Below are 139,152 nucleotides of genomic sequence, written 5' to 3'. Positions count from 1 at the left end.
GTTGCCACATGGACTGAGAATCGGTTAGGTTTGGCAGGTGCAAAATTAGGGCCACATGAGTCGCGAAAATGGCGAAGGTCAGATGATTCTCAGAGATTGGAAGAACAACGGAAATTTTGCCCTAATTTTCAGTGATTTGGGAACATTATGGGTGATGGTCAACAAAGGTTTGGGTTTAAAGGGCAGGGGCTTCAGGTTATTAGGAGCCCACAAACCCAAAGGCAGATGGGCCATATGGGCCCACAGCTGAGGACTCCGGCCCAAACTGAGCCACATGGAGGTTGAGGCCTTTAGGCATTTGGGCCTATTTGCAGGGGGCCCAACAGGTGCTCTTCATGATTTATCTATGGGTCAAGGCAGTAGCACTGGGCTGGCCTTAATTCTATTGGGCCAAACTTGAAGCAGTCGAGTAAATTTTATGACCTGCCTGTGACACTGGTTTTTGACCTTTTACGTCGCAGTGTGGGCCCGAGTCTCCCATAGGCGCATTCGTCGACAGATACGAAGCAGAATTTGTTGGCAACGAAGCTCCGACTGCCGCCACATCGTGCTAGCTCCTCTATTCACGCAAAGCACCTTGATTCTGAACTTGGTCTGGGAATGGACAGCGTAGGGTCGCAGTCACCACTAGCGCCTAATCAGTTGTTGGATCTGCAGATTGAAGCTTGCAGCGAGGAAGATGAGAGGTTGAACCGTTTTGTTGACCCTGACTTTGGGCCAGATTGTGGCGTTATAGGTGGTCGGTGGGCAGATGAGGGCGAAAATCTGTCATTGGCTTTATAATCGTTAGCAATAGAGACAGAGCCAATTGCTACTACTAGGGTTGAGACTGTTAGCGAGACCATAAGGAATGGTTTTAAGGGAGAGAATCTGTTTGGTCCGGGAGAGGTGTCCAACTAGGTGTTGTCGCAAATTCAAGAAGTGAGTTGTTTGCTTGGGGTATCATTTGTTGGGCATGAAAATGAAGCAATGAAGTTGTTTTCGGCTATTGAGGCATCTTGAAGGGGGAGTGCTCATTTAGGGAAACAGTTACATGTTGTTGGGCACAAAGGTAAGGGTGCTAGGGAGTTGAGGAATCTAGAGTGTACTATTAATTATGATAGACGCTCACGAGAAGAGGGGCGAACTATGAGAAAGGATCATGAAAGCCAATCTTTGTTGCCATGCGTTTAAAAATTTTATCTCGGAATGTGCGTGGTTTGAATGGTCGGGGAAATAGGAGGATGCTGAAAGTTGTTTGGAGGAAGGTAAAAGCAGATGTTGTCTATCTCCAGGAGACCAAATGGTACATGTCGATAGGGAGGTAGTTAGAGAGGTGTGGGGGGGTCATCATGTGGATTGGACATATTTATCGGCTGTTAGGGTAGCTGGAGGGGATTTTTATGTTGGAATCGGAGGGTAGTTGAAAAAGAAGAGGAGGAGGTGGGTGGGTTTTCTGTATCATGTCTTTTTCGTTGTATTGGGAACGACTTTCGGTGGGTGTTGACGGGAGTTCATGGTCCGGTAAGGGGGTTCGAGCGGCCTTTCTTTTGGGAAGAGCTTCAGAGTATTGCTTTTCGGTGGTTGGCGCCTTGGTGTGTAGTAGGTGATTTCAATGTGGTGCGTCGGTCAGAGGAGAAATTGGGATTGAGTCCTTCAGTAGGCCCTATGCGGGCTTTTTCATCGTTGATTGATGATTTGGCATTGATTGATTTACCGTTGCAGGGAGGGAGCTTCACTTGGTCAAGAGGCCAGGTGTTTTCTCATCTGGATCGGTTTTTGATTTCTGAGGATTGGGAGGAGCACCTTTCTCAGGTAGTTCGATAACGTTTGGAGCGTCCTGTTTCAGATCATTGGCTGGTGTTATTGGATAGTGGTGGGATTTGGAGTGGTCCAGTGCCATTCCGGTTTGAGAATATGTGGTTGTAATCAGAAAGTTTTATGGATACAATTCGATTGTGGTGGGATGGATACTCTATGGTAGAAGATCCTAGTCGTAGGTTGGCTCAGAAATTAAAGCTTCTTAAGTCTGAATTGCGGAGGTGAAACAAAGAGGTTTTTGGTCGGTTGGAGACTCAGAAGACAAATATTTTGGCGGTGCTACATAGATTAAATGAAAAGGATCTTGAGGGTAGCTTGTCCGAGGAGGATTTGGCGGCCCGAGAAGGGGCAAGGAAGGATTTTGGTCATGTGGCTTACATAGAGGAGGTTAGTTATCGATAGAGATCAGATGTTTGTGGCTAAGAGAGGGGGATCGAAATCCAAATTTTTTTCATCATATGGCAAATGCTAATCGTCGAGTGAATCAAACTGGGAAGACGCGAGTCAATGGTGTGGTGTTATCGTCGGAGGAAGAGGTGAGGGATAACATCATAAGTTTCTATCAGTGCTTATTTCGTGAGGAAATAGAGACTTGGAGGCCGGGGTTGGAGGCCGAGGTTGGATGGTGTTCAGTTCGATGCTATTTCAGAGGCTGATAGGTAGATGTTGGAACGGCCATTTTCAGATGAGGATGTTTTAGAGGCTTTACAGAAGATGCCTGGGGACAAAGCGCCGAGGCCTGATGGTTATACTATGCTTTTCTTTCAGTTGTGTTAGAAAGTTGTGAAGACAGACGTGTTGGCTATGTTTGCTCAGTTTTATCAGATAGGGCAGTTCGAGAGGAGTCTTAATACTACTTTCATAGCCTTAATTCCAAAAAAAAAAAAAGGGATAGAGGATATTAGGGACTTTCGACCCATTAGTTTGTTAGGAAGTGTGTACAAGCTTTTGGCTAAAGTATTGGCTACCAGATTACGGGGGGTTTTGGAAGGAGTGGTGTTAGAGTCCCAGAATGCCTTTGTAGATGGTCATCAGATTTTGGATGCTGTGTTGGTAACTAATGAGTGTGTTGATTCATGGATTCGACAGAGGCATCTAGAGATTATTTGCAAGTTGGATATCGAAAAGGCATATGATAATGTGAATTGGAGATTCTTGATGTATATGTTGGAAATGATGGGGTTTGGGGTGGTATGGAGGAGGTGGATTCTATTTTGTATATCTATTGTTCGAATGTCTGTCCTCGTGAATGGGACGCTAGTAGGTTTTTTCCTGACTTATAGAGGTTTGCGGCAAGGAGATCTTTTGTCTCCGTTATTGTTTATCGTGATTATGGAGGCTTTAGGCCGTTTGTTATCCAGAGTAGTTCAAAGAGGTTTGTTGACAGGTTTCGAAGTGGGAATGGCACATCGTACTAGCTTGGTGGTGTCTCATTTGTTTTATGCAGATGATGCCCTTATTTTTTGTGGCGCGAATGAGGCTCGGATTGGTTATTTGAGGTGTGTTCTTTTATGTTTTGAGGCGGTTTCAGGGCTTCGGGTGAATCTTGGAAAATCATAGATGATTTCGGTTGGTGCAATGGCACGTATATCGATTTTGGTTATTATTTTGGGGTGCAAGGTGGCCGCATTGCCCATAACTTATTTGGGGTTACCTTTGGGTGCTTCATATAAGGCGAAAGGGGTGTGCAATGGGGTGGTGGACAACGTGTAGCGTCATCTGGCCAGCTAGAAGCGCCAATACATTTCAAAAGGGGGGTGAGTGGTTTTGATAAAGAGTGTGCTCTCGAGCATTCCGACTTATTTTATGTCTGTGCATGTCATCCCTGTGTCTATTGCTAAGTGGTTAAAGTTACAGAGGGATTTCTTATGAGGTGGTGGTTCTGAGTCTTTTCATTACCATTTAGTAGCTTGGGATCAAATTTGTTCTCCTAAGATGATGGGGGGTTTGGGGATTCGGTGTTTGGTTTTATTCAATTTGCCCATTCTAGGGAAGTGGTTATGGCGATTTGGGGTCGAAAGAAAGCAGTTGTAGAGGACAGTGGTGGGGATTAAATATGGTTTGGGATGGGGGGATTAGAGTATTGGGGAGGTTACACAGTCGCATGGACGGAGTTTATGGAAAGGTATTTGGTTAGGCCGGGAGGATTTTTTGAAAAAGGTTAGTTTTAATGTTGGGATGGGGGATCGAGTTCGGTTTTGGAGGGATAGGTGGTGTGGTGAGATGGCTTTGGAGGTGATGTTCTCGTTGATTTTTCATCTTGTGATTGATCGAGAGACGACGGTGGCATCTTATGCTCAAATTCAAGGCCAGGTTATAGTGTGGAACGTTGGGTTACAGCGAGATGTGCAGGATTGGGAGGAGGACCAGTTGCTGGATTTGTTGGGCTTTTTGTATAGGTTCCGGTTTGGGGGGGTTAGGGAGGATTCTTTGAGGTGGGATGAGTCCAAGTCCAAAGGGGTATTTTCTGTGTCTTCTTTTTATCATTCGCTTTCGGGAAGGGATGGGATGTCGTTCCCATGGAAGACTATTTAGGTGGTGGGTTGTCCATCGAAAGTTACTTTATTGGTGTGGACAGCTCAGCAGTTTTAGGGCGTATTCGGACAATTGATAATTTGGTTCGTTGAGGGCATATTTTAGTAAACTGGTGTAGCATGTGTTGTCGGGATGCAGAAATGATGGATCACTTGCTGATTTACTGTCTGGTGGCGTCTCGTCTTTGGATGGTTATTATTGCTATCTTTGGTTTGGCTTGGGTTTAGCTTGGGACAGTGCGGGCGGTGTTATAAAGTTGGGCTGGGGAAAGGGTTGGGAAACGCCGTCAGAAGGCTTGGAAGTTGGCTAGTCATTGTTTATTGTGGCTTGTTTGGTTGGAGCGTAATAGGCGAATATTTTTTGGGGAGATGCGTTCGGCGGCATGGTTGGAGAGGCGTTTGTTTATTGTGTTGCATAATTGGTTATCATTATCAATGAACCCGGATGTTTTGACCTTTGTTGATTTTGTAGAGGAGTTGATTTAGTTATTTTTTTGCGGTTTAGTGCTGTTTTGTTTATATTTGTTGTTAGTTGGTAGGTTTGATTTTGTATTCTTTGCATCAGTTTGATGCTTTTAATAAAGTCTGCTTATTTATCAAAAAAAAAAAAAAAGATTTATCATATTGAGTGAACTCTGTAGGCTATAGTTAGTATAAATTTTCATTTTTGTCCTTAAAAAGTTGTCATGTGCATTGCATGTGATTATTTTTCATTAAAAAATCTAACCTCAGTTAGTAATTGAAAAATCTAGAAATCCGCTAGATATTGATTTGTGATTATGTATCAATTTAAAACAATAAAACAATCCCAATCAAACAATCAAGACAAATCGACACAACAATTTTAACATGGAAAAATCACAATTGGAGCACCTCCAATTGTGATAAAAAATCACGGGCAACAGCCACAAAACAATCCACTAAGAAGATATAAAGGAATTACACAGGTATACTCTCAATTACCTAGCGAATCCACGCCCGAATTGAACCAACCCCTATGTGCCTCTTCCAACCCCATCTTCACCTCAGAATTGTCTTGACGATGAGCTACTTTGGAATCCACCAAAGTTTCAGGCTCGAATTCTTCAGAATTCACTGAAGAATAACTCTCTCTTTTGTGTAGAACAAACAAATAATCCTTTTATGTAAACTCTTTAAATAATGAGTTGAATACTCAATCAAAACATCAAAGAAAACTAGCAAAATATCCTCAGATATAAACCTTAGAACCCAAAAAGAAGATCTGAAGAAGTAATCCTAGATTTGTACTGAAACACGTATTTATAGAAAACTGTCCCGCGATCTCCGCTCGAGCATCAGATTGGCCACTCGAGCGGACATACGCTCGAGCGCGGAAAGTTCCGCTCGAGCGGGAAAAAACAACATCCAGTATTTTTGCAGGCGAATAAACTTCTGGAACTATGCATTCTCCGCTCAAGCGGGGGAATGTCCACTCGAGTGGACAGGCAACTTGGAATGCATTTTTGCATTTTGCTTCGAGGGCGTTGCCCCTCGACCCTCGCCGTGGCGCTGCCCCGGACCCGCCAAGAGGCGCTGTCCCCTCGACCCCCGCGAGCTAACCGGGCAACTCAATCCCCGTCATAATCAGCGAAGTGGCAATCTTAAAAAAATTAACATCACAAAACTTCTCTGCAAGGCACAATTCGGGTTGGATTCGCATCTAAAAACTCATAGCCTCATTGAAATAAAAAAGTGCGAAAATAAGTATAACTGAAATGAGTTTTGTCAAACGAGATTGCCAATAATAAAAACCTAACAATCTCCCCCTTTGGCAATGCCGTGACAAAACACACTTGACCAATAAAATCCTGATCACCCTAACCCATTACAGCCAACAAAAACAAATTTATTTCTCAAGGTCATGATCTGCAAAACAGCTATTAGTGCCACAATCTCCAAAACAACTATTAGTCCCACAAGAGTATATGGAAAAGCAATAAACATATGATAAGATTATCTTGAAGTATGAGATGGAAAACATGAATAGATGCGACTTGGAGATTTTAAGAACATGTAGCATGGATAGATGAAAACACATGACATAAATACATGAAATCCTAAGACACATGAAAAATAACTTTTTCCCCCTTTTTGTCACGAATTGACAAAGGAAGCTCAAACAACAAAAGCAAGATCATAAACCACACAAGCAATGATATGATGATGTAAATATCAGGGGCATGCAAAAAGGAAATAATTAGCAAACAGTGCATAGCAACATGCAAAACAACTAAAGCCAATCTTCCTTACCAAACAAATCGAAGTATTCATGCTAACAAACTCTTGTAATGATAAACTAAACTCCCCCTCACTAAAAACAAAGAACAAAAAGAAAACGACAAAAAATAATATGGTGGAGCAAGCAGGGAATTTCAAAGTTGTACCTTAAAACACACAAGATTATCCAAGAAGCACAATTACTTGAAAACACAATGGGCACAGCCTCTAGAAGATTCCTCATAAAAGAAAGTGATGCATTATGTGAAAAGCATAGATCCTATGAGAAAAGTGCGTGTGTGACTCTTGGAGTTCGACAAACACTAGATTCAATCCTAGTAGTGATCTGAAAGTTTGACCTTCGACAAGAAAATCTAAGCACAACAAAGGAAAGTCAAACCACTAGGAATCAAGGGGTATTTTGTGAGCAAAAGCGGAGGCTCCCCCTCAATCAATGAATCCCTTTTTTTTTCTTTTGCACATTTTTTTTTTCTTCTTTTTCTTATTCTTGTGCACACTCATTGGCGACTGACACACTCAAGAGTATGGAAACCGAACCAGAGAAGCATGGATATAATAAAGATGGCCTGGTTGGTGACTCTGAGGTAACATTTTCCTCATGGCTGGACTACAAAGAATAGAGGGGAAAGCCGTGGAGATACAAAAAGATGGAAGGTGGTTAAGAAACTCAACATCACCCATGATATGCTAGTATAGGTCAATTCATCTAAAAACACAAAAGATCAATGACAGAAGTCCATAGAGAAAAATTAATCACTAAGGCGGGAGACTCCAAAATTTGCTAATCCAATAGTGTGTACAGAATGAGACATACTAATCAAAAAACACGCACTCCAAAATGAATAATGACCACAGAAAGCACACATATATTAACATGTAATGGATATTCTCATCAATTCCAATATGCACTAAGGACTACTCAAAAATTTCAAGCTTGCAAAACCATACTAAGAAAATCTTTTTGGGATTTTTTATTTTTTTTTTCAAAAATAAAGCAAGACAAAAAAATGAACAAGCACACATGTAATGACAAAAAAAAAAAAAAACTAAAAACGACAAAACAAATTAACACAAGTCAAGTTTTCTCATCCAAACTGCTTTAGTACGAACAAAGTTGTGAGAATTGCGGTTTTTGGGTGGTGTCTTGACATTGTGGTTCCCTTCCTTTTCAATGAGAACCTGTCTCGACGTGGTTTCCAACTTCCTATTTCTAGGTCTAGGTAAACACAACCTATGTTCATGTTTGGTCTCAAGCAAATCAAAATAGCAAGGTTTATTATGACCCTTAATCTCCTTACGACTAATGAAGTGTCTCTTACCCCGTGAGATGTTAGAATTTCTTCCATATTTATGAGGCACTATCCCATGCAACTTATAACAATAAGGGTGAATATGACCATGCATACCACAATGATGACAAATAAAAACAGGATGTACAGGGTGTACCTTCTTTTCTTTTACCTTACCAACTCTAGGAAGTTTGAGAAGTCCATCCTTATGTTGAATTTTTTGTTCTCCCTTTCCTTGAGTTATTGTATCACGAGATGTAGATGCACTCTATTTTTGCTCTTTGTTATCACCAAAGCCAATGCCACTATTGTCAGAACAAATTTGTTGAGACCCAATGATATTGTCCAAAGTCTTTGATCCTCTGTTTCAAAGACCAATGGTAGCCATTGCACACTTGAGTTCTTCCTCTTTCTTGATCATTAGTTCTTCAAAAGCAACTTGAGACATCTCGAGAGTTTCAATTTTTTCTTCATATGTTGCATAGATTTGTTGTAGCTCGTTCCTTTCTGTCTCACAAGTCAAGAGTTTTGCACAAAGCGCTTGTCGATTATTAGCTATCTTGATGGCATCAATCATAGCCTCGGAAATCTCCTCATTTAGTTTGACATTCTCACTTTCACATGGTGTGAGTTTCATAGTGAGTTTGTCATTCAATTTGGATAACTTAATAGATTCCTTATACAACTTTTTATAAGCTTGCTCAAGCTCTTCATCATCACTTCCCGAGGATTCATCATCAGTGGCATTCTCAACCAGGCTCTTCGGATACTCTGTCCGTCCTTCAGTTTCGGAAGCCGCCATGAAAGCAAGGAATTGTTTATGTCCCTCTTCGCCTTGATCTTCGTTGTCACTTTCAACTTCATCAGATTCTGATTTATCATCCCAAGTGATGGAGAGGGCTTTCTTCTTCTTCAAACGAGTGGGGCATTCTGAAGCAAAGTGGCCATATCCTTGGCATTCTTAGCATTGGATTCTTTCAGAGTTCCCTTGTATCTTTCCTTTTTTCTTCTTGGCTATAGAATTAATTTTGAGTTTATCCTTGCCTTTAGATTTATGAGTATGAGTAGATTCCAAAATATTATGATTCTTTTTCAAAAAAGATTTTTTAAATTGTTTAACAAAAGCAGCCGTAATCTTGGAATCTATCTCACAATCATCATCAGAATTCTCTCCAACTCTATGAGCACTACCAAAAGCAATATCTTTTTGTTTCTTTTTTAAATTCCTATGTGCCTCATAAGTTTGGAGATTTCTAACCAACTGATCCAGCTTGAGGTTGTCAACATCTTGAGCCTCCTCAATAGCCATAACTTTTGGTTGGAACCGATCGGGCAAGGATCTCAAAAAATTTTCTACAACTTTAGATTCTGGTATTTTTTCACCTAAATTGAAGCTGGAATCTACAATGTCACTCAACTTTGCATAAAATTCATCAAAGGTCTCACTATCTTTCATTGAAAGGTTTTCGAAACTAGACGTGAGCCTTTGAAGTTTTGAGTGTTTAACAGAAGGAGTGCCCTCAAGAATAGTTTGTAAGATATCCCAAGCCTCTTTTGCGACTTCACAATTGCAAATTCGACTAAACTCTTCAGGTGTGACAGCGCAAAAGAGAGAATTGATAGCTTTACTATTCCAATGTCATGACCCAAACCCGCCTCTATGGGTTTAGCACCATAACCGGCCAGTAATCCATGATTACCGAAGGCCTGCTTAACAGTAATAACAGTAATACAGAGTACAAGGATTGGCGGAAGCCAAAATAATAATAAAAGATGTCCAATGAGCTGTGACAGTCTGTATGCAAAAAGACCTTTCATGAATATTCACATTCAGAACCAAAACAGTATATACATATATATACAAGCATTCAGGTTAGGAGCCAAATCTCTACCATAACAGTATAGTATAAGTCTATACAGTCTATACAAAATAGAGACAGGAAAGGGAAATCTAAAACACCCCGAAGCAGCCTTGGCTTGAAGGACTTAGAACCTCTCAGTGAGGCACAGTGGTTGGCTTGACAAAAAGTGAGTTTAACCTAACGCTTCTAGCTCCGATCCGGTGCCTGGACACCTACATATATATATAAACAGTAAGATAAAGCCTAGTGAATAACATATGCATAAAGAGGTTAGGAATGAATGTCCTTTCAATATTTAAAACAGTCATTTGAACAGTATATCAGTTATTCGATCATAGCAGTCATAAGTGGTACATCCAATAGTAAACAGTACAGTAGGTCTTAACAGATCGAACAGTCAGTTGATGGCCATCATATCAGTAAACAGTAGTGGTTCCAAATATGGGAACCGACAGAGATCTCTGTGACAGTAGCAGTACAGTACAGTAATAATGAATTGCTATGGATGCCACGAATATAGTTCGCAATTAGGACAAGCATTCATCTAGTAAGAAATATCATTTCAGAAAGTAGTACAGTAGATCATTCAGAAAATATTCGTGGTTGAATATATCTTTACAACATTGTTACTCACAGAGTTCTGTTCTACAGATAAGCTAGTGAGTGTCCTCGGATGCTAACCCTACACAGTTACAGGATAAACACACACTAAGTTGCACGTTTGGGAAACAATAACTTAGTCCCTATCTTGACTCGGTGTGGTTCTATAGCATTATCCTCATTAAGATACCTTAAACTAGGCCTAGGAATGCCTAGGATGGAATGAGGATGCAAAGATGCACTTCAAAACACTTTTCAGAATTTTCAGAAAACAGGGGTCTCACTCGAGCGTGGCTTTCCACGCTCGAGCGGAAATGCAGACAAAGGAGCTCCGCTCGAGTGTGGCTTTCCTCACTCGAGCGGACTGCAAAAGTACTAGATCCATGAAATTCACACTCGACGGGCGTCGACCCCCGCTCGAGCGTGAGACACAAGTCCTCGCTCAAACGTGCATTCCCTCGCTCGAGCGGACTGTAAACACATGCAAAGTACTGGATACACGCATTTCACGCTCGAGCGTTACTTTTCTCGCTCGAGCGGACTGCATGATCTCAGAGTGTACGCTCGAGCATGGAGTTCCTCGCTCGAGCATGGATCCAAAATCTAGAATTTCCAGATTTGTCTCCAAGCATGAAACTCAACATTTAAAGCATCAAATTCGATCCTTTTGGGATAATTTCCTGGAAAACACTTTAAAACTCATAATATGACATGTTTCAAAGATCAATTTGCAAAATCAAAGCCCAAAGTTAAGTCAATTGAACACAATTTTCAACGATAACTTCAAGAACATAATGTGAATGAACATGCACGTGTTCAATTGAAACCAAATCTTCCAATACATGATCAAATAACTCAATCCTTCCAAAAATATGATGAATTCTTGAACTATAAACAAAATATGAACATGCATGTAGTAAATTTCATGGAAAGACCTCAAAACTCAAGAATGTGAACATGCATGTAAGATTTAAGCCTTAATTCAACATGTTAGAACCAATTCTCGACTCAGATCACTAATGACTCATTAACCATGCAAGAACTAACTTAAATTCACAAATAAGAAGGTAAATGTCCTACCTCAGGTTCAAGATATACAAGCTCAATTTGCAATTATCCTTCAAATCTCCTAAGTTTCAAGCCAATTTGATGGACTCAAGCTCCTCTTCTAACTCTCTCAAGCTCTCTCTCACGTTTTTGGTCTAGGAAGTGAACACAAAATGATACAAGACTAAGCTCTAAACAAGAAGTGTGAGGTGGCCCACTAGATGGCAAAATGGTAGTTAAGGTAACTAATGTGATTCAACACTATTTAATCTAATTTAATCATACCAAATCAAATTTCTATAAAACTTACCATAAAATCCCATAAATTCTAATTAGCATAAAACACTAATCAATTTCATATTCGGCCGCTGATAAGGCCTTCAATTTGCAGTTTAAAACATAAAACATGAACAGATCATTTATGTAATAACCCTCACCACTGTTTACTTATAAGCCATTGACTACTGTTAAACTGAGGCTAAATATGTTAATTGACTGACTGACTGGAAACTGAAGCCGAATTGATTGGATATATTAGTTAAATTGCAACTCTATCTGTTTGCCTGCCAAATTATCTGTTCATGTCTTTGTGTTTAAACTGCTAATTGAAGGCCTTATCGGCGGCTGAATATGAAATTGATTAGTGTCTTAAGATCAGTAGAATTAATATGATTTTATGGTGTATTGAATTGAACATTGATTTGGTATGATTAAATTAGATTAAATTGTGTAATATCATGAATTAGGCTAATTACCTTTTTGCCACCACTAGTGGGCCACTACCTAAGACTATACTTGAGCCTTATTATCTTCAAACAAAACATTTCCTCAGTCAATTTCATTGTTATTGCCGACTAGAGAGAGAGAGTATGGAGAGATAGTTTCATTTCATCTCAATTTGGCTTGAAGATTAAGGGAATTAAGGAGTGAATTGCAAAATTAAGCTTCCTTGCCTATAATTCAAGACTTAAGGTAGAAATTCATCTTCTCATTCTTGTGTTTAAATTGTTTCTTGCATTGTTTAGAGCAAAGTTGAAGACTAGAGCCAATTTATGGCTCAAATTGTTGTGTTGAAGCTTAATTGTTGCATGCATGTATATATATTGAAGTTATGAGGTTGTAGTTCATAATTTCTCACATGCATGTCCATGTTTTGAGAGTAGACATGATTTCATCTTGATTTTGTAAGAATTGACTCATTAGAGCAAGTGTTGGAAGCTTTGAATTGGTTAAATTCATGCATGTTTGCATGTTTTTCATATTCATGAAATTTAGTTTCAGTTTGGGCTCAATTGATCTTCCTTTGGGGCTTTGATTTTACATTTGAGCTTTGAATCATGTTAAACTTTGAGTTTTGGAATGTTTTCTGAAAAATTGGCCCAAAAAGTATGGTTTTGATGCATCTAAGGTTGTTTTGAGCTTGGAAGTTCAAATCTGGAAATTCCAGATTTTGACCTCCCGCTCGAGCGGAGAAAGTGGCGCTCAAGCGGGACATTTGTGCTCCCAATACTTTACACTGTTTTGATGTCCGCTCGAGCGGAAGAATTGACGCTCGAGCGGGACCTTGTGTCTTAAGCTCGAGCGGGTGTCGAGCGCCTAATCGAGCATGAATTTCACCTATCCAGCACTTTTGACTGTTTTGCAGAACGCTCAAGCGGGTAAGTCTACGCTCGAGCGGAAACCTTTGTCTACATGTCCGCTCGAGCAGAGTAACCTACGCTCGAGCGTGACCCCTGTTTTCGAAAAATTTTGAAAATGCTTTTAAAGTGCATCTTTGCATCCTCATTTCATCCTAGGCATTCTTAGGCCTAGTTTATAGCATTTTAATGAGGATAGTGATGTAGAACCACACCAAGGCAAATTAGGGATTAAGTTATTATTTTCCCAACTGTGTAGCTTAGTGTGTGTTCAATCTGTAACTGTGTAGGGTTGGTATCTGGGGACGCGCTCTAGCTTATCTGTTGCCCAGAACTCTGTGAGTAACAACTGTGTAAAGATATGTTCAAATATGAATATCTTCTGAATGGTTAAACTGTACTGTTTTTGAATTGATACTGTTAACTGAATGAATGTATGTCCTCTATTCTGAACTGTATTATGGCATCCTTAGCAACTACTGTTACTGTTACTACTATTGTTACAGAGATCTCTGTCGGTTCCCATGTTGGAACCACTACTGTTTACTGATATCATGGCCATCATTGACTGCTCGGTCTTTTAAGACCTACTGTTTACTGTACTGCTATGCTAATGGATGTACCACATATGACTGAATGACTGAAATACTGATTTAATGAACTGTTTTCATTACTGTAAGGACATTTATTCTTAACCTCTTTACGCATTACGTTATTCACTAGGCTTTAGCTCACTGTTTATATATATATGTAGGTGTACAGGCACCAGACCAAAGTTAGGAGCGTGGGTTAGACTCCCTTTTTATCAAGCCAACCATCGTGCCTCACTGCGAGATTCTGAGCCTGTCAAGCTTTGGCTTAAGGGTGTCTTAATTTCTCCCTTCTGTCTCTGTATCTGTTTTGTAATAACTGTATAGTCTGATAGCACTGTACTGTACTGTTTAACAGGGATTATGTCCCTGTTCTGATCGACTGTAAATGTTGTACATGCTGTTCTGTACTGTCCATGTATATACGTATGAAAAATCTTTTTGCATACAGACTCACAACTCATTGGACATTGTTTATTTACTGTATTGGCTTCCGCCATACCCCTGTACTCTGTTTTACTGTTCTACTGTTAAGCAGGCCTTCGGTAATCTCGGATTACTGGCCGGTTACGGTGCTAAACCCATAGGGGTGGGTTTGGGTCGTGACAATTTAGTAGTCAAACAGATAGATTTGCATTTAAACTAATACACTCAATCAATCAGTTCAGAATTTCAGTCAATCAATCGCTTAACATGCTTAATCGTAGATTAGCACTAATCAGTGGTGAGGGTTGTCACGTCCAGCTACTATTTTGGTAATCTATTGTGTCTCACTTATCAATTGGTTTGGGAAAAGTTACTTCATCAACGGTAATTGTTGGTTCGGTCCACCCATTCATGACAGATTGCCAAACTTTTTCATCAATAGATTTTAAAAACGATCTCATCTGATCTTTCCAAAAAGAATAATTGGATCCGTCAAGTAGGGGTGGTCGAACCATAGAATTTCCCTTACGAATTGTATCTATTATCACAAATCAAACAAGATCTCGCTCTAATAGATTTGTAAAATAAAAAAAATAGCGCGACCTGCTCTAATACCAAATGAAAAATCTAGAAATCCGCTAGATATTGATTTGTGATTATGTATCAATTTAAAGCAATAAAACAATCCCAATCAAACAATTAAGACAAATCGACACAACGATTTTAACGTGAAAAAATCACAATTGGAGCACCTCCAATTGTGATAAAAAACCACGGGCAACAGCCACAAAACAATTCACTAAGAAGATATAAAGGAATTACACAGGTATACTCTCAATTACCTAGCGAATCCACGCCCGAATTGAACCAACTCCTATGTGCTTCTTCCAACCCCGTCTTCAACCCAGAATTGTCTTGACGATGAGCCACTCCGGAATCCACCAAAGCTTGAGGCTCGAATTCTTCAGAATCCACAAAAGCACAACTCATTCTTTTGTGTAGAACAAACAAATAATCCTTTGATGTATACTCTTTAAATCATGAGTTGAATACTCAATCAAACCATCAAAGAAAACTAGCAAAATATCATCAGATATAAACCTTATAACCCAAAAAGAAGATCTGGAGAAGTAATCCTAAATTTGAACTGAAACACGTATTTATAAAAAACTGTCCCGCGATCTCCGCTCGAGCGTCAAATTGGCCGCTCGAGCGGACCTACGCTCGAGCGCGAAAAGTTCCGCTCGAGCGAGAAAAAACAACATCCAGTATTTTTGCAAGCGAATAAACTTCTGGAACTTAGCATTCTCCGCTCGAGCGGGGAAATTTCCGCTCGAGCGGACAGGCAACTTGGAATACATTTTTGCATTTTGCTTTAGGGGCGCTGCCCCTCGACCCCGCCATGGCGCTGCCCCGGACCCTCTAAGTGGTGCTGCCCTCTGGACCTCTACGAGCTGACTGGGCAACTCGATCCCCGTCATAATCAGCGAAGTGGCAATCTTGAAAGAATTAACATCACAAAACTTCTCTGCAAGGCATAATTTGAGTTGGATTCGAATCTAAAAACTCATAGCCTCACTGAAATAAAAAGTGCAAAAATAAGTACAACTGAAAGGAATTTTGTCAAACGGGATTGCCAAGAATAAAAACCTAACAGTAATTGTCCTTATTTGACACAAAAATTAAAATTTAAGGATAAATGTATTACAATTGAAATGATAGGAATCAAATTGAAACTTAGGTGAAACTATAGAGACCATTGATAAAATTTACTCTTGAAAGATTGTATGCTTACATCATTTTTGTCGATAATTAATGACAAGAATGGTGTCTTAGGCCTCGTTTGGGAACATGTTAATTTAGTAATTTTTTAGCTTTTTTGCTAAAATATGAGCTAAAAAAAATTAGTATGTTTGGGATGACTTTTTGACTTTTTACGAAAAGATGTGCAAAAAGTAAAGAGAAATGAGAATTTTTGACTTTTTTGTATGGGTTGTTGGCTTTTTGGCTAATTTAGTAACTTTTTGATTTTTTGACTAAAAAGTTTGGTTGCCAAACGAGACCTTAGTTGAAAAATTATTCACATGTGGTATAACAAGTGAGAAAAAAAGAGAATAAATGATTATAAATTTTCATCTGGGTGAAAAAAGTATATATAAAATTGAAAAAAAAAACACATTATATTTGTGAGGGTGTAGTAGAAGGCAAATATATATATATATATATACACAAATATATATATAAAAAAAAGTATACAAATTTAATCGTTAATATTTATATAGTTTTTCACCAATTTATAATGATTTTTTCAAATACCCACTGATGTAATATTTTTCTTATATTTTTTTGTTATCATATTTAGATGAGCATGAAAGAAAATTATGCGAGGGATATATAAAAGGGAGTTTTTTTTTTATTCAACTATTTTAATAGGCAAATTATGCATTTTAAATAACAAATTAGTTTGTTTCTTACCATATCTCAAAATGTTTAGTGAAAAATAAAATATGCAAAATAAAAAGAATTTTTTTCATAATTGATCCACAAGGACAATTTTGAAATTAAACTAATTTAATTGTTAAATTTCTAAATTAATTTCGGTGAAAAGATTGGTTGTTCATAACCTAATTTAATAACAAATAAATTAAACTAAGTAATTAAATTATCAATTATAAATAAAATTAGATTTACTGATTTAGGATAAAACCTAGGGCAATGAGTCCACCACTAGTTACGTAAATAGGGTTTCAAATTGAAAATAATTATGTTATGGTTCGAAATGAATAATGCTTCGCAACTACAAGTTCAAAACATTTAACATGAAAATCATCACGTTTAATATACGAGTACGAACCATCTCAAGCAGTACGAATCGTTCACTCTAAACTAAGGTAGTGACACGACTCGTCTCTCATAGTATAGTTCGTCTCATACTTTGAATGTAAAAGAATAGAAAACTCTTGTATGAAAAACATTCAACAATCATAGAAAACCGAATATTTGAAGAAATAATGGAAAATATATATATGAAACTTCTAAAACACCATACAATTGTTCAAACCTTTACATAATTGAAAATCAAAAAGAAAAAACTAATTACATGACAAGCTAGAAAAGAATACTAGCCACTCATGGAGGAGTGGGAAGAGGAAGAAGGTGAGGAAGAAGATCTTATGGAAGTGTCCTTCAAGCATTTTTGAGAAAATCACCTCTTGGAACCCTAACTTCTCTTTCCTTGCAAAAACAATTTTTGAACCCTAATCTAGCATTTTTTCTTGCCTATTTATACTTCCGCTGTCTTTCAAATAGGTTTAAAACATCGGGCACGTTTTCTCAAAAAAAGTCAACGCACGTGCGGACAAAGTCAACGCACGTGTGAGAATTTATTTTCTCTCTAAATTCCATTTTTTTACCCATTTTGTGCTCCGACTATGTACAACATAATTGACATTAAACACACATAAAGTATACAGTTTGACGAGCAAGTTAAGTTAAGAGATTCCAATTAATGGCCTCAATGTTGTACAATTCGGCCTTAATCAATAATTTACCATAATTTCTCACCAAATTTATAAATCAAACATAAGAAAGTTATTACCGTATCATTTTTCACCAAATTCATACAGACTTTGGCCTAAGGCCTTGTTTGGAAAGTTGAGTTTATGTTAAAATAGTCAATAAAGATAAAAGGGCAAATTACATATACCCCCCTCGAGATTTAGTAAAATTACAGATTACCCCATGGAGTTTGAGAAATTACAGATATTCCCCTGAAGGTTATATTTGCATAACAAATTAGGGGCCAATTTGTTATGAAAATATAAACCTCATGGGACAATTTGTTATGAAAATATAAACCTCAGGGGGTATTTATAATTTTTGAAATCTCAGGGGATATTTATAATTTAGCTAAACCTTGAGGGAGGTATATGTAATTTGCCAAAGATAAAATAAGTTAAAATAATTAATAAAATAAAATATTATATCAAAATTATAATTATTTTATTTTTTCTTTCATAATCATCAAATCAATTAAAAAAATAAAAATAATTATCATTTCAAACATAACTCTTTTTTAATCCAATTAAAATAATTAAAATAATATTTTCAAACGGATTGTGTAGAAAAAAAAATTTGGCCGGACGGGAATGGGCATGGGCTGCACCATCGGACCCAATTAAAACCCTTTTCATGACATGGCTGCACCATCCTTCTTAAGTATGAGTAGCTGCATATCGCGGGCCAATCTACGACCCATTTGAGAAATCTCACGTTCTAGTGTTTGACATAGTCGATCAACATTATCAGGATCTTCCTTTTGGATCTCAACAGAACGTGCTTTTGGCACCTTCAGTCCTCTTTCCCGACATAATCTTTCGTTTTGCACTCGCTCTATAAATAGTGCGGGCCACTTAAGAAGTCTAGCCTTTGCATAACCATATCCTATTTGATTTTCTGATGGATCCTCCACCAAACCACATGGATCTCGATAGTACTTGGGCATGACGAAATGTCGCTTCCCAAACCTATCATGATAAGCACAAGAGGCATCCAAGAAAGGAAATTGTGTTTCATCTTCAGCATCGCCACTTCCCCTTCCCCTTCCTCGTCGTGAACTTTCACCCCTTTGCAAGTTCCTACCACCTCTGCGACCCCCACCCCCTCTTATGAACCATGTAGCCATGCTAATTTTTTAAAACAAATGAATAATAATTTCGTAGGGCGAAATGAGTTGTAAGGTTGTGTCTTCACCTTGAGTTGTAAGGTTGTGTCTTCACCTTTACTCGTTTATATAGTTGATTATGAACGGATAAATGAGAATCCCACATATATGCATGCTGACTGTAAGGTAAATGCATGCTGACTGTAAGGTAAATCAGTAGATTCACTGTTGCCATGTGACTTTCTAAATTGAGAATCCCACATATATCAATACGAGATGAGTTATCACTGTAACAAAAAAGTCGAGCAAAAAATGGAGAAAACCAAAGCATGTGGACCAAGTCACATCACTTCACAATCCATCTGCATATACGAACAAAATAAGGGCATGGTGACTGTAAGGTAATTCAGTGAATTCACTGTTGCCATGTGACTTTCGAAGTTGAGAATCCCACATATATCAATAACAGATGAGTTGTCACTGTAATAAAAAAAATCGAGCAACAAATCGAGGAAACCAAAGCCTGTGCACCAATTCACATGACAAAGACCATCCATCTGCATATAAGGACAAAATAAAGGCATGCTGTTGTTAATTTCAAAATATAGACATTTTCATTCACAAGCATAATTTCAAAATTCTAATTCCTAATTTCAAATTTAAAAATATAAACATTCAAAATATTCATATTTATTCAATATTCAAAATATTTTTCTTTTGGGTCCAATGCCAGTGGTGCAATACATAGTAATTAATGGGTGGACATTGGAGATTCTTCTTTCTACTAATAAACCCACTTCGCAAAAGTATGAAACAAAGAACTAGCTTGTTGGTCAAGAGTCTTTTTATAGCTATTTTAGCCCAAACATGACATGCCAAACGAAACCTAAGATTGACAAAAATTAAATTTAGAAGGCATAACACTATTTACATACATCCTAAAATTATATTTATTACAGCTAAATTAGCTAATTGCCCAATAGAAATCCAGTCTATGATTTTGCATAATGATGAGTAGCTCTTTCACTTGTTCATGAATTCCCTTCATTTGACTTGATTATGATTGTGTTTGAATCATAACTTTGAACACAGATTAAAAATAAAATAAAATAAGTAAAAATAAAAGAAAAGAAAAGAAAAGAAAAGAAAATAGAAGAAAAAATTAGATTTTATTTTACTCACATTTTTCTTTCTCTTAATTCCAACTCAGTTTTAAGAGATTGATTGACCTGACAAATGAGACACTTTCTTAATCAAAGTTGTATTAGATTTATCATTGCAGAATTGATTGTAAAAAGAGAAAAAAATACTCTATTTTTTTCTTTTTTTTCGGCTGAAGGTTAGATTTGATTTCAAGTTTTTGGTACACCTATTAAAAGACTTGTGAATTAAGTTAATGTGGTCATTTAATGTTGTACCCGAGCCTTGGATTTACCAAGAGAAATAAATAAATTCACCTCATTTTCTTTTTGTCAAGATAAAGAAACATAATCTTAGGGTGTTGTCATTTACTGCATTCCAACAAAAAAATCAAGATTGAGATCTGAATTTGGTGTAACCAAAGGGTTTGTTTGGATATGAGTCGATTTTTTGACTATTTAATTTAGGGCTAAAAAATGTCGTTAGTGATAGGTTTTTTTGACTTTTATGAGAGAAAAAATAAAATAATTATGATTTAGATGTAACATTTTGTCTTATATGAATAAAATAACTTATTTTATCTTATATGACTATTTTAGTCCAAACTAATATCCCAAACGGGAGCAAAGCCAGATTGAGTTGTTGTGCCCTTTCTTTGACTTGAAACCTTGAAATTTGTTTATGTTCATTTTATTTTTTATTTTATTTTTGGGTAGCCCTATTAATATTTTGGTTTTGTTGTAACGGTCCATGAAATTTTGGGATGATCAAATTATATTAAATCTAGCATTTAGTGAATCTTATCACGTTTTCAAGAGATGAGGATATATAATTAAGTAAAATATTTTGATCCTCCATGTAATTCTCTCTGCCTTAAATTAATCAGAGTATACATATGTGACAAAACTTTCCTATTTTTTTTTTTTTAAATTTTAATTTAATTTGTTTTTTGGGGTAGGTCATCCATATGTGATCCTAACACATTCAAAACCCAATAAAGAAAACCCCTAAATAGTCCCAAAGAAACATGGATCCTTTGTCTCTTGGGTATCACAATGCAGGTCTCGAGTCTTGACCTCTACAATTTCTCCCAAACTAATGACATTTACATGCTTTGATTTCTATTTTAACTATCTTCATTTGTATAGGAGAATGTAAAACATAAATAGAAATAAATATGATGAAACTTAGATATTTTTGTACATAGACAAAAATGTTCTCACATTTGAAATAATGAAATTAACTAATTTATAAAAAAAAACATAACAAAATAAAATGATAGTATCCTCTTGAATAAAAAAACAAAAAGCATTAATATTTCATTATAAATAAAATATAAATTTATAAATCATATAAATAATATTACTTTCTTTATTTGGAAGCTCATTTAACTTGAAACAATTCTTTGAAATAGATTGTTGAATTTCACTTACAATTAGATTTTAATCTATTAATTTTATAATATTAGAACCAAAAAAATAAAATCCATTGATGCTATAATATTACAAAAAAAATAAAGCATTTCAATTTATTCCAAAAAATAAAAAACCAAATAAATAAAAATAATTTATTTAAAATTATATAATGACAGTATATGTTTCAAATTAAAAATACTTTATTTTGATAAACCAATAAAAAATTCAAAAAAATTCAAAAACTAACCATGATTCCAAAAAATTCAAATTCATTTAAAAACCCTAACATTGACAGAAAAACCCTAACCGTATGCCAAAAAATTCCAAACCCTAATTTCATAACCACAATGATAAAAACCCTAACACATTTAATAATTCACAAGTAAAACCCTAACATTGACAAAAAAAATACAACACATTTACAAACACAAAAACTAAATACATAAAAATTAGGGTTAATGTCATACCACGGAGAGAGAGAGAGAGCAGAGACAGAGAGCGAGAGCGAGCTGAGATGGAGGAGCGAGAGCAGAGAGAGAGAACGAGCGAGAGCAGAGACCGAGCGAGAGAGCAGAGAGCAGAGAGCCAAAAAACCTAAGTCTGAAAATCTGCAAAACGTATGCAAATGAGGGGGGGTTTGTTCGTATATATGAGGACTTTGAAAACGCTGATCTAAAAAGCGATTTCATTTAAATAAAATCGCTATTACAAATAGCGTTTTTTTGGGAACAAAATTTGAACTGAAATCGCTATTAGAGATAGCGTTTTTTGTGGGGAAATTTTTTTCTTAAAATCGCTATTACGAATAGCGTTTTTTGGCAATTTTGAAAAAAGCGCTGTTAGGAAAAGCGTTTTTATCCGCAACCAAACAAATACTAGAAGCGCTATTTGTAATAGCGACTTATTAATCAAAAGCGCTATTTGTAATAGCGATTTTACTGTTCATCTACTTTTGCGGTTCTAACAGTAAAAGCGCGAATAGTAATGGCGCTTTAACTTAATTTTGAAATTCCGTCAGAAGTTGGCCTAGTTTTGAAAATACAATACAAAAATAGCTTATATTGGGAAAAGCCTCCCATTATTGGACATTGACGGGGACTCCGCGTGTGAAGAAACGCAGTCGCAGAGTGACGAGAAATGAAAGAAACACTAACCTGAAACAAAATAAACCCCCCAACTCAATCTCATCATCCCCTCTTTCTCTTTTCAATCTCTGTCTGTGTCTCTCCCCCCTAGGGTTAGGGTTAGGGTTAGGGTTTCCCAACACCGTTGCCAACGATGATGTACGGTGACCCTCAGCAGCAGCAGCAGCAGCAGCAACCACCACACCCGCAACACCCCCAACCACCACCACAGCAGTACCAGCACCATCCTCAAGTTGGGGAGTTTCCGAGGGGTCCTCCTCAACAACAACAGCCACCGCCTCCCCCTATGATGCGGCAGCCTTCTGCTTCCTCTACTAATATGGGTGGTGCCCCACCGGAGTACCACCACCACCCCCTTGCTCCGCCCCCTCATCGCCCTTATGATGGTCAGTCTCAGTCCCCCCCTTCCTCCATTTGGTTGCTGAGAAAACTCACGGAGAGTAGTAGAATTGTCAATTTTGAATTTTGTGTTGCTATTATTTGCAATAGTCAAGTAGCTGTGATTAGGAAAAGCTGACTAGTGTACAAACATACTTAGCAGATTGTGTTTGGAGCATGAATTTGGAAAAGGTAAACATGTAAATGTAGTTATATTTTATTTACCTTTCTCCTATCTTTTCCCTTTTAAAATCTCTACTCAAATCTATGCTCCAAACACAGCCTTAATAGGAAAATAACTTAGTGATATTCAGATAAAAAAGAATATAGTGAAAATGCAACTAGTCTCTAAATACTCATTGTATTATGTATTTGACATGTGTGGAGTATCATTTTTCCACGGTTTGGAATTTGACCTTCCCTTGTGTTTTCCCATTAATTAACTAAAACAAGTGCACTACGTCTAGTTCAACACTCGCTTTGGTAGCAAGTTTCTATTGGCTGGTTATGTTCCCAATCCGTTTAGGATGTGGTCGGGGGATGTGATGAAATGTGTCAAGTTGTCATGTTCATGTTCATGTTTGACTTTTTAAGGACTTCTTCTGTTAGTGTTATTTGTATCATATATTGTGTCTGTGTCGTGTTTATTGCCGGTCTCTATGCTACATAGAGTTGATCAATACATGGTCGTTACATTTTCTGAATTCAAGGATGAAGCATAAAGCAAATTCACTTATGGTTTGGTGGGAACATTTGGAGAGGAGCATCAACGGTAAATATTTTGATGTAATAAAAAGCAGTTCTCATGAATAGACAGTAACGGCATGCATGGGTCTGTTTGGGTTGATTTTGGGAGAGATTATCGACTGAACAATTTGAGAATTTTTGCAACCCATTGCCAACTCACCCAATGTCAAAATTGGCATGTTGTTTGAATATTTTGGCAATTTCAAACTAGCTATTCGAGCAGGCTAAGTGGGTTAAAAATACAAAAATGGGGAGAAAAAAATATTAGTGTACACAACTTTATTTATTTATTTTTATCTGTGTCAAACAAAAAATTCAAATCATGGCACAAAACCTACTAATTAATCGAATGTATGATGCTATTTAAAATCATGTTTTTAAAATTACTATACAAAAAATCAAATTAGGAATAAATATGGATGAAAATGAGGGGTGAGTGTCATTTGATTAATGATATTAAGGTTAGGGAGAGATTTTGTAAGCAAGTGTTAGCTAATTTTGGGTATACATAATAGGCAGGGTGGGTTGTTTTGTGCAGATTGACAAAATTTAATTTGCAATCCAACTGACCCTCTAGTTGTTATCAGCAAACCTGCCCAACCCAACCATCTCACCTTCTCAAACCACATAGCTTGGTTTGCGTTGGTGCGGTTTGGTGTTTTTTTGCACACCCCTAATAGACGCTAATACAATTGACTATGGAAATTAAGTAGGTTATTGCCCCCATATGCTTTATTATTAAGACTATCTTGTTTGATATGTTGCCCTTGAGTTTCTCCAAACTCCAAAACATTGCTGCCCCAAGCCTCCAACCCATACGTGTACTACCATTGATGTGCCTCTTAGTTGTGTTGCTATTGTGAGTATCAAAGGGGAAGTGAAGCAGTTGTCTGATAGATTCACTGTTTGGGATAAAAAGGAAGCTAATATTTGTTTCCCACATGTGCATGTTATGCTATGACAATTTTGGTGAACTAGCTTATAGTTATTGCTAATGTTTGTTTTTTATTGCAATCCATATTGCAGTTCATGGTGACAGTTTTGCTGCAAAAAGAATAAGAAAGGTTGGCCAGAGGAGAGCTGTCGATTATTCTAGCACTGTTGTGCGGTATATGCAGGTAATATATGCTACAAATAAAAGTCTACATATCTTCATAAATATCTTTTTTCTTTAAACATTCCTACTATTGTTTTTTGCAGTACCTTTCCTAGAAGTGGCACTTCTGTTGAAAATCTCAGATTTTTCTGTTGCCACTTCGATCATCCTTATGTTTCATGGGCTGCTCCTTTACATGGCAAACTTCAAAATTTTCAAAAAGATTTAAAATGGAGTATTAACTAGTCTTTTGTGTTTCATTTTCCATTAATTTCATTTTCTTCTTTATTTTATTTTAGTTTTTCTTTTATTGTTTTAATTACTTGTAGTTTTGATAATCTTGTATCTCTACCATGCAGATTCGTATGTGGCAGCGGGATTCGAGGAGTAGGAAAGTACTGCAGCCCACTCCTGCAGCAGGAATTGATGTCAGTGACTGTTTATGCATGTTATTTTTTGTTACTGAGGGAACATGTTATAGTGGCCTTGTTTGGTTTGTGTTTTGAGATATTATTTCAAAAATTATTTTTTGGAGAGATTTTAGAAAATTTGAAAATTTGTATGGTTGTATATTTTGGAAATAGTTTTGGAGTTTGGGATGATTTGATATTTTTTTTTGTAATTGAATAGTTGAGTGTGAAAGAAAAAGTGATTGAGAAGGAGAGGGGAGAGGGGAGAGAGGAGAGAGAAAAAGTGATTGATTGATTGATGTGTAGTAGAGAGAAAAGTGGTTTTGGAATTTATTTATTTTTTAAAAAAAATTTCAACCAAACATATTTTTGGAATTTTTTCTCCAAAAACATGTTTTGAGAGACAAACCAAACATGCCCACTGTGTTTCTCTTTTCTCTTGTGTGTATGGATTCTTTCATGCATAGGAACTGGAATTGGATTATAATCACTTCATTTAGTGGTTTCACTGTGCTTTGCTTCAGTCTGGACTTGGTTTCTATTGTAGCATTTATAACCCACTGTGATCTTGATCATTGGAGCAGATGTTGCCAACAGTCGCCTTTTCAGATAATCCATCCACAAGCTTCGCTGCTAAGTTCGTTCATACATCTCTAAACAAAAATCGCTGTTCAATTAATCGTGTTTTGGTGAGTTTGATTAAAACTAGTTGTACTTCTTATATTTGTCTTCTTCCTTTTCTATATTGGTCTTTGTGTAACACTGAATAGCTTGTTGTATCTTGTGCTTTATCGCCAGCCTGTTTATTCATCTGAGGTAGTTCTACTATGGGCCTTTGTATATGTGTGTTCTAATATGTATGCCCTTATGTATCTTGTGGCAGATTTTGTTTTTCTTGTCCTTGTACACTCATTTGTAGTATTTTTGCTGTAAAATGCTTATAATCCTTAAGTTGTAGCTAGTCCACAAGTTAGTAGCATGTACATTTCTACATAGTAGTCTTGGTTGTGTTGAACATGTGCCTAACATCAAGGCTACCGGACACTCCAAGCCACGTGTCTAACAATTATTGGACATGTTCATGATTCAATGATAAATGTCCAACAATTATGTGCAAGAATTTATTTTTATTTTTATTTTATATTCCTTTTACTTTGAGTTTTTTCCTTCTAACTTATGCCAACCCTTGGCTTTCCTTAAAGTGGACTCCTACTGGAAGGCGTCTTATCACAGGATCTCAAAGTGGGGAATTCACTCTTTGGAATGGCCAATCATTTAATTTTGAAATGATTCTGCAGGTATGCCATTGTAAGTGTTACCTTCTCAATTGGCATTTTATGGAAGAAGTCAAATTGATATATGTTTGAACATCTATTGATGTGCAGGCTCATGATCAAGCAATCAGGTCTATGGTATGGAGTTACAATGAGAATTGGATGGTCACCGGTGATGATGGGGGCGCTTTAAAGTTAATATACGTCCTGTTACTATTGAGGCAATTTTGTATGGCATTTATTTTGGTTGATGAAACAACTTTTTGAATTGATATGTGAATATGGTGGCACTTGGCAGGTACTGGCAAAACAACATGAATAATGTGAAGGCCAATAAATTTGCTCATAAAGAATCAGTACGTGACTTAAGGTAGATACTTGTTGTTCGTAGAATTGGTTTAAGATTTGAATTTCACGCATTTATTATCCATGATGCATTTCATGGCTTCATGTTTGTTTTTTGAGCAGCTTTTGTAGGACAGACTTGAAGTTTTGTTCTTGCTCTGATGACACTACAGTCAAAGTTTGGGACTTCGCCCGATGTCAAGAAGAGCGTTCACTATCTGGTAATGTCTCCTGAATGCGTCAAATGTTTGAAACCAACACTATGCACATAATTTACATGTTGCAGCGTCTCACATTCTTTCTATTGAAACAACACAGTAGCATGCCCCTTTTCTGCCACTCGGACTAATGTCAAACATGGAGGATTGTTGCTTATTTGTGGTTTTTATGTGAATTTGTGTTAAGTGTGAAACAGCATGATAATCATGGAAAAGGTTTTGAGCCTCTGGTTTTGTATCTTCGGCATGTGATTCCCAGACTTGTGTGTCAATTTATATGGATTCCCATTGCATGCAGAAAACTTAAAAACAAGCTGGACCATGCGGTGCAAGTTTGTGTGGGGGTACGTTCTTAATGAGAAAGCCAACTCCTTTTAGTGGGCTCCGTCACTCTTTGAGGGTTATAGTAATCAAATTACCATTTTGATTTCCTAATTTTGCAGTTTGTAATGATGATAATAGGTAAGCTTGTCAGGGCCTTCATGGACATATTAGACAAGCTACTATTTGTTATAATAGTTTACTTTTGTTCTTTGAGACATGGGGATAATTTGCTTTGTGGGTATTGTTGGAAGATGTGCTTTAGGTGGACTCATGAACAGTCTCTACTCATTTGAAATGGGTGTGAGGAAATTGAAGTTGTTCAGTTAGGTGTTATTCGTAAGTGGTTATGGAGATATGTATTGGATAGATGTAATTTGTGGAGGAAGGTTGTGTCTCAAAACTTTTAGAAGTGCTTGGGCCCTAGGTAATCAAATGTCTGATGAGTCTAAACATTGTCATGGCTGGGGATATGGAAAGGATTTAGACTTGCAAACACATTGATTCTTCAATTGAGGATGCTTAGAGACTACAATTTAGCGTGATTCTTGGGGTGGGGATGTACCTTTTTAAATTCATTTTTTGGACCCCTTACATGTTGGAATTGGCATAGATGCTTTTTTGTTGTAGATTGTTTTAGATACAAGTCTAAAGAAGGCTAGGTAGTATGTCCTGGAGTCCTGGACCAGCCAATAGATCAGAAGAACAAAGTCCAATACAAATAGGATATACAGTTTGTTTTGTCGTCCTATGGTTAATTTAGGTATATAATATAACTGATTTAGAAAAAGAAAACTTGTACATTTTAAAGTTAATGCTTCATCTATGACATATTTAGAAAAGAAAGCTTTATATTTTAAAGAGAATGCTTCAGGTATGATGTTTTGATGAAAATAGAACTTGTCATTGATTTAAGACTAGCGTTCCATATTCTAACTCTCAAAGTAATAGAAATACATAATCTCAGAGAATATTCTGAGTGAAATATAATTTGTTTGGCAGTTAATGGCATTTTTCATATTACTACTACTAATGTAGGTGCCTATTTATGTGGCATAATCATATTTGTATTCTATGACATGCTGCAAATTGTGTGCCACATATCAGGTCCAGTTCTGTAGGTGGGGCAATATTATGGCTTATAATACTATAGAGCTTCTTCTGTTCAAATTGAAGGAGATTCTCGTTAAATATTTAATTGCATAGAATAAGAGTTTGAACATGGGAATTTTGGAGTGCACACATTATTTTTGGATATTTTTGTTTTCATTAATAAATTTGAGTTAGTTGTCTTTCTTTTGAATTTAGTGGTTAGTATTTTGTCTCGTACAGTGGTACTCAACATGACCCGAGCATTATCAATAAACCATACTTCTGTTTGTTCATTTGTTTTGTTTTTGTTTTTGTTTTTTCGCTTTAAAAGGTTTCTGCTTAGTGCTTTCTACTCTGAAAACTGATAGATTAATATTGTTAAAATCTTGTCCTTTATATGCTTTTAATATTTCACTTGCTTCTTTTCTTTGGCAATTTTATCTACTATACTATTGTGTTTTATGTATATAAATAAAAATTTGTGGTGCATTGGATTGTCCAATATGCTAGTTTGTCTGTAGTTTTCTGTGATATTTCTTTAGTAGGTCATGTATACATATGGAAAATTATCTATCCTCTTTTTGCTTTGGTCTGTTCTTTTGCGCTATAAGAAACATAATCGTTGTGTGTGAAATCATATATTAATCAGATCTTTAAGATGACCATTCAATAGCTGCATGTATATTGTTACAATGCTTTAAGTGTGCATAAAATAACCTAAGAGCTTTTCATATGTGGTTCAAACTCAGGCAGGCCATGGTTGGGATGTAAAGAGTGTGGACTGGCACCCAACTAAGTCTTTACTAGTTTCAGGTTTGTAGTTTTACAGTTTTTTGTTGTTGTTAAGTTCTTGTTCAAATCTTGTAAGTGGCATGCTTCTTTGTTTTTGCATTGGACACTTCTTAGGTGGAAAAGACAACCTTGTCAAACTTTGGGATGCAAAGGCTGGGAAAGAGCTTTCGTCATTGTTAGTACAAAATTTTTGGTCATTAAACACAATAGTTATCTTTTTGTCAGTTCAATTATTTTGAGGAGTTGTTCTGGTTATTTGCAGTCATGGGCACAAGAACACTGTTCTTTGCGTCAAATGGAATCAAAATGGTAACTGGGTGTTAACTGCTTCGAAGGATCAAATTATCAAGGTAGGCGCATCTTCTTACTTCGCTTCCCTAGCTATTGCTCAAATTGAATGGATTTGAATTCAGATTTCTCCTGTTGATTGTGGATGATTGGGTAAGTAATTCAGTCTGCCTACACACTGCATTTTCAGCTGTATGACATAAGGGCTATGAAGGAGCTTGAATCATTTCGTGGGCATCGAAAAGATGTGACTGGTTAGTTTATTTATTTATTATATTTATGTACGTAACACCTCACAAAAATATGTGTAGTAATATTTGTTTAATTGAATCTTGACAAGCTTGGAGTGTAGCCAATTAAATATTGATGAGGTTACATTCACATTCACCAGAGCTGCTGTTGCAAATATTAGCTTTTGCCGAGGCTCATCGGCAGATATTCGATGATAGATTTGGTATTTGCAATAAATGTTTGATTCTTCAACTATTGAGGAGAGACTTAATCGTTGAGTTGTCTTCTAATGATGTAAATTCTGTAGTAGAGCTCCATTGGATCATTACCCATGATTGGATAATAGTGGAAGCACCACTTGCTTTTGATAAAGCTGATTTGGAAAGTGCAGTTACTGATGCCAGTCCCTTGGATATTGATGGCTTACCCTGGAGAATATTAAATTTCTTGGCTTTCATATTAAATTTAGCAGGCCATTTTGTTGCTTTAGCTTTTGTTTGAAATCCTTAGCAGTGATGAGATAATTTTGCACCATGTCCATAGTCTTTTGGCTCATCATAACTGACTTACACAGGATGTTGATAGAGAATTCTTATGCAAGAATTGGCATGGATGCTGAGGAACAATATTTGCTGAATATAGTTGATGCTAATGTTGGGGAAGTTTATAAGTTTGTAGCCTCAAAAGTGTTTAGAGTGATATACTGATTAAGTAGATGATCTGAAATCTTTATAATTTGTTGGATACCCGGGCAAACAGTCAAAGGTCCAAATTAGCTGAATAGTTAGAATTCCTGAGAAGCAGTAGCGGCTGGATGTCCAACCAAGCTGATTAGTTGAATAATAGAACTTCTATTGTTAAGCTAATAGTTGTACTAATGGCTGGATGACCAACCAAGCTGATCTTTAGTTAACAGCATATCTTTGATTGTGCGTATGGAAATTCCCTTTTGCATTTTTTCGATATAGTTTGCACCTGGTTATGTGTGTACCAAAATTACTCACTCACTTGACCTATTAAGCTAATTCTTTTGTAATGTATGTTTCTGACACTCATGTTTTTTTTTTTTTTTTTTTTTTTTGGGGGGGGGGGGGTTCCTTTTTCAATTTTGTTAGCATTGGCTTGGCATCCATTTCATGAAGAGTATTTTGTTAGTGGCAGTTTTGATGGATCTATTTTTCATTGGCTAGTCGGGTAATTTCTTTTCCTCATTCAGAACAGTTATTTATATGTTGCACTAAATTGCTCATTTTATTCATACGTTCCCCATCATAGGATCTTTTATGCTCAATTGTAGTTTCATGTGATAACTGTCACATACTTAGAAAGTTAGGGTGAATATTTAAATGCCTCGTTACATTACATATTATGCAAAAATAATGTTCAGGAGAAGTCTTAACAGTGGAATTGTTGTTGGATGTATTTCTTTTTGTTGGGAGCCTATTACTATCTTGTGGGAGTTGCATTCTGCCTTATATTATATATGGTGTTTTATGAATTTTACCATTTGACTTACAATGATAAAAGGCAGTCCTAGTGCATGGGGCTCCTGCCACTGTATGATTTGGGGAGGTTCAAATGTATTCAGCCTTACTTCCATGTGTGGAGAGGCTATTTTTGTGGTTTTTCAGTTGATTGTATAGTTGTGTTTCTTTATAGGGCTTTGTGGCTCTGACTTTTTATGGGACATGATTGTCCTCTTTTGAAGCCTTTTTTAAAATTTATTGACTTACCAATAAGAAAAAGAAGAATCTCCTTCAATTTGCTCACATGAGAATCATCAATTGTCACTGTAATTTTATAAATGAATGTCTTCTCAACTCAGTTTACCTTATCATTTGACTATATTGTTGGTTAAACCTTAAATTATCATGTCTTTTCTAACTGCCCTTAACCAATGCCCTAATTTGACTTCTTTGAACAATGCTCAACTATTTTAAATCCACCCCCCCCCCCCCCCCACGTTATTCTAAGTGATTGCAAATGTTTGCAAATTATTCTATATTCTTGAAAAAGTGTTTGCAAATTATCTGTTCTTGCCAGTGCCACTTATCCACCTCGACGTCCTCCTCACAAACCTTTTTACTGTGATTTGTTAGGTATTTGATGATCACATGATACTGCAGCTCTTCTGGCTCATCTCTGTTATTTAACTTCTAGACTTTTTGTTTCACTTCTACTGAAGTTATACCATTTTCATTATGCAGTGGCTCATCTGAATTGTTACTTATGAATTGAACCCTTGTTCTAGAATAATGCTCTAGAAGTCCATCCATAGCCAATGCAATTTGATAGGACGCTAGAATCTGTCTGGGCGGAAAAAATTTGAAGTTCATTGTGATTGGAAAATTCCCTTGTCATTTCCATTTGTTGCTGTTCCAAATTACGATTGCACATCTTATTGGTTAGAAGGCATCATATCTATTATGGTCCTGTCATTTCTGAAAGACACTTTATAATCATTCTAGGGATCCTGGTCACATTTTACCCATATTGCTAGTTTGGTCTAATTATTATTTTGAGTTCTTGGTTCACTCATTTTGTGTAGAATTATGGGATGTTGTACTTTATTTTTTCCTGCAAAATTGAAGTCAGTTTCTCTCATGACCACTAAACTTTTCTTATGTGCAGCCATGAAACTCCTCAGCTTGAAATTCCCAATGCACATGATAATAGTGTTTGGGATCTTGCATGGCATCCTATTGGATATATTCTTTGCAGGTAAAAATTCGATCTTCGTATTTTTAACCATTGTGTGGTGCATAGTATTTTATGTTCATTGAGATAATTTATAGAATGTGCACACATTATTGGTATTATCATTATATTGTTGTCTAGATTAGGTATCCTGACTGAAATCGGACTCCAATCTTACAGTGAGTTGAAGCCTAATGTGTTCTCTTTCATCTAAGCTTAATTAATCATGATGATAACAACATCACCCCCCATCACCCCACATGCCCGCAAAGAGAAAACAATGATAAATAAATAAATAATTGAATAGAAAACTAACTACTGGGAGGAATTACTTATTGCCTCTTACTTTTTGGTACAAGTCTGGTCTTGGGGGTGGGGTCAACCAATTTTCATCCTCAAGGACTCTAGGGCATGGCTAAATATCATATTTCTTAGAACTTCTTTCATTTTTTTAGGGTAAAATGGTATTCATAAATTGACATAGCATTTTATGCATAGAATGGAAATCTTTTGCTTAGTAAACTCTACTACTAAAACATATTTGTTTGGTATTTGCTTAGTCATGTCTAACTAGTCAAGCGCCTGACATGGGTTCTTCAAAAATTTAAAAGAGGTCCTTGTTTGTGGGCTTGTTATGCTCCCTCCCTCAAATAGAGGCAATTAGTTTGATATTATGTATCAGTCGTGCTATTTTGGCTATAGTCGTTTTGGTGATTTATTGTTCAAGTGTTTATTTAGCTTTGTTAGCTGATCCAGTTAGTGAATTTTTATCTCTTTTCATGCAGTGGTAGCAATGATCACACAACCAAGTTCTGGTGCAGAAATAGGCCCGGCGATTCAGCTCGTGATAAGTTCAACGTTGGTCACAGCCAAGGTTTATCATTTTCTCCCTTAGTTATTCCCCTTTCCCTTCCCCCTTTTCTGGGTCTCCATAAAGCTGTCAAGCACACAGTCTATGAAGTTCCACTTGTAGGATTGTCTAGGGCCATGGAATCAAGGCATTCGTAGAATTTTATAGGAAACTGCTATTTTTGGCAAATGCGCTGAAGCTTTTGTCCATTATTTTTGTATTCTTCAGTGTGGTGAAAAGAGAAGTGTTTTGAAAATGTACTAATAAACTGACAGAAGCTTAAATTGAAGGGAATTTCTACTGTTATATATAACTGTTTGTTTGTTTCCAGGTTACGGTGAGCAAAATCCCACCCTAGCTGGTTCTATGCCTGGTAACTTTCCAGGACCTGAGCACCCCACAACTCCTGGGCCATTTGCTTCTGGGTTGACACGAAACGAGGGAAACATTCCAGGTGTTGGTGTTGCAATGCCATTGATGGATACATCAGTTCAAGGAGAGCAGAAACTTCCGGTAGTTTCAATGCCTTTAGGTGCTCCTCCGCTCCCCCTTGGTCCACATCCTTCTCTTCTCGCAGCAAATCAGCAGCAAGCATATCATCAAAATGCTCAGCAAATCCAACATCACCAGCCACACCCACAGCAAATGCCCTCTATGCCTATGCCACCTCCAAATTTGCCTCAACTACAGCCTCCATCCCGTCTACTACTTCCACATCCTCATTTACCTCGTCCTCCACCCCAGCTACCCCCTCTTGGTATGCCTTCAAGCATCCCGTCATCAATGGCAGGATCAATGCCCATGCCTTCAATGCCAACGTCACTTCCAATGCCCATGCCTGGTCAAATGGTAATTATTTGTGCACACTCTACTTTTATCTATTTATGCTCTTGTTTTCATCTATGTACAAGTGTTTTTTATTCCCTTTACATAGACGATTATGCTTGTAAATTTTAGATAGAATGTCTTCTAGAAACCAATCAGCTTTATTTTGTAGTGACATGAGGGGCATATGCCCAAACTGAACCAACTTTGGTTGGTTCCAAATTTTTGGACCCAGAAATGTGTCAACCCAACCCAAGTAACTCGAGTTGGAACCATGGCTCCCCCTTAATCTAAAAAATTTATAAGTACTAGTTATGAAACAAAAGTTTATGCAGAATTGAATAGTTATTAAACGATGGGCCTATTTGAGTTTATTATGAGAGTTTTTAACACTAGAAAAATACTTGCTGCAAAAATTTATATTACATAATTGAGTGTAGCAATGTTCACCATAATAAATAGAATCAACCAATTATATGAAGACATGTATACCATATGTAAAATTTTATGTAATATATATATATATATGCTCGGTTCTTGGATTGGTTTGGGTTAGCATTAGGCTCACTTGAGAATTGAATCAACCTAGTCGGATTGGCCATTTTTAGACCCAGAACCGAATCGTCTCTTCAATAATTGAACCTACCCAACCCACGGAAGCCGGGTTGGTTCGGTTCACGGGTTTTTGGGTTGTTTGCCCACCCCTACCTGCCCCTCTACATTGCTCTGCGGAAACTATGATTGGAAAAATGTATAATTGGAATGTGCAGGTGAAACCTTGTGGCAGCCTGGCAGGCACCTGCTGCAGTCTAATTTTTACAGTTAGTGCAATTATCGTTGTATGTGTAGTGCAGTGTGTCGTTTAACATGACAGTATAGCCCCCCTTCTTTTTTTTCAACTGGGAGCCAAATTGTACAATGGGGAATCTCAATGAATTCTTTCTAGCAGAAAGAATTTTCAACACTTCTTAATTGATACTAGTTTCTGCCTGCAGGTGATGCCGGGTATGAATCCGATGGTTCCTCAAATGCAACAGGGGCATTTTATGGGTATAAATCCGATGCACTCGCAGTCGGCACCTTCAGTTGGAGGGATTCCAAATGGGTTGCAGGGCCCTTCAAATGCAGGTGGGGCCCAAATGTATTCGCCAGCAGGTGCATTCAACCGGCCACAAGGTGGGCCAGTGCCACCAATGCCAGGGCTTAATCCCTACCAGGTGAGACAATAGTTGTTTTTTCCTCCCTTGTTATAAATTGTCTTCTATACACTATCTATCAAAACATAAAATAAATTGTTTATGCCAAGACTGAAAATATTAGGGTGTTTATGCCGCTGATTGCATGTTTTCTGTTAACTGAAAAATTTTCATCACCACTTCATTTTAACCGTATAGAGGACTTGTAGGAGCTGAAACTGTAATTTATTAGATGATAGTTGTAGAGATGTTGTAATCACTTTTGGCAACGCTCTAATGAGAAGAAACTTTAAGAAATTTCTTTGTGATAAATATTGCATTGATGCCAAAAAAAGGGAAGTCAGGGAATGCACATTTGAAGCCTGTAAACTAGTAGTAGTACATCCTCCTGGCAAATAGATGGAGTATAAGTTTGAGTTGGTATTTCTTCTTTGCTTGACAAGCTAAGTAATCAAAAAGGTCGCATTGCTAGTGCATTCCATCATTTTCTTAATACAATTTGAAGTGAACTATGTGCTTCGTCTGGTTTACTGTTAGCCCAATGTATTTGTTTTTTGGCTCAAGATATAATAGTTGTAGGGCATCTTTTAGATGGCTTCTCATTTAATCTTTCTTCTTCTTCTTCTTGTACTTTTTTTAGGTCGTCTTTTATTTTTGGTAGAGCACCACTCAAGTCTTCTTTTGGCTGCATCTTACAAGCTTGTTAAAAAGCCATATTGTCATTTGGCAGACCTCAAAAAGCAAGAAAAATGTAAAGTCAATTTTGTTCATTTAAAAAATAATAATAATAACAAAAAAAAAAGCCCATGACTTTTTGCATTATAATGCATTACTATGAAGAGCAAATTGGCCATTTTGCATTAGAAAACCTAAAAGCTAACAAAGTTACCAAGCATGCTTAAGCTAAAAAGCCATAAATGTGCCAAGCAACTCCTTTGGGAGTTGATTTTAAAGTCATCTAATTGACTTCGAAATAAGCCCATGTTAAAAACTTATGTTGTTTGGCACAATTGTGACTTTTTGGCTTTCATAATGATCTTTTGGCTAAAACATGTTTTAACCTTGATAACTTTTTAACTTTTTAATGCAGAATGGCCACTTTGCCCTTCATATTAATGTGTTATAGCCCAAAACGCTTTTCTTTTTATTAGATAAGCTTTTCTTTTTATTATTATCTAAAAGTTAGCTGTTTTTGGCTTTCTGAGGTATGGCAAAGTAAAAGTCCAATGAATTGGCTTATTAGCTCATGCCAAAGCAAATAAACATTATTTTATTTTTTAACCAATGAGCTGGCTTATTAGCTCCTCCCAAAGGAGGCTCATTACAAAAACTCATAAATCTGGACTTTGCACAATAACAGTTCGTGCTGCTATGAACCTATAAGGTAGACGAATTCATTCACTGCTGCATTGTTAACCACTATTGATTTCGTTAATGGGAATTTGATGATCTATAAATTGTCCTTAATGATCTGTTCATATTTGAGCGTGGACTGAGAAACACCACACACGGTGCAGGAACTACAATTCTTCCTCAAATTAGTAACCAAATTTCCTTACATTCCTTTGTGATTGGCTGTAGACACATCTCATTGCCTTGTATAGTTGTTGAAACATCTTTTAGATACCAATTATAATATCAGAATTGCATTATAATTCAAGAAATTTTCTGTTTGTTTGGGATGGTCTTGTTGGTCCAACTGATGTGGAATTTTCCTACTACTGCTTTGTTGCAGCCTGGGAATCCTAATGCAAGTGGCATGGGGACAATGCCATCAAATTTTGCTATTCCGTCTGGTATGCCTCCACCATTGCCTCCAGGCCCGCCACCTCATGGCCAAACACCACAGTAGATAAGATAATTCCTGTAGATTAAGACTTTGTTGCAGCAAGTAGGGCTGTCGGTTAGAAGCAAAAACATACATCTCTCTCGTCTCTATTGCATGCTGTTTATCCTTTTGGATGTAACATTTTTGTTTATTGTAGTTTCCCCATTTAAACTTCCTCCTTTGTTTTGTTTTTGTTCCCTGTTTCATTCCCTCCCCTCTTTATATTTATCATATGTTCCTATGAAACTGATTGAAATGTAATGAATGTTTGCAATTGTTTTTTATGTGAAATTTACCGGCAATTATATGTTCATAGATGGGAAGCAAACATCTTAAGCTTTAAATTTCTGGGTTGATGACTCATATTGGATTCAAAATGAAGATGATATGGATTTTCAAAGTTTACTCATAACTGTTTGGGAAATTGAGGTTGCACACTGCATATTTGGGCCAACTTTGAATTAAAAAAAATAAAAACTGTATTAATTGGCAGGGATTCAATTTTCCAGGCTTTTGACATTTATTTATTTTTCTTTTTAGGGCAAATTATACTTTACCCTTTTATGTTTGGCCATTTTTTTTATTTTGACTCTTTTTTTTTTCACTTTGACCCTTCATGTTTTAAGTTTTTTCAAATTTATTCTAAAATTAACTAATAGAAAATGATACATTTACAGTTAAGTGGCATAAAAATATTTTATGTTATATAAAATTCACACTTGTTATACAAATTTAAATTTTAATATAATAATATATTTTTTATGTTATTTAAGTATTAATGTGGCATTTTCTATGTAATTTTAATTAAAAGTTAGTTTTAGAAGTAAAATGAGAAAATTTTGAAATATGAATGGCTAGAGTGGAATAAAAAAAAAAAAAGTGAAAAGTCAAAATAGGAAAATGATCAAATATAAAAGGGTACACTGTAATATAATTTTGTTTTATAAGTTCTATGTTAACTTAAAAAGTGTAAAAAATAATTATATGGAAACTGGTAATACTGCTTTTAGTTTTTATGTTTTTATTGTCAATTTTTTATTAATAAAAAATTAGAAAAAATTCATTTTCCCTTGTTGTGATATCACTTAATAGCACTTTATCTCTGAGTCTTTGAAAAATAGTCACATGTCGCTTATGTGATTTTGGACTAAAATTTAACAATTAATATCGTTAAATATAAATATGAAATGACTATAATACTTTCAAATCTTATATTTTTGTTATTTTCTCTCTCATCTTTCATACACATAATTTATAATGTCTAAGTATTAATTCAATTAAATATAAATTCTTAATTATTTATTGTAATTCTTAATTTTTTTAATTCTAATCTTAATTTAATTATATTTTAAATCACAATTAATTCTAAATATGACTATTTATATTTTAAATTTTTAATCTAATTTTAATTTAATTATATTTTAGATCACAATTAATCCTAAATTCTTAATTATTTATTATAATTTCTAACATGTTAATCTAAATTAAATTAATTACATTTTAGCTCAATTCTTAATTATTGTTTATTTTATATTTTATTTAATTATATTTTAAATTAATTCTTAATTATATTTTAATTTAATTGCATTTATTTTAATTAATATATTAATCTAATTTTAGATTTAGAAAAAAATGAAGACAAAATTATTTTTTTTGTTATATTAATTTTATTCTTTTTTAAAAAACAAAAAAAACTTATTCTTAAAAATAGTGTGCATAATAAGCCTTCCGTTAATTTAAATGAAAAAACTAACGATAATACTTTACTCCATGAATACTTTCAGACTATATTTACACGATAAGATGTAAAATATTTCAGTCCCAAACCATACTTTTACCCTCAAAAATTATACCAAACAAGTCAATGTAGGGTCCTTTGGACCTTCCCTTCTCTCCTCTCTGGGTGGATGAAGTTTTCAAATATAACTAATGGATAGGTGTGAGATGTCACCACAAAAATCAACCCACCCACTAATGGTATCATATGGTTATGCTAAGCAAAGTCATTAAGTCTATTTAATCAAATTCAGAACATGTAAAGGCATGTTTGGTACTATAAAATCATACTTATTACCGTTACTGGTATGACGTGATCATATTTAAAAGTAAATTTAATAACTACATATTAACTCATAATGTAATAAAAAATGAAATTAACGTGATCATACTTAAAGAAAATTTAATAACTACATATAACTTAACTCTTAATGTAATCATACTTAAAGTAAATTTAATAACCTATATATAACTTAACCCATAATGTAATGAAAAATTAAAGCAAATTTAATAACTACCTATAACTTAACTCATAATGAAAATGAAAATGAAAAATGAAATTTACTCGTTAGCAAAATCTCTAGTTTTTGCGTTAAAAAATTAAACTTAAAAGGAAGTTTAAAGTTTTACTTATTTTTTGTTTTTTAAATTTTAAATTCGTTCAACTAAATGATTTTAAGAATTAAATAAAAATTGAATTAATTTATTTTTTTTAAAAAAATAACTAACAATGAAAATAAGTCAATTTTATTTTAAAAGTTGACAATATTTGACTCATTTACACTCTATTTGTTTGGGCATAAAATATTTTTTTCGTATTTTTTTGTGTTTGATATAATGGAAAACAAAAATCAACAATTTTTTTTTATGATTAATGAAAAATAAGCCTATCCTGGTAGAAAATATTTTTACTTTTAAAATACATAGAATATTTTTCAAATTAAAGTTTTAACAATATATGCACGATGTGATTCGGATGGTTGGAAAATAAAATTATAAACCAAATTATAAATGATAGATTGACAAATAACAAAATTGCAGTTTGGGACCGTTTCAATTTGTTAGTTGATTGAAAAATAATTTTAAATAATTATAAAGTATTTGCATAGTATATAATACTAATTTGCAAATAACACAAACTAATTTTACATAATATTTTTTATATATATAACTACTAATTTGTAATAAATTTTACATCTTAAATCTTTCTCATATTCATTTTTATTTTGATATTACATTAAAAATTAACCACGGCTACCACCACTAAACATGAAAAAATATTTTCTCTATAAAATATTTATAATTTCTTTTTATAAAAAGTGTCTTTTTCTTTTTCCAAACAAACGAAGTGGTTGTCAATTTGAAACGCCAGCTTGTCTCATATTTGAAATCATGATTGGACCATCCAATCCAACCTATAGACCTATTTTTGGGCCACATTTTGATAATCTAAATTGTATAATGTGTAAAACTCGTTAAATGCTATATCTCTGTAAAAAGTCAAATTTACCGGATATCGATAGCTATTTGATCAAATCAAATTTCTGTCAATCGTTTATTTTTTCACTATCCATTTTTTTATATAAATCTGATACGATCAAATAACTATCGATATCTGATCAACATGATTTTTTTAAAGAGATATAGTATTCAACGATTTTTACACATTAAACAATTTAAATTTTCAAAACAGGACTAAAAAATGAACCCATAAATCGGATTGGACTGACCAATCTTAATCTCAAACATGAAACAAACCGGACTCAATTTAAAGAGTAAAGAAAACTGCTAACATATATATATATATATATATATATATTTTTTTTTTTAAACTAAAAAAATAATAAACTGAATTTAAAAAAGGTTAAAAAGGGTTTCATAACTCTGAGTAAAGCCTGTAAAGTTGAACCGAATTTTTTTAATTTGTTTTTTGGTTGGAACAGAACCGGACTTCGTATACAAGAAACGTTGAACCATCTTCAATCTTCCACTAATTCTTCCATCTCCATTTTTAGGCTTCACCAGGTCTCTCTCTCTCTCTCTCTCTCTATATATATATATATATGTATACATATGTGTTTATATATTTGTATTTATATAGATTGTTGTTGTTGTTGTTGTTCTCAGATTCTATGTTCAGTTGATCCATTCCATTCGGTTGATCCCATAGTTGAACCACTTTGCTGTCAATTATGATATTAAATAAATCATAGATCTTGAGAAATAAACACCCAACTTACACTTATACATAATTGATAATGTGGTCATCATATTTTTTATTTATTTATAAATAAATAGCTTTTACCAGGTATAATCTAGTCTAATCTTTATAGAGGAAACTGTGTACTAGTTTCCAACAAAATTGACAAAATCTTAAGACTAGATTGACAACTCTTGTGAATCGTGATCCACAATTAATCCTTTTTTTTTTTTTGGGAACAATGTCAAAGATACGCAGATATTTGTGTATTTAGACTCAGCCCGGATCAACAAAAAGATATAATATTATTATTATTATTATTATTTTACTGCATCCCATTTCAATTTAGATTTTTTCCACCAGTATGATGATTAGAATTTAATCTTTTACCAAGCCCAAATTAAGGAAGAGGGTTGTATGTTAGGTTTCCTGACAGTCAGCATGTAAAAATTCCCATAAAATCCCTTATGAACATGAATCCTATAATATTCCAAACAATTTGAAATAAATCAGAACATTATTTTGAGAGGTTTTTAGACCATTTTATACTGGAATCACGGTGGCACTCTTGCTTCATGGAATCTTAGAAGAAGGCTACTTCTTACCCAGTTCTGTAGTACCCAACATATTTATCTCCATATCTTGCCATACTAATTACCATGGCCAAATGTTTCTTTATAGTAGTTTTTTTTTGTCCCCTCTTTTTTTTTCCTTCTGTTTTTGTGGTGAGATTTAGGCAGTCATGATTGAATTGAACCTACCCACTGTGGATGAGCCTTTAACAGGAAGCTTCTTCCTGTTTCTTGAACAATTCCATTTCCGGATAGGTGAAACTGTGAGGGAAAAGAACATGAAAACCTTGTATATTTTAGTGGATTGATTTGAGACTCAGAGAACTACAACAGAAGTTCCAGTAAAGACATATGAACATGGCTGCCATTACAATTATTAGTATCATAAGTTGCTTCGCATTTGTTTACCCTCTTCCTCACTTTAATTCCTGCATACCATGTTATTTATTATTAATATCATTTCCCAATGGCTTTGCCTACTGAAAATTGCACTTCTTCTTATCTCCGGCACTTGGTAAAGACTTAACGGCCTATGTCCTGTTTTTGTTACGTGCACCATTTCTGACATCCATCTTTTTTTTCCCCCCCCTCCTAGTTCCCTTTTGTCTCATCTTCTTTCTAAATGGTTTGAACAATGATACAAGCATCCAATGTAAACTGTTAAGATTTTTTATATACTTGACAATAATGGAATGTTGTGAGAAGTTTTGAAAAGAGTGAGGCAACCTTATTTATATTCACATTTATAGCTTTAGCTTCTATTCTTGGCTCCTTGTCGTCTGTCGTGCTGATCTGTATATCATATGATAATCTTATCATATTTTGGGTGGTTGGGTTTATGTGTTTGTGGAAATACTTAACTTCTAATAAAGTTCTCTTGAAGATTGCATGTCTTTGCTTAACAGGGTTTTCGTCATGCAGGAAATGGGTTTTTGGACTCTACTTGAAGGCTTTTTGCTCCTAGCAAATGCTCTCGCAATACTAAATGAGGAGCGGTTTCTAGGTCCAAGAGGGTGGAGCTTCTCAGACTTCTCAGGAGGCAAGACAAAGTCATTTAAGGGGCAGCTCATAGGTCTTATTTACGCAACACAATACTTGAGAGTTCCTCTGATACTCCTCAACAGTATTTGTATCATTTTGAAAATGGTGTCTGGATGATGTTGCAGCACCAAATAGTGTTAGATTGAGTGTGTGTTAGTCTTAGGTGATCTTGTCACATATCTTGTATTTCACCTTGGAGGTATCTATTCTGATTTTTGTTCCATTCAAACAGTGCTGTTTCATACTGCTCCTAGATTTTGGCATGAACTAATGAGGATGATGTCCGTGGTCCCTTTCTCCCTTTTTTTTTTTTTCAATCGGAGTCCATGGTGATGACCAAACCTATTCTTTGACATTTCAAACACAGAGTTATGTTGACTTTTACAAGCTTGCAAAAAGCCTTCTTCTGGGTTTATGATGGTGGTTACTTGGCAATGGCCTACTTTGTGCTTTGATAGTTTTGCCCCTTGTGAGGTTGATTGGCATGGTTTAATAATTTATCCAATAACTGGTTGGCTTATTCGGGAAAATAGGTTTAGCGTTTGGCATAAGGTATCTTAAAATTCAATCTTACTAAGACATTAGGGATAGTTGTTTCTATCTTATATTTATTGAGTCATTTTGTCACTTTTTTATTGAAGAGATGGTGACATGAGTTGTACCTTTTTTCTTTTTTTTTTTAATTCAAAAGAAAGAGTTCAGGGACACAACAGAAATACAAAACAAAGCAAAAGAGGGCTAAACAGGATTAAGGCCTTTCACAAGAGGCCCCAACTATGTCTACAATTAGCAGACTTGCAATTTCATTTGGGGGGTTGTCTAAATCTACCAGATTCTCCACTTGATTTACACCCATGTTTGCAAGTTGTTCTCTTCCCAGAGGATGTAAGTATCAACACAATTGTATCTATGCATTGATGTCTTCTAGTAAAGCTCTGTATGGATAGTTGCTAAGAGTACCACTTGCTCTGAATCCATTTCAGTTGTAATATCTTGCATGCTTTTCTTCAAGATAATAGTGAGGCCTTTATAAATTCTCCAAAGCTCAGCTTCCTCACTTGTAGTTGACTCTAATTTTCCATAGTATCCAAGAATCCAAGCTCCTCTAGCATCTCTGAATAGCCTACCATACCCAGCAGGACCAGGGTTTCCTTTGGAACATCCATCCGTCTTGAGCTTGATTTTTCCTGTACAAGGAGGACACCAGTTATTTCTACAGAATAAAGTTTCACGTGTGAAATGAGCAGTTTGGAAGGCATGATGAATTTCTGTAGCTTGTTGATGAATTCGTCTCGTAGTTTCTTGAGCATAGCTTTCTTGTTGTCTGAACACCACACTATTTCTAGCCTTCCATAATCTCCACAACGCAACCACAAAAACAGTATCCCAAGAGACATTTGATAACTCTTTGCTATTGCTCTTTATGTTGTGTTGGAGCTAGATGTCTAATAGCATTAGATACTCTCCAGCTGTGATTAATTAAGATTTCCCAAATCTCCACAGCTTTCTAACACTCTCTCAGAAGATGGTTCAGATCTTCATAGTAGAGTTGGCATCTGGGCAAGTGTCAATGTCGGTGAGACCTCTAATCCTCTTTTGATGGTTGGTGAGCACTTTGTTAAGCATCAGCAGCCAAATAAACCCTTTCAATTTTTGAGGGATTTTCAATTTCCTGATCCAACTCCAGTTGGATCAAACCATTATCCTGATTAGACGCTTGATTGATAATCAGATTATAGGTAGCCCCAACTAAGAACCCATCACTAGATGAGCCAATCTAGTGGGTGTTGTCTACTAGCTCAGTAAACTGTGGAAGGTGTACCTGTTGTATTTGTTGTAGCGCATGATGTGGTAAAATATTTTCAACCTCAGACAGATGCCATCCTTATTCCTCATTAAGCATATTAGCAACCTTAACATCCTCATTGGTATGTGGTCCTGGAAAAAGAGAAGTTAATGGCCCATCCCCGCACCACCAATCTTTCCAAAAATAAATGTTCTTCCCATTCCCAACAGTCCATTTTGTGCTCTTTTTCAGAATATCTCTAGTCTTCATAATGTTCCTCTAGGTCTGTGAAGCATTTTTATTTGCAAGTCAGTTAGCAAAAGTGTGCTTGTGAAGGTATTTGCCTATAAGAATTTTCGACCAAGCAACCTCTTTGTCTGACTTGATTTTCCAGCCCAGTTTGGCTAAAAGGGCTATGTTCTGGTCTGCAACTCTTCTAAGCCCCATACCTCCTTCTTGCTTGTTCTTGCAAACTTGCTTCCAATTGACCAAGTGAATTTTCTTCCTTCCTTCCTGGTCCTCCCATAGGAAATTTCTATTCAGCTTATCAATTTGTTTGCAGATGCTTTGAGAGAGTTTAGAGGCTTGCATAGTGTAGGAAGGTATGAAAGATGACACAAATTGGATCACTGTTGCTCTAAATTTAGATTGTACTTGTGTAATGACTCACATGCATTTGATTAATTAGTTATCTAATGACATCTTTAGGTGCTAATTGATTATGTGTTTGTTGTGAAATTGCATGTCTAATTGTGTGAATTATAAGGATTTGAATTTATATTTGTTGTTCATAGGAAGACTTGTTGAAATTATAACTTTAAACTAAAATTGAGGGTCTTAGAGGCGTCAAAAACCAAAACTGAGTAAATATTTGTGATCATTATAATTTTTAGCGCCAAATGAGAGGTTTAGGAAAAATTGATTATGAATTAATTAATTAGATTTAATTAAATTCATTCAATCCTTATATATATATATACACATAAGAGCCTTAGTTGTAGAGTCTTAGACTTAGACTCAACAAAATATCTTGCTGGAGAAAGAGAGAGTTCTGGAGAGCTCCAAGAAGAAGAAGAAGAAGAGAGCTTGAGGAAAAAGGAGGAAGAGTGGAGCTTTGATCCCCATAAATCATCTCTAAGGTAGGATTTCTCTCCTAATTTCTTAGATTTGAGTCATTTACACTCTTATCCTCTTGAATTTCAGCTCAATTAAGGAAGACATCATGCTTAGTTAAGGGTTTTGTGGTGTGAGAACTCATATGATTATGGATGAACATAAAATAGATGAATTGTGTGAATGAATTCAAGATTTGAGCATGCATAGCATAATTTCATGAAAATCATGATCACAAACTTGTTTTCTTCATAGCCTCTCATGATTTCCTTTCTAAGCTTGAGCTTCAAGTTGTATTTCTCAATTCTTTAATGTTTCCAAAGACTTTGGTCTTTCATATGGAAATTGAGCTTCAATTTGGAGTTATGATTGTTATTTCAAGTGAGATATGTTTAATTCAACATGTGTTTTGAAGAGTTTTGGGTCTTGAAATGTATAAAATTGAAGTTTGTGGTTGCAAAACTCAGCTCAAGAATTGACACAGATTTTTGGACTGGAACTGAACCCAGACCGCACGTGCGGCCAGACCTCCTCTATTCCACGTTGCATTCTGCTAAAATTGCACGTGCGGGCACATGTGCAGTGGAGGTTTCACACATGCGCCAGTGCTCCCACACGTGCGGTTTTCAGGGCGGTTTCGGATTCTTTTTCTTTTCGTTTTTCAGACTTCCAGGCCTTCATTTGCATGGCTTTTACATGTTTTTCACATTCATACGCATATCATGAGCATGGATTAAATTAGAGAACAAATTGAACTAACCGAATGAACAAGTAGTGAATAAATTGAATCTATTTAAAAATCGACTGAATGAATTAAACGTATTTTAAGATGTTGTGTTTGGATATGTTTTTGTAGGTTGATCCGTTGAGGTGTATTATCTGACCAAGCACGGTGAGTAACATTATTGTAAGGATATGTTCATATAAATTATATCTGAAATGTTATTTGGTTGGTATGATTCCTGAAATGATATTATGTTTAAGTGAACGAATGTCCTATTTTTTGAATCTACTATGGCATCCAAGGGAAGTCCCAAGTCATGGGGGACAACATGTATACGGATCCATGATATATATGTGATTACGAGATCTCGTTAGCCATTTAATGAAGTGGTGATATGTTTGATAATCGGTATGAGGAACCGATTACTCTAGTCGAATGATGATATGTTATGTTCTGTTGGATGTACCATTATTATGTTCCAGTATGGTATCTGGAATCGATTACTCTCGTTAGATGACGATATGTTATGTTCTGTTGGATGTACCATTATTATGTTCCGATATGATATGCTCTGCTTTATGTTTATGAAATGTTTGGGATTCGTTTACTAACCTCTGTACTTTAATGTTATTCATTGGGTTTTAACCCATTATGTGTGTATATATATATAGGTGGGCGGCTTGAAGAGCAAGCCTAGAAGAACTCCTTAGCGAGCCACCATCTGAAGCCCTTTGAGTTTGTTTTGGTGCTTCTGAGTTAAGGCTAAGTCTAGTTGGTTTTGGCAAATGTTATGTACATGAAGTTGAAGTTTTGATGATATGGATATATGTATATGAAAGGTTTGTACATGACGTATAAATGTTTTTTTGTACATGTCAGTATGCATGTATTACAGGATGTCTATATTGGCGTAATTATGTGTTGGTTTATATAGTTAGCACATTTCAAATGCCTGTTTGTTTTAATTATATTATAAGCTTCCGCGAGCCCCGATTATATTATATTTGAATAGAAAGGTCTTTGATAATCTCGTATTACTGGCTGGTCACCTCACCAACCCTTACGAAACGGGATTCGGGTCGTGACAACTTGTGTCTCTCCCTCTCCCTTTATTTTTTTTAATCTTTTTTAATGCATGATAATAGTCTTAAGAGAAGCACAAATAGACCGAAATTTTTTATTTTTTATGTGCTTAGATCGTACTTGTGTCTCTCTCTCTTTTTTTTTTTTTTTTGGCTGGCTGGCTTAGAAATGGCAGTCTTAAGAGAAGCACAAATAGACCAAAGTTATTTTTTTTATTTTTTGTTTTTCTCTATTTGTTTCTGCCTCAAAGTCCTGTTTTTACCTTCTCTATACCTTCTGTGTTGAAGATGCATTTATTGGAGATGAGTAAATGATTTTTGTTGGAGATGAGTAAATGATTTTTGTTGGGTTAATTACACCAGTAGTTCTTTAAGTTTGTCACCAATCTTGCTTTGATCATTTTTTTTTTTTTTGATTCAAATCTTGCTTTGATCGTTGATTTTTTAAATTTGGACAAATTGAGTATTCAAATTTTAAACATTGGACCAATGTGGTCCCATGACACAACTGCTGATGTTTTTTGTCTCTTTTTTTTGTTTTTAAATATATAAGAATAAAATAAATACTAACATATATGTTTGGGAACAGGCTAATTTAGTAACTTTTTGGCTATTTGGCTAAAAAGGTAGGTAAAAAAAACTTGTATGTTTGGGATGACTTTTTGGCTAATTACGAAAAGATGTGCAAAAAGTAGAGAGAAAAGAGAATCTTTGACTTTTTGGTATGGGTTGTTGGCTTTTTGGCTAATTTAGTAACTTTTTGACTAATTGGCTAAAATAGCCTCTTGCCAAACGAGGCCAGTATACGTATTTTTTAAAATAAGAAAATGTATTTTTGTGAGTTGGAGGAGTAGTTGGTGGGAGAGAATGGTCAAAGGTGGTGTTGGGGTTGCCGGAGAGATGAGGGGAGTGGGCAGAGGTTGTTATGTTTGTTTTTATAAAATTTTAGAACTTTTGAAAATTATAGTGCGTTTGGTTTGAGTTTTTGTGATTAAGTTTTTTGAAAATTGAATTTTTTTGTTTTCGTGTTTTTTTTTTTATTTTTAGTGAATATTTTTAAAATTGTAAACATTTTTTTTAAAACTTTTTTAGATGTACTTTACTTAGATATATCTATAAAAAAAAAAAGTGAAAAAATATTTTTAAAAATTAATAAATACATGAAAATATAAAAAATATACTGAATTCTCGTATTTTTATTTTTATTTTTGGTATTTAGTGAATTTTTAAAAGGTTTTTTTACATCTTTTTTATTTTTTAGATATATTTATGTTAGGTATGTCTAAAAAGTAAAAAAAAAAATTGCTTAAAATATTAAAAAAATTCAGTAAAAACAAAAAAATACAGAAAAAAAAAAAAAGAGTAAAATTTTTTAAAAAGTGTTTTTTGGAAAAATGTAACCAAGCAAATCTTAGCATCTATTTGGCAACAAAAACAGTTATCAAATGTATTTTCATTAATAATTTTCAAAAAACAGAAAATAAAAAAAGAAAACATGAGTTAACATTCAATATGTGGGCAAGTCTCAAGGAGAGGCATTTTTTAATATTTAAATAATACTTTATATTGGTTTGTATTGCAATTATAATGTTAAATCCATTTTTCTCTTCTATATGTGAAACTAAAAATTCAAGGAGGTTTGTTGCTTTGAGGAGTTTTTAGGGCAATTTTAATGTTACTCTTTATTTTTTTTTTATAGTTAAAGTATAAAAAATGTATCCTACTTGTTTTAGTTGACCATTTTCTTGTCGATGTGCTATAAGAGCATCTCTAATGGTGCTATATGACTTGCTATTGTTATATTTTGCCTTGAAGCTTCTAAATTTGTACTTCAATGATAAGGTATATGACTGGTTATATATTAGCTATAGGTAAATATTATGTCAAATATAACATTGGTTTTACCATTGGAGTGCAAATATAGCGCAAGTTTTAACATTGTGTCCAACCATTGAAGATGAGCATCCATAGAAAGGAGAGAGATACAAGGACTTTAGTTATACGTAAACCATAAATATGTATGTTCATATATAATATAGATATATTCAACTGTAGAGATAAAAAAATCCTAAAGCTTTTGTCCCAAAATATATTCAGAATTTCGAGATTTGGTGTGCTTTTTGGAGTTCAATAAGTTTGGCCACATATATGATTAAAATTTTAGTTTTGTGGTTTAAGCCTCCGTTGGCAAGTGGGTTGTTTTTTAATTTTTAAATTTTTTTATTATTTTAGTTTGGGCTAAAAAATTTAATTTGTGAAGAATTTTTTTATTTTTTTGACTTTTTTTTAGAGAATAATGTAATAATTATGAGTTTGATGTGATATTTTGTTTGTTGTGGATAAAATAGCCTATTTTATTTTTTACGGCTAAAATAACCAAAAAAACTCTTGCCAAAAATCCCAATTAGTTCTTGAATGTTATTATATATTTGTTTAAGAAAATGAATAACCGTAATGAAAAATCTGTTTAAGGGTTTTTGAAAATAGTGTAATTTAAGATTTTTATTTGTTTATTTGAATGTGCCTTAAAGAGTAATTTGGGAAAAAACGTAGGGTATATCGAAAGTAAATTATAACCCTAAATAATTTAATAGTGTATTGAAAAGTTGGACTGACTTAATAATTTTTTGAGTATAAATAGGATCTCTATGTGTTTTTTATGCCTGTGTTATCGAGGGCCTTTAAAAAATGAGTTCTTGTTAGGGAAAATTACCAAGAAGTCTTTTTTGAAAAATGTGTAGTCTATTTTGTCCCAACCTTTTGTTTATACCTAAAAGTCATATAACGTTATTATTCTTCTCGGTCTCTCTTCTTCTCTGCCTCTTTTGCTCTTTGTGATTTCCGGTGATCGTTGACGGGTAACCATATATTGCTTCTTCTCTTTCTCTTTCCGATATATAGTAATCGACAACCGATGACTACCATCGATTGGGATTCACCGGCAACCACCGATTGCTGACTCCTTACTTCGTCCTCACCGATGGTAAAGAAAATATGTTTCCGACGAAGAATATGAGTAGATCTACTTAGATTTGATGTAGATCTACATAAGATCTGAGTAAATCTACATCAGATTTGGCTAGATCTAAACAAAAAATAGTTGCCGAAGTACAATCATCTCTATATCCACCCTTTTACTTCGATCTCTTATTTTTTCTACATTTTTTCTACTATAAACTTCTCTTTTTCTATTCTAATGGAGAAAATTTTCAAGTTCTGAACAAGTTGTTTTCGAGTTTTAGTTACAGGCGGTGAAAATTGTAAAATTTAGCAGTTTCAAATATTTTTTCTTGTGCTGGAATGAATCATGGTTTAAAATTGTAAAATTTTACAGTTTCAATTTTTTTTGGTATTGGAATGAATCATGGTATAAAACTGTAAAATTTTACAGTTTCATAATGTTTTTCAGTTTGATTAATAAGGATAAATACTTAATAGATTTTTGCTTTGAAACTGTAACATTTTACAGTTTGAAAACTTTCTTTTAAGTTTGATCAATATTAGAGATTATTTACTTAAACCTTACAAAAATTGAAAAATAGCATATGTTTTTCTCATTGTTGCTGTTTTTTGTCGTTTCATTTTTTTTTTCTTTTAGTTTATCAATATTTAACACATTTTGCTATGTGTTTTTGCTATAATTTCTCAATTTATTTATTTTTTTATTTTTATTTTTTCCCGACAATATTCTAAACACTTCGGTGAGTCTCCAATGATATTCTTAACGTCTAGTGAAAGTTCTGAACATTCCGACGACTTCCATTAACATTCTTAACACTCCGGTGAACTTCCGGCGACTTCCCGGTGATGTTGAACATTCTAACGAGTCTCCGGTGACCGCTTAACGGAAGTCCGAAGGTAGTAAGATGTAAATTTAAAAAAAAAAATTAAATTTTTTGGTAACAATTAAAAATATATAGGATTAATTGGTGTAAATGTTTTCTTTGAGAATTAGATTGATCTTAAACTTTTTATAAAAGACTTATTGGTAAGTTCCCATTTTTAAAATTAGGTTTGACCATTGGGGCCATTGGATAAATGTTCCTTTCAGGACGTTGGAGGAGTTTATTTTTGCTTTACATTTTGACAACTTTCTAAGTAGGTGGACCAGTGGCGACTCTAGAAATTTTTGTTAGTGGTGTCAATAAAAAACTTAAATACCATATATTTTATAGAAAATTCACATTAATCATTATATCACCTATGGAGAAAAAAATCAACAAATTAATTTAAATTCTAAAATTATAAACAAAAATATTTCAATATATTGATACTATTGTTTAAGCAAAAAGACATGCTAATATCTAATATGGGTTCAAAATTGGTGGGTTCAAAAGAGTATGACTTAAAACTATGGGTTCAAAATTGTATTTTAGTGGGTTCAATTACTAATTTTTTTCCTAAAATATAATATTTATATAATAAATAAATAAATAAATTCAGCCAGGAGATTTGGGTGACACCCCTGACCAAGCCTTGGAGCCGCCCCTGCTTTGGACAACAATTTTGTTTGCTACATTTTTAGCCTTGTATCTTAAAATTTCAAAGACTTTAAAAGAGGAAAAAAATATTGAGGTATCAAATATGGCCAAAGACTAAGGGTTGTTTTAAGAATCGGTTATTTTAATTGATTTTTTTTTTTTTTTTTTTTTAAAAAAGATATTTTAAAAAGTATAGAGAATATATATTTTTTTTAGTGATTTTTTTAACTATTTTAGCTTATTGCCAAAACAAGCTTAAGGGTGATCGGCAGATGAGGCTGTCGCCAGTGTATGTGGCCAAAGGTCATGGTAAGGAGTGGTGGATGGAAGAATAAGGCCAAGTTTGGCATCCTTAAAATAATCCATTTTTTTATCTTTTTATTTTTTTCCATCACATCACCTCTCTACTTTTCTGCATATATTTTCGTAAAAAGACAAAAAGTGCACTTATTTAGATCATCCCAAACACCCCTTAAACGAAAATTTATTATTATTTTTTGTACATCAGGAATTAATGAAATTATTTTCAAATAAAATGAAAGTCTTTTTATATTTGACAAATTTTTTAAAAAATAAACAAAATATTTACATTTTTTTAAAATAAAGACCGTTATCAAACATAATTTTGTTTATAATTTTCAAACTTGAAATAAAAAAATGAAATAAACATAACCTAAGGTTTTGTTTGGAAAGTGAGTTAACTTTTTAGCTGCTAAAAATTTCGTACGGGTTGGGTTTTTTTTAAAAAAAAAAAAAATTTGTGAGGAAAAAAAAAATGATTATGATTTGAATATGAAATTTTATCTTATTAATTTTTTAATCTATTTAAAATTTTTATGACTATTTTAACATTTTAATCTCTCAACCCAATATGTCAAGAGAGGGCTAAATACCCAAGTTAGGGCATCCACAATGGGATAGCCAAAATTGTTTGTTAAAGCCTGTATTATATGACAAAAAGTGATAAAAGTGTGGCCAAAAAATGTTTGTTAAGATGTGTTAAGAGTTTGTTAATTTTAGAGAGTGAGTGGTGGTGCAATGGATGTGTTAAGGGGTGTGTTAAATATATATATATATGTGTGTATATAATAAATAAAATAAATAAATAATTTAGTTTAATAAAAAAATTGAAGCCCAAAATTAAATTTCAAGTCAAAAAAAAAAAAAATCCCAACATGTAAAAAAAATAAAATAAAATCCGTTGACCGGGTCAACCCGGAAGACAAAAATACGCGTCCATTTGCTAGCTAAAACACTAGCCGCAATTAACAAATAACTTAACAAACTGACGCTAACAAAACTCACTAACACACACACTAACACCTCCATTGCAGCCCCAAACACACACCACTGCTAGCCAAAACTTGGCAACTGACACTAATAAACACGTTAGTGTATCCATCATGGATGCTGTTAGGAGTCAAGCTACAGTTGTGCCATGAGGCAGCCCATAAAATTCCTTATGCCTCGCTTGAGAATATGCTAATTTAGTAATTTTTTTGCTATTTGACTAAAATATTCGCTAAAAAAAATTATTATGTTTGTGATGACTTTTTGGTTTTTTAAGAAAAGATGTGCAAAAAGTAGAGAGAAAATAAAATATTTGACTTTTTGGTATGAGTTGTTGACTTTTTGACTAATTTAGTAATTTTTTGACTTTTTAACTAAAAGAGAGGGTTCCCAAACGAGACCTTAGCCATGCTGTAGACAATTTTTTTTGAACAACAGTACGGTAGGCAATTTGAAATGGTACAAATTAATGGTTTTATAAAAAAACTATTTATTAAAATAGCGTATGCTCAAAGTGAGTAATTAAAGAAAAGCCTTTGACATAAAATTTTAAAAAATTCCACTAAAGGGAAAAAAAAAATGCATATTTTCACTTTTCAAAAAACACTTTTCAGAAAATTATACTTTCTTATATTCCGTATTTTTTTATTTTTACTGAATTTTTTTAATATTTTAAGTAATTTTTTTTACTTTTTAGACACATCTAATATAAATACACAAAAAAAGTAAAAGAATTGTAAAAAAAATCTTTTAAAAATTCATTAAATACCAAAAATATAAAAAAATACAAGAATTCAATACATTTTTTTATATTTTTATGTATTTATTAATTTTTTAAAATATTTTTTCACAATTTTTTTACTTTTTAGATATATCTAAGTAAGGTGTATCTAAAAAAGTAAAAAAAAATGTTTAAAATTTTAAAAATATTCACTAAAATCAAAAAAACCTGAAAATCAAAAAAGTCAATTTTGAAAAAACTTAATCCAAAAAATTCAAATCAAACACGCTGAATTTTTTTAGTCTTTACCAAACTGAGCATTAAAGTGAACTCAAGTCAATAGTTAAGTTAACCACAGGGGCATAAGGGTAACCAGAGTTTGGATTCTTTCCAAAATTTGTATAATAAAATTCCAACTTTACCCTCTCAAAACACATCTAAAGTGTAAACAACTATGCTGCCGGCGACCCAATTCGGTACTTTCACAGTTCATCACACTTTCTTCCCTTCACCAAAAACAAGACCACTACCAATCGCACTCACCGCATGCACGGACTCATCAAAACAAACACCCATTTTACTCTCTCTCTCTCTCTCTCTCTCTCTCTCTACAGGTACAGCTCCGAGGTTCTGAAGAGGAGAGAGTCACTCTTTCTCTATCTACACTCTCTCTACTACGGTAATGGTCGCCAAGTTTCGTTTTTTCTCGCATTTTTAATTTTTTTTTTGTGTGCATTTTGGGCATTTTTTTGGAGCTAGGGTTTTAGTGTTGTGTAGATTCTGGGTTGTGATTACTGGTTTCTTACTCGCATTCAGTCTATGAATACATAGACGTGTATCCAAGTCGCGAAATTAGGGTTTGGACTTGGTGATTTTATGTTTGCATTCACTAATTTATTCGCTGAATTAGGGATTTTATTTTAACTGGGTAATATTGTTTGTTTCTATATTTGGTTTCTGGGTTGGTTTCTGAATCTTTAATTTATAGTACATTCATTTGCCGAAACTAGGGTTTAAAGAGCTACTTCATCATGTGCTTTGGTCACAATGTGGTGCGTTTGTTGCTGAGAAAATGTGGGAAAAGTAGAATAAATTTTCATTTTTTTGGACCAAAGGATATGAAAACCTCTGCGGAAACGAACCTTGCGGGTCTATTCAGCTTGCTGTGTTTTTTGTTTTGAAAAAATTTCAAAGAGGATAACTCCAAAAAAAAAAAAAAAAAAAAAAAAAAAAAAACCCCTTATTTTTCGGCTATCAAACAGAGGGTTTGGAAATCTGCGTTAAGTAGGGTGCTTCTTTTGGGAATTTAATTGTAGTAGAGCTGAGGCTTGAAGAGTAATGAGATTTGTTGTTGTGCTTATGTTATTATATGAACCAGAATCACGCAGATTTACAGATGAATTTCTTCTGTATTTGTAACTGTTTTTTCTTGCTTTGTTAATTGCAATGCAAGTGAAAACTTCATTTTAAGCAAACCAGTTCGAACCCCCTTTTTTGTTAAATTTCCCCCCAATTTCATGTAGTTTTGTTGTTTCTTATTTGTGGCAGGCATTCGATTTGAGTTTTTGTTTATGATAGGCATGCTGTAAAAGAGATGGAAGAAAGTCCCTCATCAACAGTTTGGGGTGGGAAGATAACTGGAATCAAGTTTGGTTTGGCTACTTGTCAGGAAATTGTAAGCATAATCTATTTTTTGGCGTTATTTGTTCAGCTTGCATAATTCAGTTTATAAAAGGGGTTAGTGGAATTGTTTGATTGTCACTAGGGATTTTGAAACTTTTTTTTTTGCTTCTTTTCTTTTTGGTTTGAATAAAGAATTCCTATCTTATCCTGTTTTTGAAACTCATGTTGTTAGGGTGGGGCTTGGTAATGCCCTGTTTTCTGTCTATCCATGTTTTTGTTCTTTTGTCTTTGTTTTTGCATAAAACAAAATAAAAAACAATATTTGTTTCATCATACATGTGTTTTTAAAATATAAAACGAGATTAAGAAACCATGTTCAGTGAGTGGAGGGAGGAGGTAGTGGTCTGAGGGATGACGCAGGGGATAGGGAATGAAAACTTGTTTTGAAAGTAATATTTTTTCTTCAGATTTCGAAATTGAAAATTGTTGCCTTTTTTTTGGAAACTAAAACAGTTCTCAGATGTGTTTTTTCATTTATAGTTTTAAAAATTCTTAAAAAAAAAAACTGGGCCCTAGAAGATTTGAGTCCTAATATTGTTCCAGACTATTTTAGATCTTGTGATGGATGTAAACCTCCTTCTGAACAAATTGTCCTACAATTTGCATTTGATTAAGTGCAACTTTGGATCTTGTGGCCATTCTGGTTGAATAAGTTGGTATGATTCCTTTTATTTATTTTTTGTTAGTGCACATCATCCAATAGTGATTTCCCTATAAGCCATGCTAGTCAGCTTTCAAATCCGTTCCTTGGTTTGCCGCTTGAATCTGGAAAATGTGAATCATGTGGTGCTGCGGAACCCGGGACATGCGAAGGTATTTTTCATGTTTTAATCCTTTTTATTTTCTGATTACACTGAGAAGTTTGAATGGTCATGACCGCTGGACACATTGAAATATTGCTAAAGTTTTGTTCATTTTTTTACCTTTCAGGTCACTTTGGGTATATAGAATTACCAATTCCAGTATATCATCCTTCCCATGTGAGCGAACTAAAGCGGTTGTTGAGCCTGGTTTGCTTTAAGTGCTTGAAGTTGAGAAGTGGGAAGGTAATGGATATGTTTATAGAAGGCTCCACGTAAAATCTATTTGTCATAAGTAATTAAATTCTTTTGCTTTCTTGATTGAGAGGGTAGCAGATTATTATGTTGTGTTATGGCAAGAATTTGAAGCTCTCAGTGATTATAGATCATTTTGCCATAATATATCCTATATTTGATTATTTAATAAAGGAAGTTGGTAGACATTTGAGTGTGGTCACATATGTGGTGGCCCTTTGAGTTTCAAATTCTTTATATATCTCACTAATCCATCTAGAATTTTTCTCCCGTGCTGGTCATGCTTTAATCCCTTGTATTCGATATGATTTTGCTCATTGGGTTTTTTTCACTTTCAGTTTCAGGTCAAGAACATTGGTATACTTGAAAGGGCTTTGACCTCATGTTGTGAGGTGAGCATTGAATTATCAAGTGATTGCTTTGAAAGTTATGTGTTTATATTGTTTGAAATGTGTAATATGTGTGCTTATTTGGTCTTACAATATCATATTTTTTTTTTGTTTCTCACCAAATCTCACCATTTTTAGTAAGAAATGAAGCCTATAAAATAAGATAGTTCACTTTCTCACAATTTCTTATCATTTCTCACCTAACTTATAAATCAAACATGAGAAAAGTTTTATCTTTCTCTTCATTTCTTATCATTTCTCAGCAATTCAGACAATCCAAATGGAGCTTAAAACCTTTCACGAAGAATTCAAATTGAATATGCCTTTTTAGCGAGTTAATACACCTTTAGTTGATTGATCCTTTTTTTTAAGAGAATGATGCATCCATGTAATTAACTTATGGTCACATGATGGGTTCTTTTTTGACCTTTTCCATTAATCATCCTTAGATGATAACGACATCCCTGTTTTGCTTCTTGTTACGTATTTTGGTTAATTCATTTGCTCATATGACCTCATTGAAGAAGGAGCCATTTTCGTTGTTACTATTCTGTACTGTTAGATAAAATAAGGGTTGCTTGTCTAGGTCTTGACCTTGGTATCAGTCCATAATGATCAAAGTTGAATTGTGAACCTATTAATGAAGCAAATGCACTGAAGCTGCAAATAGTACCATAGAGAAGGGTCCATACTTGAGATAGGATATGTAGATATGAAAAAGAAATCTTAAATATGCAATATCTTTCATGAAAAGATGAGAAGGATCATCCAACTTGTGTTCAAGACTGTTGACATCGTCCATGAGGGTGGAGGGGGTGTACAGTAGCGAGTGAAGGTCACATAAAGGGGGAGAAATCTTCAACATTACCTCCAACTATTGGGGTTTGATGGCCCTAGGTTGGCTTTGATAGTTTCAAGAGCCTCAAAACCCAGGAGAGGCAAGGTTTTTCTTAGAAGGTTTGGTGGTCAAAAATGGTTGGAGTGTAGGAGTTTTGTTTAGGTTGTTAATTAGAGGTGGGAGATTTTGCGACTAAGGGTAGGCAAATTCTTTGTATCCCACAATTAGATTTTGATAATGGGTGGTAAGGTGATAAGGGAGTTCGACCTAAAAGGGGGGTTGAAGAGGTCATTATGAAAAGTCTTATGTAGGTAGGGGTGCAACTCGGGAGGTCTTAACCTGAGCAACCGATGGCCAACCCAAATTTTTAGAGCTTGGGCAACATTTTTTTCAACTTGGTGCAGGCTTGGGTAGCAATTTAGAAGTCCGAATTAACTTTGGGTTGGGCTTGGGCTTGGTTAGAGGCTTTGGACAGCCCGAAACCCAAATTTGATATTTGATTATATAAAAAAGTTAAATATATCCAAGGGGTTGGCTTGGTGGCAAGGTCTTGGGGGTGTGCTCCCTCCTAAGCTCAAGGATCGAAACTTTTTAGGTGCTAACAACTTCTTGGGGCCATTGGATTGGAGGAAATCTCTTGAATTAATTGTGGTGCACTTGTGGGAAACTCCTTGCCAAGGGCCTGTGCATCCTTGAGGATTAATCGGATTTTTTTCGGACACCCCAGTGCCAATCAAAAAAAAAAAAGAAGAAGAAGCTAAATATATCCATTAATTATTAGCCGCTAGGGCTATTAATTTGGACCGTTTGATCTATATCTTATATACTACGTTACAACAGTCATTAGTCTCAAACAAACCCTATTTCTAGTGAGGCTCATAGTGGCGGAGAGGGATAACCTCTTGATTCTTTCCTCTCGCCTCTCAATTTCTTGGCAATGGCAATGGCAAATGTTGAGGTAGTAGTGATGCCATAGCAGACGTGACATCATCATAGAGGCGACATCACTGCAACATGCCACCGCAATTGCCTCTTCGATAGTTGTTTGTGACACCACCACATCGATTCCATCACTATCTCTTGGGCTCTCTCTCGAAAGAATGAGAAAAAATCCAAGCTTTGTGGAACCAAGCCGAATCATGAAAACGCGGTTCGGTTCAGAACCACGATTATTATAAATTTTGTCTACGTTCAAAATATGACCAGAACATGCTCAAACATCAAATTAAAAAAGAAAAATGAATTTTTTTTTAGAAAAATATTCTTATATTTATCCTTGCAAATTTTTTTAAGCAAAAAAAAAAAAAAAAAAAGGCTCAAACATCAAATGCCATTATTTTACAAACACTAATTGTTTAACTGATCGTTTTGAACTAGTTCTACAATTATACATGAGCAAACTTGCAAGTGTAGAAGCTTAACAGCTTATGAATATATATAGGCACTAATAAGGTACTCAAGTATCTACAGTAAATAACAAATTATATATATATATGTATATATCTGAACGGTCCGTTCCGGTTTGGTTCCAAACCGGAATAATAACTGTAAAATCACGGACCAAACATAAAATATGTTTTGCCTATATTAAAAACCAAGACCGAATCGTGCTCTGAGAAAACCAAACCAAACCTAACAGTGAGGTTTGTTCTGGATCAAACCAATTTTCATTTTTTTTTTTGGTTTTTGTGCTCAGCTCTACTTCTCTGGGTGGAGATGGTACTGAGAGTGGAGTTTTGAAGCTCTAAGGTAGAGTTCATATGGGGAGTAGAAGGAAGAAGTCTTGGTGTTTGGTTCCTTTGTTTATCATGTGGATTATTTGGAGGGAGGAATATTTGAACTTCTGCTGGTATAGAAGTTTCTTTTTTGAGGTTGTAGAGTAAAGTTTTTTCTATCTTGATTAGTTGGTTACCCAGGACCATTGACTTCTGGGACAAGTCAGTCTCAAATTTTGGATATTGTAAAGATCTTGGAATAAATTTTTGGTGTATAGCTTCTTATACCTTATAAGTGGGTGGCAGCCCCTTGGTGCCTTAATAGAGTACCTAAATTATAAAGAAAAAGAAAAGAGAAAGGCATAGGATATGTATCGGCTTCTCCGTTGCTTCCCAGAAGAGTTATTGGCTTAACAATGGAAAAGCACTTTTTGGACCTACCCATCCCAGGAGACAATGCAAGAATTTATCATCCAATGATAATATGGCAAGCAGCTAATATAATCAATATGCTTGTTTTAGTTAAAGATGATCCGGAAAAAACTTGTATTGTTGATAGTGAATCCTCTGATTGCTTGGAAGCACACTTCTTATCCGTGAAGATCCTCTCATGTTTCTCATCCTCCATTTCATCCAAACAGTCGAAAATAATTTCCATTTCATTCATAAACTTGCCACTGCTACCACTTAAAAATAAGGAAAGCTGCTTCGTTTATAGGTGTAATTCAAGCCTCCCTTCTGGCATAAGGAATGAGTGGCCATGGTGAGCAGGATGGCAAAGGAAATGGTGCATGATATATGCATTTAAAACTTACTAAGCAGTGGTTGCTTTCACTTTTCGTTGTCAAAGTATAAATATAAAATTTTTAGTCATCTCTTTGTCCATTTTATGCACTTATATCATGTTCTTTTGGGGAAGAATTGCTGGTGAATGCAAATGTGTTGATTTACGTGATGGTGTCCTCTGTACTCAAAGTTCTGTATATGATTGCATAAATTATGTTGTGCTATAATGACGTGCGAAGGTCAAATTTAAGTATCTGTTTTGACTTTTGTGAGTGTATGCATGTATATTTGGTGAGAGCTAATTTTGATTCCTGCCTTGGACTTTATTTGCTTGTCAAAAAATTTTAAGGGAAACCTCTGTTTGAAGAATTTGATATTTTTTCCATCTTTTCTTGCTAATTTTTTTGATAAAGTGAAAATATTCTCCTAATATTGTGGGAAGGGCTTAATTTTCTTTCTGCTTCTTTTTCTTCACTATCTCTTTCTGTTAGTTGCTGTCTTTTCCATATGCAATAGTCGAGTAATGAGCAGTGAGTGAATAGTAATTTGTCTCATTAATATGAATTAATTAACCTTTAATTATGAAGGCAATCAAACCAAGCAGTTGACTAAAGTAAAATTTGTTTAAAATACTTTATGCTAATGAGGAAGGGATAATCACATGATCTAGTCAATGTCATTGTTTGGAACTTAATAAAACCTTTAAGCAGAAGTAATCTTTTGGATTCTGTATTTAAATGGTACCATTTGAAAGCCTCATTTATAAAATTCTTACTTGTATATATATATAAAAAATCCTTTGTGAAGAAGTAATCTTTTCGATCCTGAAGTCAAATGGTACCATTTGAAAACAAGGCGAGGGAAAATTGTGCAATGTGGTGGTTTTACTTTTAACACGTGTTTGTTTTATTTCCTTTTAATTTTGTAGGAGGCTGCTCAAATTTCTATCCACGAGGCTAAAACAGATGATGGAGCATGTTACTTGGAGTTGAAACTACCATCTAAGTCGAGATACCGAGATGGCTGCTGGAATTTTTTAGAAAGATATGGTTACAGATATGGTGATAACTATTGCCGACCTCTTCTTGCTTCTGAGGTTTGGCTTTGTTGTTGTTATTTCCAATTAACCTTCATACTTGTTGCAGTGTTCATTGGTGGCCTACTTTCTTCCTTTTTCTTTTTAAGGATCGTTTATCTTTCTTTTTTGTTTTGGTTTTTTGAGTTTTATTCAGTCTTATTTGTAACTTTACGTTCCTAGTCTTGTTTTAGGCTCACTTTAGTGCTTTTCACACTTGCTGAACATGTATTATTGTATTCTTCTCGAATTATTTGTTGTTGCTGTGGTGGTCGTTCGTTAAATTGTGGGCAATATTTAAAGGTCTTCTGCTGGCTGAGAATTTTTGATCTTGGCAATGTGATTGTTGATACTGACTTGGAGTCCATAATTTCACTAATCAGTCATGAGCTATGTTACATGGATTCTTCAAAATAAATCAAGTGCTCATGTTGGACACTTGATACCTAGATGAAGGTATGTGATGTGTCCGATACTTTAGCGATCATATCCATCAATTAATTTTGTTTTGTAATTGTAATGAATATTTTTATTTTATGTATTTTTGTTGCATATTTGCTAGCTATAAAATGAGTAAGGTGCATTTTTTGACGCACTATGATGTTCAAATTAGATTAAGAATAGAAAAAAGATGATAATTTTTTGTTGTGTTCATATGTCCTTCAGTTAGAGATTTGGTGGGTATTCTAGATATGCACCTGCAACAGACATTCGTACCCCAAGTTAATGTAACATTGCTCTTGAGGATCTATATTTTCACCCTATGTCGATGTTAAATCTCAGCTTTGCTTAGCTGCGTACTGCAAATTAGAGATGTATAATACAAGATCGTGTTGCCAATCAGAGTTTCTGGTGTGATGTTGTGTAAGGACCTCTCTGTTGGCCTGCAGGTAGAAGCTTCATGCCTATATGCTGCAGGTTTTATGCATAGGTTGGTGGTTTTAAGTTTCTTCTTAGCATTTTGCCCTGTTGTAACCTGAGGTAAAAAGGGGCAAAGCTGGAAAAATCTCAGGCATATTGCTACTTCTAGTTTTAGGGAAATGTTTCTACTACTATTTCAAAACTCCTTTTGACGTGAAGACAACAACAATTTGATGATCGTAAGTTTTTCGGAAGTATGCAGATGGAGAGATGGCAGGAAAGGTGTAGGGATAGGGATTCTGTTAAACATTAAATCAGAGAGAAAATACTTGGCATGCACCACTTTTCCTGATTGCTGCAGTCTGCAGAACCTCTGATTATGTATATTTTCAATAGGCAAGTTGAATACTTGTCAAAACTTACCATGGACTTCCCAGAGACCCCTCCTCTATTTATTAATTTTAAATTTTTGTTTAGAGATATGAGAGCAGTGCGCGATTTTTATTGAGTTTTTGTTTGCTTGTTTTTCATTTCTTGGAGGACTCCTTGTTCTCCTTCTCTTTTTTACTTTTGTGTGTGTGTGTGTGTTTCATAGAAGTTATTTTGTGCCGATAAAAAAGAAGAAGAAAAAGACAGTTTGTTTGCTTTGAACTTTGATAGTCAATTCTTTTTATAGATATGTATGCATTTTGGTGATCATATGAGAATTTAGGTGTGTTAAGGAATAAATAATGAAGTTATCCGTCACTTTAACAACTCTTTATAAAAACTTAAGCTTTTAGATGAGAGAGTGGTGAGCAATTTAATAAAGTATACAAGGTAATAGAGTAGACAAGGTCCTATGCTAAAATCTCATTGCCTACATGCTGAACACTTCTAGTGTTTGTACCTCTCAGAAATAAAATGTTAAGTTACTCGTCGCTCCAAGATCTTAATATTTTAGATAATATGGTGGTCATCATTTTAGTAAGGTGTTTGAACCATTAGTCTCATGTCAGTAGCTTCTGTTTTCTCGGTCTAATATTTGATTTTGTAATTTCCCTTTATATGGTGAATAAGAAGAACAGCATATGGGCTTCTATTCATAATAATGTATTTATATGCGTGTATATATAGGGAAAGCAACAACCATATCGGCTCGAACATGAGCACAGGGGTTTTGGGGACTCGTAGAAACAACATCTTGATCTATTGGCTTAAACTCTTGAAGTTTGAACTTATTGTGTGATATTGTTAACTGTTTCTGTTTCTAATAGATCCCAGATGCTCCCAAACCCCGTCCCCACTTGCACCCGCAATTTTTTTCCTAAAGAAGATTGTATCTTTTTATTCAATTGTGTTCTTTGATTATTCATTTTCATTTTGAAATTCTAAAATTCTTGGCTTTGGCCTATTGTGTAAGTATTGTAGTTTGAAGTCTTTAATGGGCTCTTCTAAAGTCAGGAAAATTGAATTGTTGATTTAATCAAATGATGTGGAATGTAAGATGATGAAGTAGAACATAAGAGGGATTCACCAATGGCAACCTCCTTGAGAAAGGGTTTGGTGGATTACTTTTTCATTTTTGAGATTCTTAATTTGGAGATGAAATGGATAAATTTCATAATTATGTCTGGGGTTTATTGTAGCAAGGGGTTCAATTGCATAAATAGGAAACACTCAACCTCAGTTTGTAGAATACTGGTTATCAAAGCCACCAAATCATGCTTAGTACTTGATCAGTTCATTAGTAAAAATGCCATTGTATTGTGAACAAACATGCTTTTTGTGAATTGAATTGCATTGGCAAAGGGCATCGTTTTGTGTTCTTCTGAAATGATGCATATTAGATCCTAAGGTTTAGGCTGTTAAATTCGCCTTAATCATTTCTGGGGTCTATTCATTGACATATCACTCATTGGGTTTTCTGGATAGATTTTTTTATTTAATGAAATTTTAAGATGTATTCTTTTTTCTTCTGCATTTTCTGACAAAGGTGGTATATGCTTCTGGAAACAATGGTGTTGCGCTGCTCTCTTTCCCTTTACAGAACTTTTTTAACCAGTGCTGTGGTTATAATTGGCTAGAGCATAGGATGCATTCAGTTTACAAAAAATTGATTTATACTAATATGGCTGTGATTTCTGAAATCTTGTGTTCAAGCTTATTGCTATCTCAGAAATGATGTTGTTTGTTTTTATTCAGTTATCTTGTTTTATTTAGTGGGATTTTGGAATCACAGGTGCCCTTCGTGTTGTTTGCCATAATTTCTGGTTTATAAATTGCTCATAAATGCATGGAACTTTTTTCGTCCTGTTTAATATTGTTTGCCTTCTTTTAATTTAATTTTTCTTTTTCTTTTTTTACAAAAATGACCAGGTGATGATAATTCTGAAAAAATTACCTTCTGAGACTAAGAAGAAGCTTGCTGGGAAAGGTTACTTCCCTCAAGATGGCTATATCTTGCAATATCTACCAGTCCCTCCAAACTGCTTGTCTGTGCCAGATGTGTCTGATGGAATTACTGTCATGTCTTCGGTTAGGCATTCTTGCTATCTGATTTCATGGCCTAACTCTTCTGTTTTTTATGAGTTGCATTGAAATAATTTTTATTTTCATATTGCTTTCCAATTCCAGGATCTTTCTATCACAATGCTTAAGAAAATTCTGAAGCAAGTTGAGATTATCAAAAGTTCTAGGTCTGGGACACCAAATTTTGAATCACATGAAGTTGAAGCGAATGATTTGCAAGCAGCAGTTGCACAGTACCTTCAAGTCAGGGGTACTGCCAAGGTACTTAAATTCCTTGACATGGTCTTGTTTTTTACTGGGGTACTGAAGTAAGTGAAAGAGGCTGCAGCCAGAGCCCCTTAATTATTTATTCCCAACATAAAAAATGAAGAAGAGAAAAAAAAAAAAAGAACCTGTAATGAGGGTTTGAGATTTAGCATGTGAAACTTCCTCTGTAGCAGTCTGGGACTTGTCTTTGTCTGAATTACTATGTCAGCTTTGGCTGTAGCCCAGTGTAGTGACAGATGCAGGAATGATGCTTAGGCAATGCACATGAGATGATTCAGTTCAAGTTAATACCAGTGTTGTAAAAGGCGAAGTAGGTGCAGTGAGGTGCAGCTTGTGCAACTTGTACAAGCCCAGGCGAGGCGCATTCAAAGAGACGCAGTGAGGTGCGCACCTTAAGCGCTTAAGACGCAAGGCGCAAAAAAAGCGGACTTTATTATTATTTTTCTCTTCTTTCTTCATTTTTTTCTTCTCTTGTTCTCCTCTTCTTTTTTTCTTCTTCTTCTCCAGTTGCTGGGTTTGATTTCCACCCCCCTGTTTCTTCGTTTCTTCTTCTCCAGGTGCTTTTATTTTATTTTTTCTTCTTTCTTCCTTTTGTCTTCTCTCTTTTTTATCTTCTTTTCTTCCCCTTCCAGATTGCAGTTTGCTTCTCTTCTCCTTCATCTTCTCTGATTTTCTGCCCCGGTTTCCTCGTCTTTTCTTCTGGTTTACTGCTATCTTTCAAAGATGTTCCAAATTATCTTCAGCCCCTTGCTGCACTGTCAAGATAAACTTCTCCTCTTCTTTTTTGTTTGTCCTACTTCGTTTTAGTGGTTGTAAGTTTTGAATTCTCTATTTTGTTTATGTTGATGTCCAAATTATTAGTCTATGTTTATTTATCTATTTTTTATTGAAAGGTGTGCCTCGCTTCAATGAAGCATGCGCCTCGCTTTGCGCCTAAGCGCCAAGAAACCTTCGGTGCCTTGGTGCACCTTGAGCCTTTAAAAACACTGGTTAATACCAAACATCTAACAAAGCCCACATTTATCTAATCAAATTTGTGTACAATCTTCGCACAAACTATGTCTATAATTAAATTTACATGCAGCTTACAGTGCCTCAATGGTGACATTTTCTGACTCCAAACTAACAAAATTTAGAATGGCTCAAGAATTTATAGAACTTACTGATCAAAGATCAAGTTCAGAAGCTTCCTGGGTAATCAATCTATTGGGGTAAAATTGAAACAAGTATTTGTGTACAGTATGTGAGCTTTTACAACACAAGCACTATTTGAAGTTATCCCATGTTGAATATACAAATTACTTTTAGTGCCATAATGCTATGATGATTACATCTATGTACCATGTTTTGTTTACCATTTCGTGTGACACCACTGTATTAATTTAATAGATCTCATCAATCATGTCTGTTGCTAATTCAAAGGAAGTTTGGCTGACCCTTAGTGGGGGCACTTTATTGCTTTGAGGATTTGAGAGAAAAACTAATTAAAAATTATACAGAATTATCTGAGAATGATGATCCATTTTATGTACATTGCATTGCTTATTTTAATAGATCTCATCAATCATGTCCATTGCATTGCTTATTTGAATTATCTGAGAATGATGATCTGTTTTAGAAGATGGTGTTTTGTGTAGTTGATGCTGGTTTACTATTTACTTGGGTGACATTTGTTCTTTATTGAGAATATGATTGATAATCTAGTCAAACCTTTGGCAATTAAATTGTGCAAATGTTCATGAACAACTGTTGTTTTCTTGTCTTTCCGTGCATATTTCTTCTACAAGGCATCTCGTGACATGGATACACGATTTGGGATTAACAAAGAGCAAAACGATTCTACTACTAAAGCATGGCTTGAGAAGATGAAAACCCTATTTATCAGAAAGGGTTGTGGATTCTCCTCACGGAGTGTTATTACAGGTGATGCATATAAAGGAGTCAATGAGATTGGACTGCCTTTTGAAATTGCTCAACGGATAACATTTGAGGAGAGAGTTACTCAATATAACATGCAGTATCTGCAGAAGCTGGTTGATGAAAAGTTGTGTTTAACCTATAGGGATGGTTTGTCAACCTACTCGCTGAGGGAAGGTTCGAAGGGGCATACTTTTTTAAGACCTGGTCAAGTGGTACATCGACGGATAATGGATGGGGATATTGTTTTCATCAATAGACCTCCGACAACGCATAAACATTCCCTGCAAGCTTTGTCGGTTTATGTTCACGATGACCATACAGTCAAGATCAACCCTCTTATATGTGGGCCACTTAGTGCTGATTTTGATGGGGACTGTGTCCATATATTTTATCCTCAATCCCTCGCTGCCAAATCAGAGGTTTTGGAACTGTTCTCTGTAGAGAAACAGTTGCTTAGTTCTCATAGTGGCAATCTCAACTTGCAGCTGGCCACTGATTCATTGTTGTCTCTAAAGATTTTGTTTAAGAACTACTTCTTGGATAGAGCAGCTGCCCAACAATTAGCGATGTTTGTGTCAAATTCCTTGCCACAACCTGCTTTATTGAAGACTTATACATCCGGCCCTCATTGGACTGCTTTACAGATACTACAGACTGCTCTACCTCGTTGCTTTGACTGTAGTGGGGAGAGACATTTAGTTTGTAAAAGTGAAATATTGAGCATAGATTTTAGTAGAGATGTAATGCAGTCAATTATTAATGACATTGTTAGCTCTATTTGCTTTGAGAAGGGCCCGGATGAGGTTTTGAAGTTCTTTAACTCTTTACAGCCTTTGCTCATGGAAAATTTATTTTCAGAAGGTTTCAGTGTTGGTTTGGAAGATTTTTCCATTTCTAGAGTGGTCTTAGAAAATATCCAGAATGGTATTCAGGATATTTCGCCATTGTTGTATCAGTTGCGGTTGACTTATAATGAACTGGTTGAGTTGCAATTGGAGAATCATTTGCGGCTTCTAAAAGTTCCTGTTGCTAATTTCATTCTGAAGTCATCACAAATGGGTAATGTAATTGACTCCAGGAGTGAATCAGCCATTAGTAAAGTGGTTCAACAAATTGGGTTCTTGGGGTTGCAACTTTCAGATAGGGGGAAATTTTACTCTAGGTCCTTGGTTGGGGAGATGGCTTCTCTTTTCCAGAACAAGCATCCTTTTCGTGCTAAATACCCTTCTGAGGAATATGGGTTGGTGACAAACTGCCTCTTCCATGGATTGGATCCATATCAAGAGATGGTTCATTCTATCTCTGCCAGAGAAGTAATTGTCCGTTCATCTAGAGGGTTGACGGAACCAGGAACCCTATTCAAAAATTTAATGGCCATCCTTCGGGATGTTGTTATCTGTTATGATGACACTGTGAGGAATGTTTGCAGCAATTCAGTTATTCAATTTGATTATGGGGTTAAGCCTGGATCTAAGAGTGCCTTTGCTGCTGGTGAACCAGTTGGTGTATTGGCTGCAACTGCTATGTCGAATCCTGCATATAAGGCAGTTCTTGATTCCTCTCCAAGTAGCAATAACTCATGGGAGATGATGAAGGTAATTGTTTTTAAAATAGTGACAATGATAATTCTGTTTTTCTGTTGATTTCAATTTGGTGCAATTATGTCATTGATTTTGTCTGTTCAGGAGATACTGCTTTGTGCAGTCAATTTCAAGAATGTTCTTTCTGACCGCCGGGTAATATTGTACTTGAATGATTGTGATTGTGGGAGAAAATATTGTAGAGAAAACGCAGCATATCTGGTGAAGAATCAGTTGAAAAAAGTCAGCCTAAAGGATATTGCTGTGGAATTCTTGATTGAGTATGCTCTCTCTTTCTCATTGCATATGTTTGTTATGAATACATATTATCATATATAGTGAATGAATCCTCACCTTTTTGTCTGTGTATGTATTGTTTATTGTATGAGTTTCGTGTATGGTTTTGCGATACATAAAACAAAGATGTCTATCCTTTTATGATAAGTCGAGCCGTCTTATACTTCTATTGCATCCTGTGTGGGACAAAATTCACCTGCTTCAAGCACTAACGAACTAGAAAATAGCTCTTATTATAAGCTGTTGCATGGGATTTTTTTTTTCAATGCCAAATTAGGGTGAGCAGCATTGGAGGATTAGAAATTTCTGGTTATAATAAAAGTTTAGTATTGGGTTTGTGGGCTAGTTATTTAGGATTATAAAGGTTGAATGGCGGGTGTAGTAAGAGTTCCGTGATTGTAGACAAATTTAAGAGAGAAAGAGAAGAGGAAGAAAAGAGAACCTAGCCAATCACACAAAGGGGGCATGCACACCTAAGATGAGATGCATTAGACATCCACAAATAACAGGCTGCAAATGATGTCTTTAATCCATTCCCAAAACAAACGATTAACCACTTATTTATAGAGATTTCAGAGCCCACCCATTTTGTTGTCCATGATGAACTTTGTTAAACTGCCCTGAAATACAGCTGTAGAAAAACATGTAAAAAACAAACCAAATTTGAAAATAACCTATATAGATACATATATATTTATGATACATAATTTAAAAGTAACATATGAATTTTTTTAATAACTCGTTATCCGGCCCATTGGATTGACTAATCTGGGGACCAATCCCACCGTCTACTAACGGGGGCCTCAATTAAAGCCAGGGCAAAGCCCTGTATGGACTGACCCCAAGAAATAGTTTGCATCTCGGAGGTTTCAAACCTGAAACCTTGGAGGGAGCACACCCCAAGTCCCAAGCCAACCTCTTGAAGTTTTGAAAGTAACTTATATAATCATAATAGAAGACGCTACTAAGCCAAAAAATACTCTGCATAAATCTAATAGGACCTGCCATGTAATCGTGCCAACTTCCAAAGTTAATCTCTTCTTTAATTTTAATCTTTCTTGAGCCCAGTGTTGACTAAATCATTACTGTTTTGAGAAAACTAGTCCTCAAGCCAAAAATATTGTGCTTGAATCTAATAGGACTGCCATGAAATTAATACAATTCCAAAGTTTTCCACTTTGTTGATTTTAATCTTTTTTGTGCCTAGTGTTGACTAAATCATTCTTGTTTTGGAGAAAACTAGACCTCAAGTTTTAATGTGATGAAACATAAAAGGGGTTCATCAAACACTATTAAAAAAGTCACTAATTGTTAATTTTCAGTGATAATTTGAAAATTTTTACAAAAAATGTATAAGTTTCAGCGATAGTTTAAATGTCACTAATTTTCAACTTTTAGTGACAGTTTGAAAAATTTGTCACAGAAAGTCACTAATTGTAAGTTTTACGATAGTTTATAAAAAATCGTGACAAAAAAAAGTCACTAATTATCAAATTTTAGCGACATAAGCAAAAAATCGTCACAAAATTATTTTTAACGATGATTTTATTAGGACTTATTTTTAATAGGACTTGATGCGAATTAAATCTAACTATTAGGACCTATTGGTAGTTTACCAAATATAAAATCAATAAACTTGTTAATTGCATTGAGGGACTTAGTTGGAAACGATTCAATTTGATGCTGGCCTTTCCTTTTCAATGAGATTGTAAGGGAGAAATTTGGAGATTAATCTTCTCAAGGGTTGATTATATTTTATCTGGAATGACAATTTCAACAATTGAAAACAATGAGTAGAGGAAATGTCCTTGAATGGACCTACATGAACCACGTGTCATATGACTTTCCTTATATACTCCGTCGGTTTTGTGTTAGCACTGTTCGAAAAGTCATCTCCTCGACATCTTTATGTGCAATATCCTTGTCATTCAACCATAGCTTTCTCTCGAATGATATCAGGAGCTGGTGAGTTATTTGGCTTACTATCTGTTACTGGATACATACAATATGCTGAAATATTGGATAATTGAGAGTTTTGCTTCTTCAACATTATACGTTGAAGGTGGTTTATCAAGCAGTACTTCTGTTGTCTTGTCAGAGAGCTCAGATGTCACATAGCCACGACAAAAGGAACAATAATTGTGGAGCTGTGGCTTGTTCTTTTGATTCTTTAGTCACTAAGGTACATGGATTATTTGATTTTTTCAATTTGGCTCGAACCTCTTTTAGCGAACTATATGGCTGATGTAGGATGATTAGGGACAGCCACTACAATGGGCTTTTGGGGCTGGTTTGACACTGTTATAGGGGCTGTTTTAGGATGCTGTGAACAGTACTTGTGAAAGTGCTGAGATTCAAGAAAGAAGGAAAGAAGAAGGTAGATCTAAGAATCACTCCTAGAATCCTTTAGGCGTCACACCTAGGGTTTGATCGCATCACACAATCCATAAAGAAGCTTAAAAAGCTCTTGAAATTCTCTAAAATGTCAACTCCATTAAATTGTTTGTATTACATGGTTTTATATAGAACTAGAAGATTTTCTAAACCTACTAGAGCCAAAACAAGAAACTACTTCCAAAATCAATTTAAGACCAAATAAGAAACATAAAACTTGACCTGTATGACGACTCATGGGTGAGCCCTTCAACCCATGTTAGCAAATATGAAAATTACTAAAGTACCCCTGACCAAAAAATCCTAGAAATTATAAACATATCATAAAATAAGACTCTAATAGTATTAGAAACATGATTATGTATAGTTCCTATCGGTTTTTCTTTGAAATCACGTCAATTTCCAAATATCAAGGGTTATTTGAGATGATCTAAATAAGTGCACTTTTTGATTTTTTATGAAAAGATGTGCAGAAAAGTAGAGAGATGATGTGACCCAAAAAAGATAAAAAGATAAATAAGTGCACTTTTGTAGTGCACCCCAAACAACCATTGCTCTACTTTGAGCTTCTTATACTCTGCATCAATTGTGCTAGTTGTACTGTTTTAACACTTTCATTTTGATAATCTGATGATGCAACTCTTTTGCTTCACTTTGATTATCCCTTTGAAGTGACCATGTTGGTGGACTAGTTGTTGAATTGATGGTGGTTTGACGGATGGAACAATGCGGCGGCGAAGGCTTAAGCTCTAATTCCAAATTGATGCAGGATAACCACTAACATTAAGCACTAAGGCCCTGTTTGATAGAGCTGTGGAAAAGTGCTTATAGCTTATGCCTTAATAGCTTATAGCTTATAACTATGAATATAAGTTGATTTCTGACTTATAAATTAAGCTTCTCCTGCCACACTCAAAGAATAAGTTGATTTCTGACTTATAAAAAGCTATAAGCTGCATTGTTAAGTTAAACCAAACACATCAAAATAGCTTAAATTAAGCTGAAAGCTGAAATAAGTTGAAAAAAAGCTGTACCAAACAGGGCTAAAGTATTAAATAGCTTCTCTACCATATCTAATGCAATCTCTTTACTTCTACCACCAAAATGGACCGTACAACTTAGAAAACAGTGATTTTTTTGTTTATAGAGAGGATTAGGATTGATTAGTTGGGTTGGTGGTTAATTTATGGTTTAGATGGTGGGTGTAGTAAGAGAAAAATTATAAAAGAAAGAACCTAGGTAATCACACTTGGGGGGCACTCACAACTAAAAGGAGATTCGGTGGTCATCAAATAATAATAGGCCATCATAATCCCAAAGGGTTGGCCTAGTGGCAAGGCCTTGGGTCTTGGGGATGTGTTTCCTCCAAGGTTCAGGGATCAAAACCTTTCAGGTGCTAACAATTCTTTGGAGCCATTGGACTGGGAGAAAACCTTTGAATTAACCGTGGTATACTTGCAGGAAACTCCTTGCCGAGGGCCTGTACGACCTTTGAAATTAGTCAGGCTTTGATTCGGACATTGCAGTGCCAATAATAATAATAATAATAATAATAATAATAATAATATGCATCTTCATTTCATTATCAAAATAAGCATTTTATCCCTGATTTATTGAGAAGTCAAACTTGGTGGTGGCCAAGTATTGACCAAGTCTTGGACGACCTTCCCTTGAGTGTCCTCAGCACTCTAATTATGATCCAAAGCTGAACAACTAAATGCAAAATAACATCCCACCTAGAAGCCCATTTTATAGCTGATGATAAAATCCCCAAATTGCCCCTGGCATAGAAATTAAAGAAAAAGATACAGAAAGCTGACCAAATTTAAAACTAACCTAGATAATCATAAAACAAGACTCTATTAAGCAATAAACTATAATATGCATGATTTCAACGGGACCTGCCATGTAATCATGCGTGTATCCAAATTCCAAAGTTAAATTGCTTATATTAATTTTACATATCCCTTAAGCTTCGTGTTGACTGCAGCACTTTCACTTCTAAAACCCTTGCTTTGTGTTACTCCATAATCATAGACCATTAATGTGTTCCTGACTTTCTTGATTTGGTTTTATGTTATTTTTAATTTCTGTTCAGAAAGTAGTAGATCTATCTTGAATGTTTCTATTTACTATATTTGTTTGTTTATTAAAAAAAAATAAAAATTGAATAGGTAAAAATGAAATGGTTGTATGCAATGGAATTCGTAGGCTTTAATTTCTATTTAAATAAACCCTATGGTGAGAAGATTCCCGTTTCGAAGGATTAATTATTTTTCACATACAAGTGTGATGGCGGAGTTCTGTTTGACTTTACTGTTAATGGAGTTTTTTTGTTGGCAACGTATCCATGGGTAGTTTGATCTGAATTTTGCAACTGTTTACATCTGTGATACCAGCTGGCCTGTCAGAATATGCTTTTATGCCAGATATTTTCTTCAACTTTATTCTTGAACAGTCTGTATTTTGCATGTATATGGCAAGTTCAAGATAACATATTCTTCTATTTCTCCTAAATATTTCCTCAAGTCTATTTTGCTTCTTCATCTGGGAGATGTTGAAGTTGAACTTGGTATTCTCTGTTGTCCTTAACATTGTACCGGATTTCCTATGAGGTTTTTACTTGTTTCTGTTTCATTATTTGTCCCTTAAATGCTTTTTTGCCGTTTCTTTGAATGGCAGTTGCTAAGAAAATAAGTGCTTGACATGGTAGTCAATTTTTGGCGGCTTCCCACTTACAGGTTTAATGGGCAGCAAACAATGCATGGGAGTTCTGAATTTGATGCTAACCTTCTTGGTCATATTCATCTCAATAAGGTTGGTTCACCTCTTTCTAAATGGTAAAGGGATGTTTCCAGTGTTAGTGGCGATTGCTTGCCTAGTAAAGTTGATTGTTTTGTGACTTATTGGTTTAACAGGAACTGTTCCAAGACCTGAACATAAGTGTGCAAGAGGTTTGTGAGAAATGCCAAGAGACTATTGATAGAGTCCGGAAAAAGAAGAAAAAAGTTGGTTATCTCTTCAAGAGAATGAAGTTATCTGCTAGGTTATTCTCTGAACTTTAATTTCTAATTTGTATGACTAGCAAAAATTTCATTATATTTTATTTTTTTTAAAATTTAGTTGTTGCAAAGTAAGCCCCATCTTCGTGTTGGATCATAAATTGTTATCCTGATGTTTGTAATTGATGTAGTAAAGATTGGTGTTGGGCATCACATAACTGGGATGGTGCATATGCCTTTTGATGCTTATTTTGCATTCACATATCATTCTTTCTTATTAGAACAGATCAGGTTTGTCATTTTATGGTGCCGTTGTTGCACATTTGTTGTCAAATTCATGTTTAAAAGTTTTCATTTCATGACATTTACATTATCACATCATGACCTCAATTTCTAAAGTTTCTGAAACTGCAAGTTTTTTTTTTTTTTTTCTAACTGAAATTGCAATTGAAGAACAATCTAGCCGCTCGAAAGTTCAAATAAAGGAGACACTTTTGTAATTTTCCTGGTTGGTTTATTTAGAAACCATTATTGTAAAAATTCACTTCAGCATCTGCTAGTTTAAGATTCACATGAAACGTATGGCCATCTGTTTATATTACTCAGTTTTTAATTATATTCCATCACTAATTTGTTATTATCTTGCACTAACTATTTATGCTTTAAAATGTAAAGTCACTTCTTTTAGCTGTATTTCTTTCTTGGCAGTGAGGGTTGTTCTTTTGGACATGTTTGTGATATTGACACGCCATGCTTGACATTCTTTTGCCAAGACGCAAATGATCTTCATTTAGAGAAGACTTCTAAAATTCTTGCCGACATAATTTGCCCGGTTTTGTTAGAAACAATTATAAAAGGTATTTTTGTACATTGTCGTTTCTCTTTTTGTTTCTGGAAATGTTTCTCTTTTGTAGTAACTTTTTTTTAAAATTAAATAATTGGGATACCGATTTTACCTGAAGATTGATGGGTTATGATTTTGTATATCCGATAACTATGTTCTCCTTTATTCATGTAGTTTCCATCGTGTTTATAGCTGATCTTCTGGAGCCTATGTAATTTTTCTTGCTTCTGTCAAATAAAATTACATTTACAAGAAGTGGCTAGACCTCACAAAAGTAAACAACTCGTCAAAGCTTATTGTACTGTGTCAGTAGAACAACTCCAATGGTCAAGCCAAAAGGCTTGGCAAAGCCAAGAAATGGCTAGACCTCACACAAGTTCATCTCTAATGGTGCACCAAATCCAGATTTGGCTCAAAGTTTGGCAAAGCTATCTTTTGCCACAACATATTTTCTGTCCAAAACCCAACTGTTTTTCTTACTTGAGTTCACAACTTCACAAATCAAAACTCACAACCAGAATTTCAAAAACTATTGAAGAATCTACAAATTACTAGAACTCAACAATACTAAAATTTATAATTACAAATGTTAAGTTGCATCAATACAGGTTTTTGATAATTTGGTAGGATCCTTACGATTGATAATTTGGTTCGGTGTGGGCATATTTTAGTTAATTGGTGCTGTATGTGTTGTGGTGATGCGGAATCATAGGATCATTTGCTGATTTAGTATCTGGTATCGTTTTTGGGTGCCTGTTTTTTCTACTTTTGGAGTTGCGTGGGTGTAGCAGAAAGGGGTGTTGGAGGTTCTTTGGAGATGGGCTATGGTTCTTTTGGAGTTGCGTCGTTGCAAGGCTTGGACTTTGGCTCCTTTGTGCCTAATGTGGTTGCTATGGTTGCAGCGGAATCGGCATGTTTTCCAGAGAGTTGTTCATTCTATATCTTGGTTAGAAGACTGGTTTTTGCGAGTTCTGTGTGGTTGGGTGTCCGGGCGTGTAGATCCTGATTTGTTTACGTTTTTAGATTTCCTTGATGATGTGAGTGGCTAGTTGTTTTCCCTTTTTTGGGGCTCCTGATTTATGTTTTCTTTAGCATCTTCTTGATGCTCTTTCTTCTATAAATTTTATTTATCAATCGAGGAAAAAAATAAAAAAAAAGTGCACCAATAATCACAATTCCATTTTTAAAAAATAAAAAAAACGTTATACTCATCTAGATCAGTGAGAGAGTGAGTGTTTGGTTGATATGGAGTGGAGCATGCAGAAATTAGTTATATAATGGTGATGTTGGTTGTGCCAAAATAGCATGTCACCATTGGAGTGGTATATCTGAAAAAAGGCATTTATTTTGCTGTAGCAGGCCAAAATATGGCTGACCATTGGAGTTGCTCTTATAAGCTGGTTGCTGATCATCATCTTGCCAGATGAATGCCTTTTGTTGCACTTTTGTTTGTGGTAATAGTCCAGTCCTGGATGCACTCCCTAGGAAGTGTTCATGTAGACAACACTATACAAAGTGACTCTGTCCTCTACCATTGGTGAGCGAATTTTATTGGAGAAAAAATGAGGAAGGTATGGTGGTAAGGGCAAAACCTACATAGGGAAGCTACAAGTGTGTATAGAAGCTATATTTTCTGGACTAAGTGCATTCGTTTTTGTATGACCAGGACCTCTGGTGAATGTTGGTTGATGAAAAGACCTGTCGGTGGACAGGGTTCCAGGCAGCAGGCTGTCCTACTGATTTTTAATCTTCTGCAATAGTTTTAATGAATGAGTTGGTTACCCTACAGGATCTGTAGTCTGGCCATCATCTTGATTTGAAACATTATTATTGAATCACCAATTGAATCATAAATCGTTTTGCTAAAATACTGAATTGTGAATTGTATTGAGTCATGAATCATAATATTTATTTTATGTATCGTAATGAAGTTTAACCTCCAAATTGTAAATAACCAATCAACACTAGACTCTCTGTTTCTTCACTTTACTTTTTTAATGAAACAATTTAAAGAGTATTCCACTCACCACCCATGAGTTTTTGACTTTGGGTACCTGGATCCTAGATTAATTTTTTCCCTTTCCCCATAAGCACCTAGATTCTAAAAGTTTCAGAAAACAAGAAAAAATCTCTCCTGCCGCCGACTCTGGTGAACCTAATGGGAAGGGATATAGATAACTTTTTGCATCATATAAAAGATTCATTTACATACATGGGCATTAATTTTTTTTTTTTTTGGATTTGAATTGCTTGCTTAATTCACATGAGTTCGGAAATTTGTAATTTGGTTTCGCAAAGAATCATGGATTGTAAGGGTGCTATTAGGAAGAGTTGGTTTTATTAGATGGTGGTATGAAGCTGAATCTGAGCTTTTGTTGCTGTTGTTACATTCTGTTTTGTTTTTGGTTTTGCTCCCCTCCCTCCTTTTCTTTTCTGTTTAATCTTAGTCATGTTTTAGATAAATTTACTGGAGCACGATACTAGGGACTGTTTTGCAGACTTGCAGTGGTATTGCAAGTTTGATGTGGTGGCAAATGAAGCTTAAGGGGATTGTTCCTCAGCTTTCTCTTTATAAAGCACTCTAAAGCTCATGCTTTTGGCTGTAACTTTTCTATCAAGCACAATATGAATAATTTTGGAGATGGCGTTCTTTTGTTTAATTTGGTGGGGATAGTTTAAGGTGGTAGTGGTATTGAGGATGGAGGTTGTGGTGGTGGCTCTGAGTAGGAGTGAGATGGCTATAGATAGAGAAGGCAAAGTTATTTCAAGTGGTGGCTTTGGGTGAGGGTGTTGTTGGATGTTGATTCTATGAGAATGTACGGATCTGGGTAGCAGTTTCATCGAAGTGGAAGTTATGGGTCGGGAATAGATGGTGGTGATGGTTGTTTTGGTTGCCTAAGACCAAATCTTTCAAGTTTCTAAGTGAATTGAATGTAGAGGTACTGACATTGTTGAGAGATTGGGTGGTGGTATGGTGGAACTTTGCTTAGTGGCCATGAATGGTGGAGCTTGGCACTGTGGCAATAGAAATAGAGGGGATGGTGGTTTGGTTGTGTCTGGTTAAAGTGAAAGTAGAGAGAGAAGTAACGAAAAATTAGAAGAGGGTGGTGAGTGAAGGAATACAATGGATGGTTGTGGTTATGAAGGTGAATGAGTGCTGGTTTTGGAATAGAGAGACAGTGGAGTGGGAGGGTAAGAGGAGGAAGTGCTATATGGTTTTCCCCATTAATGTGGATATGTTGTGGTTTTCCTATTTAGACGTTTGTCCTTTCTTCTTCTTCTTCTTTTTTCTTAGTATTGGGAAGTGGTAATATAGGTGTTTCACTTAAACAACCTAGTCAATCCATTTCAGCATGAAGATTCTGTTTTCTTGAGCTAATGAGTGGGCAGGTTGCTGCTCATTTTATGAACATATGGTGCAAGTGCTGCCCAATTCTTAAACCGCAGGGGAGGTAAGTGAAATTTACGTTTTCATAGAGGAGGTAAGTGAAATTTACCCTTTCATACATGGTATGTGAACAATAAAGCCCAGGTTAGATGGTTTTAGTTTGTATATTTATCTCAAAAAAAGAGATCACTGATGGAGAATGTGACTACAGAAGTGAGACTCCAAGTTATTAATTAGACTTTGCGCATAGACCTTACTAGAATTCCAGGAGGTGGGTTGGTTGGGGAAAAATAGTTTAGGGTTAATTACATCTTATCCCCTTGTAGTTTGACCTGAAAACACTATACTTTCTCTGGTTCAAAATAAATAACCACCACATGATTTAGACTGAAGTGCAACTTCTCACTCCATAAACAGTTTTTGCAAAAAGTCAATATTACACTTTACTTTTTATCCAAATTTCTTCTGTATTCCACTCTCTCTCTCTCAAAAAATCAAAAATAAAAATGACCCACTCGAATAATCCTCTCTCTATTCTACCACTAGCATAACTCTTACCACCATGAACAATAGCGACTCAAGTCCCACCAGGTCACTATTAACCACGTCCATCACCCAACTAACTCCTAAACAGGCCACCATCGTGGTGCCTGAAACATCAGCCCAAAACACAGATCTCACTGGAAGCCACCCATCTCACACGGCAGACTAGGAAACACATTCAACCATCTTTAACTGGGCACCTGATGAGCTATTTTTCTTTTTTAACAGCACCAACACACACTAACTCACGTCGTTCTACCTCAACAGCCAACACTCAGGCACACATAATACTCGTAGATGTGTATACTCATTGAATATGGCATCTGTGTTTTTTCCCATACAATTTATGTACTCCATGAACATTTCTTGCACAATCTGATAAACTTCTAGTTATGGATGTGCAAAAATAGCTTCTTCATTATTAGCTGGATTATTGGCCCATGAGGTGTTCTTGTTGGGCCAGAGATCTGCCAACTAGGACTCAAATACTTTATTTATTTATCATAAAATAGTTGCACAAGTACTTCGGATATCTTTGAGGCTGTTGTTATAGCCCCTCAAACCTGTAGGATCTTACGAGGTTCTTCTAGGCCGTTTCTTTTCCTCGTAAGAGTCTTTTATATGCATTATTTCACAAATTTAGTGGAAATGAATACTTTATCATTTATTGATAATTCCTAGATATTTTTATTTTAATTTTCTAATGGGACTCTGTTGAATGGATAGGTGACCCGCGGGTTTGCATGGCAAACATCATTTGGATTAGTCCTGACACAACCACTTGGATAAGAAACCCTAGCAAGAGTCAGAAGGGTGAATTGGCTTTGGAAGTTGTCCTGGAGAAAGAGGCTGTTAAGCAGTCTGGGGATGCTTGGAGGACCGTCTTGGACTCATGTCTTCCTGTCATTCATCTGATTGACACGAATCGGTCAATACCCCATGCAATAAAGCAAGTTCAGGAACTGCTCGGAATTTCTTGCGCTTTCGAGCAAGCTGTTCAGGTATTTCTGAAATTCTCTATCAAATTTTTCATCAGCTGGTAATGTCTGGATGGATCTCACCTCTCTCTCTCTCTCTCACACACACACACACACGCACGCACGCATGCACGCACACACATCAAGCTGCTAAATGTTCCTTTCTAATCTGTTGTTTCTTAAATTGAATCTGTTCACCAGAACAACAGCAAATGGTCTCAGTGGATAATTACATTTTCTTGTCTAATTTTTTGGTCCTTGAGATTAAGGAGTCACTTTTTATCAGATTTTTGAAGCGTGGGTCCAATTTGATCTTCTTGTGATTTTATCCCTTTGTTTTGTGGTTTTGTCTTTCTCTGAAGTCTGAATGCTGTATTTTTGTGTACATTGTTTCTTTTCTGAAGTCTACTTGATATCTCGGGAAATCTGTTTCTTATTGTCTATCTCATTTTGCTGGTCATGGTTGTATCAATGTGGGTAATGGGGAGAATGTGCATTTCTAGGAGGATGTTGGAAGGGGCAAGGATTATTTTGTTCATTATTCTCTGGTTTGTATTGCTTGTCTCTGTCTCATCAGGTGTCTATTTGCCTCTATGGTTTCATCCTATATGTCTCTGATCACTTGGAATTTGAATTTCTTTAGAGATCATAATGACAGAGAAAAATGAGTTAGCGTTCTTGTTGTCCATTCTTGATGAGGTTTCTTTGAGGCATTCGGCCATGATAGGAGATTGTGGTCACTTAATTCCTATGAAGCATGGACACGCCAAAATGGAAGCCGTGGGGGTGTCGGATACGGGGACACGCCGGGGACACGGGGACACGCCGGAGACACGTACGGGACACGGCATCTGGCGTGTCCCCTTAATTTAATTTATTTTTTTACAGGGGATACGGAAGAGACGCTGCGGGGACACGCGTGTCCAAATCTGGACACGCCATGGACACAAAGACACAGCGACAAGAGTAAAATGAAAGGAAAAACAAGTACAAACCTGATCAGCCACGATCCAGAGACCCATTTGACTTCGACGAGCTCTGTCTCTCGCCTTTGCCTTCTCAGATCTCTCTCTCTCTCTCTCGCCCCTTTGTCGTCTCAGAACTCTCTCTCTCTCTCTCTCTCGCCTTTTTTCTCTCCCTCTCCCTCGCGATCGCGATCCTCTCTCTCCATCGCCATCGCGATCGCGATCGCCTCCCTCTCTCGCGCTTCTGTCTTGCTTCCGTCTGCCTCCCTCGGTTCTCTCCCGTCTTTATCTTCTCCTCTTCTGATTCATCATATATTATATAATAACTATTATTATTATATAATAATACTCCTATATATTATATAATAACTATTATTATTATATATTATAACTATTATTATTATATAATAATACTCATATATATTAGTTATTATTATATATTATAACTATTATTATTATATATTATAACTATTATATAATAGTTATTATATAACATAGTATAAGATAATATATACTTATACATATTAATAAATGAAAAAAATAAGCACATGTATGAAAATAAAATAAAACAATTAATTGGAACACATTATTTAAAAAATATAATAAATAAATAAAATAATTAATATGTATTAAAATAAAAATATTTATAAAAAAAATTAAAAAATTTGCCATGTCCCCTGCCGTGTCCGTGTCCCCATTTTTTAGAAATTGCCGTGTCCCGTGTCCGTGTCCGTGTCCGTATGCGTGTCCGTGTCCGTGTCCGTGCTTCATAGCTTAATTCTTCTGGGCTTTTATTTAGTAATTTTTATTTGATTCAATTATTGATGATCCTAAGCTACTTAATTTTTGTCCCTATAAGGCAATTTGGAGTCCAAATGTACCATCGAAGTTAAAGTTTTTGCTTGGTCTTTGGTTTCTAAGAAACTTTATACCTAATATGGTTTAGAGACCTAATTGTCTTTTATCTCCACAGTGGTGTTACGAGCACAAGGAGTGAAAAGACTATTGATCATCTTTATTTGCATTATCACGTGACTATGAACTTGTGGTGGAAATTATTTCAGTTGCCAGAAATTGATTGGGTTGTTTCATCCTATTGTGATCAATTGGTTATCATGATTTTAGAGTTTTTGGTTCAAGGAAGAAGTCAATGGCCCTTTGGAGTTTTGTAACTGTTGCAGTGTTGTGGGTATTATGGTTTGAGAGGAATGCACGAGTATTTGAAGATAATTAAGAAGAAATTGGTAGTTTGTGTGATAGAATTTGTTAGTTGACTTCCTTTTGGTGTCAGTATCTGTACCTTTTAATAGAATTCCTTTGTTTCTCATTAGTAGGGATTTGAGAGCTGAATACCTGATGTAAGATTGTCTTCTTTTCTCTTATGGAGGATCTCTTTCTTTCCTTTTTTGTATATTCTCCTTTTGTTTATTAATAATATTTTTTTGGTGTCGTCGATCAAAAAAATATTCAAATTCTGATTCTTTGCATTTTGCTCAGTGAAACAGTAAAAGAACTCACATTGGTGATTTGGAATTGAGATAACATGATTTCTTTATTTAAAGTTCAATGTCCTTTAAACTTTTTGAAAATTTTCCAAGTTTTTTGGTTGATTTTGCAGCGCCTCTCAACATCAGTGTCTATGGTTGCAAAAGGTGTGCTTAAAGAGCATCTTATTCTCTTGGCCAGTAGTATGACATGTGCTGGGAATTTGATTGGTTTCAATTCTGGTGGTATAAAAGCATTATCTCGATCACTAAATGTCCAAATACCGTTTACAGAGGCGACATTGTTTGTGAGGAACTTAACTCGTTTTATTGGAACTCAAAAATTATGTTGTACCTATGTTCAGGTTTGATAGTGCACTGCTGTAATCTATCTTGCAATTTTTTTTTTATTTCAATCTCCAGACACCAAGAAAATGCTTTGAAAGGGCTGCTGAAAAGTGTCATGTCGACTCTTTGTCTAGCATAGTTGCCTCCTGTTCTTGGGGCAAACAAGTTGCTGTTGGCACAGGTTCTCGATTTGATGTCCTTTGGGACACGAGAGAGGTATTTTACCCCGTTTTATTGTTATTCCCTCTTGGATTGATTTCTTTGGAAGTTTACATATGTGATATTCAACCAAGATCAGTGGGCTTCTTTACCCACCCTTGTATGGCTGCTTGACAATGTGGTTTTTTGTTGTTAGGTTGGAATGAATCAACAGGATGGAATTGATGTTTATAACTTTCTGCATTTGGTGAGGAGCAGTTCAAAAGAAGCGGAAACAAACAGCGCTTGTCTTGGTGCTGAAATTGATTATATTGAACTGGATAGTGAAATGGTGGATTGGGACCTGTCACCAGAGCATAGCTCTTGTAAGCCTGTCTTTGAAGATAGTTCTGACTTTCCGGATGACTTAGATAATAATCAAGTGGTGGATGGGGGTTGGCCTAGTGAATCTAAGTGGGAGAAAGTTTCATCTGAAAATACCAAGTCCAGTGGGAAGGAGTGGGATGTGGGTAAAAGAGATAATTGGGGGTCAGGGCCTACGGTGTCAAAACCAACTGGTTGGTCCAATTGGGGGGCTGAGACAGTCCAGTCAGAAGATGTAGAACAGGTAACTCAGTCAAAAACTTCTGTTGCTTGGGGTTCTTCCAGTACTGAGGAGAGTAAAGGGCATGAGAATGAGTCACCTGCCAATATTTGGAGTTCTAATAAAAACAATGAGTCCAATGGTAGCAAGGTGTGGGCAGTTGAAAAAAAACAGAATTTGGGGGAGGACACAATGTCAAAGGCCAATGGTTGGGGGTCCAGTAGAGGGGGTTGGGGGGGTAATGCAGTTCAGACAAATGACGTGCCTTCTTCAACAGCACAGAAAACAGAAACTCAGTCAAAAGCTTCCCTTACCTGGGGCTCTTCAAATAGTGATGCTCTGGGTAAAGAATTTCAATCTCCATCAGGAAAGAAGAAAGAGTCACCTTTCAATTCCTGGAAGTCCAGTCAAATTGACGACTCTGGTAAGGGATGGGGGGTTGAAAGAGAAACAAGCTCAAAGCCAAGTGGTTGGTCCACTTGGGGGACTAATAAAGTTGAGATAGACGAAGTGCCCAAAATAAAAGCACAGGAAACAGAATGGGCAGCTCCCTCAAAAACTTCCCTTGACTGGGGCTCTCCGTCAGGAAAGCAAAAAGAGTCACCTTTCAATTCCTGGAAGTCCAGTCAGAATGATGACCGTCATGATGTCAAGGAATGGGGGGTTGAGAAAAAACAAAATTTGGGGGCTGAAAAAACTATCTCAAAGGCAAGTGGGTGGTCCAGTCAGAATGATGACTGCAGTTCTGGGAAGGAATGGGTGCTTGACAAAAAACAAAATTTGGGGGCTGAAAAAGAGGCAAGTGGGTGGTCTGGTTGGGGGGCCAATACAGCGCAGACAGAGGATAAACTCTCTACCAGACCACAAGAAGCGGAACAGCTATCTCAGTCCAAAACATCTGTTGCTTGGGGTTCAGGGGATGAGGGCCCGGGTACAGTTGAACTGCAATCTCAGACAGGACAGCAGAAAGAATCTGCTGGTAATGTCTGGAGTCCCAGTCAAAATGGAACAAATGAACAGTCAAATCAATCAACAAGCATAAATGGTTGGGATTCTGCAAATAGTGGTGGTACCAATGCAAGTGAAAAGGTTCAGTGGGGTCAGGCGAGACGGTTTCCTGCTAAGAGAGAGCAGAATACTGGAGAATGGAGAAACAAGGCAAGTGCTAATTTTACCGCAACCAGACAGCGATTGGATATGTTCACATCAGAGGAACAGGACATTCTTTTGGATGTTGAACCTATTATGCAGTCGATCAGAAGAATAATGCATCAGACTGGGTAACTTCTATGGATCTCTGCTAGTTTTTTAAATGAGAATATTAATTTAAAATTTCCTTTACAATACAAAATTCTGACTAATGTGAATGTGAAATATTCATCTATCGAGTTCAAGAAGATTGCTTAAAGTTCCATTTTGGTGGCATATAATGTTTTTGATGAATTGCAAGTGGTGCTTCTGCAAATAAGAAAACAAACATTTACTTTGTAAGAAGCAAATGGGAATTTTGGAGCTAAATGCCACCATTGCTAACTTGGCAGCAGCATGATTAATTCTCCAGTGCATGATTTGTTTTTGAACTTCTTAAAAAATGCAAGGTTTTTCCGTTGACTGAAATTTTTATTAGAAGAAAGAAAAATAACTTTTATCTATATGACATTTAAATTATGATCTAGTACAACCTGTATTCTGATTGAACGACTTTGTGCAAAGGTACAATGATGGGGATCCGTTGTCTGCTGAAGATCAGTCCTATGTGCTTGACAATGTGTTTGGTCACCATCCAGATAAAGCTGCAAAGATGGGAGCTGGAATTGACTATGTCATGGTATGCTGGTCAATTCTTCTTACCTACTTATTTTGTAATTTGACTTGTAAACTTCATACTACAGTACATTGGATTTTAGATGCTTGTCTATTTTTTATGCTTATGAAATTTAAGCATGATTGTATGCCCAAAAAAAAGTACAAAAAAGATTATTCCTTTAAGCTTTTTAGGCTTACAGTTTTGGAACGTGCTTTTGGTCCCATGGGTTCTACCCTGTCCAAAAACCAAACTTAATGCATTTGAAGTATGAACCTGCAATATTAGGAACACTCCTACTCTTCTGTGACAGCACATACACAGTCACACAGGAAACAACACATTTGGGAACAGTAAACCACTTTACTTTGGAAAGTCTGAAAGGCTGATACCATTGTCCGACTATTTAATGTCTAACACAGTACCTGTTATGTGGTTTTTAGCAAACATGTGTGGGTAGCTTGTCTCTTCACATTTCTTTTTGGTCTAACACAGTACATGTTATGTGGTTTTTAGCAAACATGTGTGGGCATTTATTTTTAGTTCTTTTATCCTACACTGTATGGTTGCACGTCTGTTTAGAGATGAAACTCATGGAGATGCATTGGAGATGCTTGTCTTGAATGTTGTTCTCTATGTTGATATCACAAATTCATTTATGCTTGTCTTGATTTTAGGAGTAGGAAACTCCTACTGGGGTGACGTTTGGGAACATGTTATTTTAGTAACTTTTTGGTTTTTTACGAAAGAAAAATGCTTGGTAGCTCGAAGTTGTGTGGCCCAAATGGCTCGAATGTATCAAAACGACGTCGTTTTGCCCCTAAAACGATGTTGTTTTGAGACATTTGAGCCATTCGGGTCATGAAAATTCGAGTTATCAAACATTGTTTTTTACAAAAAGATGTGTAGATTAGTAGAGAGAGTGATATGATTACTTATAGTGACTTTTTGGCTAAAATATTTTGTTGACAAACGAGGCCTAAGTAGGAAATTTGTAAGAAACCTCTCCCATTGAGGAATAAATTAGCTCCCAGTTGAGATAAAACCTTTCAAACATACAAATCTCAAAAAACAAGAAAAATAACGAAAACTTAATCTGTTACTCTGAATTTACATAATATTTATTTATGTTTAACACATTAATCTAAGCCAAAAAAGAATGTTTGTTAGAATGTATTTATAGATTTAGTGTGTAATATATGAACACTCTCATAGGCACTCTCAATAATAGAAACTTCTATATGCTCTTGCAGCTATCCTGCTCCCATCCCTGCCCCCGTCCCCATTTTGTGCAACTAAGGCCTTGGTTGATTTTGTGTTGCCAATTTCATGGGCCCAAATCAAATTGTGGGCTGTTCGGAGTTGGAGAGGATTGGATGGGTGCAAAAGCCTCCAGCCCTTTCATTTTTATTTTTGGGGAGCATGATTCACAAAGGGAAAAAGGGACAAACAAATAATAATAAAAAAATTATAAATAGTGAGAGACAACACTCTTTATTTTTAGAATTTGTCAGCGGTGTGTCTGTATTGTTGCTTCTAGATTTACAATACTTATTTGGATTGGTGTATTTAATTTTTTTAGGAAAATGAAAATATTTTTAGTTTACTCGTTTTTATTTTTATTTTTATTTTTTTAAATTTGTCTTAAAATGGATGAGAACTTTAGGTATGCATTGGCAAGTCATAGTCTCATGGGGGCTCAAGTTGACTTAAATTCACGCTTCAACTATTGCATGTACAACATACGTGATATACTTAAATTGTTGGTAGATGAAATATTAGTATCAATAGAAGTAGATGGAGTACTTCTGGCATATTATATGATCGATGGATAGTAACAGAATTGAAAGGGTAAGTTTGTAGAAAAACTATAGGGCTAGCGATGTTTTATGGGATTGAATGTTGAGCCACTAAGAAATATGTTTATAAAACGAGTGTAGCTGAATGAGGATGATTTTTTGGATGTGGTGAGATTAGAAAAAATAGAACTAAAAATGAATATACTTGTGAAATGATAGGAGGAACACTGGTTGAAGATAAGTTGAGAGAGAACATAGTAAGATGGTTGGTCAAATATAACAAAGGCCAATTTATGTAACGGTAAAGAAGAAAACAAAATATATTAACTTATTTAATTTAACCGAACATGTAGTTCTTAACATTGTAGGATGGCGAAAACGGATTCATTTAGCCGACTCCAGGGGGTTTATTGGTATGATATATGGTAGGGGTAGGAATGGCGTTTTTTCATGACCCTTTGCTCAATGAATCCTTTTCTGTTCTTATTTTTATCTTAGGCTGGCAGAATAAGAACACTTTTCTTCTTTTTTGGGGTGATACATTACAACTGAAATCAATTACTCGTTTTTTGTCTGTTTTTCATTTTTCCAATAATTAAATCCCAACAATTGTTTTGGACAGGTTTGCAAGCACAGCAGTTTCCAGGAAAGCAGGTGCTTCTACATTGTATCAACGGATGGTAACAAGGTAGATTTTTCCTACCGTAAATGTCTAGAGAACTTCATCAAAGGGAAGTACCCTGACAAGGCCGAAGCTTTCAATGGAAAGTATTTTAAGAAACCTCAACCTCGTCCTGCTTCTGGTTCTGGTCCTGGTTGGAAGAGGGAACGGAGTGTTGCTCCCGAGGAAGCTTCTGGATCTGAAAATAGGCACAGGGAACGTAGTGTTGCTCCAGAGGAAGCTTCGGGATCTGAAAATAGGGATGTTGAACGTAGTGTTGCTGCAGAAGCTGCTGGATCTGAAAATAAGCAGTAGACCGATGCCTATTCTTGTGATTATTTTGTTTGTATGTTTATGCAGAGAGATTTGTTGGAACTTTCTGCGGTTTCGTTTTTCTAATGTAAAACACTTCCATCATCTGCTTTTTTGATTTGTATATACGAAGCAGATGTCTTGTGGAAACATTTGAACTGAAACCAACCCTAACTGACCTCTGCCTCCTCGTTTCGTAGTTGCGATGTATTTATTTTCTTTTTTAAATACCCCGTTTAGTTTATTTTCTACGCTTATCCTTCATGCGCATTTTTATTTTATTTTATTTTATTTCGTTTTGTTTGTCAAATGTTAATAATTTTCTGTTTTGGAATATAGTGATGCACTATTTCTGTGTTTGGTTTATGATGTCCTTCATAGTTCACTAGCAGGAGGAGCCTCTTTGACATTGATGATCTTTGAACCTGAATCTATGACAAACGCATACAATTCTTAATGTCGCTTTGATGGTTTGATTTTGTGAAGTCTCACTTTGGTTTAATTCATGCATATGATGTGACATTGTTCATGTCATATTTGTACGAGTGGATTTTTTTCAGACTTCATGGATGGGTTTAGTATTTGTCTACTTGTTTTACTTTTATTTTGATTTGTCAATAATGACTTTCTAGATCAAAATTTGAAAAGTTGCATAAATGGACATGTTCATTAATAATTGAAGGGGTTAACCCAATTTTTTGTAGTTTTTGTACTTTCTTTGAGGATCATAGAAGTTTTGAAATTTTTAATGAGTCTATTTTATTTTATTTTATTTTATTGTAAAGGAAGAGTTCTTGTACTTTTTTTTCTTTCTTTCTTTCTTAGTTCTGTAAATATTTTAATAATTAAATTTTGTGATTTGTAAAAGTGCTTAAATTTTTTTTTTTTTTTTTTATTATCATGTAGCAAAAGATAAAAAGAGTGTCACAAGTAGTAATTTACAAAAACTGTAAGGAAGGACTATTGTTTGGTTTATTGAAAATTGAGTTTGTTGTTTTTAATGATTTTTAAAAAATATTTTAGATAATTTTTAATTTTTAAATATATTTAATTTAGAGACATTAAAAAGTATATAATATTTGTAAAAAAAAAAATTAAAAAATTTACAAAATATAAAAATTTATTATGTTTTTGAATTTTGTTATGTTTAATGAATTTTTTTAAAAATTTTATACAAAATTAATAATTTCTAAGTTAAGTAGATTTAAAAATTAAAAAAGAAATTATTAAAATAAATAGAAGTATAAATTAAAAAATTATTTTTCAGAACTTCAAATTCTGAATGGTAAGGCGGCGCGGCGTCATCACTTGCAAGCTTTTTAGTGCAAAAAAAAACAAAATCGAAGAAGAAAAGGGGACAATAGGAGAATAATAGGGCCATACACGCTTGTCATTGACGAAAGGTATTAATGAGAGGTAGTGCCGTTGGTACCATATAGAAATTGAGATTAAGTTTTTCATAAATGTGTTGTGAATACCAATTTTAGAGACATCTTATAAAGTATTGACACGCCATGTATGATAAAAAAAATAATGAGATAGCTTATTTCTGTGATATTGACACGCCATGTATGATAAAAAAATAGTGAGATAACTTATTTCATATCACATAGAGAGAGAGTTAGAACTTTCAATAACTTAACTAAAGTTAGAGTTTTAAATAATAAAAAATAAATTATAATGAATTGAATAGAGTTGAATCTATTTTCAAAAGCTAGCTTATTTCATATCATAGAGAGAGAGAGTCGGAATTTTCAATAACTTAACTAAAGTTAGAGTTTTAAATAATAAAAAATAAATTATAATGAATTGAATAGGGTTGAATCTATTTTCAAAAGCTACGCAAAAAGCCATTTGTCTTCTTTGAAGATCAAAAACTCAAACCTCAACTCCGTCTTCTCCGGCAAGAAAAAATTGAGACCGTCAAACGTGCGTATAATCTAATGAGTTGTTTGATTACCTTAGTTATTCTCCCTTTCTATTTTTTGAAACAATTTTTAGAATCGCGATATAAATCTATCATTCTCTGTTTGGAACAATTTTGATCAAGTCACAAGTGGGTTTGGAAAGAGCCAAGGATGGATAAATGTTCATCTCAATATCATTTTGTATATTGGATTACAAAATTACTCTCATTCTCTGTTTTGGTTTTTTTTTTTGTCTTTTTCTTTTCTTTTATTGCTTTGGATTAAAAATTAGAGGGGTGATAGAAAAAGTAAAAGCGAAAAGTGAGTATCAAATACATTTAAAAGAAAAATAAATAAAAAATGCTATGAACTCATCCTTAGGAACTCATAATTTACCTCGAATGTGTTTGTGTAGTGGAGATTAAATTGATGAATTATAAGGTCTATGGGTAAATTGAATTTAAACAAGAGGGATTTGGTGATAGACCCCTCATATGCTCTCTCTATCGCTCTATCTCTCTATTTCTCTATTTTTTTTTTCTCTCTTTCTCTCTATCATTTTTAGTGTATTTCTCTATTAAATAGATCTCAAATCTGAGGTCTTGGGGGCTAAGGATAACGATGGTGGTTGCCTGTGGTACAGTGGCATCGAATGGCGTTGGTGGTTGAGATGCTATTGGTGAAACGGTGGTGGCAGTGAGGGTGACAAACAGCACCGATGGTTGAGATGGTGTTGGTGGTGGAAACAATGGTAGTCGTGGTAGTAGAGATGGTAATGGTGGTGTAGACGGTGGTGGCGGTGGGGAGAGCTCTTAGAAAGAGATAGAGAAAGAAAGAGCTGAGAGAGAGATGACAAACTGATGGAGGGAAAGAAGAGAAAGATAGAGTGTGTGCGTGTGAAGAAGTAAATTTGTCACACAAAATATAAATCTAAAATTTTTATCCTTTATACAAGACTTTATAATTATGAGGGGGTTTTGAAAGTATAATTTTTTTTTGAGTCCTTTTAACAAGAAAATGAAGGTAAGAGGGGTTTATGACCAAATTTCCCAATTGATTTATTGTTTTGAGTAAATTCTGGATTGATAAAGGTTGGTTTGTAATGTTGTTTAAAAATTGAAAATAAAATAGTTTTTTTTTTAATTTTTTATTTTATTATTAGAAATCGAAAATAAAAGAGGTTGATCAAATTTATTTTTCTAAATGCGATCTAGGTTATACTGTACAATTTTAATTTTGAATCATTTGAATAAGTATAGATATAATAGAAACACAAATCAAATCCACTCAGTTAATGGTGAACGATGATTTCATTTGTTGGTGAATGATGATTTCATTTGTGATGTATGTTCATTATTTTTTTTATTGAATTAAATGTGAGAATAGACATTCTAATTGAATTTTGATTCTAATAAACCTTACACTACCAAACAAAGACAACACACAACATGAGGTTCAAAAATTTTATAAAGATATAAAGTCTATTTTATTCATTACTTTCTTTTATATTATTTTTTAACTAGTACATGAATTTGAATAATGTTAATTTTGTATTATAGATTTCATATGACAGGCACATCAAGTGAAGGGATTGATATTGTATTTTTTGATAACTGTTTAGAAGAAGAATATTTTATGGATTCAGAATTAGGGGGTGATTTGAACAATGCAAAGAAAATAAAAAACACCAACCTATCAAGTCTTCTTTATGTAACAATCCTTTAGAGCCATGTGAAGGCATGATTTTTGATGAACTAGAAGATGCTATGACTTGTTACAAAGCATATGCAAGGAGAAAAGGTTTTGACATTTGAAAAATTCACACTCGACTATCTAGTAAAGATAAGTCATTGATTGGAGTAGAACTTGCTTGTACTAGAGAAGGATACCGTCGACCAAGTTATCAAAAGAGAAATAAGAATATGTAACTCGTCCTCTGACCATGATTGGATGTAAAGTAATGATGCGTTTGAGAAAAGATGAAGGGAAATGGGTTGTAAGTAAATTTGTAACTGAACATAATCATGATATGTGCTCTTTGAAAAGTACACTTTTACTTCGAGGACATAGAAAAATGACTCTTGCTTAGAAAAATCTCATTGATATGTTAATGAAGCTGGTGTACCCACTAGAAAGATAACGTCAGTGTTGAGTCAAGAATCTGGTAGTGATTGTAATGGTGGTTCTGTTACAATGGATACTCAAAATTATTTGGGAAGTAAAAGAAGAAAACTTCTGAAAGATGGAGATGCACAAAGAATGTACAATTACTTTATAAAGAGTCAATTAGAGAACCTAGACTTTACTTATGCAGTTCAAGTGGATGAAAATCATTGTATGGGAAATTGTTTTTGTGCCGATGCAAGGTCAAGGTTGGCTTACCAACACGGGGATGTAATCACATTTGATGCTACGTACTTAACTAATCACTATGGTATGCCCTTTGTGTTGTGGGAATTGAAAAATATTTCTCTTAAATTAATTTTATAGAATAATATTTAAAGCAAAACAGATTCTTTTAAAAAAAAAAAAGGTTTTCACAATTCAATATAAACTATACATATAAATATATAACAGAATAAGTAAAAGATGAAAGAATTCAGAAAGTAGCCTGTGTGGTTGTGAGAGGCACGTCAAAGACGCTGTCCTAAAGTCGTTATGTGCTCCCTCCGTGCAGGTTCTAACGATCACAAACGACTCCAAGATACAACCCAAGAATCCACAGGAATCTGACACAATGCACAGTTGTACCAGAAGAGTTTGCCAAGAATGTATCAATTGCCCAGAAAATATGAAATATAGAATACTGTTTAGAGAAGAAGGAGAGAGAGAAAGATCAGAGTACGTTATCTTATTTTCTTGAGTAAGAGTCCTATTTTAAATAGGCTCTTTGGTGTCTGTTTGGAACAGACACACCTTTTCATTTAAAACCAAAACCAAATTTAAAATTCAAATAAATAAGGTTATAAAAGGAAATAAATAAATAATAAAATATAATAATAAAATAAAAATAATTAAAGTTTTGAAGCTTTTAGGAAATCTCCAACAATCCCCCACAAGATTCAAAACTTTGTAAAACAATCAAATAATAATAAAAAAAAAAAAAAAAAAATATGGGCAACTTTAAAACCATACAATAGGTGTAGGTGTTTTTCAAACTTGAACCTCACTTAGTGTTAACAGTTTCATTCTGAAAGAATCTTAGTGAACTAGGTCTTGAACTAAATCCTTTTACCAGAATTCAACATGTCACACATATGGTATGATACATAACTGTGGCGCGGGTTAGCACTATTAGCAGCCATGTGTTCAATCTTGATTCTCATGAGAGTTTTAGGAAATAGCCCTATTTCCACGGTTGCGGCTTCACAACGCTCTCACTTAGGTGAATCCTCCAAAGATAGAAGTGGCGGATGTCTATCTTGCGAGAGTTTGCCCGCCTCGGATTCATTTAGAGTAAAAATTCTTCCTTAACCATCACATTTACATCAGCACTAATATCTTAGGGATGAGCAGGAGAATATAAATAATAAGTTTATTAAAGTCTCCTTTAAAGTGCTGGAATACAAGTCACACTATAAGGATTGTTCCTACCCATTGAACTTCCTTCATGGGATCTCCAATCACAGAAGTTGGGTTACTTCCTTAGTTGACTTCTTATGGGCTTAGACCCATCCCCCTCGATAAATCTAAGACTACACTCTTAGATAAACCTTTTGTTAATTGATCAGCAATATTCTTTTCGGATTTCACAAAATTCAACGATACAACATTTTTATTCACCAAACTTTTAATAGATTTATACCTCACTTGCATATGCATATTCATCTTTTTATTAGTATGTGCTTGTCTCACAAGTTCTATTACAGCTCTATTATCACAATGTATAGAAATAGCAGGTATAGGATTTTTCACAAGTGAAATATCAAGGAGTAAATTTTTAATCCACTCAGCTTCAATACACGTAGTGTCTAAGGCTATAAGTTCTGATTCTGTTGTACTTCTAGAGATAACGGTTTGTTTTTTAGAACCCCATGATATTGCTGCTCCACCTAACATAAATATATACCCAGTAGTAGACTTAACATCTAAGTTATCTGTTATCCAATTAGCATCGCTATAACCTTCTACCACATTAGGAAAACCACTAAAGCAAAGTGAATAATCTAGAGTCCCTCTTAAATATTTAAAAACTCTTTCCACAGCAATCCAATGATCTTTACTAGGATTATGAGTATGTCTACTTAATCTCCCAACAGCATAGGCAATATCAGGTCTAGTCTTATTAGCAATATAGAGAAGTGATCCAATAATTTGAGAATATCTAAGTTGAGATACAGGTACACCATTATTTTTCTTCAAATTCATGCTAGGATCAAAAGGAGTTGAAACAGGTTTGAGATTATAATAATCAAACTTTTTTAACATTTTCTCTAGGATTCTAGATTGATTCAATATAATACCTTTGGTTGTTTTCTCTAATTTCATACCCAAAATTATATAAGCTTCTCCTAAATCTTTCATATCAAATTTTGAAGATAAATAAGATTTCACATTATTAATTATTTCTAAATTTGTTCCAAATAATAAGATATCATCAACATATAAACACAAAATAATACATTCCCCACTATCGTCTTTATAGTATACACATTTGTCATGATCATTGATCTTAAAACCAAATTCTAGAATTATCTTATCAAACTTTTCATGCCACTGTTTAGGAGCTTGCTTAAGTCCATACAAAGATTTAACCAACTTGCAAACTTTATGTTCTTGTCCTTTAACCACAAAACCTTCAGGTTGCTCCATATAAATTTCTTCATCTAAATCTCCATTCAAAAAAGCAGTTTTAACGTCCATTTGATGAATTTCTAAATTATAAATGGATGCTAGAGCAATTAAGATTCTAATGGTTGTGATCCTAGAAACAGGTGAATATGTATCGAAAAAATCTATTCCTTTCTTTTGTGTAAATCCCTTAGCTACTAATCTTGCCTTATATTTTTCTATACTTCCATCAGGTTTTAATTTCTTCCTAAATACCCATTTGCAACCGATAGCTTTACTTCCAGGAGGCAGGTTAGTCAACTCCCAAGTATTATTTTGAAGAATAGATTCAAACTCACTATTAATGGCTTCCTTCCAAAATGGTGCATCTAAAGATGATAAAGCTTCTATAAAAGTATTTGGTTCTCCCTCAGTTAGAAAAGTATAAAAATCATCTCCAAAGGATTTCTCTATTCTAGTTCTCTTACTTCTTCTAGGTTCTATGTTTAGATGTTCAGAATCATCTCTCAAAGGAATAACACTAGTACTAGTAGTAGAAGTTCTATTTATAACTTGATTTGATATCCTAGTTTTATATGGAAAAATATCTTCAAAAAATGTAGCTTCACGAGATTCAATTATTGTATTATTGGTAATTTCACTAATTTCAGAATTTATTACGAGAAATCTATTAGCACTACTATTTTGAGCATATCCTAAAAAAACAGTATCCACAGTTTTAGGTCCTATTTTCTTACGTTTAGGTTCTGGAATTGCTACTTTTGCTAAACACCCCCACACTCTTAACATTTTAAGATTAGGTACTCGTTTTTTCCAGATTTCATAAGGTGTTTTATCATTGTCATTTACAATTACTTTATTTAATATAACACAAGCAGTGAGTATTGCTTCCCCCCACAAGCTCTCCGGTAAACCAGAACTAATAAGCATTGCATTTATCATATCCATAAGAGTTCTATTTTTCCTTTCAGCTATCCCATTAGATTGTGGAGAATAAGGTGGGGTTACTTCATGAATAATTCCATGTTCTTCACAGAAAAAACTAAGGGTACCTACATTATATTCACCTCCTCTATCAGATCTAAGTTTTTTAATCTTTCTTTCTAATTGATTTTCTACTTCAGCTTTATAAATTTTAAATTTACTAAACACTTCATCTTTGGTTTTAATTAAATATAAGTAACAAAACTTAGAACAATCATCTATAAAGGTTACAAAATACTTATTTCCTGCTCTAGTTAGTGGTCTATTAGAATCACAAACGTCACTATGTATAAGGTCTAAGAGTTGTGAATTTCTTTGTACAGATTTATAAGGTTTCTTAGGTTGTTTTGCTTGCACACATATTTCACATTTGCGTTTAACATCAATAGATGATTTAGGTACTAATTCTAAATCCATCATTTTCCTAATTTTCCTTAAATTCACATGTCCAAGTCTTTTATGCCATAAATCACAAACTTCAATATTAAAAATATTATGAGAGATATAACTAGCTTCAAAAAATACATTCAATTTAAATAAACCATCACATATAAAACCTTTACCAATAAAAATATCATTTTTACTTATTACAATTTTATTCGATTCCATTACAATTTTGTAACCTAACTGTACTAAACACGATCCACTAATAAGATTTCTTCTAACTTCAGGAACATATCGCACATCTCTCAAAGTTAAGATTTTTCCAGAAGTCATCTTCAAATCTATATCTCCAATGCCAAGTATTGGTGCAATTGATCCATTTCCCAAAGTTACACTTCCTCCACTTGATTTCTGGAAAGTTTTAAAATAATCACAAGCAACACACACATGTATATTAGCCCCAGAATCTAACCACCAATCTTGATATTCAAACGTAGAATTAATTTCAGGATTATACCTAAAAGATGGTCCGACAATTTCTTCTTTTCCCAAAACCATATTCACTTGAGCATTATGACCTTGACTTCTTTGCTTATTGTTGAACCTTGGTTTATACTCATCAGTCTTCTTAAAAAAACAATCCTTAGCATAATGATTGGCTCTTCCACATACATAGCACAACCTCTTGCCACTCCCTTGTCCCTTAAAATTATTAGCACTGGCTTGGTAGTTGTTATTATGATGTTTACCATTTTGACCTCTAGATCTAAACTTAAGGTTGTTCTTGAAAAATTTTACCTTTAGGTCGAATGTTATTTCTATTGTTGGAACTGTTCTTATTCCCATTCTCCACCACATTTACCTTAGGCGTTTTCTCTTTTCCAGTTTCTAGATTTGATCTATGTTTCTCTTCCACCCTAAGTGTATTGATTAATTGAGTTAATGACAGATCTCCTTGTTTGTGCCTAAGACGCTTAGCAAAGTCATTCCAAGATTGAGGTAATTTATCGATAAGGCAAGACACTTTAAACTCCTCACTAAAAGTTGTCCCTTTCTTTTCTACTTTTCTAAGTAGTTCTTGAAACTCATGAATTTGGTCTCCTACAAGTATGTCATCTTTCATTTTATAACCATTAAAATTAGAGACAATAAACCTATCAATACCAGCATCTACAGTTCCATATTCGGCCTCTAAGGTTTTCCATAGTTCTTTTGCAGTCGAGGTGGTTGACTGATATACATCATATAAATGATCAGATAACACACTAAGGATTCTATTATAACAATGAAATTCGATTTGTTCGGGTGACAACCAAGATCCAACAAAATCCTGATCTTCTATGGCAGACATAAGACCCAACACGGTCAACCAATATTTTGTTTGTTTTTGCCATCTTTCAAAATTGTTACCATTAAATTTTTCAGGTTTCACACTAACAGTTTCTTCTAAATTAGCCATTTTAAATATTTAAAGAACAAGAGAGCCAAGGAGTATCTTAATCTGTGTGAGACAATAATGAAACAAACACAAATGTTATTAAATTTGAAATTGAAAAATAATTGCTAATAATTTAGGAATAGGTAAAATGTGACAATTTTTTATATAGATCAAATTTATACACAATAATTTATAACATGAACAATGCTAATTAAATATCATGAATCTAAACAACATAATTTATCATGTGAAATTTTTTATTTACTCAACAACTTTTCTAAAAATAAATAAATAAATAAATAAAATAAAACTACACATTAACAACAAGTTTTACAACTACCCTGATTAATATATATATATATATGTAAGTCAAGATTTGAACACTGTTTCCGGGTAAGGAAAAACGCACCCCACAATGTAAGTCAATGTTTGAATTTTGAAAACAATAACTTTGGAAAAACAACTTCCGTTGTTGAGTAAAAACTTCTGGAAAAACTTACGTTGTGTTTAAAAATATATATATATATATATTATTTATTTTAACTAACAGATTTGTTCAAGATCAACAAGTGCAATTATGAAACACAAAAAATTAAAAGATTAAATATGTTATACACATAACGACTTTAGATTGTTGTGGGAATTGAAAAATATTTCTCTTAAATTAATTTTATAGAATAATATTTAAAGCAAAACAGATTCTTTAAAAAAAAAAAAAGGTTTTCACAATTCAATATAAACTATACATATAAATATATAACAGAATAAGTAAAAGATGAAAGAATTCAGAAAGTAGCCTGTGTGGTTGTGAGAGGCACGTCAAAGACGCTGTCCTAAAGTCGTTATGTGCTCCCTCCGTGCAGGTTCTAACGATCACAAACGACTCCAAGATACAACCCAAGAATCCACAAGAATCTGACACAATGCACAGTTGTACCAGAAGAGTTTGCCAAGAATGTATCAATTGCCCAGAAAATATGAAATATAGAATACTGTTTAGAGAAGAAGGAGAGAGAGAAAGATCAGAGTACGTTATCTTATTTTCTTGAGTAAGAGTCCTATTTTAAATAGGCTCTTTGGTGTCTGTTTGGAACAGGCACACCTTTTCATTTAAAACCAAAACCAAATTTAAAATTCAAATAAATAAGGTTATAAAAGGAAATAAATAAATAATAAAATATAATAATAAAATAAAAATAATTAAAGTTTTGAAGCTTTTAGGAAATCTCCAACACTTTGTTCCTTTTACAGGTGTTAACCACCACTACCAATCAAATATGTTTGGATGTGCTTTACTTTTGAATGAGACGACAAAATCTTACTTATGGTTGTTAAAAACTTGGCTTGAAACAATGGGTGGGCACAATCCTGCTGTTGTTATTATTGATGATGACAAAGCCATGGCTAAGGCAATTTCATAAGTATTGCCTAATAGTATTAACTGTTTGTGCATGTGGCATATCTTACAAAAAGTTCTTGAACATTTGGCTCATGTTTATAACTAGTATTCCTCATTTCAAGGAGAATTCACTATTGGATTCATGACATGGTCACAATAGAAGAGTTTGAAAATGAATGAGATGCATTGGTTTGCAAATATGAGTTAAGGGAAAATTAATGGTTGAAAGACTTGTACATGCAGTGTGAAAAATGGGTACCAAGTTATTTGAGGACAACGTTTTGTGCCAAGATGTCAACAACACAAAGAAACAAGAGCATGAACAAAATTTTCAAGTATTTTGTCCATTCTAGTACATTGGTTAGTGACTTTGTCCATCAATATGAGAAAGCATTGGATAGAAGATACAAGAAGGAAAAAGAAAAAGATGTTAAAAAAAGAACAACCAAAGCAATTTTAAAGACATTACAAAATGGAGGCAGAGGCAGGAGAAGTGTACACAAGGAAAATATTTTTGTTGTTTCAAGAGGAACTATTTTCAAGTCAAAAACATAAAGCATCTAAATATCTTGAGGAAGGAACAATGAAAACATACAAGGTAATGACAAATGGGAAAGAAAAGCAAATCTATGAAGTAGTATTTATGGTGTTGAAAAGAAAGCTACTTGTTCGTGTCATATGTTTGAATTTGTTGGAATTCTTTGCAGACACATTCTTACTATCTTTGTTAAAAAGTCTCTTATTGATTATCTCCCTGAACAATATGTTTTTTGAATATGGACAATAAATGTGAAGGATCATGCTGCACATGAAAATTTGATTGATGTAGCACAAGAAGGCAAACAAATTTCTTCTACAGTGATGAGAAATGGTTTGATGATAGAGTTTTTGAAAGTTATTGAAGAAGGGTAGAAATCACAAAAGAAACATGATTATCGTGCCCTTGCTTTGCAAAAGACACATTGTGAACTTTTAGCTATGGATGATGATAGGTAATGAAACTGAAAATGATGATAATTCAGGAAATGAAATATTACTTGGAGGTGCAAGTTTTGTCCAATATAGAATTCACTTTGCAAGATCCCCTACCTGTTGCTTCAAAGGGGCGACCCAAATCGCTTAGACAAAAACATCCTAAAGAGAATCATGTGGGCAAAAAGCGAAAATGTAGCATTTGCAAGCAAACAGGGCATATCAGGACCAGTTGTCATCGACAAAACCAACCAAGGTGATTTATATTATTGCCTTATTCTTCTTCTTCTTTTACTTAGTAAGTTAAATTTTATGTAATTTTAAGTTATAGTTTTTTTTTTTCCCTCTTTCAAAGATAATGCCAATAAGTTTGTCGCCTACCAATCGAATATTTCATTAGGTAATTTAAAAGTTCCATGAATTTTTGTTTCTTCTCATATATGATTAGTTGTTTCTCATATATGAATTTTTTGTTTCTTGAATTTTCTCAAATGAAGGACTCCATGCCAATAACTTTGGTTCTTCCATGTCCTCAATTTACTGTGTCTTAAGATCCTAAGCCTTCTACATTCATGATATTAATTTTTTAATTTAGTAATAGAACTTTAAAATTTCAAATTTAATCAATTTACAATTTCATTGATTTTGTAATTTCTTTAATGAGTATTCTTATTACAGGATCTAATGATGGAGGCCGGAAAAAACATATACAAGTGAAAGCATCGAAACAACATAGGATTGATTTTGGCTTTCTGATGAACATGATAAAAATAACCATTTTGATGCAATTGGTATTGAGTAATGACAACCAACTAGTAGATGTTTAATATTATTTGAGTGTGATAATTATTAATAACTAGTGCCACTTTGAGTCTTTTTTGAGTTCAATTAACTATGATATTGGTAATTTTTATAATTGAATTTAGTTAACAACACTGCTGCACACCCCCACTGGGGGTCGACCTCCAGTGACGTGGCGGGCCTCCATTGGCCAGTTTTCTATTTTTTTTTTCTTTTCTTCCAATCCTGTAGTGCCACGTGGCACTAGGGGTCGGTGGGGGTGGGGTTTACTGGGGTCCGGCGCATTTTTGTTTAGTTAATATGAAATGCATTACTTGGAGTATACATGATTGATGAATGATTTTATTAGCATTTATTTATGAAGCTGGAGAGAGTTACTAGATTCAAGAGAATTCACATGAATTTCGTCTAGTAGCTGGAACAAAAAAAACAGGTACACAGGTGGAGTTCCATCTATTATTTCGGACAAAAATTTTCATCCCCCATTTACAACTTGCTCCTAAAAAATTCACAATACATCTAAAAATTCCCACCCCCCATTTACATCACTTTTGTTGCAAGCTCTCATGAAACAGTAATTTCACCAAATATATATATAATCAAAGTTTCAAGTGGATTATTACAGCACCTTGAGTGTGCCTTTGGTATCAATGCTCACAGTAAGATTTAGCCAGCAGCACTAAAATTTGATTTTTTGAAAATAAAAATTTTATTGATGAAATCTTATATACAAAAGGATACTAAGACAAACATAAAAAAAAAAAAGGCTAAAAAATAACACCGTAGGCAAAAAAGAAAGAGAAAAAAAAAGAAGCAAAAACAAAATGAAAACAAAACAGAGAAAAAAATTTAACAAAAAAAAGCCAGGAAACACTAGTCACATAATTGAACTCTAAAGAAAAACTAGATCATTCCTATTCCTGAGACTTGAGCAAACAAGACTTGAGTAAAAAATAGACCAAAAATCCGCGTGAGTAGGTGTATTAAAGAAAGAAAACGCCAATAACTAAAACTTTTCCAAGCAACAAATGGAATCAAATTAATATTTAATTTTTTTAATCAAAAAATAAAAATAAACTACTTTGGAGGATCAAGAGCAAATTTCAACTGAGCAAATCATGGAATCTATCGAACTCGTCAAACTCGATCCTTGCTTGGCCACCATGGCCGAAATCCTAATCCCATGAGCAGCGTTTTCTAAAACGCATCCTCACCACATCAGTACCAATATCACTATCCTCGATCAGACATATGGCTTCAAGTCCTTGACGCCATATTACTTGTATTTTTTTACTGGATTTCCTCTGCTCTGGTTGCGACCTAATCAAAATTGTTCCAGACAGAGAATGATGGATTTATATCACGATTAAGAAAATTGTTTCAAAAAATAGAAAGGGAGAAGAATTGAGGTAATCAAACAACTGACTAGATTATATGCACGTTTGGTGGTCTTGAATTTTTTTTTTTTTTGCCAGAGAGGATGGAGTTGAGGTCTAAGCTTTCGATCGCCAGAGAAGATAAACAGCTTTTTATACAACTTTTGAAAGTAGGTTCAACCTTATTCGATTTATTTTATATTATTTATGTTTGGATTGAGTGATTTGGAGACCAAAGAAAATAAATAAAGAGATATGTATTTCTCTTATTTGTTTGGATAATTAAAGTTAAGAGAAATAGAAAAAAATAGAGAGAAATTCATTTATCTTATAACTCTCATTTTTAATCTTTCCAAAAGTGGAGAGATTGGAAGAGAAAAGAAACCAACAGATTCTTATATTTTCATAATACCAATTTTGTCTCTATAAAAATAAAAGAAATAAAATGATTGACAAAATATAAAAATATTATTTTAGTAATATAACATAAAATAGTTTATTTTCTTTTCTCTTATGAAATCTAATCAAACAAAAAGGAGATAAATCACAATCATTTTTTTCTTTTATTTCTTACTTATTCAAACAAGAATGAGAGAAATTACAATCATTTCATTTCATTTTTATTCTCTTATAGCTTAAGTAATTATTTCTTTTATTTTCTTTCATAAGTTCCCAAACATAGTTACATTATTGGAAGCTCCAACTCTCTCTTTATGGTATGAAATAAACTATTCCATTATTTTTTTTAAGGATAAATTACAAACACATCCCCTGAAGTTTATTTAAATTATAAATTATTTCTTATGGTTTTAGAAATTACATTATGCCTTCTAAGATTTCTAATTTCATAACAAATAGGTTATTTTATTAATAAGTCATCAAGTTAATTAACAATTTTTAATAATGTTAAAATTTTATTTCAATTAATAATTCAGATAATTTTATTATTATATAGGTGAACAGTTAGAAATTTCATTTTTTCCATCAATTCATTAAATAAAAAATTATGACAGAGAGATATTTGTAATTTTCTAAACCACAGGGGCAATTCTTATTTTAAACAAATTTCAAGGTATTTGTAATTTATCCTTTGTTTATTGTACATTGGTAAAATTGGCATTCACGGCACATCCGGGAGAAACTTAGGTCTTATTTGGGAACATGTTATTTTAGTGACTTTTTGAATATTTTGTTAAAATATGAAGAAAAAAAAAACTAGTATGTTTAAAACGATTTTTTAATTTTTTACAAAACAATGTGTAAAAAATAAAAATAATTTTTTTTTTGACTTTTTAATATAATTTATAAGTATTTTAGTTTTTTTCTTTTTAAAATTTTTAACTTTTAAACTAAAATAAGCCCATGCCAAACGGGGTATTAATCACATAAAAAATTCTTGAAGAAAAGGGAAATCATTGAGAAATCATTGCCTAGCCTAGCTTTCCCACGGTATTCGTTGACATTCCCTAGAAGAAGAATCGTATAGTATTGTAACTATAACAACAGTGAAATCTGTTGTTCTTTCTTTCTTTCCAGCAGAACAGATACCAACAACCACTCAACTCAAACCCAAACTCATACTCCAAGTCCACTCAAATCATGAGTTTGTGTATAATTCTCTCACTAACAATAGCAGTCCTCTCCGTAGCATTGTATCCTCTGCTCAACTCCACTCAAGCTCCATCATCGTCTTCCTCCTCCTCCACATCGGTAGTTGCAGATTTGATGGTGACAAATGGGACCATCTACACCAGTGATGCTTCTCTCCCCTTTGCTGATTCCATGGCCCTTAGCTCTGGCCGCCTTCTCCGTCTTGGCAACTTTTCCTCTCTTCAGGTTCTCTTTCTTTTTTAACTCCTTTTGTTTTCTTCGTTTCCCATCTTTCTTTTTCATACCCACTTCTTTCTTCACTCTCGTACAATAACCATTTTCAAAACTAATTTGTCTTGATTGTATTGTATGTACATATATGTCCTGTCATTTTTTCTTTAATCTACCTGTTGGGTTTAACAAACTGCGCACTAGACTCCAGTGTGTGTATGTTGGTTCAAATGCATGCTTGCTTTACTTCTTATATGGTCCTCTATTCATATTCATACTCATTTGGGGGGGTTTGGAAGGGGCCTCCCTGTGACTTGATTGTGTTAGGATTACTCCAGCCATGTGATAAAAGGTGGGTTTCATATAATTATTTGGGTTAAAATAGTAGACTTCGGAATCTACTGGAAACCTAATATGTGCCGGATTTGGTTAGCTAATTGTACAGAATTAGGTTTCTTATGGGGTACACTATTATAGGGTTTTTCTGAGAGATTGAAGGGGAAAAAAATAAAGATGTAAGGGGTGAAAGAAAGGGCACCGAGGCGAGCAAGAGCTCAACTACTTTTGAGCATTGGTGGGGTTTGGATAGCGGCGTGATTTTGAGTATTTTGGCCATCTCACATGTATTATTTATTTTATTCATATAGTGGAATCTCTCTCTTGTGGATATAGGCAATTTGGGCCGAACTAAGTAAATTTGTGTATGATTGTTTTTTTGTTTGGTGTGTGCGTGGGTGTGCTTCTGTTCGCATTGGTGGGATGTAAATATTAATCCCAACAGATTGGGGGAGACATTATGTTGTTGGTCTATGCCAATCCCATATGTAGCGCATTATCTTATATTGCTGTTTGTTTCCAGCTTTGTCATGTAAAAACCTGTGTACTTTCTGGCACATTCTAATGAATTTTATTCACTTTTCCCATAATATTCAAATAACAAATCTAAAATAACTTTTTCTTTTTATCTAAGCTTGCCTTGACCTTGTAAATTTGATAACTACTTTCTGCTATGCGTTATGAATTTGAATGCAGGATTTGGCAGGATATGGAACTGAAGTGATCGATTTGGAGGGAAAAGTTGTGGTTCCTGGATTTATTGATTCCCATGTGCACTTGATTTTTGGAGGACTGCAGGTTTGTTCCTCTGAATTTATTTCATTCCTTACTGGTTTTGCTATTCTGTTATCTTTTTGTGTCTATATATAGATGGGATGGTTAGGGGAGGCAATGAGGAGAATGGACCATAGAATCGTTCATGGTCTCAAGAGTCGTATTGCTTCAATTGCCAGCTACTCTATGCTGTAGCTAACCCTTGAATGAAAGCATATTTATGGCATGCAAACAATGAATATATGCTGAGGATATTAGTGGTGGGACACCTTAACCCTGCCCAATCCCACCCAATCCAAATCAATCCAATTCAATTGGGTTTCCAATACTCTTTGCTCCTACCTTGACAAAAACCTCTCTATGCCCCTTCCACTGGGGTTGGATTAGTTACCTGATTACCTTCTCAACCTCTCCAATTGCGATCCCTAGTCTGCCTACTTAACTTCTATAAATTTAGGCATGCTGACAACTTTAACAATTTTTCTTCTTCTTTTGTTTACCATTTTTTGGACAGAGAAGTTGCAATCGGTAATATAAGGAAATTTACATTTTCAAAGAGGGACCATATAGGTGTCTACCTTAATTTATTAGTATACATGAAACCAGGACACCTTCTTGGTCTATTTTTGTTCTCTCTTGTTTCAAGTTGTAGCCTCTTGGCTACAAAATAGCTGCGTAGGAGATAAAAATAACTGCGAGATACTGGGAAATCAATAAAACTGATCAAAAGGAAAAAATAAAAATAAAATCCACGTACAGAACACATGCATTGCTCGTGTTCACCCTGTAGTCTAATGGTTAGCTGCTATTCTTTTCCTTTTGACATTTGTTTTTTCTCTTCTTACTAACTTATGCTTCTTTCTACTCTTAAAGGAGTTGTACTATTGCACTTCCATTAATTGTGATATTGATCTAATTTAGCAAATGAAAACAGATAGTGCGTGTGGAACTCCGAGGTGTGAACAAAAAAGATGAATTTGTCAGAAAGGTCAAGGGTGCAGTTGCAAGTAAGTGCTCTGTAATTATAGGCAGCTCCTCTATGTAAAGATAAAGAGTGTTTGAACAGTTTTTCTGAGGTGAAGACAAAAAAAAAAAAAAAAAAAGGACAGAAATAGGTAACTATTGGTCAAGAATCAATTGAGATGAAATAGATCAAAATGGACAGAAATTATCTGAAGTTCGTAAAAATAGTTGAAACAGGGTGGAATTTTGTTCGGTACAAAACACGACCTCTATGTTATGATTTTCGCCTATAAGGGAATCATTTGGTCAAATTAGGTATGTATTGGAAATGCTTGACAACACTGACTTGTATAACTGGTCCTGCAACTTCTTTCCCACCGGGGGAACCTTTTAATAGCTCAGACAAATCAATGCACAATTCACTTGTGGTATTGTCCTGTTGTAGTTGTCTTAGCAGTATATCGCTTCACTTTGTTGTGAAAAATCTGTAAGTAATGTTCTGTGGCTTATATTTTTACTATCTTCATGTACTTCTCTGGCCAAGGCCGGAAAAAAGATTTGTTGAAACTTGAGGAAATGTTTAAACAAATATAATTTAACAATTTCACACAAGGTGCTCAATTCCTGCAAATCTGCATGTCCATGTACTTGGAGTCAGGCTCACTAGTCAGCCATCTGCTGTAGCAACCTTTGAACCATTTAAACATATATTATCATGGATTGGTTTTTATTCAATCTGTGAGATTATGTGTCAGAAAAGAGAAGCTGGGTAGTAGACCAGGACCAAAAATGATGAGACTTCGTTCCATTAAAAGTTCTTTGGAGTAGTTCACTTTTAACATTCTAGCTTTTAAATATTGTATCAAAATTTTAAATGGCTTTTCATGCTTATCCTTGAAAATAATTTTCTAGATCTTAAACATGGCTCCTGGGTATTGGGCGGTGGATGGAATAATGATAATTGGGGAGGAGAATTACCAATGGCCTCTTGGATTGATGATATTACACGTCACAATCCCGTAAGAAATCTTTACTTCCTTGGAGTTTTTGTTATATGATGCATTATATGTTCTGAAGATACAATAAATGCAGGTCTGGCTGTCAAGGATGGATGGTCACATGGGCTTGGCTAACTCATTGGCACTAAAAATTGCAGAGATTAGTAATTACACAGAAGATCCAAATGGTGGAGCTATCATGAGAACCACTGATGGAGGTAAGTTTTAAAGGTATCTTTGTGCATGAAGGTCCTATATAATTTGTTTAACTACAAAACCATTCTGGCAATTGGACCAACAATTTTTAGCTTCATTCTTGATGCTAACTGTTAATAGAACATAAGCGGCTGTTGAAATTTCTTAACTCAAAGGTCTCAATAAACAAAAAGTATAATAACTACACAATATGTCTCCAGAATATCTACGATATCTACAGAATATACATAATATCTAGAAAATATCTGCAATATTCTCACAAGAGTCGCAAGCTGAAGAGGATAATGCACAAAGTGACAACACAAAATCACAAAACAATAGCCCAGTGAATTGTAGTTTGAGAATGTCAACCAGGACTGATGAATAATGTTATCAATGTATTCAAACATTTATATTTTGGTGCTTTAATATTCCAATCTAGTTGTTGTTTAAACCCAGATGGTATGTCGTACTTCTAGTCTCTGGTAGACAAGTTAATCATGATGTGGTGACTCTTACTGCTAATCACATATAAGTTGCAATTGTGTGTTTACTGAAACAATATTTTCCAGCTGTTTGATAATTCTGCAATCAATCTATTTTTCATTGTCATCTTAATGAAGTGTACTACTTGGTGGCGGTACGTGTTCCATAGTAATTGGTAGCATATATAAATTTCTATTCATGAAATTGATTCCTAGATCTAACATGTTTAAACAAGTTAGTAGCGGAACATTTAATTATTTCTATGGGGGCTGTCACATGTAGAGCCAACCGGGTTGCTGATTGATTCTGCAATGAAGCTCATTTTGTCATGCGTCCCGGAGGTCTCAGTAGATGAAAGGAGGGAAGCTTTGGTAAGAGCCAGCAATCTTGCCTTGATGAGAGGTGTGACAACAGTTGTAGATTTTGGGACATATTTTGCTGGTGCATCGGTAGAGCTTCCGTGGGAAGATTTTTCAGGTTTTGGTTGCAAACTGTTAAGTGATTTTTGGATGTTTTAATTCACCAAGATGATCTGTATTTTCAAATGCTAAAATGATAATAATGGAAAACAATATGCATTTCAAAGTAAGTTTTCAAGAAATATGTGGATTGTGGACTTGCTTGAATGCTATGGAAAGCACAACAAACTCATTTTAAATGCTATGTAAATCATAAAGGAATGATTCAGTTTCCATGGGAATGATTCAGTGTTCATGGGACATCAAAATGCACCACTTGGATATTATGTTCTCCTACAGAATATTGTAGTTAAATCTTTTTACTTCTCAGAAAAATGAATTCCTGTGGGGCAGGAGTAAGCCATTTCATTCCATCACTCATTCTACATTTTTCTGATGATTACAGAAGTGTATAGATGGGCTGACGTTTCTGGACAATTGAAAATCAGGGTTTGCTTATTCTTTCCAATGAATACATGGTCACGCCTACAAGTATGACTTCAGTTAAATTGCTACTCTATGAGACTGCCACTCTTTCCTGCTCAATGTTTTGCTTTCGATTGAAGTAAATATGTAATGTAATGGTTTGGTGCATGTGCCCTTAATGATCAGTAGCTTTAGTACAAGTGTTACTACTGTAGGCAGCTTGCTTTCATCAAGGATAATGTCCCTGTATATTTTGTTTGCTAGGAAGCAAGCCCTTCCAATGATGATTAACGACTTGACTAGTTATTAAAATAGTGGGGTGTTCCTGTTGTAGGACAGCAATAAAAAAATTAGACCAGTTGCACCTACAGAATTTATGGTGGGCTATTATGGAAAGCAATTAGGTCTAGGGTTTCAAAGGGTTGTAGCCAAGGTTCTGAAAAGCGGTTGCGATCGCCATAACGGTGGCGGTGGCGCGGTTGCGGTTGTGGAGTGTAAAGGCCGTAGCGTAACGGTTGCGGTAACCGGAACCGTGAATTTTTTTATTTTTCGTACAATTTGAAAAAAACTTACCAATACGCATATTTTTTTTCCATGATCATATTTATTGGGTTTTAAAATAAATATTGATCAATTTTTATAAATTTTTAAGTTTGATCCAATATATTTCATATTTTTAAATCACTATAAACTGAGTTTTTTACATTTTATTTTAATAATTAATGACTTTATATTATACAAAAAATCAATCACTAATTATTATATATAAGATAAACAATGACAAAAGTAAGAGAATAAATAAAAGCCTAAATATATATATATATATATATATTAATCAAGCCAAATAATAATGACCACACTTATTATTATTATTATTATTTTCAAACAATATATAGATAGACACGCACAAAAAAATAGTTGAGTGATAGCAGCTGAATAGAATAGCATAAGTCTTACAATTTCAACAAATCAATAACATGTTCTTCATCTTCCCTATTCTCTCTCTATCTCTTGTTCTTCCATCTTTCTTCTTCTCTCTCTCTCTCTTCTCCCATTTTCAACTTTTTTTTTTTTTTGTGTTTTTTCGAAAGAAGCAATTCGGAACCGTTACGTAACGGTGCGTAATAGACCATTACGGCCGTTACAGTACCGTTACGACCACTATAGCAGCCGCTATGGCCGATACATCTGTGAATCTCAATCACACTGTAAAAGCGGCCGTAACGGGTGGCAGTAACTACCACAACCGTTACGTAATGGCGTTACGTAACGGTTGCGGCCGCTTTTTAAAACCTTGGTTGTAGCTTTTTAAGATGCAATGGTTTTGCCATTGGCTTGATTTAGAATTTAGTGGGTTGTTTGAATTGAAGAGAATTAGCTGCGGGAAATTATGGACTGTGTGTATTTTAGGGTATTGTTTTCATCTAACGGTCAAAATGTAGGGAAAAAGGTTAGGGTTATTAGTAGCATGATAATTGGTAATGAAATGGGGGCTGTTTTGGGGGCAAGTAACCTTTGGTACATCCTTATAAAATAAAATAAAAGGATAAGACTCCATTTTTCATTTGTTCCCCTACCTTGTTTGTTTGTTTCTGCAACGTTTTCTCTGTTCATGTCACACCCTAAATTTTAAATTAGGAACCTCAAGCATGAGGATTAAGGGTTTAGGGTTGTTTAGGATTAAATGAGCTAAAATGGTGAGATCTTCCATTACAAGTTCCTGTTAATTGTGGGCCAATATAAATTATTGAAATCAATTAACCTGTTTTAAAGCCACATTTAACATACAGAGTTTCAACAAGACCTGTTTATATATTACATATTCATAATCCAAGTTTACAAAAGTATTGCATGCCACAGTCTGTTTCCTCCCTACTCAACCCCCAATGCATTACACAAAAGAGAGAGTTGTGTTACAACCTTTTATGTATATACATTGCACTTAACAAACAACTCATGACTTCATAATAACAATATGAACACAGCAAAAAGTCTTCATATCCCTTTACTTGGGTTCTTCTAATGGTGTAGTTGAAAATAAAACACAATAACAGGCTGAGTATATAACTCTGTAGGTGGATTTATAATTCCTATTCAAATTTGCTAGCATATCCAAGAGAAGCACAGAACCTGCGTTACAGCTCAACAAATGTGAATGTAATTGATAGAATAACATGTAAATGTCCTTTTAGGATCTCTTACCCAGGGACAATGACCCCATTAGCTCATAGTCCATTTGGGGGCTCTTACCTAGGGACCATGCTCCGATTAATGCAATGCAGCTTATGTAAATCAAACAATAACTAGCACCATGGCTGTCCACTTACCTTCGGTTCCTGAACAAATGTAACACTATTAATGCATAGCTTTCCAGTTACATTCACAGTTAATAAACATGGGTAGTACACGCCATATGTATTACTTATAGAATTCATGGTTCATACTCTTTAAATTCGTAACAAATATATATTTTATCATGTGTTTTGTTCAAGCGCAATTTACTATTATCAGAGACCTCTCTCTCTCTCTCTCTATATATATACCATGTACTGAAAGTTCTACATGTTTGACTATCTGTAATTTTTATACTGTCTATTTGTTTCTATACTGTCTATTTGTTTCATAGAGATTTCAGTTCGTTTTGGCCTTTTCAATCTACTTGTTGCCTTTGGATCACTATTACAGAATTATCCTTCGTTTTGTTCTCTTAAGGGTTTAATTTCCTTCTTAGGATCTTATCCGTGAAAGTGGTCGTAAGCTGAGCCAATGGCTTTATTTGGGTGGCGTTAAGGCTTTTGCTGATGGATCTTTGGGATCTAATAGTGCACTCTTTTATGAGGTGAGAATGGTGATGTTCTAGGATGCATGAACCATTTAATAGGCTGAGAGCCTTAAATGCGAAATCCAAATGCTACAATCACTTTCCTCTCAGTTTCTGGACATGTTTTCCGGATTAATGTGTATTGTAGACTATATCTTTTGTAAGATAAAACATTTGACTTGGAAAGCTATGCTGATCAAAATGACTAGAACAACTAAAACCTGAAATCATAATCATGGATGTCGTGATAGCACTAGTGTATGTATGAGTCAAAATTTCTATGATTATATCTCAATTATGTTTTTGATTTGCACAAAAATTTAATAATTATTATGGGAACTCTATTATGTTTTGAAGTGTCAAACTTACACCTTTTTCCCTACTCCTTTTTTTTTTATATCTGGATATGTCCAGTTTTTTGTTTTTGTTTTTGTTTTTGTTTTTGTACTTAATGAAAAAAAGGTTGGAGTTGAACCTACGATGTGCGCAAGTGAACTTTGTATTTAACCACTAGTCCACCTGAAGTAGTGATGGTTATGTCTACTATTTATGTTAGGAGTATATATCAGCTGCATATATAAAACTAAAACTTTGTTTTAAAATTTAGTACACGTCCTATGTGTGACTAACACGTCCAGTGTTCACATAGCACTGATACACTTCATTATGAACATAGCTTCTATAGATTGCTTCATGCACATTACTTGTCAGATGTCTATTTGTGTTTTATGACACTGGTATTATATACTCTCTAATTGTTTGTCTAGTCAAAGTATTGTTGACATAAAATATTGTTCATGTATTTCTGTAGCCATATGTTGATGACCCTCACAATAGTGGCCTACAAGTTGCAGATTTTGAAAGTCTATTAAACATGACAGTTGCATCGGACAGATCTGGGCTTCAGGTGCTTCATTTTCTTGATATAGAATCCCTTCATATCTCTCTGTGTAACCATGCATATCGCAATCAATAACTTAAATTTGATGTTCCAGGTTGCCATTCATGCTATAGGTGATAGAGCAAATGATTTGATTCTGGGTATGTACAAGTCAGTAGTTTCTACAAATGGGATGAGGGACAGAAGATTTAGGGTAAATTATATTGCTAAAATATGAAGACATTCAGCAGTGAATCTAAATTTATTATGACAAGAAGATTCAATGCAGCATAGTTTTTTTTTTTATTAACACTTGCAGATTGAGCATGCTCAGCATTTGGCAGATGGGACAGTAGCCAGATTTGGTCAAGAAGGAATTGTTGCTTCAGTGCAGGTTCTTGAAGCTCCAATCTTGCATTACCTTTTGATGATTATCTATTAGGAACCATAATATCAACTTTGTTGTAACAATGATTTTAAATGATTTGTCATTAATGATCTGCTGGGTGCGCTTATATGGCATGACTTTCGATAAGTCTCCTCCTTTGCACATGTTATACAGTTTGATTATGTATTTGGTTGGTTTTTTAGATTAGTTTTTTTGGCAATGCCTAGCAGGATACGGTATTCCATTGATGTAGCATATCAATATTCCAAATCTATATCAAAGACGTGGCCACCTTATTCTCTCATTTTTTTCTTTCTTTCTGCATCTGGATGAATTTTCCAGGGTGTGTGGTCTATCTATTTTATTTTTCATTTCTGATTGGCTTATGATTCCCAAACTTTAAAATGATTCAGTAATGACATATTTGAAAAAAGCTGAAGACCTCCCTACTATATGATTTATGTCCTCATGAGCTTTAATCCATTTGTCATTCTGTGTGAGGATGTTTTTATTTTGTTGATAATTGAATTCCAACCATTAACAGCCAGATCACTTACTGGATGATGCTGATTCTGCAATAAGAAAGCTTGGGGTAGAAAGGGCTCACAAAGGATCTTATCTATTTCAGTCACTACTAGCTAGCAAGGCACAGCTGGTGTTTGGTTCTGATTGGCCAGTGAGAAATTTTGGACTCTTTCTTGATTGTACTATTCTATCGAAGTTTAGATTTCTTGATTTTACATGTTTTCATATTGTTCATATTGTTGTCATTGTTTCAGTTTGCAGATATTGATCCTGTAAAGAGTGTAAAGACAGCAATGAAAAGAATACCTCCTGGATGGGAGAATGCATGGATTTCATCTGAATGCATCAATTTGAGTGATGCATTAAACGCGTATGCTTCTATTTTCCAGCTCTTATATGATTGATTTCTGTCATTATTTTTCAACTGCTTCTATATGTAAAGATTTAAGTTACGAAAGTTGCCTGGACAGTGTGTAAATAGCAAAACTTGCTTCATCAACTGTCAAAATTTTGGTTTAGTTTTTAGAATCAATTTTTTTGAATTTTTTATGAAAAAATAGAAATTATTTTGATGAAAATAAATAACGAAAAAATATTTTTGAATTTTAAAAATTATTTTTGGCCTAAAAAAGATAAATCGTATAAAAACAATCGAGTAATTTTTATTTTTTATTTTCCAGCAAACTACTTTTAAATATTGATTCTAAAAATTAAACCAAGCAGAGTGTTAGTGTTAAGCAGGCTGCTGGTGCATGTTTTGTGCTGCAAAGCTCACTGTTAAATGAAAAACCATTAGCAGAATTTTAGAGACAAAAACTTGCCATAATGAGATTCGTTGGCACATTTAATTCAAATATTTTACTTTAGTTTTGTTATTGTTTAATGTTTCTGTGGGTGTTAATTTCCGACCACACAACCAAAAGGGAAACTCAGCTGCAGAACACCGGTAGAATAAATTAAGCCCAACAACCTATAGATGAGAATCCGACGGTGGTTCGTCCACCCAGGGGCACTCCGACGATCAAGTCAGTAATCAATATCTCTCAAAGATAGCAAATTGTGTTTAAACTCACAAGAAAGAACTTACCTTAGACCCACGAGGATGCCTTACTTTTATAGTCCGTTGTGACCTGATCCCATCAGAAGCCTTACTTCAATGGACTCAGGCTCAATGCTTATCCTGGACCCTCATCTAGATAGAGATAAACTCTTCTTGAGCCTTATCTTTATCCAGATTGAGATCCTCCTCTGTTCTAGAACTCTTGTCCCTTATTTGCTTATCTCGGATTTTGGTTTCTTCGCAGACAACCTCGGCCTAGTCAAGATCATTTCGACGCATGACTAAGCCACGTGGCACCTCGGCTAACACTTTGGCGTCACCTTAGCCAGGTGTTGTCATTTACAAAATACGTTCCCACAACTGCCCCTAGGTTCTATTACCTTAGCAACCTGAGGTAATAGAACCTACATTGTTTGTTCATATAGCATGTCGGCTAATAATCCATCCATCTCTCTGACCGAGATTATGACTTGTCGGCTTCAAGTAACCAAGACTCTGCTGCCCATTCTATCGAGGACCAATAACCAAGAATCAAGAATCACTCCTTTAGCCGAGGTTTATTGCTTTATTACTTCAAGAATTTCAAGAGTTCTAACTGCGTATGAGCTGTCACGCGCAACCTTTTCAACCGTTTTATACACGTGTCGTTTCCTCATTACTTCGTACCTGATACGCGCTATCAGGGCGCGTCATTTTTGCCCACACCGCTTGACAGGCACGTCGTCCAAGGCATTTCATTTTGTTTTGCCGCCTTTTCGTATTTTTAACAAAAACTCCTCTCTCTCTCTCTCTCTCTCTCTCCCCCCTCCATCTCTTCACTTTTGCAAAATCAATTTCCCTCTTGTTCAAGATTTTCTCTCTACATTCCGCCATTTACAAGTCTCTCAAGCTTCTGTAGCTACTCCGTCCACTACTTCCGGCGTAGCATTCGTTGGTCTGTTCTAGTGACTGTCATCATCTGACTCTGGCAATCATTGCTCCAGCATTGTTTCCTCGGCTACAATCAGTGAGTTCCTAGTTTCTTTAATTTCAGTCTTCCACTGATCTGTATATGCTCATTCTCTGCCATGTGCCTATATTGCGTCTGTCGTCATTGAATCCATTCTCATAGTTGTACTCTATTTTTATTTTCCATGTTCTGGTAGTCATGAATCATTTCTTGTTTCTTGAATCTTTGTTGTCTTTCGAATTTTGCCACTAGGATGTCAACTGTGTTTGTTTGTTGTGATTCTTACACATTGCCTTGTACTCACCTACTTAATGCTCACTAATTCTGTTTGTTCCATGTGTGCACATCTAATTTTTGGCCTCTACTTTATTCTTGATTTCTGAATCATGTTTATTTTCTGGTCTTCTTGTTTGTTTTTTAGATTCTTGCTTCTATTTCTTGTTTCTGTAGTTCTAGGTTTGGGATTTGCTTTAGAACTTTTACACTTAGGAAAACCGAAACGAATTTCCTTTTAGATCTTCACAATCCTCACCCTAGTGCTCTCTAGGGTTTAGCCGAGGTATTCAGACCCTTTTCAACCACTTTTCCTAGTAATCCAATACTGATTTCCTCAAGCCGACATTATGGGTATTTTTAGGTGGAGGGTAGACACCCCTTCCAAACTAGAGTACTTTAGGCAAGAGTTTTCCATTCCAGCCGACATTCAACTTTGGTTGGCTAGAGAGGATGACTCTATCATGACTGGGAAGGACTACATGCCCTTTCCCGTAGTTTCTATCATTGAAGGCGGAGTCAGGTTCCCCCTTGATGTCCTTTTTAGGAGGGTACTCCGCTATTATAAACTCAATCCCATGCAACTGGTTGTAAATTCCTTTAGGATCATTAATGGCATTGCCATTCTGGCTCGCCGACAGAATGCCAAAATTACCCTCTCTAACATCCAGTATTGCTACACTATGTGTGGCCTCAAAACCAACACTAGCTACACGTACTACCTCAAGCTGAGATCTACACAGTACAAGCTGATAGCCGATATACCAGACTCTAATATGATCGCGACCGATGACTACCTGATTGTCTCAAGCAATTGGGAGTTCACGCCAGACGATGAGCTCTATCTTTTCCCTTGCGCCGAGACATTTTTAGGGATAATAAGGGTAAGGACTTAGTTCCCCCCCCCAAAGTCCTTTCTTTATTGCCTTACTTAGCAGTCTTTCTATTGATCTGTTCTAATGTTTTCTCTTTGTTCTTGCAGCCCTTCCTCAGCCCAAAAAGAATTTTCGCCAGTACTACATGCCGAGCAAAGACTTGGTTCGCCATCTCGGCTTACCAATTAAGGCACACAAAGCTCCTCTTCTACTTAATTACATCCCTATCTACTGCAGTCCTTTGCCCGACGTTCCCAGAAGAAACCAAACTCCACATTCTGCCATAACTCCTCCAGTTGCTTCATCTCCAAGGCCAGATCAGGCCTCCACGTCCTATCTTGCAGATTAGCCATCCACTTCTGCTCCCCAACTAATTCCTCCTGCCTAACGCCAACACCAACGCTAACGCCGAACTCCTCCTAACGCCCTTGCTGGCAGAACTTGCAGCTGTAGACGCCGAAGTCCGATTTTCTCGACCACCGACCCATCCAACCCTCCCACTACCTTGCCAGCAATTTACTTTGGCACTAGTGTAACTGTTGCCGCAACTGTCAAAGATATAGGCGACAAAAGGTGGTTGCCGAAGACCTTCTTGCTGATATCCCAAGCAGAGTTACCATCCAGTCCTCTTCTCAATCCCAGCCAAGGCAAAAACCCAAAAGGGTTAAAAAGGTAAATGCCAAGGCCACCATCACCCAGCTTCCTTTAGATTCTGAGAAAGACCCGAAAGATTCAGTCCCCATATCCAAGCTTGCTGTCACGACCCGAACCCGTCCCTATGGGTCAAGGCCATAACCGGCCAGTAATCATGAGATTACCTACGGCCTCAAACCAATAAAACTAAACTCATTGAAGTAAAGGGGCCAAACGGAAGCAAAATTTAAAACTTTGTCCATAGAGTTGTGCTTATATGCACACCATAACATTCCAAACATTTATATGTTAACAACTCACATCAAAATATGTACTAACACAGAACACTGTACATACAGGATCATACAAGTTTAAGTCAGTCGAACCCAAGACTTATATACAAAAGTAGTCCAATGCTTTCGCCAACATAACAAAACTATGAACAAAAGACAAAAGCGCAGACAGTCTCGTGCGTGAGATGTTTGGGCTGACTCCTCAAAACTTTGACTGTTTCTCACAATTTCACCGAAGCTGGTTCTGGACGTCCCTTAGCTCACCTACATGTACATGAATGAGCGTGAGCGAAAGCCCAGTGAATAATATCAATAAGGAAGATATATAAGCAATCTTTGAAACAGTTACAGCAGACGGCCTTTGGCCCAATCACTTGTATCAATCAGCCTTCGGCCCAATCGTATATGTCATTCGGCCTTCGGCCCAATCATTGATGTCAATCGGCCTTCGGCCCAATCATTTATGTCAATCGGCCTTTGGCCCAATCATCTATATCAATCGGCCTTCGGCCCAATCATTCATGTCAATCGGCCTTCGGCCCAATCATTTATATCAATCGGCCTTCGGCCCAATCATTCATGTCAATCGTTGTCCACTATTCAAATTAATGAACTTACAAAACTTACGTACAAGTAAACAGTTGGACAATAACATATCTTAAATATCTTGTTAAGACATTACTCACAGTGATCGGTTGGTTGGTTTGCCCTGGAGCTCGACCCTACACATTCCATGAACACAAAAGGGTCACAAACAATTCAATCCGCTCTAAATTCACATTTTCTTCTTTAGGCTTCATTCTTATCTCTTTAACTCAATTACAATGCTCAATGTATGCTTAAGAGTACTTAGAAGTGAAAGAGAACAGAAAACGAAACACAGAACGTCTTTTCAAAATTTCAAAAAACAGGGTCCCCGCTCGAGCGTGGACTTCCCTGCTCGAGCGGACCCATGAGGTCTGCAAAAGTTCTGGTTGCATCAATTTCACACTCGAGCGCGAACTCGGCCGCTCGAGCTGAAGATCTGTCTACATAGCTCCCCGCTCAAGCGGAAGCCATGTCTGCAAAATATGCTGGGAGCTCGTATTTTACGCTCGAGTGGCGGTTTCCCCGCTCGAGCGGACATCAAGAATTCTGGGTTTTCCAGAATTTGTTCTTGAGCTCAATCCGACCTCCAAAGGTTCCAAACTCAAAATTTTTGGCTCAAACTTCAAATATATTTATGCTATCATGATACAAACACCAATTTGCATCAATATGGAGCTCAATTTCATATATCAAACACATGCATGTCCCAATTGACACTAAACTCATTTTCAATATGCAAATTCATGCATTCAAAGCTCCTATTCTTATAAGTTGTACATGCATGTGATGTATTACCCTTATTCACAACCTAGATGATGCAAATGGTGTTCACTCTCATGAAACTCAACAAAAACATACTTGCATGTATGATTTAACACTTATTTTTCCATATTCAACTTAATACATGCTTGATTATGCAAAATCATGGTGATCCTATGCATGCATGTGCATTTTAACTTCAAATTCATCAACTAAAGCACAACTCTTGTTATTGATCACCAATTAATCTTTAATTTACGAATTATAAATTCAAATTCATGAATTTACTCACCTAGGAGCTTTAATCCTCCAAATTAAGGTTAATTCTTGAGCTAGCCTTCAATTTATTCAAGCTTCTTGAGCAAATCTCAAATTATTTCTCTCTCCCTCTCTCTAGCTGGCCCTCTCTCTATTTTAGAGCTCAAGATTAGCCAAAATGCAACAAAGGAGGAGAATTGAGGGTGTAGTGCCCTTATACAACAAATCCCACTAATTCAATATAATAATAATAAATAATTAGGCACTGATTCAACAATTTAATCAATTTAATCTGGTTCGAATCCATTTTTCAATTGCACTTCATCGTAGGCTCTAAAAATTATGCCAATCACAATGGCGTAATCAAATTCGATTTCTGTGGCCGATAAGGCCTTCGATTTAATTTCCAAAGCAGATAATCAAACAAATATTCCTACGGTGAACAGATAGAAATTCAAAACCACATATTTTCACATAATGGCACACAAAATCATATTAAACACATAATCATACTCATATTAAGGACCAATTAACATAATACAGAACATGGGTATTACACTTGCCGAAGCTGAGAAGAGACATGCTGAGGTTGAAGCATCCGACCCTCCGTTATTCAAGAAGCCGAGGTCTGAGGGCGCTGAAGGCTCGAGTTCTTCTCACTCCAAGGAGCCCTGGTCCCTTGTGCTTATGGTTGGGGATCGTCCCATGTCGGCTGATGATAGTGTGATAGATAGCATCCAAGTCGGCGTTGCTCTCTCCACGGCTATTCTCCTACCAGCCGATATGGTTCGAATGTCCCAGATCACTGAATACAAGAACTTTGCGCTCATGATGCCATTTTGTTCTGGTAAGTCCTTAACCTCAAGTGTTTTCTCATTCGATTTTTTCATCTTTATATTTGTACTAAGTCAGGAAGTTTTTCTAACTTGTCCTTTTTTCTGCAGGCCATTCAACATGTTCATTCTTTTGTAGTTAAAGCCGAGGAGGTGAAGAAGGAATTAACGCGCAAGACCAATGAGTCTACCAAACTTCTTTCTTCACTGAATCGGGCCGAGGCGCATGCTCGACAATTTATGGACCAGGCAAAGGCTACTTAGGCTGCTTAAACTCTAGTCGAAGAAAAGGTTGAAGTCGTAGAAGTTGTCGCCGAAGTCGCAAATGCTAAGGCCAAAGAGGTTGAAGCTAAGACGGCCCAAGCCGAGGGTGAATTGATGGAGGCCATTAAGGTTGAAGTCGTAGAAGCTGTCGCCGAAGTCGCAAATGCTAAGGCCAAAGAGGTTGAAGCTAAGACGGCCCAAGCCGAGGCTGAATTGATGGAGGCCATTGCCACAAAAGAAGCCGAGATGAAGGCTGCTAATGAGAAGGCCTATGCCGAGGGGGCTACCGATGTTCGCGATGATTACAAAAAACAAGTGAGTTTGGCCCACAACGAGGGCTACTACCTCGGCTGGATGGATGGCCGCTCTAAAAAAGCTATCTGTCCTCGAGGACTCTTCCCTCCGTGACATTAGCTAGCTTGCCGTTCCATTCCCTCCCTATCCAGTAGAGTTCAAGAAAGAAGGCGATGAAAAAGATGCCGAGGTCAAGGAAGCAGTTGAGGTTGGGGTCACTGCTGGGGATAAGTCTCTCATTTTGAATGATCAAGTCCTAGACTTGACTTAGGATGAGGAGGTGGAGGTCTCCAAAAGTGCCTCTCCCAAGGCCAGTCCTAAGACTAAGGTTAATGTCACGCCCTAAGCTCTGTGACAACGCCGCACACTCATATAAGTGAGCATGCAAGGCTAAGAATCCAATCACATAACCCATAAAATAAAATACTCAAATTAAATCCTTAATTGTCATAATGCCAAAATCCATAAAAATAAATAGTTCTCATATGAAATGCCCACCAAATCCACTAATTTAATCCACTAACAAAACAATAATCCAAGTACTTAAATCATGGTCCTTGTAAAATAAATTGATGAATGTAAAATAAATTGATGTATATTATTGATAGATTTTTTTGATGTTTACAATGATTGATATATATAGAAGAGAAGAAGGTAGTAGGTGAAGGTAGGTGAAGATGTAGTAGGTGATGGTAGTAGGTAGTGGTAGGTGTAGTAGGTGTGGTAGGTGAAGGTAAATTCTAACAGCCCCCCGCAAACTCAAAGAGGACAGAAACTAACCAACTTGAGTTTGAAGAGAGGAACAAAACAAGAAAATACATAAAAATAAAAAGAGGATAGGTGACACTGTATGGTCGTGTCAGACCATTGGTGAAGACACTGGATGGTGGTGTCATAACGTTGTAGAGGACACTGTATGGGGGTGTCATAACGGTGTAGAAGACAGTTTATGGGGTCATGTCGGACCATTGGAGAAGACAGTTTATGAGGTCATGTCGGACCGTTGGATGCAGACAATGTTGTGACAGTTTACGGAGTCTTGCTGGACCCTTGTAGAAACTAACCGGAATCAATGTCGGGACAGTTTACAGAGTCTTGTCGGACCCTTGTAGAAACTAACCGGAATCTATGTCGGGACAGTTTATAGAGTCTTGTCGGACCCATAAAGGAGCTAACCGGAATCAATGTCGGGACAGTTTACAGAGTCTTGTCGGACCCTTAAAAAGTCGCACCCTCAAAAGGTGTGCCCAATTCATAAAAAGGCGTGCCATCAAAAGGCGTGCCATCAAAAGGCGTGTCCACTTTATCAAAAGATGTGCCATGAAAAGGCGTGCCAGTTTGTCGGGCGTCAAGAGGCGCGCGATGCGCGTGGCTGCCTTGGCTATATAACCAAGACGAAGGCAGAGGCTGAGGCAGAGAAAAACTGAGAGAAACCTCTGAAAAATCCTTCGTGTTGCTGAGAAAGAGAGTTCCTTGTGCTGAGAGAGATAGTCTGTAACACTTTGTTGCCCAGAAAATGGCCTCGTCTTCCCGTGGACTGCTCACCCTCTTTCCCGACCTCAACGAGTCAACAAGAGAGAGAACTGGAGCGGTGGCACTGGAACCTCAACCGAGTGCCCCGGAGTTTACTCCGCTGAACTTTCCGATGCGATCTGTGGAGCAAAGAATGGCAGTGCAGTCGGATGTGGAAGCCAATCAGTATACATTAAAGTCATGTGTGGAAACCATGACTGCGGTGACAAACTTGTCGAACAGGCTGCAGAGTAGGGCAAATGAGGTGCAGCAGTTAAACTCCCAGCTGGCTCTGCTCCAACGCATGTATAAGGATGCGCGAGCAGAGATAAGTGTGCTAAAGGCGGAAAATAAGGAGCTGAAGCGGAAGGCCACCGTGATGTTCCGATTTGGAGGTCCGCCGTATGCTGCAGTGGAGGAGTATGGGGGAGTGAACTTGCCCGGCGGCGTGGAAAACACGGAGGCCGGACGAGCACGGGACACCCAAGATAAAAGTAAGAAGAAGAGACCTGCAGCTGAGTAGAGAAGGGAAAAGAAAAATCCCACTGGGGGTGTGGTTGTTTTGTTGGTGTGTCTGTTTGTTTTTTTTTTTTTTTTTTTTTTTGATGTAAAATGGTGAACGGGGTAAACCCCGACATGAATAAAAGGAGTGGTATGCAAGTCGTCTTCGTCTAAAGTTGTTTTGTGTTTTGTGTTTTTTTTTTTTTTTTTTTAATAAATAAATAAATAAATAAATAAAATAAAATAAAATAAAATAAAGAAATGGGGCAACGTGGGTGAGAGAAAAAGTAAAGAGAGAGAGAAAAGCTGTAAAGTGTTTGGTGACAGCTATCTTCTGTAGGTTCTGCTCATGGTATACTTTCTTTAATGCCTCGTGATAAGCATCTTTACAAATGTGCTCATGCTCTCAACAGTGTTGCTGCAATTCCTAGACGTGCAACTGTTGTAAATTGCTGCAGCCAAAACCTTGAATATGGTTGTAATAGGGCTTCCATGAGGAATTTTGGTCCTGTAAATAGAGCAAGGATCCTTGGTGCTGTAAATAAGGGGAGCCAAGGAGGAAGACTGGGATAGAGATTAATATTGTCGCAGAGGAGATCCCAAAACCCCATTGCTTGTCGCATACATCCTTCTCGAATCCGCGATTCTAAAGACCTGTGAAGAAGATCGAGTACGAGGACTTGAGAGCAAAGCCGTCGAGCAAGACTAGGATGCGCCGATCGGTAGAGTTTTCGGGAGAGAAGGAATGGCAGATGATTGGGAGAAATGAGAGAAAGATGAGAGAAGTGATCGTCTTTTGACGGAGGAGCCGCACATGGTGCAGCAATGGGCGGCAGCGGAGTACCCACCGTGTTCTTCCATTTCTTGTGAGTGTGCTGCTGTGTGTTAGAGATCAGTTATGGAATTTGTGGCAGCGGAGTGAAGGTATATGTAGGGGTCCGGCGGGCGGCCAAGGCGAGGCTGCCGCCCGCCGGTGAAGCAGAATTATTAGTTTCTCAACCTTGCTCTGATACCATGTAAAATAAATTGATGAATGTAAAATAAATTGATGTATATTATTGATAGATTTTTTTGATGTTTACAATGATTGATATATATAGAAGAGAAGAAGGTAGTAGGTGAAGGTAGGTGAAGATGTAGTAGGTGATGGTAGTAGGTAGTGGTAGGTGTAGTAGGTGTGGTAGGTGAAGGTAAATTCTAACGTCCTACTCTCGGCACTCCCACATGTAAAAAAAAAGATCCCGCGCAGCTCTACTCTTCAGAATCTGAAAAAAAAAATAAGGGTAAGCTAGATAGCCCAGTAAATAACCAACCATCACTGCTAGCTGGATCAAGTATACAAAAATAAATAAATAAATCGATAACCAATAAATATAATTTTTTTTCTATAGTTCAATAAATGAACAATTATTTGTAAGGTGGTTTTATAGCTAAAAATAAACAATGTACAATACATTTTAAATGAAAAGCCAACAAGATAATTCAAAGTCGTTGTTCAAATCGATGGTTCGATATTCAGATGGTTCGATGATTTGATTCACAAAACCCAAGTCTTATTGACTACGGTCACATAGCCCGTGACAAGGCCCAGAACCACACATAGGCCGGTGGTAAAGCCCCAAAAGAAACTAGTTTCTGTGCCAATAAATAACCCCCATTGACTAGGGTCCAAATCATAGTCAGACTAGAGTGATGTTCAAAATTCAAACAATACACAACTTTTAAATAAAACATTCGATATTTTTAGAATAAACGTTTAGTACAATTTTCAGAATAGTTTCACCAAATATTCAAATAATTTTCATAATAATATTCGATGTTGTTTTATACTTGACCCATATTTTATTTTAAGAGAACACGAAGGCTATAAATAAATATTTATAATTTTAAACGATTCGATAGGAATAAAAATGAACCAACAGTGATAGAGGGTTACTTACCTTCAAACCGCTAAAATAATATTTTCCAAGCTAATCTCAATTTACCAAGATCCACCTCAATCTCACAAACCTAATAAAATATTACACTGCATAAATAATTATTATGTGCATCCATCCATCTCTTCTTGTAACAATAATAGAATAAATTAACCCAATAGTCTATTAGGAACTCCCACAATTTAGCATCAAAACAAAGCCATTACGGTTTCAGAAATTCTCAACCCATATTATTCTATTGTTGTTTATATACACGTAACAATTTGTAATTGCTTGTAGTCAATCGTGTATCCCACAAATACACCACCATTAAACTTAACCCATCACATATCAATCTCAAAATATGAACCACCCAAATGGGATGCAAAATACACTCTAAAATTGAGCAAAATTGAGACCCCCAACATAGACTATATCAATATATCTATTTAATCATATATGCCCATAAAATCATCTATCGATATATTAACACTAAAATCATAGATAGGAATACAATAAAATAAATCTTACCTAAGTGATGAATAAAGCAAAACCACCACTCTTATGAATCCTCCCTCTTCCTTGGTTTGGGTTTCTTTTCTTTAATTTTAAACTTTTCCAAACCCTTGCTTGCTGCCTTCACCTTCAACTCTTCCAAACCCTTTCTGCAGCACAAGCCTCTCTTCTCTTTTTCTTTTCTTTTTTCTTTTACCTTCTCAAACCCTAGCCGCCTATGGAGCAATTCACAGCCTCTGTTTTGTTTGTTCTCCAAGACTTAAAGCCACAATAGGTGGGCTTATTAACCTAATTTCGCAAAGTTACAAAATTACCCATCTAAGTAATAGGAAATATAATGCCATCTCATAACTAATTCTTTGATATTAATAAATGACCCATATAAATTAATTTAATTACTAATCTATCCAATAAAATAATCATATTTAAAACTTGGGTATTACATCCTTCCCTCCTTAAAAGAAATTTCGTCCTCGAAATTTGACATACCTGTAGTCTCAAAAAGTTGTGGATACTTTTGTCTTATTTCATCCTCAAGTTCCCAAGTAGCTTCTCTTTCCGAGTGATTTAAACCGTAACGTAGTGGATGACTCGACGCCTCAAAACCTGCTCCTTCTTATCAACAATTCTTACAGGGTGTTCTTCATAGGTCAAATCCTCTGCAACGGTGCATAATCAATCACATGATTGGGATTCGGTATATACTTCCTCAACATCGAAACATGGAAGACATTATGAACTCTAACTAGTGAAGGTGGTAGGGCAAGTCTGGAAGCTACCTCTCCCATTTGATCTAAAACCTCAAGTGGTCCAATAAATCTAGGACTCAATTTACCACGAACACCAAACCTCATTACTCTTTTCATAGGAGACACCTTAAGGAACATATGGTCTCCAACCCCAAACACCAAATCGCGTCTCCTGTTATCTGCATAACTTTTCTGTCTACTCTGTGCAATGCGAAGTCGCTCTCTAATAAGATTGATCTTGTCCACTATTTGTTGCACAATCTCAGGCCCTAACAACTTCCTTTCGCCCACATCATCCCAATAAATAGGTGATCTACACTTTCGTCCATATAAAGCCTCATATGGTGCCATCTGAATGCTCGCATGATAACTATTATTATAAGAGAATTCCACTAAGGCCAAATGCTCATCCCAAGAACCTCCAAGATCATTAATACAGGCCCTCAACATGTCTTCCAAGGTTTGAATAGTTCTCTCTAACTGTCCATCAGTTTGAGGATGAAAGGCAGTGCTAAAATTCAAACTAGTGCCCAAAGCTATATGCAAACTCCTCCAAAACATAGATACAAATCTGCTATTTCTATCAGACACTATGGTCACCGGAATACCATGCAACTTCACAATCTCCTTGATATACAATTTTGCAAACTTCTCTAAGGAGAACCCTACCTTAAAAGCTAGAAAGTGAGCGGATTTGGTCAATCGATCGACGATAACCCAAATAGCATTGTTACCACCTTGGGTCCTAGGCAACCCTGTCACAAAATCCATGGTAATATGTTCCCACTCCCACTCGGGAAATAGGAAGGGGTTGTAACTTACCTGCAGGTCTCTGATGTTCAACTTTCACTTGTTGACATACCAAACATTGAGCAACATACTGAGCAATTTCCCTCTTCATATTATTCTACCAAAAGTTCCTCTTCAAGTCTTTATACATTTTAGTGCTCCCTGGATGTACAGTATACCCTGAACTGTGAGCTTTTCTCGGGATTTCTCTCTTGAGCTCTAAATCATTAGGCACACATAACCTCTCTCCAAATCTCAAGGTTCTATCTTTATGCATACAAAATTCCATCTGTAGCCCTATTTCCATTTCAGCCTTAAGTTTTTGCAACTGAGGATCTTTTCCCTGAGCATCTTTAATTCTATCAATCAATGTGGGTTGAACTCAAAGGTTTGCCAACTGCACTCCATGGTTATGCCATTTAATCTCGATATTTAACCTTCGCAAGTCCTCCAAGATATTCTTTTGGTTAGTGATCAAGGTAGCTAAATTACTCGGCGTCTTTCTACTCAAGGCATTGGCCACTGCATTGGCTTTTCCTGGGTGATAATTGATAGTCAAATCATAGTCCTTTAATAGCTCCAACCATCGCCTTTGCCTCATATTCAATTCTTTTTGAGTGAAAATATACTTCAGACTTTTATGATCAGTGAATATCTCACATTTCGCCCCATACAGTTAGTGCCTCCAGATTTTCAATGCAAACACCACTGTAGCCAACTCCGAATCATGCGTAGGATAATCTGCTCATATGGCTTCAACTGCCTAGATACATATTCCACTACCTTATCGTTCTGCATCAGGACACAACCCAAGACCATCTTCGATGTATCACTATAGATGGTAAAACCTTCATCTCTGGGCGGAACTATAAGTACTAGAGCACACACTAATCGACTCTTTAGATCCTGAAAACTCTTTTCATAATCATCAGACCATTCAAATTTAACCATTTTTTGTGTTAAACGAGTCAAAGGCATAGAAATTCGGGAAAATCCCTCAATAAACCTTCTATAATATCCTGCTAAACCCAAGAAACTACGAATTTCAGTGACACTAGTAGGCCTATTCCACTCTACCACTGCCTCACTTTCTTGGGGTCAAGAGACACCCCGTCTTTAGATATCACATGACTCAAAAATGATACACTCTCCAGCCAAAATTCACACTTCCTTAATTTAGCAAATAATTTATTCTCCCTTAATAACTACAACACTATTCTCAGATGTTCTTCGTGCTGCTCTTTACTCTTTGAGTACACAAGAATGTCATCAATAAAAACTACCACAAACTGATCTAAGAAGGGTTTAAATACTTTGTTCATTAAATCCATAAAAGTTGCAGGCGTATTGGTCAACCCTAACGACATCACTAAAAATTCATAATGCCCATACCTAGTTCGAAAGGCTGTCTTAGGTATATCTTCCACCTTAACCTTCAACTGATGATATCTAGAACGAAGGTCAATCTTAGAAAAGACTTGTGCTCCTTGCAATTGATCAAATAGGTCATTTATCCTAGGCAAAGGATATTTATTTCGAATTGTCACCTTGTTTAACTCTTGATAATCAATGCAAAGGTGAAAACTACCATCCTTCTTTTTCACAAATAAAACGGGCATACCACAAGGAGAAACACTAGACCTAATAAAGCCCTTATCTAGTAACTCTTGTAATTGTTCCTTCAACTCTTGCCCCTGATTTTCTTCGACTGCTTGAGAACCACTACCAATATTAGTCACATTCCTTCACCGATTATTATTACTAGTCCGTCGATTCGTTTAACCCTGGTGTGTATTCCTAGCCATATTTGCCAATGTCTCCTCATGTTTCATTGCAACTTATATGTATCAATAATAAAACCTCATCTTATTCTATTCTCAAGTCCCTATAACATGTAAATAAAATTAATATTATATCAAATTATAAGCGTTCCCAATACTACATCTACCCAATCTCACCACTATTTTATACCAACTTTTAAAATTACAACCTGGCTCTGATACCATAAAATTGTCACGCCCCAAGCTCTGTGACAACGCCGCACACTCATATAAGTGAGTATGCAAGGCTAAGAATCCAATCACATAACCCATAAAATAAAATACTCAAATTAAATCCTTAATTGTCATAATGCCAGAATCCATAAAAATAAATAGTTCTCATATGAAAATGCCCACCAAATCCACTAATTTAATCCACTAACAAAACAATAATCCAAGTACTTAAATCATGGTCCTACTCTCGGCACTCCCACATGTAAAAAAAAAGATCCTGCGCAGCTCTACTCTTCAGAATCTGAAAAAAAAAATAAGGGTAAGCTAGATAGCCCAGTAAATAACCAACCATCACTGCTAGCTGGATCAAGTATACAAAAATAAATAAATAAATCGATAACCAATAAATATAATTTTTTTTCTATAGTTCAATAAATGAACAATTATTTGTAAGGTGGTTTTATAGCTAAAAATAAACAATGTACAATACATTTTAAATGAAAAGCCAACAAGATAATTCAAAGTAATTCGTTGTTCAAATCGATGGTTCGATATTCAGATGGTTCGATGATTTGATTCACAAAACCCAAGTCTTATTGACTACGGTCACATAGCCCGTGACAAGGCCCAGAACCACACATAGGCCGGTGGTAAAGCCCCAAAAGAAACTAGTTTCTGTGCCAATAAATAACCCCCATTGGCTAGGGTCCAAATCATAGTCAGACTAGAGTGATGTTCAAAATTCAAACAATACACAACTTTTAAATAAAACATTCGATATTTTTAGAATAAACGTTTAGTACAATTTTCAGAATAGTTTCACAAAATATTCAAATAATTTTCATAATAATATTCGATGTTGTTTTATACTTGACCCATATTTTATTTTAAGAGAACACGAAGGCTATAAATAAATATTTATAATTTTAAACGATTCGATAGGAATAAAAATGAACCAACAGTGATAGAGGGTTACTTACCTTCAAACCGCTAAAATAATATTTTCCAAGCTAATCTCAATTTACCAAGATCCACCTCAATCTCACAAACCTAATAAAATATTACACCGCATAAACAATTATTATGTGCATCCATCCATCTCTTCTTGTAACAACAATACAATAAATTAACCCAATAGTCTATTAGGAACTCCCACAATTTAGCATCAAAACAAAGCCATTACGGTTTCGGAAATTCTCAACCCATATTATTCTATTGTTGTTTATATACACGTAACAATTTGTAATTGCTTGTAGTCAATCGTGTATCCCACAAATACACCACCATTAAACTTAACCCATCACATATCAATCTCAAAATATGAACCACCCAAATGGGATGCAAAATACACTCTAAAATTGAGCAAAATTGAGACCCCCAACATAGACTATATCAATATATCTATTTAATCATATATGCCCATAAAATCATCTATCGATATATTAACACTAAAATCATAGATAGGAATACAATAAAATAAATCTTACCTAAGTGATGAATAAAGCAAAACCACCACTCTTATGAATCCTCCCTCTTCCTTGGTTTGGGTTTCTTTTCTTTAATTTTAAACTTTTCCAAACCCTTGCTTGCTGCCTTCACCTTCAACTCTTCCAAACCCTTTCTGCAGCACAAGCCTCTCTTCTCTTTTTCTTTTCTTTTTTCTTTTACCTTCTCAAACCCTAGCCGCCTATGGAGCAATTCACAGCCTCTGTTTTGTTTGTTTTCCAAGACTTAAAGCCACAATAGGTGGGCTTATTAACCTAATTTCGCAAAGTTACAAAATTACCCATCTAAGTAATAGGAAATATAATGCCATCTCATAACTAATTCTTTGATATTAATAAATGACCCATATAAATTAATTTAATTACTAATCTATCCAATAAAATAATCATATTTAAAACTTGGGTATTACAGTTAAAATCGCCGAGAAGAGTTTAGAAGATACATTGCTGGAGATTGACGCTGAGATAGCGGCGAAAAAAAGTGCTTCATTGGCGCCCGAGGTCGAAACACTCCGGCACCATTGCCAAAGACTCTAGTACTTAGATTTTTTTCCTTTTTCTTTGAACTGTCTTCTTTTTAAAAAGTTGTAATCTTTTTGTGTTGAACAATGTTAGTTTCATTTTGGTCGACATGCTCACTGCCTTGTAACTTGAACAAGTTTCTTTTTTTCCAGGCCGAAGTGCCTTTTTGTTTTTGAACAAGTTTCTTCTTCTGAATACATGCTTTACTATTTCTTCTAAGCGTTAGATGCTTCTCTCTTTAAGTTTTATCTGTCTTCACTGTCTTGTATGTTTCCATACTTAGAATATTTTTGTACTTCTCTTAATTACAATTTTACTTGTATGCTCACTTCGGGTTTGCACAGCTCGGATCAACTTTATCTTGGGTGCACCATTAGTTGGTCATCTCGAATGAAATTACCTCGGAGTTTACCTTTTACTGTGATCTCGGCTAATGGGCACCCTACAAAAATTATTCAACAAGTACTGCTTCCTTACTTGTACTTGCTGTCTTTTATCAATACTTCATTCTTTTAACCCTTCCAAGTTTTGGCAAACTGTTTGGTTATCTTGGGTAATAAATACCTTGGGTAACCCCTCATCTGGTTACCTCGACTGACTCCAACTTGTAAATTCTTTAAAAAATTTTAACAAGTGTCAAGCATATTCTTGCTTCCTGTCCCTTAATGTGAACCTAAGTATCACTTATGTTCACATTAAGCATTCATCTCTGACTTTGCTGAAGTTTGAATCCAATAATTTTTAGCCAAGGTTCTCTACCTCGGTGTCTCTGTTAATCTGATTAGTTTGGACTTGGTTCAACTCTGCCATCATAGCAAGTCTAAGTTATTTATCATGTTTCCTTCGAAAATATCGCCAACTTAGTTCAACTCTATCATTTGGTAAGTATAATTCAACTCTACACATGATAAGTCTAAGTTACTCGTCATGTTTCATTCAGAAACATCACCGACTTAGTTCAACTCTATCATTTGGTAAGTATAATTCAACTCTACCAGATGATAAGTCTAAGTTATTCGTCATGTTCTATTCGGAAACATCACAAACTTAGTTCAACTCTACCATAGGCAAGTTGAATTCAACTCTACCATATGGCAAGTCTAAGTTATTCATCATGTTTCATTCGGAAACATCGCCAACTTAGTTTAACTCTATCATTTGGTAAGTATAATTCAACTCTACTAGATGATAAGTCTAAGTTATTCGTCATGCTCTATTCGGAAACATCGCAAACTTAGTTCAACTCTACCATAGGCAAGTAGAATTCAACTCTACCATATGACAAGTCTAAGTTATTCGTTATGTTTCATTCAGAAACATCGTCATAAGACTGCTCAGCCTTATTGCACAAACTTCAACAGGAATAAAAACAAAATCCAGCTAGCGTTTTATTATAACGTCGGCTAATAATTACATAAATCTCAAAAAAATAAAAACTAATGATAGAAAAACTTCAGATTGCAAGTGTTCTAGGGTTGTGGCAACTCTTTGCCATCAATATTTTCAAGCCGATATGCCCAATTGTTGGCAACAGAGATGATTCTATAAAGCCTCTCCCAATTTGGGCCAAGTTTGCCCTCCCTAGGATCTTTCTTGTTGCGAACGATTTTTCTCAGGACGAGGTTCCTAACCTTGAACTCTCTTGGTTGACCTTTTTGTTGTAAGCCTTAGAAGCTAAATTACTGCTGGTATGTCCCCAATCGAATTGTTGCTCTTTCTATTCTTTCTTTCAATAGATCTAGATCTCGAGCTAAGAATGCCTCGTTGGTCCCATTCTCCACTCCCTGGGTTCTGATTCCAAGGATGCCGACCGCTAGTGGGATGACTACTTCAGTGCCATATGCGATGGTAAAAGGGGACTTCTTAGTTGATCTTCTCGGCGTGGTTTGATATGCCCACAGAACAGTGGGCAATTCTTCCACCCACTTGCCCTTAGCTACTTCTAGCCTCTTTTTAATCCCATTCAAGATGGTCTTGTTGGATGCTTCTGCCTGACCATTGCTTTGAGGGAAACTAGGAGTAGAGTAATAATTTTTTTTATCTTGTACTTTATACAAAAGTTCTTAATTAGCTTACTGTCAAACTGGGTGCTATTATCTACTACTATAGCCTTTAGGATCCCAAACCTGGTTATGATGTTCTTCCAGATGAAATTCTTTACATCAATGTCTTGAATCTTTGCAAGAGGTTCAATCTCTACCCATTTTGTAAAGTAGTCTGTGGCTACTAATAAGAATTTTTTTTGTCCAGTTGCCTAGGGCAGTGGTCCCACCAAGTCCATGCCCAACTGGACAAATGGCTAAGGACTGGACACTGGGTTCAGATTTGTTGCTAGTTGATGTATCAAAGGTGCAAATCTTTGACACTTCTCACACTTCCTGACATAGGCTTCAGCATCCTTTTGCATGTATAGCCACCAGTATCCCTAGGAGATGGCTTTATGAGCAAGTGACCTGCCCCCGACATGACTTCTACAAACTCCGTCATGGATCTCATATAAAAAGTCCTTTACTTGAAAAGGATGCACACACTGTAGTAAAGGTCCAGTGAAAGATCTTCTGTACAGGTGGCCTTCTACTAATAGACAGAACCTAGCCGACTTCAACCTGGTTTTGTGTGCCTCATTTTTGTCCTCTAGCAATCTGCCCTCTTTGAGGAACACGACTATAGCGTCCATCCAGCTAAGACTCATCTCTACGTATATTGTTTCATACTCCGTTATCAAAGGTTCTACACTTAGGCCTGACAAATAGTCAACCATGATTGTGCTTGGTTCCCCTGACTTTATTGTACTAGCCAAGTTTGCCAAGGCGTCGGCATGGCTATTATCATCCCAGCTAACCTGCTGTAGTCGACAATTCTCAAACAATGTTAGCAGCCTGACAACCTTTTTGACATAGGCTATCATCCTTTCATCTCGGGCTGCATACTCGCTCGTTGCTAGATTAGTTAGGAGTCACAAAAGACACCACCTCATCGACTTTCATGGTTGTTGCTAGTTTCAGTCCTGCAATCAGCGCCTCATACTCCGCCTCGTTGTTTGAGGCCTTGAACTCCAAATGAATAGATTGCTCAATCATTCGCCCATTTAGAGATACTAACACCACTTCTGCCTCCGCTTCTTGACGGTTTGAACTTCCATTAACGAACAGGTGGAAGAAGTCGCCGATGTAGATGTCGCAGGGTTTAGGTTTCTGTGTTGCTGATGTGGGGTTCTTTAGCTCTAGTTGGGTTTCCTCTGGTTCTCCTGGACAACCTAAGCCGCAGCTCACCGAAGCCCGACGTAGGATGGCACCAAGGGTGAACTCGGCCACAAAGTCGGCCAAAATTTAGTCCTGGATTGTTGTTCTAGGCCTGAATTCTAAGTCATACTAGCCCAGTACCACTGCTCATTTGGCTATTCTGCTTGTCAAATCTCTATGCTGCAACAAGGACTTTAAGGGATGCTCAATTAGCACCACAATCTTGTGGGTTTGGAAGTAGTGATTCAACTTTTTAGAAGCCATTACCAGGGCTAGTGTTAACTTCTCCAAGGGCAAGTACCTGGTTTTTACACTTGCTAGGGTTTTACTCACATAGTATACTGCCTTTTGTTCTCCCTCATCTTCTCGGATTACCATTGCACTCATTGCTTGGTCTGAAACTGCCAAGTATAGGAATAACTCCTCTCTAGGTATTAGATTTGACAGAACTAGAGCTGTTGTTAAGTACCTTTTCAAGTCGGCCAAGGCGACTTCGCACTCTTTTGTTCACAAGAAATTTGTGGCATTCTTCAACAATTGAAAAAATGGTTTACATTTATCATAACTTCGGCTGATAAATCTATTTAGGGCTGCTGCCTTGCCGGTCAAAATTTGGACCTGCTTGGTCAATGTTGGACTCTTTAAATCAAGGATGGCCTTGATTTGATCTGGGTTTGCCTTAATGCTCCTTCTGGTGACGAAGTATCCCAGGAACTTACCAGACCCAACTCCAAATGCACATTTCAAAGCATTGAGTCAGCGCCGATATGTTCTTAGGATATCAAAAACTGCCTTCAAATCGGTTAGATGGTTCCCAGGCTCCTTGGTCTTCACGACTATGTCATCAATGTAGACTTTTACTGTTTTCCCAATCAGATGCTTAAACATCTTGGTCACTAACCACTAGTAGGTTGCTCCTGCATTTTTTAACCCGAAAGGCATTACCCTGTAACAATAGAGTCCTTCCGGGGTGATGAATGCTGTCTTCTCTTCATCTGGGGCATACATTGCTATCTGATGGTAGCCTCTGTAATGCATCCAAGAAGTTCATCCTCTCATGCCTTGAAGTGGCATCTACTAACTGATCAGTCTTAGGCAGTGGGAAACTGTCTTTGGGGCAAGCCTTATTTAGGCTGGTGAAGTCCACACAGACTCTCCACTTATCGTTCTTCTTTTTCACTACCACTGTGTTGGACAACTAGGTCAGATAGTGTACTTCTCGGATGGCCTGGGCTTCCAGTAGCTTGTCCATTTCCTCTCCAACTGCTTCCACATGTACTAATGTCGGCCTCCTTGCTAGCTGGATCACAAGTTTAGCCGAACTGTCTACATTGAGCTTATGGCAAGTGACCTCAGGGTCAATGCTAGGCATCTCATAGGGCGTCTAGGCAAACACTTCTATGTTTGCTCACAGAAAAGCCTTAAACTCCTTTTCTTCCTCCTTGGCTAAGCCTGAGCCGAGAAGAAAGAAACGTTCCTTATCACCTTCTTGGATCATAATCTTCTTCAAAACTTCCTCACTCTTGTCGGCTGGTTCTTTTCCGACATCATCTAGGACTTCAATGTCCTTGTCTTCAATTTCTATTGTCTCTACTTCTCGTACGTTGCAGGTGGACTTTATTGCTGCCATGGAGCAATTTTTTGCATGTACTTGATCTCCTCTGACCTTCTTAATTCCATGCTCAATTGGGAACTGTAACAACTGGTGCAACATTGAGAGAATAGCCCTCATTGCGTGCAACCACGGTCTTCCCCAAATAACATTATAAAGGGAGGGGGGTATCAATTACTGTAAACTCTGTGCTTACCTTCTTCGTGCCTGCCTGGACCTCCAAATTCGTGGCTCCCAGAGGCTACATCGGCGTTCTGTTGAATCCAACTATCGGGTTGTTGGATTGTTCCAAATCATCTGGGTGAAGGCCAAGCTCCTTGTAACATCTAACATACATGATGTCACAAGAATTGCATTGATTAACCAGTATGTGCCTCACCTGGCACTCTCCAATCTTTAGTGTTATAACCAGGGCATCGTTGTGTGGATGCTACACCATATCCAGGTCTGCCTCAGTAAAAAAAATCATTGGTCTCTGGTACTCATTTTTCCTAGGCTTGTTTTGCTGGACCTGATACACATGCTGGAGGTGCCTCACTTTCTGAGATTCCCCTCATACATAATTCTCATTGACCTTTGAGTGAATTACATTGATTACCCAAGATCCCTCTACTTGCTGCGGTAGCGGTGGTGGAGGTGGTGTTGCCGGTGCCTGGGGTGGCCTTGCTTGCTTTTCTCTTGTCCTGACCTTATCTACTAGGTCTCTTAGGTGACCCTGTCTGACCAGATCCTCCAAGTGTATCTTCAATGTCGTACATCCTTGAGTCAAGTGTCCATCCTCATTATGGCAAGCATAATACTTCTCAAGGCTCCTTCACATAAACTCGCTAGGGATCTTCTTCGGCGCTCTGTAATATAGTTGGTTTCTAATCCTTTCCAGAACTTTGTAGACCAGGATCCTGAATACCGTGGTGACTGCCTGTGCAGTCCTCAACCCTATTTCCTGCCTGTTGAAACCAGTGTTACCTCGGCCTCGCTTTGGCGAGCTGCTTCTCTTAGCCTACTCTGGTGCCTTTGCTCCATGTGTGCCTTTCTCTGTTTTGGCATATTTCTCAATTCGTGTCATGAGCTCCTTCATACTCTTTGGTAGAGTTTTTGTAAGTGACTTTCAAAGCAGACATTCATCCTCCAAGCAATTTTTGAAAGATACGACCGCTAGCTCCTAGTTGCATGCCGGTATTTGGTTGAACACCTCATAATACCGTTTGGCATAAGCCTTGAGGCTTTCACCTTCACTAATGTTCAAAGCCAACAGGGAGTTTACTCTTAGTGGCTGCAACTTATTTGTTACAAACCTGGCCACAAACATCTCGGTCAGGCCTTCCCAAGTCTTCACTGTTCCTTTCGGCAACTTGTGGAACCAATCTGATGCGATTTCCCCAAAGGATGAAGGGAACATCTTGCACAATAACTGCTCATTCCTGCTATACAAAACCATTAAGTTTAAATATAAGTCGACATAAAAGTTCGGATCAGACTTATCATCATAAATCTGGAATCTCGGCATATGGAATCTTTTTGGGGCCTCAAATCTATCCAACTCTACTGAGAACGGCATTCTCGGCTTGACGGGGATATTACCTCGACGTGGAGTCGCTTCCTCTGGAGGTAGTCCCTCAGATCCTCCTTCGTTCGGCTGGGACAACTATCAATAAATTTTAGCCTTTTTGGCGCGCTGATCCCGGCATCACTGTGCGTCTTCTTGGACTTCTCTTTATTCACCGTATCAAAGCAAAGTCCCTTCCCCTGGATATGCCGAGATTCTTTAACGTAGGTCCCCTTGGTTCGTGGTGTCTTCTGTGACTCACCTCTCACCGACTCTACTCGCCCGACATCCCGTGAAGGTCGATATGAGCGCTCATTTTCCTTGCCATGCTGCGGGACTGCTGGGATTGTTTTCTGCCCCCCTTTCTGGGCATCAGTCTTGGCCGCTACTACCAGCATATCCTGCAACGGGAATGGTGGTTGCATCACGTTGTTCTGTATCATGAAGTTGACAATCGATTGTAGGTCTGCCAACTTGTTTTCCATTCCTTTCATCTCGTCTTCCCTCCTCAGGCAGCTATCCTTCCATACCTGGAGGTCGTTTTCGTTGTAATACTCATCTCAGCCTGCTTTCTTCGGGCCATTCCCCTCTTTGCCGACGTCATTCTCTCCAGGATTCGGATCCTGTGTTTCTTTATTACGGTTTTTCTTTCCCGACGTTAGGATCTGCATGTTCACAACTCTCATTATTAATGTCATCCCCAATCTTTTCTTCCTGTCCGTCGTTGGCCATCTGTTCTCCTTAAATTCCCACAGACGACGCCAAATTGTGGGTGTTGATTTCCGACCACACAACCTAAAGGGGAACTCAGCTGGAGAGCACCGGCAGAATAGATTAAGTCCAATAACCTGTAACGAGAAGATGAGAATCTAGCGGTAGTTCGTCCACCCAGGAGTACTCTGACGATCAAGTCAGTAATTAATATCTCTCAAATATAGCAAATTGTGTTTAAACTCACAAGAAAGAACTTACCTCAGACCCACGAGGGTGCCTTGTTTTTATAACCAACAGTGACCTGATCCCATTAGAAGCCTCACTTTAATGGACTCAGGTTCAATGCTCATTCTAGACCCTCATCTAGATAGAGATAAACTCTTCTTGAGCCTTATCTTTATCCAGACTAAGATCCTCCTTTGTTCTAGAACTCTTGTCCTTTATCTACTTATCTCATCTTCTTATCTTGGATTCTGGTATCTCCGTATACAATCTCGGCCTAGCCGAGATCATCTCGGTGCATGATCAAGCCACGTGGCACCTCGACTGACACTTCGGCGTCACCTTAGCCAAGTGTTATCATTCACAAAATACGTCCCCACAGTTCTATCATTTAATTTTATTTTCTAGGGGCAGTGTAGGGGGTATTTGGGAGCATAATCTGAAATGGGGAACAAAAACACAAAAACAGATGGTGTAGATTCAACTAATGGTCGTCCTAGCTTTTGTGCTGCATGAAGTGTATAGTGTGCATTATTGAAAAGAACAGGTAGAAGAGTTCTAACTCAAAATTAATACATTTTCTTTACAAGGCACATATAATTCAGTTGGGAAACTAAACTGATTCTTTAGTGAACACGTGAAATCCCATTTTGTAAGGTTTACGCTGCAATGATTCATTCATAAATTGTAAAAGTTGTTGGTTAAATGGGATTTTTTTCTTTTTGTTTGGTAACAACAAACTTTACATCATCTGATCCTCACTATTTTGAATCTGTTTCCATTTACAATTATTTCTCATCATTGCTGATATGAAAGTTCCCATGGCAGGTACACAATCTCAGCTGCTCGTGCATGCTTCCTTGACGAGGATGTGGGCTCGTTATCTCCAGGAAAGTTTGCAGATTTTGTTGTGTTGTCGACTGATTCATGGGACGACTTTGTGGCAAAAGGATCTGCATCTGTCAAGGCAACGTATGTTGGTGGCGTACGAGCCTATCCCTGAAATCCATGGGGTCGAAAGTGAAGATGATCGAAATCGTGTACAGTAAAAACAGATTGTGGCAAAATGGTGAAGTCTCTAGGTTGATCATTTAAAAGGAGGCACATGATCTTTCTATTATGTCCTTGAAATAGACTAGTAGCATTCAGATGTTTGTAATATACACATACTTGGTTGACTCATGCTAAATTGTCGATAAAATTGTATTAATAAATGTTGTAGAATTGCAAATTGTTGTGTTTATTTTTTGTCCTTGGGATTTGAGGATGTGTATATTATTACTCTATTTATGTTATTATGTGATGACGGGGATGTAAATTGTTTTCAATTTTTTTTTTATTATTTTTGAAATAATTACCAAAAAATGTTATTTGGAGGGGAAAAAAAATAAAATGCAGAATCTATTTTTTTTTTTTTTTTATTTTTAAAACCTACAGTTGGAATGAAAAGTGAATAATTATAAAATCATGATTTTTTTATTTTTATTTTCTCTCTCTCTCTCTCTCTCTCTCATCCCTTCACCTCTAGCCTGCTTCATAGCCTCTTTCACCTACTCTTACATTCTTTTGACAACCTTCATGATCAATGG

The 139,152-nt window shown here is 35.7% G+C and overlaps 3 protein-coding genes, 1 long non-coding RNA gene and 1 other non-coding gene across 8 annotated transcripts; all 5 read left to right on the top strand.

Moving 5' to 3' along the window:
- Window positions 1–22,339: 22,339 nt before the first annotated feature.
- On the top strand, window positions 22,340–37,308 carry FY (Transducin/WD40 repeat-like superfamily protein). Of its 2 annotated transcripts, XM_082867814.1 has the most exons (18): window positions 22,340–22,793; window positions 24,559–24,650; window positions 24,988–25,056; window positions 25,623–25,727; window positions 26,241–26,336; window positions 26,424–26,506; window positions 26,611–26,682; window positions 26,781–26,878; window positions 29,042–29,101; window positions 29,195–29,255; window positions 29,343–29,430; window positions 29,559–29,622; window positions 30,715–30,793; window positions 32,231–32,320; window positions 33,082–33,170; window positions 33,478–33,995; window positions 34,967–35,188; window positions 36,903–37,308. In XM_082867814.1, the coding sequence occupies exons 1-18, from the start codon at window positions 22,541–22,543 to the stop codon at window positions 37,017–37,019; spliced, it is 2,256 nt and encodes a 751-aa protein (XP_082723940.1). In that variant the 5' UTR covers window positions 22,340–22,540; the 3' UTR covers window positions 37,020–37,308. The 2 variants fall into 2 exon arrangements, with proteins under 2 accessions (XP_082723940.1, XP_082723941.1); XM_082867815.1 differs by lacking the exons at window positions 22,340–22,793; window positions 24,559–24,650 and adding an exon at window positions 24,738–24,863.
- Window positions 37,309–42,885: 5,577 nt separating this feature from the next.
- LOC114290018 (uncharacterized) lies at window positions 42,886–47,121 on the top strand. Its single transcript, XR_014328568.1, has 4 exons — window positions 42,886–43,136; window positions 43,276–43,469; window positions 46,340–46,375; window positions 46,879–47,121. It is a non-coding gene; the product is annotated as an uncharacterized LOC114290018 (transcript).
- A 7,140-nt stretch (window positions 47,122–54,261) lies between these two features.
- Window positions 54,262–88,278, top strand: NRPD1B (nuclear RNA polymerase D1B). 2 transcript variants are annotated; one of them, XM_082867813.1, is made up of 19 exons: window positions 54,262–54,460; window positions 55,330–55,456; window positions 56,151–56,277; window positions 56,395–56,510; window positions 56,858–56,911; window positions 61,176–61,343; window positions 64,542–64,700; window positions 64,800–64,955; window positions 66,749–68,476; window positions 68,567–68,742; window positions 73,894–73,969; window positions 74,071–74,198; window positions 74,863–75,011; window positions 79,656–79,930; window positions 82,490–82,663; window positions 82,779–82,919; window positions 83,059–84,725; window positions 85,159–85,273; window positions 87,671–88,278. In XM_082867813.1, exons 2-19 carry the CDS (start codon window positions 55,376–55,378, stop codon window positions 88,022–88,024), a joined length of 5,844 nt encoding a protein of 1,947 aa, XP_082723939.1. In that variant the 5' UTR covers window positions 54,262–54,460; window positions 55,330–55,375; the 3' UTR covers window positions 88,025–88,278. The 2 variants fall into 2 exon arrangements, with proteins under 2 accessions (XP_082723939.1, XP_028089686.1); XM_028233885.2 differs by having other exon boundaries at window positions 54,310–54,460; window positions 55,360–55,456.
- On the top strand, window positions 76,358–78,092 carry LOC145790012 (uncharacterized). Its single transcript, XR_014328567.1, has 2 exons — window positions 76,358–76,569; window positions 76,665–78,092. It is a non-coding gene; the product is annotated as an uncharacterized LOC145790012 (long non-coding RNA).
- A 15,200-nt stretch (window positions 88,279–103,478) lies between the features above and the next one.
- LAF3 (Amidohydrolase family) lies at window positions 103,479–138,891 on the top strand. Of its 2 annotated transcripts, none has more exons than XM_028233883.2 (14): window positions 103,479–103,909; window positions 104,927–105,028; window positions 105,939–106,011; window positions 106,880–106,986; window positions 107,060–107,183; window positions 107,929–108,123; window positions 108,511–108,596; window positions 111,262–111,369; window positions 112,163–112,258; window positions 112,347–112,445; window positions 112,551–112,625; window positions 113,164–113,295; window positions 113,399–113,514; window positions 138,392–138,891. In XM_028233883.2, exons 1-14 carry the CDS (start codon window positions 103,673–103,675, stop codon window positions 138,564–138,566), a joined length of 1,725 nt encoding a protein of 574 aa, XP_028089684.2. In that variant the 5' UTR covers window positions 103,479–103,672; the 3' UTR covers window positions 138,567–138,891. The 2 variants fall into 2 exon arrangements, with proteins under 2 accessions (XP_028089684.2, XP_028089685.2); XM_028233884.2 differs by lacking the exon at window positions 138,392–138,891 and adding an exon at window positions 130,118–130,446 and having other exon boundaries at window positions 103,480–103,909.
- Window positions 138,892–139,152: the final 261 nt, after the last annotated feature.

This window comes from Camellia sinensis, chromosome 5 (genome assembly GCF_055761805.1).
Source record: "Camellia sinensis isolate YWXY chromosome 5, ASM5576180v1, whole genome shotgun sequence".
NCBI lineage: Eukaryota > Viridiplantae > Streptophyta > Magnoliopsida > Ericales > Theaceae > Camellia > Camellia sinensis.
Note: the sequence above shows the minus strand (reverse complement) of the source record. Positions and strands in the feature narration are given on the sequence as shown.

Coding starts and splice junctions, on each gene's coding strand:
- FY (XM_082867814.1), top strand. CDS start 22,541: ATGATGTACGGTGACCCTCAGCAGCAGCAGCAGCAGCAGCAACCACCA. Junction 25,057..25,622: donor CTCCTGCAGCAGGAATTGAT/GTCAGTGACTGT, acceptor TCATTGGAGCAG/ATGTTGCCAACAGTCGCCTT. Junction 29,256..29,342: donor GGGAAAGAGCTTTCGTCATT/GTTAGTACAAAA, acceptor GGTTATTTGCAG/TCATGGGCACAAGAACACTG.
- LAF3 (XM_028233883.2), top strand. CDS start 103,673: ATGAGTTTGTGTATAATTCTCTCACTAACAATAGCAGTCCTCTCCGTA. Junction 105,029..105,938: donor TGATTTTTGGAGGACTGCAG/GTTTGTTCCTCT, acceptor AAATGAAAACAG/ATAGTGCGTGTGGAACTCCG. Junction 107,184..107,928: donor CATGAGAACCACTGATGGAG/GTAAGTTTTAAA, acceptor TGTCACATGTAG/AGCCAACCGGGTTGCTGATT.
- NRPD1B (XM_082867813.1), top strand. CDS start 55,376: ATGGAAGAAAGTCCCTCATCAACAGTTTGGGGTGGGAAGATAACTGGA. Junction 56,511..56,857: donor TGAAGTTGAGAAGTGGGAAG/GTAATGGATATG, acceptor TTTCACTTTCAG/TTTCAGGTCAAGAACATTGG. Junction 68,743..73,893: donor GCTGTGGAATTCTTGATTGA/GTATGCTCTCTC, acceptor TCCCACTTACAG/GTTTAATGGGCAGCAAACAA.